The sequence below is a fragment of the Pogoniulus pusillus genome, chromosome 6 (genome assembly GCF_015220805.1).
Source record: "Pogoniulus pusillus isolate bPogPus1 chromosome 6, bPogPus1.pri, whole genome shotgun sequence".
In the NCBI taxonomy this organism is placed as follows: domain Eukaryota; kingdom Metazoa; phylum Chordata; class Aves; order Piciformes; family Lybiidae; genus Pogoniulus; species Pogoniulus pusillus.
The window spans coordinates 29,031,424-29,172,033 of NC_087269.1; the positions used below are offsets into that span (position 1 = coordinate 29,031,424).

The 140,610-nt window shown below is 51.7% G+C and overlaps 2 long non-coding RNA genes across 4 annotated transcripts; one reads left to right on the forward strand and one right to left on the reverse strand.

Annotated features, from left to right (window-relative positions):
* Nucleotides 1–55,933: 55,933 nt before the first annotated feature.
* On the forward strand, nt 55,934–117,654 carry LOC135176522 (uncharacterized). Of its 3 annotated transcripts, none has more exons than XR_010302690.1 (4): nt 55,934–56,037; nt 92,851–92,938; nt 117,090–117,284; nt 117,445–117,654. It is a non-coding gene; the product is annotated as an uncharacterized LOC135176522 (long non-coding RNA). The 3 variants fall into 3 exon arrangements; XR_010302691.1 differs by lacking the exon at nt 92,851–92,938 and adding an exon at nt 101,265–101,428; XR_010302692.1 differs by lacking the exon at nt 92,851–92,938.
* Nucleotides 103,332–109,315, reverse strand: LOC135176523 (uncharacterized). The gene is made up of 2 exons (XR_010302693.1): nt 109,089–109,315; nt 103,332–104,023 (listed from the first exon to the last, which is right to left on the reverse strand). It is a non-coding gene; the product is annotated as an uncharacterized LOC135176523 (long non-coding RNA).
* Nucleotides 117,655–140,610: the final 22,956 nt, after the last annotated feature.

Here is a 140,610-nt window from a genome sequence, read left to right on the forward strand (position 1 = left end):
TAGGTGTTGTCGTTCTTGGCCCAGCTTGGGTACTTAGAGGGTTGGAGCACCTCTCTTGTGAAGATAGGCTGAGAGAAGTTGAGGCTGTTCAGCCAGGAGAAGAGAAGGCTCCAAGGAGACCTCAGACCTACATTTCAATGTCTGAAGAGGACCTACAGGAAGGCTGAGGTAGGGCTGTTTAGAAGGGCTTGGAGTGATTGGCTGAGGGGCAATGGTTTGAAACTGGAGCAGGGCAGAGTTAGGTTGGACACTAAGAGGAAGCTCTTCGCAATGACAGCGATGAAATACTGGAACAGGCTGCCCAGGGATGTGATTGAGGCCCTGTCCATGGAGATATGCAAGAACAGACTTGATGTGGCTCCTGGGCAGCCTGATCCAGTTGGAGGTGTCCTTGCAGGGGGGTTGGACAAAATGAGTATTGAGGGTCCCTTCCAACCCGATGCAGTCTGTGGATCAGTGCTCCATGGTATAGGACCTTGACTCTTTTTGGTCTCAGTGTAACTTTCTGATCCTTCCTGTAGTTTTTCTGTGCACCAGATGTCACCAAAGTGGGCTCTCCAGTTCAGGAAAGACAGGGATCTACTGGAGAGGGTCAATGAAGAGCTGTGAGGATGATTAACATCTCTCCTATGCAAAAAGACTGAGAGAACCAAGACTGTTTAGTCTTGAGAAGAGAAGACTGAGAGAGCATCTTATCAATGCCTATAAATATCTGAGGGGTGGGTGTCAAGAGGAAGGGGACAGGTTCCTGTCAGTGGCACTGGGTAACAGGACAAGGAATGATGGGTGCAAGCTAGAACATGGGAAGTTCCATCTCAGTGTGAGGAGAAACACCTTTACAGTGAGGGTGCTGAAGCCCTGGAACAGGCTGCCCAGAGAATCATAGAATCATTGAAACAGCCAGGCTGGAGGGTCTCAGCCAGTCCTACCTAGCACCCAGCCCTGGCCAATCAACCAGACCATGGCACTAAGTGCCTCAGCCAGGCTTGGCTTCAACACCTCCACAGACAGTGACTCCACCACCTCCCTGGGCAGCCCATTCCAATGCCAATCACTCTCTCTGACAACAACTTCCTCCTAACAGCCAGCCTAGACCTCCCCTGCCACAACTTGAGACTGTGTCCCCTTCTTCTGTTGCTGCTTGCCATGCAGAAGAGACCAACCCCACCTGGCTACAGCCTCCCTGCAGGTACTTGTAGACAGCAATGAGGTCTGCCCTAAGCCTCCTCTTCTGCAGGCCAAACACCCCCAGCTCCCTCAGCCTCTCCTCATTCTCCTAGAATCATAGAATGGTGGGGAGGATGTGGAGTCTCTTTCTCTGGTGACTTTCAAAGCCAACCTGGACATGTTCCTGCGTGACCTGCCCTAGGGGATCCTGCTCTGTCAGGGGAGTTGGACCTGATGATATCTGGAGATCCTTTCCAGTCCTTGGATTTTATCTTCAACCTCAATGTTATGGATTTTATGTGAAACCTTTGGTTTTATGTTCTGTGCTTCTATGATTCTGTGAAGCTAAGACTTTTCTTGATGTGCCCCAGGGATCAGTGCTGGGCACAGTCCTGTTCAATATCTTTATTGATGGTCTGGACCAGGGGATTGAGTCCAGCATCAGTGAGTTTGCAGATGACACCAAGCTAGGAGCAGATGTGGCGCTGTTGGAGGGTAGGCAAAGCCTGCAGAGGGAGCTTGCCAGGCTGGATGGGTGGGCAGAGGCCAATGGGATGAGATTGAACAAGGCCAAGTGCAGGGTTCTGCACTTTGGCCACAACAACCCCAAGCAATGCTACAGGCTGGGGACAGAGTGGCTGAGAGCAGCCAGGCAGAGAGGGAGCTGGGGGTGCTGGTAGAGAGTAGCTGAAGATGAGGCAGCAGTGTGCCCAGGTGGGCAGGAGAGCCAATGGCATCCTGGGCTGGCTCAGGAAGAGTGTGGCCAGCAGGACAAGGGAGGTTCTTCTGCCCCTGTACTCAGCACTGCTCAGGCCACATCTTGAGTGCTGTGTCCAGTTCTGGGCTCCTCAATTCAAGAGAGATGTTAAGGTGCTGGAAGGTGTCCAGAGAAGGGCAATGAAGGTGGTGAGGGGCCTGGAGCACAGCCCTGTGAGGAGAGGCTGAGGGAGCTGGGGGTGTTTGGCCTGGAGAAGAGGAGGCTCAGGGCTGACCTCATTGCTGCCTACAACTCCCTGAAGGGAGGCTGTAGCCAGGTGGGGTTGGTCTCTTCTGCCAGGCAAGCAGCAACAGAAGAAGGGGACAGAGTCTGAAGTTGTGTTGGGGGAGGTCTAGGCTGTATGTTAGGAGGAAGTTGTTGTCAGAGAGAGTGATTGGCATTGGAATGGGCTACCCAGGGAGGTGGTGGAGTTGCTGTGCCTGGAGGTGTTGAAGCCAAGCCTGGCTGAGGCACTTAGTGCCATGGTCTGGTTGATTGTAGAGGGCTGGGTGCTAGGTTGGAGTGGCTGAGCTTGGAGGTCTCTTCCAACCTGCTTGATTCTGTGATTCTAAGTGCAAGGACCAGAGTGAGCCTCCTCCTTCTCTGTATCCTCTGTCACTCAGGGCTCTTTTTCCCCCCTTCCCACTCTTCAGCCCCGGGGTGGGTATCTGGAGGCCAGCACATCATCTTTTCTTCTGAAGTCTCCAAATCAAAAGGAAATAATTAGCTGAGGATGAGAAGGCTTGGATGAAAACAAGCTGTCAGCAAGAAGAAGGTGCTAATGTGTCTGTCATCCCTCTCTCCTTCCCGGCCATTCCCCAGAGGTGGAAGGCTGTGTGCTCCATCTGCGACGGAGGTGACCATGACCCTGCTCGCCCCTCAGCCATGGCTGTCTGCAGGCATGAGATCTCAGCTCGTGAAGACAAGCATCTTGCTCTCAGCCCAGCTCCTTCTGCTGTCCCCTCTCTTGTGCTTGGGAGGGATTTGCTCCGTGGGCATCACTGGCTGCGCCTTCCCCGGCAGAGGCGCTTTCCGCTCGGGTTTTCTGTGCTGGGGTGGATGCCTACAATTGATCTGTAGCCTAAAAGTGCCTATTTCTCTTCATTACAGAGAGACAGGCATGCAGAATGAGGAGCTCAGATGGAGGTGTCTGCAGTTATTAAGTTAAGCAAGATGAATCCTTGTGTCAGCATCTCCCTTGGCTTTGCTTTGGGCTTTGCTCCTTCTCCTGTAGGACTCCTCGTGGTGACTTTGGCGTTGGGTGACATTCCTGGGCAGTCTTGGAACTTGCTGAATGTGTTCTGCTTGAGGTGTAACATCACTTCCCAAGGGGAGGCAGACTCTGAGGCCATGGTTCTGCAGCAGTCTCTCACTCTGACTTCCTCCTGCGTAGCTCTTTGCCACAGGATGTATTTGACTTAGACTCCAAAAGCATGGAGAGTGTTGCCAGTCCTGAGGCTCTGAGAAGGTGATGAACAAAGCTTTGACTGAGTGACTGTTTTCAGTGACAAAAGATGCCTCACTTATTTTATTCCTCACTAATGTGGGGGCTGAGGAGCAAGGTCTTGCTGTTTGCAGGTGTTTCTTGCACTGTCCTTCCTTTGTCTTGATGAGCAAAACACCATCACATATAATTGCATCTCTAAAGGATCTTCAGCTAGACATTTCTACCTCGTTTATCTTCAGTGTCTCTGTCAGCTGAGGTGCTTTGGGCTGATTCTGCTTGGTCAAGCTGGAAGATGAAATATACAGATTCCTAAAAGGGACTGGGCTAGAAGGGATCTCCAAAGGTCATCCAGTACAACCCCCCTTTGGTCAGCAGGGACAACCTCCACTAGATCAAGTTGCTCAGAGCCCTGCCAAACCTGACCTTAAGTATTTCCAGGAATGGGGCCCCAACTACCTCTTTGGGCAACCTGTTCCAGTGTTCCACCACCCTCACGGTAAAGAACCTGTTCCTAACATCCAATCTAAGTCTGCTCTTAGAACCATAGAATCAAGCAGGTTGGAAGAGACCTCCAAGCTCAGCCACTCCAACCTAGCACCCAGCCCTGGCCAATCAACCAGACCATGGCACTAAGTGCCTCAGCCAGGCTTGGCTTCAACACCTCCAGGGACAGCGACTCCAGCACCTCCCTGGGCAGCCCATTCCAATGCCAATCACTCTCTCTGCCAACAACTTCCTCCTAACATCCAGCCTAGACCTCCCCTGCCACAACTTGAGACTCTGTCCCCTTGTTCTGTTGCTGCTTGCCTGGCAGAAGAGACCAACCCCACCTGGCTACAGCCTCCCTTCAGGGAGTTGGAGACAGCAATGAGGTCAGCCCTGAGCCTCCTCTTCTGCAGGCCAAACACCCCCAGCTCCCTCAGCCTCTCCTCACAGGGCTGTGCTCCAGGCCCCTCACCAGCTTCATTGCCCTTCTGTGGACACCTTCCAGCACCTCAACATCTCTCTTGAATTGAGGAGCCCATAACTGCATTGCCTCTTGTCCTGTCACCACAGGCCTTTGTAAACAGTCTCCATCCTTCTTGTAGACACCCTTCAGGTCCACTGAGGTGTCCTCTCTTCCACATGCCCCCATCCCTTATCCCAGCTGTAATGGTACATGCATGGCCACTTAACCCTATGGGAGAGGGTCACCCCAGTTCCCTGTGTGGTTCCACCCTCTGGCCACTTCTTGCTGGGCAAGGGTAGGAAGTGGGGCTTGACCACCAAAATCTAGAGGTGCAAACATCTGGGAAGCTTTGCTCAAGGGTCACAGGAATGGTCTAGATCTCCCCAGAGATGCCATCTTGATGGTGGAGCTGTCACTCTCCAGTGGCATCAGGCACCTTCTCTTGCCTGGAGCCACCAGTGATGGGTGTTACAGGAGGTAGGTTTTTAAGACTGGCAGTGAATTTCCACAGGTGGGAAGATGGAGGCCAGGACTTGCTAACTTAAATGAGCTCTTGCACACCTCAGTCTTGGTCTTCTTGTGGCTGGTGAGCCTTGGCCATGCAGACCAGAGTTTGCCTGGCCAAGGCGAGCATGAGCATGAGTGAAGCTTTGTGCAGCTGGACTGGAGGGAGGGTCCACTCCAGCCTTCAGCCAGGCTTTTGTTTGTCATTTCTCTACAGGGTTAGTGATGACTGAGAGAAAAGAATCACAGAATCACAGATTGGAAGGGGTTGGAAGGGATCACTGGAAATCATCTAGTCCAACTTCACTGCTAAAGCAGGATCACCTAAATCAGGTTGCCCAGAAGCATGTCCAGGTGGGTTTTGAAAGTCTCTGGAGAAGGAGACTTTACAGTCTCTCTGGGTAGCCTGGTCCAGGGCTCTGGCACCCTTGAGGTATTTTCTTATCTTTAGCTGTAACATTCTGTGTTCCAGTTTACCTCTTGTCTTGTCTCTGGGCAGCACTCAAAAGAGTCTGGCTCCATTCTCTTGACTTCCTTTAGATATTGATCAGCATTAAGAACACCTAAAAGTGGCCTAAAACACCTCATAAGGGTGTACTGTGCTGGTTTCTCCAGAGCTACAGTTCATTCCTTGGGTTGCTCTTGGGTTCCATCAGGTTTCTGGCAGCATATCTCACCTCTTTGTAAGGACTGCACCCACTTCCTGCTGCCTTATTCCCAGCAGGCCCCTGCCATACACCCTAGGCTGCATCAGAAGAGGCATGGCCAGCAGATCAAGAGAGGTCATTCTGCTACTTGTCTCTGGTGAGACCTCACCTAGAGTACTGTGTCCAGATCTGATGCTCTCAGGATGAGAAGGACATGGATCTGATGGAGAAGATCCAGTGGAGAACCACTAAGATGATCAGGGGGCTGGAGCTCAGGGCTGACCTCATTGCTGTCTACAAGTACCTGAAGGGAGGCTGTAGCCAGGTGGGGTTGGTCTCTACTGCCAGGCAAGCAGCAAGAGAAGAAGGGGACAGAGTCTGAAGTTGTGGCAGGGGAGGTCTAGGCTGGATGTTAGGAGGAAGTTGTTGTCAGAGAGAGTGATTGGCATTGGAATGGGCTGCCCAGGGAGGTGGTGGAGTCGCCATGGCTGGAGGTGTTGAAGCAATGCCTGGCTGAGGCACTTAGTGCCATGGTCTGGTTGATTGGATAGGGCTGGGTGCTAGGTTGGAGTGGCTGAGCTTGGAGGTCTCTTCCAACCTGCTTGATTCTATGATTCCTACAAGGACAGGCTGAGGGAGCTGGGGTTGTTCAGTCTGGAGAAGAGAAAACTCTGGGGACGCCTAATAGCAGCCTTCCGGTACCTGAAGGGGGATGCAAGAAGGCTGCAGGGGGTCTGTTTGCAAAGGCCTGCAGTGATAGGATGAGGGATAGTGGTTTTAAATGAGAGGAGATTAAGATAGGATGTTCAGAACAAGTTCTTACCATGAGGGTGGTGGAACACAGGTTGCCCGGGGAGGTACTTGGGGCCATTTTCTTGGAGATATTCAAGATGAGGCTCAAGAGGGCTATGTGCAGTGTGATCTAAAATCACAGAATCAGTCAGGGTTGGGAGGGACCACAAGGATCAGCCAGTTCAAACCCCCCTGCCATGGGCAGGGACACCCTACCCTAGAGCAGCCTGCACAGAGCCTCAGACAGCCTGGCCTTAAACACCTCCAGCCATGGGGACTCAACCACCTCCCTGGGAAACCCATTCCAGCCTCTCACCACTCTCATGCTCAACAACTTCCTCCTCACAGCCACTCTCAATCTCCCCACCTCCAGCTTTGCTCCATTCCCCCTACTCCTGCCACTCCCTCACAGCCGAAAAAGTCCCTCCCCAGATTTTTTGTAGCCCCCTTCAGGTACTGGAAGGCCACAAGAAGGTCACCTGGGAGCCTCCTCTTCTGCAGACTCAACAGCCCCAACTCTTTCAGTCTGTCCTCACAGCAGAGCTGCTCCAGCCCTCTGAGCATCCTCCTGGCCCTTCTCTGGACACACTCCAGCATCTCCACATCCCTCTTGCAATGGGGGCTCCAGAACTGGATGCAGGACTCCAGGTGGGGTCTCAGCAGAGCAGAGTAGAGGGGGAGAATCACCTCCCTGGCTCTGCTGGCCACACTTCTCCTGCTGCAGCCCAGGCTCTGCTTGGCTTTTCCTCTGCAAGTCTGTCCTCATAGCAGAGCTGCTCCATCTCTCTGATCATCCTCGTGGCCCTTCTCTAGTGGAGGTTGTCCCTGCTGACTGCAGGGGGGTTGGACTGGGTGTCCTTTGGAGGTCCCTTCCCACCCAAACTGTTCTGTGGTTCTATGCCCGGCACCCATCACTTCTTCCTCTACCTGACATTAGAGGGCACTCAAAGGAAACCTTCCCTTTCCTGCTCCGCAGGATCTGGGAGCTACCATCCACAGATGAGCAGAGGGCTCACTCCAAAGCAGGACCTACCTACAGCCTTTGCCTTGACCTTACCCTTGATGCCTTGGTTTGAGTTTTCTGGCTGGTCCAAGCCTCTGTGACATCTGGGAAGCAGCATCTGCAGCGCTGATAAATGGCAGGCGCTGACTTTCTCCTGCCTCTCCCTCCCTCTCCTCCTAATTGACATCTTGGTATCTTGTCTCCATTTGACAAATCAGGCTACTTATTAGGAGTGATGACATGTATAAATATTGCAGGCATTCCGTTTCCATCTGGATACCCTGATAATAAAAGCTATCAGAATGTCTTCCACCCCCACCTACATAGCAATTACTACCAAAGAGTTTTCTCCTCCATCACCAGAGCAGGATGGTGGAGATGGAATTGTATCTGTGACAGCAAGATTTGCTTCTTGCATCAGCAACACGGCTTTGGGGCAGGAAAATGGCTTTTTTCAGGCATCAGAAGCAGGGTGAAAGGGTACAAGGTGAGGATGTCACAGAATCACAGAATGTTAGAGGTTGAAAAGGATCCCCAGAGGGCATCGAGTGCAACCCCCCTGCCAAAGCAGGATCCCCTAGGGTAGTATGCACAGGAATGCCTCCAGGTGGGGTTTGAAAGTCTGCAGAGAAGGAGACTCCACAACCTCTCTGGGCAGCCTGTTCCAGTGCTCTCTCACCCTCACTGTAAAGGAGTTTCTCTTCATGTTGAGGTGAAACCTTCTGTGTTCCAGTTTGTAGCCATTGCTCTTTGTCTTATTGCTGCTGAGCACCAATAAGAGATTGGCTCCAGCCACTTGATCCCCACCCCTCAAGTGTTTATAGACATTGATCAGGTTCCCTCTCAGTCTTCTCCAGTCTAAACCACCTCTGTTCCAGTTTGTAGCCATTGCTCCTTGTCTTACTGCTGCTGAGCACCAATAAGAGATTGGCTCCAGCCACTTGATCCCCACCCCTCAAATGTTTATAGACATTGATCAGGTTCCCTCTCAGTCTCCTCTTCTCCAGTCTAAACAGCTCCAGGGCTCTCAGTCTCTCTTCACAGAGGAGATGCTCAAGTCACAGGATCACAGTCCCCTAATCATGTCTAGCCAGAGGATCTTGCAGGAACTCTTTGGCTTGCAAAGTTCATGTTTGGTTGGGTCTTGGTGTTTGGGCTGACCACAGTCAGTGGCCATCACTGGTGGAAGGTGCAATGTTGACTCATGGCTGCTGTCCCTGTGCTTTACTTGAGTTTGCAGGCTGCTGCAGGAGCCAGCACCCAACCAGGCTGTGCTCCTGCATCCTTTGGTGGCTCTCCTGGGCTGAGGCTGTCAAAATGCAAGGTATTATTTTTAGCCTGGTTTCCTGAGGAAAAGCAGCTTATGTGATTGTACTGTCTGTCAGTGCTTTTCCTCCCACCAGCCTCTTCTGAACAAGTTTTGAACCCCCTGTCAAATTTACCAGGATGGGTGGAAAACTCCAAGATGTGAAGTCCCTGCACGTTTCCCCTGCAAATTAGAAGCCAGAGCCACCTCCTCAAAGGAGAGGATGAAGCTGGGTCACAGGAGATGAAGGAGACGCTGGCGAAGGTGCGAGTGGCAAGGCTGGGAACAGCCTTGCTGCTGAAGGCTTAATATCTCAAATATAGATATTAAGTGCTCATGCCTTAATTAAAGTTAATTTGTGGGAGAGGCATTTTATTAGAGAAGATGTCTCCAGCTCAGGCATGTCCATGCCATCTGCTTGGGATTGGTGGTGGCAAAGCCCTCGACCCTGCCAGCAGTGGGGACTGGCTGTGGGAATTGGCCGTTCTCAGGAGGAGAAGCAGCTCAACAGGAAAGCCTCTTTGCTGTTCCCCCCACCTCTTAGTCCAGCTGATTATTGACAGTCGTTAGGAAGTTTTTTAAGGCCTGAGTGCTGCTGCTGACAGGGGAAGGTGCAGAGCTTCGTCTTCTGCTGCTTTTCCTTTCAACGGGACATGGATGGGTTGGAGCAGAGCCAAAGGAAGCCACAGCAATGATGTGGAGGGCTGGGAGCCCTCTGCTGTGAGGCCAAGCTGAGAGAGTTGGGGTTGTTCAGTCTGGAGAACAGAAGGCTTCAGGGAGACCTTCTGGTGGCTTTTCATGACTTAAAGGGTACTTATGAGTAAGCTGGGGACAGACATTCTAACAGGGCCTGTTGTGACAGGACAAGGGGTGATGGTTTGAAACTGAAAGAGGGAGATGCAGGCTAAAGAGAGGGAAGAAATGTTTTACACTGAGAGTGGTGAGATACTGGCCCAGGTTGCCCAGAGAAGTGGTAGTTGCCTCATCCCTGAAACCACTCCAGGTGAAGTCGTTTGAGACTTTGAGCAACCTGCTTTAGGTGCAGCTGTCCCTGGTGACAGGAGGAAAGCTGGACTAGATGACCTTCAAAGGTCCCTTCCAATCCAAACCATTTCATGATCTAATTGATTGGATAGGGCTGGGTGATAGGTTGGACTAGATGATCCAGTGAAAACTGGAGTCCCTCAGAGATCAGTCCTGGCACCAGTCTTGTTCAACATCTCTGTGGGTGCCATGGACACTGAGCGCAGCCTTAGCAAGTTTGCTGCCCACACCAAGCTGTGTGGTGCAGCAGCCAGGCAGGAGGGCAGGGATCCATCCAGAGGGACCTGCACAGGCTGCAGAGGTGGGCACAAGCCAACCTCAGGAGCTTCAACAAGACCAAGGGCAAGGTCCTGTATCTGGGTGGAGGCAATGCCAAGCACAAATGCAGGCTGGGCAGGGAGTGGCTGCAGAGCAGCCCTGAGGACAGGGACTTGAGGGTGCTGGTGGACCAGAAGCTCAACAGGAGCCAGCAGTGTGCACTTGCAGCCCAGAAAGCCAAGCAGAGCCTGGGCTGCATCAGGAGAAGTGTGGCCAGCAGGGCCAGGGAGGAGATTCTCCCCCTCTACTCTGCTCTGCTGAGACCCCACCTGGAGTCCTGCATCCAGTTCTGGAGCCCCCATTGCAAGAGGGATGTGGAGATGCTGGAGTGTGTCCAGAGCAGGGCCAGGAGGATGCTGAGAGGGCTGCAGCAGCTCTGCTGTGAGGACAGACTGAAAGAGTTTGGGCTGTTGAGCGTGGAGGAGAGGAGGCTCCCAGGTGACCTTCTTGTGGCCTTCCAGTACCTGAAGGGGGCCTACAAAAAAATCTGGGGAGAGACTTTTGAGGCTGTGAGGGAGTGCCAGGACTGGGGGGAATGGAGCAAAGCTGGAGGTGGGGAGATTGAGAGTGGCTGTGAGGAGGAAGTTGTTGATCATGAGAGTGGTGAGAGGCTGGAATGGGTTTCCCAGGGAGGTGGTTGAGGCCCCATGGCTGGAGGTGTTTAAGGCCAGGCTGGCTGAGGCTGTGGGCAGCCTGCTCTAGGGTAGGGTGTCCCTGGGCATGGCAGGGGGGTTGGAACTAGATGATCCTTGTGGTCCCTTCCAACCCTGACTGATGCTGTGATTCTATCTTGGAGGTCTCTTCCAACCTGGTTGATTCTCAGATTCAATGTTGATTGGCCAGGGCTGGGTGCTAGGTTGGACTGGATGAGCTTGGAGGTCTCTGCCAACCTGGTTGACTCTATGATTCCCCTACATGTTGTGCTCTCTGGGGGCTGACATTGAGGTGGAGCAGGCTTATCCTGAAGGGGCTATCCCCACCTCCTTGGTGCAGCTGTTTATTTCATGGCAGCTTTCAGGAACAGAAGTAGTTTGTGATTCCTACCCCGTGTCAGGACTGGATGGGCTTGGAAGCGTGTCCAGGCGCACGTAGCAGCTCGTGCTTCTGAGGGAACTGGCCTTAATGAGAGACAGCTCCTATTAGTGCTTGCTTACTTTGTCAGCTGAGTTATTTGCTGGGAATGGAATTTTTATGGGGAATCTTAAACCAAACAATGATGCTAATAAGCTATAATCAAACCCAGGAGGAGAGAGAGGGACCTGCTTCTTTCTCATCCCAGAACCCTTGCTCAGGTTTCGAAAGAAGGTGGTTTGGTGTTTTTGTTTCTCTCTACGTCAAGATAAAACCAAGATGCTTTTAAACATGAGGTTGTTTCAACCAGAAGATGAGAGGAGAAACTCCCAGGGTTGGTTTTGTGACTGAGGCCTTGCTTGGGAATGTTGGAGATGGAGATGTACAAATCCTTGCTTTGAAGGGCTTGAGTCCAAGCTTGCATCCTTGGCTGGTATCCAATTTAAGCTTGGTGAAAATTCCACACCCCCCCCCCCCCCCTTATTTTCTTCTTTCTTCCTTTTGGTTTTTATTCTTTTTAACCACTGCAAACTCCACTGTGGCACTCAAAAAAAAATCTCATAGGTTCACAGATTGTATTGGATTGGGAAGGACCCTCAAAAATCACCTTAGAATCATAGAATCAACCAGGTTGGCAGAGACCTCCAAGCTCATCCACTCCAGCCTATCACCCAGCCTTGTCCAATCAACATAGAATCATAGAATCAACCAGGCTGGAAGAGACCTCCAAGCTCATCCAGTCCAGCCTATCACCCAGCTTTGTCCAATCAACATAGAATCATAGAATTAACCAGGTTGGCAGAGACCTCCAAGCTCATCCACTCCAGCCTATCACCCAGCCTTGTCCAATCAACATAGAATTACAGAATCAATCAGGTTGGAAGAGACCTCCAAGCTCATCCAGTCCAACCTAGCACCCAGCCTTATCTAGTCAACCAGACCAACCAGGTTGGAAGCGATCTCCAAGATAATCCAGACCAACCTAGCACCCAGCCCTATCCAATCCCACTGGATTTTCCCCACCCCCTCCATAAATGTTAATTATGATTCTCCAGTCTGACATATCACCCAGCCCTTGTCCAACCCCTCTGCAGTCATCAGGGACACCCACAACTAGATCAGGCTGCCCAAGGCCACATGGAGTCTAATCCTGAATGTCTCCAGGAGCAGGGCCTCAACCACATCCCAGGGCAACTTGTTCCAGTATTTCACCACTCTCACTGTAAAGAGCTTCCTCTTAATGTCCAACCTAAATCCCCACTACTCCAGTTTCAAACCATTGTCCCTTGTCCTATCACTCTAAGCCCTTCCAAGCAGTCCCTCCCCAGCTTTCCTGTAGTTCCCCTTCAGATATGGAAATGTAGTTAGAAGGTCTTCCCCCTGCCTTCTCTTTTCCAGGTTGAACAGCCCTAACTCTCTCAACCTGTCCCCAAAGGAGAGATTCTTCAGCCTTCTGATTATCTTTGTGGTTCTCTTCTGGACCCAATTCAGCAGGTCCATGTTTTTCTTGTGTCTAGTCTCTGATCTAGGTCAATGAATTTCTCTACTGAGCTGGCTTTTTTATCTCCTCTCTCTGAAATCTTGGATTTGACAAGTTGATATTTTCTGACCAAAACCCATTTGATCTTTGTTTCTAATCTTTCTTACTCACTGTGAGTAGATTTTGCACCATAAACACAGAAGCTGCTGGGTAAACCTGAGCAGTTCTTCTTCCTGTTCTTATTCTTGCAGCCCAGAAAGCCAAGCAGAGCCTGGGCTGCATCAGGAGAAGTGTGGCCAGCAGGGCCAGGGAGGTGATTCTCCCCCTCTACTGTGCTCTGCTGAGACCCCACCTGGAGGACTGCATCCAGTTCTGGAGCCCCCATTCCAAGAGGGATGTGGAGATGCTGGAATGTGTCCAGAGAAGGGCCAGGAGGATGCTGAGAGGGCTGGAGCAGCTCTGCTGTGAGGACAGACTGAAAGAGTTGGGGCTGTTGAGTCTGGAGAAGAGGAGGCTCCCAGGTGACCTTCTTGTGGCCTTCCAGGATCTGAAGGAGGCCTCCAAAAAAGCTGGGGAGGGACTTTTTAGGCTGTGAGGGAGTGCCAGGACTAGGGGGAATGGAGCAAAGCTGGAGGTGGGGAGATTCAGCCTGGCTGTGAGGAGGAAGTTGTTGATCCTGAGAGTGGTGAGAGGCTGGAATGAGTTTCCCAGGGAGGTGGTTGAGGCCTCATGGCTGGAGGTGTTTAAGGCCAGGCTGGATGAGGCTGTGTGCAGCCTGCTCTAGGGTAGGGTGTCCCTGGGCATGGCAGGGGAGTTGGAACTGGCTGATCCTTGTGGTCCCTTCCAACCCTGACTGATTCTATGATTCTATGATAATCACAACCTAACATCACCATGCCCACTAAACCATGAGTGCCATGCCCACAGGTGTCTTCAACACCTTCAGGGATGGTGACTCTACCATCTCCCTGGGCAGCCCATTCCAATGCCTGACCACTCTTGCAGGAAATAAATGATTCCTGATATCCAGCCTACATCTCCCCAGGCACAACGTGAGGCCACTTCCTCTTGTCCTATTGATAATTACCTGGGAGAAGAAATCAAAACCCACCTTCCTCCAACCTCCTTTCAGGGAGTTGTAGATAGCCAGAAGGTCTCCCCTCAGCCTCCTCCTCTCCATAGTAAACATCCCACAGGGCTGCTCCTCACCAGCCCTGTTCTCCAGACCCTTCACCAGCTTCATTGCCCTTCTCTGGACACACTCCAGCACCTCTGTGTCCTCCTTCAGAGGCTGGATGAGGCACCTAGTGCCATGGTGTAGTTAATTAGGAGGGTTAGGTGATAGATTGGACTTGATGATCCAGGAGGTCTTTTCCAACCTGGTTAATTCTGTGATTCTGTGATTCTTGGCATGAGGAGCCCAAAACTAATCCCAGCATTGGAGGTATTTGAAGGCTTCTTGTCACATATCATCGAACCTGAACCCAGCTCCTGGTTTACTCAGGAGAGATGAAAATGTACTCAGAGCAAGGCCAAGATTCTTCAGGAGATGTTCACCTGTTTAAAGAAGGCTTTGGAGTAATTTAAGTAATATTAAGTAATAAAAATAAAGAAGGAAAATCCCCTTTTTGCCACTTAATGCAGGGATGGATACTTTTCTGTCTGCAAACTCCAGATAAAAGGGGCAGAACTCCTAATTACATTACCTAGGGAGACTTAATAATGTTTGCCCAAAATATCTGGTTGTGAAAATTCACCAGAGTAAATTCAGTTTAATTTCTGCTGGAATCCCTTGCCTTCCTCTGTTACTGCTTCCCAAAGCCCTCTCCGGGCTGCCTGAGGAAGGAGGAGTCAATGTTTGGGGTTCCTCCAAAGAGGGACACTGCATTTGGAGAGGGCTGGTGAAGATGGGAGTTCAGAAATGCTGTGTTGCATCACCTCCTGTGCTGCTAGGATGTGACAGTAGGGAGGGTGGTGGAGTCACTCTCTCTGGAGGTGTGCAACCAGGTTGGAAGAGACCTCCAAGCTCATTCAGTCCAACCTAGCACCCAGCCCTGGCCAATCAACCAGACCATGGCACAACAGTTCCTGCTCTAAAGTCTGTCCCCAGCTTTCTCACTGACCCCTTTAAGAACTGAAGAGTCACAAAAAGCCACTCCTGAGCCTCCCTTTCTCCAGTCCCTGCTTAAAAGCCTGTCTCCAGCTTTCTTACTGACCCTTTAAGAGCTGAAGAGCCACAAGAAGCCAATCCTGAGCCTCCTTTTCTCCAGTCCCTGCTCCAAAGTCTGTCCCCAGCTTTCTTACTGACCCCCTTAAGAGCTGAAGAGTCACAAGAAGCCACTCCTGAGCCTCCTTTTCTCCAGTCCCTGCTCAAAAGTCTGTCCCCAGCTTTCTTACTGACCCCTTTAAGAACTGAAGAGCCACAAGAAGCCACTCCTGAGCCTCCTTTTCTCCAGGCTGAGCAGTCCCAAGTCTCTCATCCTCCTTGTCAGAGAGCTGCTCCAGCCCTCAGATAATTTCTGTGGCCTCCCCTGGCCCTGCTCCAACATGTCCATGTCTGTCCTGTGCTAAGGACCCCAGAGCTGGCCTCAGTACTGCAGTGGAGTCTCACCAGAGCAGAGTCCTCCTCAAACTGTGAGAGGACTTACCTGCATCTGGCAGCTTGGTCACTGAGGTGCCCACGAATGGGCTGTGCCACCAGAAACTAGTTAGAAACCTAATCATGCTAGTGCCTCTCCATGTGTCCCCATGGCACGTCCTGGGGATCTGCTGAGCGTGTAGATGATGGTGGGCATGGTGCCAGCCAGGGACTATCCTTGCTCCCACTGTAATTACTGATGTAAGAGGAATTTGGGGCTGAAAGGATCTCATGGCTCACTGCCCTCAGTCACTCACTATTACAAGCAACCACCTAGCCTTGATTTTATGAGCTTTATCAAGTGCTATCTTGATGGCAAGCAGGTTTTTTTCTCCTGCTGTTCCCATGGAAGCTGTCTCAGGCCCTACCTCATAGGATAGTGGATAATAATAAAGCAACGTAAATGTGCTGATGAGTGGTTTATATCTACTCTTTCTAACCTCACCACAGCACCCAAGAGATGATCTCTTGGAGATGCTTTTCATTAGCAGTTAATAGGTTTTTCTCTCTCTCCTGGAAACACTTTTTGTCATCACATCATGCCAGGGCCCCCCAGTGTATTGTAGGACAGCTAAACCACACAGGTGGCCTTTCTCTTCTTGCATCTCCACTGACTTGCCATCATAGAACCAGTCAGGGTTGGAGGGGACCACAAGGATCATCTACTTCCAACCTCCCTGCCATGGGCAGGGACACCCTACCCTAGAGCAGGCTGTCCAGAATCCCATCCAGCCTGGCCTTAAACACCTCCAGCCATGGGGCCTCAAACACCTCTCTGGGAAACCCATTCCAGCCTCTCACCACTCTCATGCTCAACAACTTCCTCCTCACAGCCACTCTCAGTCTCCCCACCTCCAGCTTTGCTCCATACTCCCTAGTCCTGGCACTCCCTGAGAACCTAAAAAGTCCCTCCCCAGATTTTTTGGAGGTCCCCTTCAGATCCTGGAAGGCCACAAGAAGGTCACCTGGGAGCCTCCTCTTCTGCAGACTGCACAGCCCCAACTCTTTCAGTCTGTCCTCACAGCAGAGCTGCTCCAGCCCTCTGAGCATCCTCCTGGCCCTTCTCTGGACACACTCCAGCATCTCCACATCCCTCTTGGAATAGAGGCTCCAGAACTGGATGCAGATCATTTAGATTCAGCTCCTCCTGCCAAGGACAGGGACACCTCCCACTAGACCACATTGCTCCAAGTCTCATCCAGCCTGGTCCTAAACACTTTCAGGGATGAGGTGTCCCCAGCTTCTCTGAGTAACCCATTCCAGCATCTTACCACCTGCATAGGGAAGAACTTCCTCATGTCCAATCTAACTCTACCCTGCTCTAGATAAATCCATTCCCCCTCAAATAACACCACAACTCCCTCTAAGAAGTCTCCACGTTTCCTGTGGCCCTCCTCAGCTACCTAAAGGCTGCTCTAAGGTCTCCCTGAAGCCTTCACTTCTTCTGGCCAAGCAGACCCCAACTCCCTAAGCCTGACCTTGTAGGAGAGGTGCCTCAGCCCCCTGGTGATCTTTGTGGCCTCCCCTGGACTCTCTCCAACAGATCTACATCCTTCTTGAACTGGGGGCTCCAGAGCTGGGTACAGTAGTCCAAATGGGGGTTATGCAAGTGCAGAGAGGCAGAATCCTTCTTCCAGGCATCCTCCTTCCTTTCTGCTCCCCTCTATTAGATGAGTTTAAAATAATCTGTGGAGAAAGAAGTCTCTGGGCAGCCAGGCAGTGCTGCTGAGGTGATTATTTCCACCACAGTAAAGGTTGCCAACTGGTTACAATTATCACTCCTTGCTCTACATGCTAACAAGATTTGCCTTTGGGGGATGAAATGAACTCTGCTGTCAGGCAGGTGAGTGTTTTGTTTAGCTCCTTTGAACCATCCTTTCTCAGCCTGTCAGGGAGTTTGCAGAGGGAGAGGAAAGATGAATTTCACCTTCCAGAGCCTCTACCAAGGCTTGCACAAGGTATTCTTGGAGAAGAGAAGGGTCCCAGGTGACCTTCTTGTGGCCTTCCAGGATCTGAAGGGGGCCTCCAAAAAAGCTGGGGAGGGACTTCTGAGGCTGTGAGGGAGTGCCAGGACTAGGGGGAATGGAGCAAAGCTGGAGGTGGGGAGATTCAGCCTGGCTATGAGGAGGAAGTTGTTGATCATGAGAGTGGTGAGAGTGGGTTTCCCAGGGAGGTGGTTGAGGCCCCATGGCTGGAGGTGTTTAAGGCCAGGCTGGATGAGGCTGTGGCCAGGCTGCTCTAGGGTAGGGTGTCCCTGGGCATGGCAGGGGGGTTGGAACTGGCTGATCCTTGTGGTCCCTTCCAACCCTGACTGATTCTATGATTCTTCCCCTCTGCACCAGCTGGGCTTGGAGAGATTGGGATTGTTCCAAGGTCATCTTGGATGCTTCCTTTTATTGAGTGCACTTCTTCCACTGAAGGAGTGAGCATCTTTTCACAGTGCTTCTGGGCGATGTGGCTGTGAATCAGTACAGGGATTGGAATAGGTTGCCCAGGGAGGTGGTGAAGTCACCACCCCTGGACATCTTCGAGAAATGTGTGGAGATGCAACTTCAGGACATGGTTTAATGGCTGTGGTGGTCATATTTCAATGGTTTTGACTCAGTGACCTTAGAGGAGTTTTCTCAGGTGAAATATTTCCATGTTTCCATGGTTTAATGGCTGTGATGCTCTTAGGTTTGCCCATGGTTATCCAGGTGTGTTCTTCATGTCAACTAGAAGACATCTATGAGACAGGAGCCATCTAACACATAGGCTGAGTTTGCTCGATGGTGGTACTTTTCTCTCCCCACTGGCAAGTAAGTTTGCAGATGACAGCAAGCTAGGAGCAGGTGTGGAGCTGTTGGAGGGTAGGAGAGCCCTGCAGAGGGACCTTGCCAGGCTGGATGGGTGGCAGAGGCCAACGGGATGAGATTGAACAAGGCCAAGTGCAGGGTTCTAACTTTGGCCACAACAACCCCAAGCAGCACTACAGGCTGGGGCCAGAGTGGCTGAGAGCAGCCAGGCAGAGAGGGATCTGGGGGTGCTGGTAGAGAGTAGCTGAAGCTGAGGCAGCAGTGTGCCCAGGTGGGCAGGAGAGCCAATGGCATCCTGGGCTGGCTCAGGAAGAGTGTGGCCAGCAGGACAAGGGAGGTTCTTCTGCCCCTGTGCTCATCACTGCTCAGGCCATAGCTTGAGTGCTGTGTCCAGTTCTGGGCTCCTCAATTCAAGAGAGATGTTGAGGTGCTGGAAGGTGTCCAGAGAAGGGCAACGAAGCTGGTGAGGGGCCTGGAGCCCAGCCCTGTGAGGAGAGGCTGAGGGAGCTGGGGGTGTTTGGCCTGGAGAAGAGGAGGCTCAGGGCTGACCTCATTGCTGTCTGCAGCTACCTGAAGGGAGGCTGTAGCCAGGTGGAGTTGGTCTCTTCTGCCAGACAAGCAGCAAGAGAACAAGGGGACACAGTCTCAAGTTGTACTGGGGGAGGTCTAGGCTGGCTGTTAGGAGGAAGTTGTTGTCAGAGAGAGTGATTGGCATTGGAATGGGCTGCCCAGGGAGGTGGTGGAGTTTCTGTGCCTGGAGGTGTTGAGGCAAAGCCTGGCTGAGGCACTTAGTGCCATGGTCTGGTTGATTGGCCAGGGCTGGGTGCTAGGTTGGAGTGGCTGAGCTTGGAGGTCTCTTCCAACCTGCTTGATTCTATGATTCTATAAAGTGTTTGTCTGATGGACCAAGGGACAAGGACGGTTTGGATGTTTATCCAGCACTTATTTCTGCCTCTCTTCCTCCTTGCTGGGTTGGGTTTCTGTTTTGTTTTGTGTTTGCTTTAATCTCAGCTAGGTGGTGCTTGGAGTAACCTGCCTCAACAGCACGTTTTCAGCCCCGATTTCACCAGGTGGCAGTTATTAACGGGTTCCTGATAAAACAGGTGTTTCAGCATGGGCCATCAGGCAGGAGAAGAACAACACCTCCCCAGTGTCATCCTTCATGATGTAGTTGATGACTTCTAGCCTAGGTTTTTTTGGTTTGGTTTTGGTGTTTTGTTTCTATGAAGCTTTTATTCAAGCTCACAAGGTAGCGTTCACTGTTTAGTATGCAGGCTCTGGGCAAGCTAGTGGAGTGGAAAAGCCTTTTAATTTCTTTTTAATGCAAACATGGATCTTGTAAGACCTTGTCAAGCAACTGGAGATGGGTGTAGGCTCTTGGTGATGCCTCTCAGCATCACTTGGTGGTCCCCTGCAAGAGAAGTGCTTCTCTTGGGAGTTATGGTTGAAAGGACAAGCCTGAGCCTGGAGGGATCAGGGCAGTTTTGTTGGCTACCCTCTGCTTTGCAGTGAGGAGCCACTCCTGGGGTGGTTTGGGCAGAAAACATTGTTCATGTAATAGGAGCATTGCAACACCTTTTGCCCCTGCTGCTACTGGAATGAGCATAGACTTTTGCTGATGCCTCTCAGCATCACTTGGTGGTCCCCTGCAGGAGAAGTGCTTCTCCTGGGAGTTATGGTTGAAAGGACAAGCCTGAGCCTGGAGGGATCAGGGCAGTTTTGTTGGCTACCCTCTGCTTTGCAGTGAGGAGCCACTCCTGGGGTGGTTTGGGCAGAAAACATTGTTCATGTAATAGGAGCATTGCAACACCTTTTGCCCCTGCTGCTACTGGAATGAGCATAGACTTTTGCTGATGCCTCTCAGCATCACTTGGTGGTCCCCTGCAGGAGAAGTGCTTCTCCTGGGAGTTATGGTTGAAAGGACAAGCCTGAGCCTGGAGGGATCAGGGCAGTTTTGTTGGCTACCCTCTGCTTTGCAGTGAGGAGCCACCCCTGGGGTGGTTTGGGCAGAAAACATTGTTAGTGGAATAGGAGCATTGCAACACCTTTTGCCTCTGCTGCTACTTCCTTTGCTTTGCCATGGATGGAGAAAAGGCCAAGATGGATATTACAGAATCATAGAATGGTTTGGGTTGGAAGGGACCTCCAAAGATCATTCAGTCCAACCCCCCCTGCAGTCAGCAGGGACATCCTTCACTAGGACAGGTTGCTCAGAGCCCTGAGCTTGACCTTGAATATCTGCAGGAGTGAGGTCTCAGCTACCTCCCTGGGCAACCTGTTGCAGTGTTCCCCCACCCTCATGGTGCAGAACTTGTTCCTCACATCCAATCTAAATTTGGTCCTCTCTAATTTCAAACTATTCCCCCTCACCCTATCACTGCAGGCCTTTGGACACAGTCCCTCTCCAGGCTTCTTGTAAGCCCCCTTCAGCTACTGGAAGGCTGCTTTGTGTCTCCTTCCCCTCTGCTTCCCCTCTGCTTCCCCTCTGCTTCCCCTCTCCTTCCCCTCTGCTTCCCCTCTGCTTCCCCTCTGCTTCCCCTCTGCTTCCCCTCTCCTTCCCCTCTCCTTCCCCTCTCCTTCCCCTCTCCTTCCCCTCTCCTTCCCCTCTCCTTCCCCTCTCCTTCCCCTCTCCTTCCCCTCTCCTTCCCCTCTCCTTCCCCTCTCCTTCCCCTCTCCTTCCCCTCTCCTTCCCCTCTCCTCTCTAGGCTGAACAACCCCAACTCTCTCAGCCTGTCCTCGCAGCAGAGGGGTTCCAGCCCCTGAATCATTTTTTGTGGCCTTCTCTTGACCTGCTTAATGTTGATGTTTGATATCACAAAGGGATAGATCAGTTGTGAGGTTCACCTAAAGTGCTTGATGGGTCCCTGTGGTCTTCAGCACTGCCTCCTATCCTAGTCCTACTACTCAGGCTTTCTAGTGAAAAAGGAGAGAGAGAGAACAAAGATAGGATTAATTGGTGATAAATAATGCATTCCCTTCCCACCTAAAGGTTGTTTGATCTCCATAGCCTTCATTCCTCCAGTGACAGGGAGCTCAGTGTTAATAGCTATTTGTCACCCATTGCAGTGCTTAAACAGCCTGAGCAGAACTGCTCTCAGCTCACACCTCCCTGCCACGAGCAGAGCTGCCTGTTATTGGTTTCTTTACAAAAAGGGAACAAAAAAGGAAGCTCTTCACTCCTGCTCTCCCGTGGTGACTCTTCACAGCAATTTCTCCAAGTGAAACAATTAATGAACGTTAAACAGCAACATTAAACATCCTTTAGCTGGAAAAGCAGCAGTCAGGACAGAAGATGTAGTGTCCCTCTAAAATCTGAGTTAAGACTCGGTTAGGAGAGCTGTGGCTAGGAGGTGTTTAAGGCCAGGCTGGATGAGGCTGTGGGCAGCCTGATCTGGGGTAGGGTGTCCCTGCCCATGGCAGGGGGGTTGGAATTGGCTGATCCTTGTGGTTCCTTCCAACTCTAACTGATTCTATGATTCTAGGCGGAGAGAGGTTCTGCTGTCCCTATACTCTGCCCTGGTGAGGCCACATCTGGAGTACTGTGTTCAGTTCTGGGCTCCCCAGTTCAAGAGGGACATGGAGCTGCTTGAGAGAGTCCAGCACAGAGCCACAAAGATGATTAAGGGAATGGAACATCTCTCTTATGAGGAGAGCCTGAAGGAACTGAGGCTGTGCTGTCAGGAGAAGAGGAGACTTAGAGGTGACCTCATCAGTGTTTATAAAGATGTAAAGGTGAGTGCCAGGAGGCTGGAGCCAGCCTCTGTTGGGTGATGCCTGATGACAGGACAAGGGGCACTGGGTGGAAGCTGAGCCATAGGAAGTTTCATGTAAATATGAGGAGGGATTTTTTTGCCTGCGAGGGTGACAGAGCACTGGAACAGACTGCCCAGGGGGGTTGTGGAGTCTTCCTCTCTGGAGATACTCAAAACCCACCTGGATGTGATCCTGCTATGGTATAGGTGATCCTGCTCTGGCAGGGGGGTTGGAGTGGATGAACTTTCAAGGTCCCATCCAGCCCCTGAAATTCTGTGATTCTATGATTCTAGGACAAAGTGACTCAGATTTGGATGGAGGAAGTGATGTCTTGCCAAGAGGGTTGCCATCAGTGTGAGGTAGCAGCTGTGACACGATGGGTGTTAAGGGTTTGTTATGGGGTTTTGGTATCCATACCACGAGATGCAGACTAGACAGAAGGAAGAGGTTTTGTACACTGGAGGCAATGAGGCCCTGGCTCAGATTGCCCTGAGAGGTGGGAGGTGACCATCCATGGAACCATTCCAGGTCAGAATGTTCATGGCTCTGAGCAACCTGCTCTGATTCATAGAATCATAGAACCAGTCAGGGTTGGAAGAGACCACAAGGAGCATCCAGTTCCAACCCCCCTGTCATGCCCAGGGACACCCTACCCTAGAGCAAGCTGCCCACAGCCTCAGCCAGCCTGGCCTTAAACACCTCCAGCCATGGGGCCTCAAACACCTCCCTGGGAAACCCATTCCAGCCTCTCACCACTCTCATGATCAACAACTTCCTCCTCACAGCCACTCTCAATCTCCCCACCTCCAGCTTTGCTCCATTCCCCCTAGTCCTGGCACTCCCTCACAGCCTCAGAAGTCTCTCCCCTGCTTTTTTGGAGGCCCCCTTCAGATCCTGGAAGGCCACAAGAAGGTCACCTGGGAGCCTCCTCTTCTCCACACTCAACAGCCCCAACTCTTTCAGTCTGTGCTCACAGCAGAGCTGCTGCAGCCCTCTCAGCATCCTCCTGGCCCTGCTCTGGACACACTCCAGCATCTCCACATCCCTCTTGCAATGGGGGCTCCAGAACTGGATGCAGGACTCCAGGTGGGGTCTCAGCAGAGCAGAGTAGAGGGGGAGAATCACCTCCCTGGCCCTGCTGGCCACACTTCTGCTGCTGCAGCCCAGGCTCTGCTTGGCTTTCTGGGCTGCAAGTGCACACTGCTGGCTCCTGTTGAGCTTCTCATCCAGCAGCACCCCCAAGTCCCTCTCCTCAGGGCTTCTCTCCAGCCACTCCCTGCCCAGCCTGCATTTGTGCTTGGCATTGCCTCCACCCACCTGCAGGACCTTGCCCTTGGTCTTGTTGAAGCTCCTGTGGTTGGCTTGTGCCCACCTCTGCAGCCTGTGCAGGTCCCTCTGGATGGACCCCTGCCCTCCAGCCTGTCTGCTGCACTGCACAGCTTGGTGTGGTCAGCAAACTTGCTGAGGCTGCACTCACTGCCTCTGTCCATGGCACCCACAAAGGTGTTGAACAAGACTGGTGCCAGGACTGATATTTGAGGGACCCTGCTTGTCCCTGGCCTCCACTGGCCATGGAGCCATTGACAGCCACTCTTTGGGTGCAGCCCTCAAGCCAGTTCTTTATCCATCTCATACTCCACCCATCCAACCCAACTTGGAGACCAGGATATGATTTGGGACAGTGCCAAAGGCCTTGCTCAGGTCCAGGGAAATGACATCAGTTGCTTGCCCCTCATCTATGAATGTTGCAGATGTCCCTGCTGACTGCAGGGGGATTGGACTAGAGGACCTTTAAAGATCCCTTCCAACACAAACTGTTCCATGAGAATAAATTTATGAGGAGCAACTGAGGGAGCTGGGGATGGTTCATTTGAAACAGAGGAGACTGAGGGAAGACCTCATTGCTGTCGACAGCTACCTGAAGGGACATTGTGGAGAGGCTGCTGCTGGTCTGTTCTCACAGGTAATTTGAGACAGAAGAAGGGGGAATGGCCTCAAGCTGAGACTGGGGAGATTTAGATTGGACGTTAGGAAAATGTTTTTCATGGAGAGAGTGGGCAGGGACTAGAAGGAGCTGCCCAGGGAGGTGGTTGAGTCCAAAACCTGGCTGTGTTTAAAGGTCTTTTTGATGTGGTGCTTAGGGATATGGTTTAAGATGAATCTTGTAGAGTGGGATTCTAGGTTGACCTTGGTTATCCTGAGAGGCTTTTCCAACCTGGATGTTTCTGTGAAGGTCAATGAGTCTGTAAGTGATGTAAATCCAGGCTGCATGGTTTTCTGGGTAGTGCTGTACCTACATCTACACCCTTTGTCTCCTGTCCTCCTTCCCTCCAGCCTGGCCAGCAGTCCTGAGCAGGGGAAAGGGACATCACACAACTACAAAGGGGATGAAGTGACTGGAACAGCTGTCTGCTGAGGAAAGGCTGAGACAGCTGGAGCTGTTTAGTCTGGAGAAGATGGAGAGAGAATCTTGGTGATGTCTGTAAGTATCTGAAAGATGTCTGTCAAGAAGGGGCCAGTCTCTTTTCAGTGGTGCCCTGTGACAGGACAAGAGCAATGGATACAGACTGGAGCACAGGAAGGAAAACTTCTTTACTGTGACAGGGGAAGAACCCTGGAGCAGACTGCCCAGAGAAGTTGTTGTGGAGTCTCCTTCTCTGGGGGCTTTCAAAACCTGTCTAGATATACTCCTATGTGACCTGCCCTAGGTGATCCTGCTTTGGCAGGGGTGGGAGGATGGACCCAATGCTCTCCAGAGGTCCCTTCCAATTCCTACCATTCTGTGGTTCTATGAACTTGTCACATCAATTTCTCCAAGTGAAGTAACTGATCAACTTTAAACACCCTTTTGCTGGGGAAGCAGCAATCACTCCACCACCAAATGGCAGGGGTTGGAAGGGACCTCTGGAGAGCATTGAGTTCAAACCCCCCCTGCCAAGGCAGGTTGCACCTAAAGAAGGTTACATAGGAATATGAGTTGGCAATGTGCACTTGCAGCCCTGAAGGCCATTGGTGTCCTGGGCTACATCAAAACCAGTGAGAGCAGCAGGAAAAGAGAGGTGATTCCACCTATCCATTCTGCTCTCAGGAGACCCCACCTGGAGCACTGTGTCCAGTTTGGTGCCCTCAGCATAAAAGGGACATGAACCTGCTGGAGCAGGTCGAGAGGAGGGCAATGAAGATGATTGGAGGGCTGGAGAACCTTTTCTATGGGGACAGGCTGAAAGAGCTGGGGCTGTTCAGCCTAGAGGAGAGAAGGCTCCAGGGAGACTTAGAGCAGCCTTCCAGTGACTGAAGTGGTCTACAAGGAAGCTGGGGAGGAACATTTTACAAGGGCTTGCAGTGACAGGATGAGAGAGAATGGATTGAAGCTGGAAGAGGGCGGATTTAGATTGGATAGCAGGAAGAAATTCTTTCCAGTGAGGGTGGTGAGACACTGGAACAGGTTACCCAGGGAGGTTGTGAATGTCTCCTGCCTGGAGGTGTTCAAGGCCAGATTGGATGAGCCCTTGAACAACCTGGTCTAGTGGAAGGTGTCCCTGCTCATGGCAGGGGGGGTGTAACTAGATGATCTTCAAGGTCCCTTCTAACCATTTTATGTTCAGGTGGGTTTTTGAGTGTCTCAAGATCTAGGATCCCTCTAAAATCTCCCTGTATGCACAGAGATGCTTCAAGGCTGAGCAGAACTGGAAGGGATAGTTAGCAGTAGAACATTGAAATGAGGCTTTATTACCATAAACCATTTGGATTTTACTGTCTCCTTCCATGCAGTATGGAAATCAGGGCTGGAATGGGCTTGTGAGCCTGCCTTGGGTTCTGCTGGTGTGGCTAAAAGGGATGGTTTTCAGGATTGGATTTAGCTGCCTGCTTTCCATTGATGTTAATGGGAGCAATGGGGCCAAACCCTGACCACCATGGTGAAGGTTTCTCTTCTCATGGGCAGGGCCAGCCCTGCCCTGAGGACAGCTTATGCTCCCATTCCCATCCCAGCTCCTTACCTGGGGAGGATGCTGAAATGCTGCAGTGACTCAGGTGTGGGTCTGGATGGGTGGATGGCCAATGGGATAAGATTGAACAAGGCCAAGTGCAGGGTTCTGCACTTTGGCCACAACAACCCCAAGCAGCACTGCAGGCTGGGAACAGAGTGGCTGAGAGCAGCCAGGCAGAGAGGGAGCTGGGGGTGCTGGTAGAGAGTAGCTGAAGATGAGGCAGCAGTGTGCCCAGGTGGGCAGGAGAGCCAATGGCATCCTGGGCTGGCTCAGGAAGAGTGTGGCCAGAAGGACAAGGGAGGTTCTTCTGCCCCTGGACTCAGCACTGCTCAGGCCACAGCTTGAGTGCTGTGTCCAGTTCTGGGCTCCTCAAGAGAGATGTTGAGGTGCTGGAAGGTGTCCAGAGAAGGGCAAGGAAGGTGGTGAGGGGCCTGGAGCAGAGCCCTGTGAGGAGAGGCTGAGGGAGCTGGGGGTGTGCAGCCTGCACAAGAGGAGGCTCAGGGCTGACCTCATTGCTGTCTACAACTCCCTGCAGGGAGGCTGTAGCCAGGTGGGGTTGGTCTCTTGTGCCAGGTAAGCAGCAAGGGAACAAGGGGACACAGTCTGAAGTTGTGGCAGGGGAGGTCTAGGCTGGGTGTTAGGAGGAAGTTGTTGTCAGAGAGAGTGATTGGCATTGGAATGGGCTGCCCAGGGAGGTGGTGGAGTGGCTGTGCCTGGAGGTGTTGAAGCAAAGCCTGGCTGAGGCACTTAGTGCCATGGTCTGGTTGATTGTCCAGGGCTGGGTGCTAGGTTGGAGTGGCTGAGCTTGGAGGTCTCTTCCAACCTGGCTGATTCTATGATTCTGTGGAGGGATGGATGGAGGAATGTCTCATTGTCAGCATGAGACAGCAGCTTTTACACAGTTGATTGGATGTTTGGGGATTTTAACACCTAAACCCTGGGAGATTTAGACTGGATGGAAGAATCTTTTTACATTGAGGGTGATGAGACACTGGCCAAGGTTGCCCAGAAAGGTGGTAGATGCCTTGTGCCTGGAACCACTCAGACCAGGTTGTTTTGGAGTTTGTTTTGGGGTTCTGAGCAACCTGCTCAGATATCCCTGCTGACTGCCAGGAGTTTGGACTAGATGGCTTTTGGAGGTCCCTTTGAACTCAAACCAGTCTGTGATTCTGAGTGCTGTCACTCCAGAGTGCATGTTTTGCCAGGCAGTGCTGTACCCTCCTCCACACCCTTCAACTCCATCCTCCTTCCATCCAGTCTGGCCCACAGCCCTGAGCCAGGGGAAGGGACATCAGAGAATTAACCAGGTTGGAAGAGACCTCCAAGCTCATCCAGTCCAACCTAGCACCCAGCCCTGTCCAATCAACATAGAATCAGATAATCAACCAGGTTGGAAGAGACCTCCAAGCTCAGCCAGTCCAACCCGCACCCAGCCCTAACCAATCAACATAGAATGAACCAGGTTGGAAGAGATCTCTAAGCTCATCCAGTCCAACCTAGCACCCAGCCCTGTCCAGTCAATGGCAGAAAGCCTCTAGAGCTGGGCAGATCTTTGGGTACCTTCTTATACCTCCTTTGCTCCCTTCTTGTCCTCTTTGCCCTGCTCCGTGGGGACCATTTTTTGCCTTGCAAAGTGATCTCATTATAAATGCATCAGGCTCAGGCGGTCTCACACTCAGAGCCTTCATTTAGCCCTCCAAGCTCCATTACATCTGAGGATGTCTTGGGGTAATTAAGTAATATTAGAACATTTTCTTTGCAATTTCCCTCCCCCCCTCCACCTCTTCCCTAATGCAGCTTTCAAAGTGCCAGCCTCAGTTCTCACCCACTGGAGCCCACTTCTCCGAGCCTCTGAATTCTCCCTAATGTACCTCACCATGAATGAAGGCTAATTACATTTCTGAAAGATGTCATTAGTGTCACATTCATGCTGGGTTTCAGAGAGCTGGCAAGCAGCAGCCAAGGCTCCCTTAGGTGGCTCTGCAGCTTCGCCATGCTCGCTGCCACCGTCGAGGAGCAAGGTTCAGACCAGCCTGGGCGTTCTGGCCAGCAAAGCAGAGATGCTTTGGGCTTTGTTGTCAGCATCCTTCCATCTCCAGAGCTCATCATGGTTTACAAATATTAACTAATTAAGCCTTTCAGAGCTCCTGTGAGATAAGTAATTGCTGCTCTAATGATTGCCATTATATCCACTCTCTCCTCGAAGCAGTGGACGGAGCCTTTCGCTACAGGGAAATAAGGAGGCAAAAACCTGAAGCATGCAAAAGCAGCACTTTTGGATTAGCTGGCCAGATAGCCTGCTGGCTGCTGGCCAGAAACCTGCAGCTGCCTTCAAAGGTACTTGAGAGGTCGCTTATGAAGCCCTACAGTCCACTTCCCCTCCCCCTTCCTCCATGTGTTTAAACCTCAAGGAGCTCTACTGACTTCAGTGGTGGCTCCTCGGAGGCTTCTCCAGAGGGAAGAGAAAGCAGAAATTGTCAATTAGGGTAGCTCATTGTGTGCATCATGGATAGGGTGTTGATTCCCAAGGAAATAAAAAGAAGATAGTGGTCACATGTCCCTTCTTTTTTCCCTTTCCCCCTCTCTCCCTTTCCCCCTCTCCCTCTTTTTCTCTCTCTCTTATTTCCCCCTCGTCCTTTTCCCCGTCCCACTTTTTCTCTTTCTCCCTTTTTCTCTTTCCCCATTTTCCCCTCTCTACCTTTCCCCCTCTCCCCCTTTTTCTCTCTCTTTCTCTTATTTCCCCCTCCTCCTTTTCCCCTGTCCCCCTTTTCCCCTGTCCCCCTTTTCCCCTGTCCCCCTTTTCCCCTGTCCCCCTTTTCCCCTGTCCCCCTTTTCCCCTGTCCCCCTTTTCCCCTGTCCTCCTTTTTCTCTTTCTCCCTTTTTCTCTTTCCCTGTTTTCCCCTCTCCACCTTTCTCCCTCTCCCCCTTTTTCTCTCTCTTTCTCTTATTTCCCCCTCCTCCTTTTCCCCTGTCCCCCTTTTTCTCTTTCTCCCTTTTTCTCTTTCTCCCTTTTTCTCTTTCTCCCTTTTTCTCTTTCTCCCTTTTTCTCTTTCTCCCTTTTTCTCTTTCCCTGTTTTCCCCTCTCTAGCTTTCCCCCTCTCCCCCTTTTTCTCTCTCTTTCTCTTATTTCCCCCTCCTCCTTTTCCCCATCCCCCTTTTTCTCTTTCTCCCTTTTTCTCTTTCCCCCTTTTTCCCTCTCCCCCTTTTTCCCTCTCCCCCTTTTTCCCTCTCCCCCTTTTTCCCTCTCCCCCTTTTTCCCTCTCCCCATATTTCCCTTTTCCCCTTTCCCCTTCTCTTCTTTTGTTCTTTGTCCTTTTCCTTGTCTTTTTCTTGCTATTTTCATTTTTTTCCTTTCTTCTTCCTCTTTTTGCCTTTCTGTTTGCTTTTCTTTTTACCTTTTCTTGTTGTTCTTTTTCTTCTTCCTCTCTTCTTCCTTCTTCCTTCCTCTTTCCTCTTTCTTCTTCTTTCTTCTTTCTTCTTCCTTCCTCTTCCTTCTTTCTTCTTCCTTCCTTCTTCCCCTTTCCTCTTCTTTTTTCTTCCTTCCTTCTTCCTCTTTCCTCTTCTTTCTTCTTTCTTCTTTCTTCTTTCTTCTTTCTTCTTTCTTCCTTCTTCCTTCTTCCTTCTTCTTTCTTCTTTCTTCCTCTTTCCTCTTTCTTCTTCTTTCTTCTTCCTTCCTCTTTCTTCTTTCTTATTCCTTCCTCTTTCTTCTTTCTTCTTTCTTCTTTCTTCTTTCTTCTTTCTTCTTTCTTCTTTCTTCTTTCTTCTTTCTTCCTCCCTCTTTCTTCCTTCTTCCTCTTTCCTCTTTCTTCTTCCTCCTTCTTGTTAATACTGTTATTTTCTGCTCCAGATGATTATTAGGACAATGTTCTGGGTTTACCCTACCACTACTCTCCACTTCAGCCCAGTGCAAGATGGCCACCAGGCTCCCACAGATGAGCACTGTTTTCAGGGGTGTGGATAGATGCTCACAAAAAGAGGTAATGAGTAATTTAAGGTAAAATTGCCAGCCAAATGCTTGCTTGTATTCATAGAATCATAGAATCAACCAGGTTGGAAAAGACCTCCAAGCTCAGCCAGTCCAACCTAGCACCCAGCCCTATCCAGTCAACTAGACCATGGCACTAAGTGCCTCAGCCAGGCTTTATTGTACTGTGTTGCATTTTCATATCCTGGACAGATGCATTAGCTCTGATATCAAGGCTGGAGTTTGCTGCCTCTGGAAAAGGTCAACTCTCCCAGGTGGTCTCTAGCCCTGTGGGGAGCCTGACATCCTCCTCTGCCTGTCTGGCTTTTTGGGGCACTGCCATAATTAGAGTTAGGGATGGGGCAGTGCTAGCATGGCCCAGGCTCACTGCTGATTAAAGAGGTTAGTAGGGGATGCCTGGCACAGTGTGCAGGCAGGAAGTCATGTACTAGTTGACCTTTAAAGATCCCTTCCAACCCCATGCTTCCTATGATTCTACTTGGCACTGTATCTTCTCATCTTCTTCAGTGACCACTTGATTTGATTCTGCTACTTGACCCTAATCTTGGCTACCTCCTTCACTCGACAGGGAAGGATTCATTGCAGTCCAGGATGTCCCAAGAGCATTTTGGGGTTTGTTTGATTCAGGGTTTTCCCTCTTGGAAATAGATTTTTGTCAAAAAGCTATGAACAAGACCTGGAAGGAAGCAAAGCCTGGCTTTGTGTCATGTGAGCATGGACTGCAAGGCTTTAGGAAAAGATACAGAATCCTGCATCATTTTGGTTGGAAAAGACCTTTAAGATCATCATGTCCAATCCTTAACAGGACATCTTGAGTGCCATCACAAAGCACCTACAGGATGGCCAAGGGATCAGGCCCAGCCAGCAGGGGTCTAGGAAGGGCAGGTCCTGTCTCACCAACCTGAGCTCCTTCTGTGATCAGGTTCCCTGCCTGGTGAGTGTGGGGCAGGCTGTGGCTGTAGTCTGCCTGGGCTGCAGCAAAGCCTTTGACACTGTCTACCACAAGCAGCTCCTGGCAAAGCTGGCAGCTCATGGCTTGGACAGATTCACTCTGATATGGATCAAGAACTGGCTGGAGGGCCAGGCCCAGAGAGTGGTGGTGAATGGTGCCACATGCAGTTGGCAGCTGTCACTAGTGGTGTGCCCCAGGGATCAGTGCTGGGCACAGTCCTGTTCAATATCTTTATTGATGATCTGGAGCAGGGGATTGAGTCCTGCATCAGTAAGCTTGCAAATGACAGCAAGCTAGGAGCAGGTGTGGATCTGTTGGAGGGTAGGAGAGCCCTGCAGAGGGACCTTGCCAGGCTGGATGGGTGGGCAGAGGCCAATGGGATGAGATTGAACAAGGTCAAGTGCAGGGTTCTGCACTTTGGTCGCAACAACCCCAAGCAGCACTACAGGCTGGGGACAGAGTGGCTGAGAACAGCCAGGCAGAGAGGGATCTGGGGGTGCTGGTAGAGAGTAGCTGAAGCTAAGGCAGCAGTGTGCCCAGGTGGGCAGGAGAGCCAATGGCATCCTGGGCTGGCTCAGGAAGTGTGGCCAGCAGGACAAGGGAGGTTCTTCTGCCCCTGTGCTCAGCACTGCTCAGGCCACAGCTTGAGTGCTGTGTCCAGTTCTGGGATCCTCAATTCAAGAGAGATGTTGAGGGACTGGGAGGTGTCCAGAGAAGGGCAATGAAGGTGGTGAGGGGCCTGGAGCAGAGCCCTGTGAGGAGAGCCTGAGGGAGCTGGGGGTGTTTGGCCTGGAGAGGAGGAGGCTCAGGGCAGAGCTCATTGCTGTCTGCAACTCCCTGAAGGGAGGCTGTAGCCAGGTGAGGTTGGTCTCTTGCAGGCAAGCAGCAACAGAACAAGGGGACACAGTCTTAAGTTGTGCCAGGGGAGGTCTAGGCTGGCTGTTAGGAGGAAGTTGTTGTCAGAGAGAGTGATTGGCATTGGAATGGGCTGCCCAGGGAGGTGGTGGAGTTGCTGTGTCTGGAGGTGTTGAAGCAGAGCCTGGCTGAGGCACTTAGTGCCATGGTCTGGTTGATTGTAGAGGGCTGGGTGCTAGGTTGGAGTGGCTGAGCTTGGAGGTCTCTTCCAACCTGCTTGATTCTGTGATTCTATGGCCCTGGTGATTGCAGGGAGCTTGCAGCAGGTGACTTTAGAGCATCCCTTCCAACCTGATGCATTCTGTGATTCCATTCTCTGGTGCCACCAGAAGCCCTGTTGATCCCAGATGGAGCTGTATGTGGCTGTGCTTTGCAGGCATGGATGGGCAGATTGGGTTTTCTGTTTCAGGCACTGGTGTGAAATTAAAGGGAGTCTGGAAAAAAGGCTGCAGCAGCAGAGCTGAGCTGCCCTGGGAAATGTGGTGTGGAGAAGATAATTGTCCGAGGTGTGGGAATCCCAGGTTTTCCCACAGACTCTGCCTGCCCAGTCCCAGCCAGGCTGCCAGCTCTCTCCTGTCTGGGAAGGCAGATGGGTGTTAGCTGAGAGGCTGTGTTTAAATCGAGGGGGAACAGTAGGATCTGGAGTGAGGTGGCTGCAAGAGGGAGCTGCTTCATGAAGGGATGGATCTGAGCAGCTGCCTGGAGATGCAGGTCCAGCCTGCACCCCAAAAAGCAGGAGAGGTTGAAGGAAAACCAGCAGGGAGATAACTCCAGGGGAAAGGAGGAGAGAGTCCTGAACATGGAATCTGGGGCAGGGAGAAACCTGGGTGATGCCAGTTTGGTAGGTAGGAGAGTCCAGGAACAGCTCATGTCTTGTATGCCAAGATAAGCTCAGGAACCTGTGCTGGCTTTGGCCTCACCAGGTCCCATCTGCAAAGAGCTGGCAGGGGTTTTGTGTGGAACCAAACCAACATTCAAGCCTCTGTTTTCTGCTGGGTGGTCACTGTGCTCTTGCAAAGCTGTCCTAGTGAAGACAGAGTCAGAATGGTAGAATGCTTTGGGTTTGAAGAGACCACTCAAAGTCATCTAGTCCAGCCCCCACCCTGCAGTAAGCAGGGGCACCCTCAACTAGACAGGAGACAGGAGGTGAAGCCCTGTGGCTGATCCAGCTGCTCCTGGAGGAATGGTGTCCATCCAAAGGAGTGCTGCGACTTCATGACTGCCACTTGCTACGTGGTTGCATGAAGGCTGTGGTCAGTGGCAGTGTGTTGCAACCAGTGTCCCACCTTTCCCAGGTCAGAGAGTGAGGAGGGGCTGTTGAGGCTTCCCAGTGTGAGAACAAGCACCTCACCTCTTCACAGTCATCTCAGGTTGAGGCAAGACAGTAAACAAGAAGCTTCTCTGAGTATATTTAGCCCACTTGAGGCTGCCTCTACCCTGATGACACACTCTGCACATGTCAGAAGCCAGTAATTACAGCTAATAAGTCCAAACTGTGTCATTAGACTGTGGGTGCTTCGAGCTAGAAGGCAGGGTAAGCATGGTCATTGCACACTGCTCAGCTGATCCATTGCTTTGCCCACATGGAATCATAGAATCACAGAATCAACCAGGTTGGAAGAGACCTCCAAGATCATCCAGTCCGACCTAGCACCCAGCCCTAACCAATCAACTAGACCATGGCACTAAGTGCCTCATCCAGGCTTTTCTTGAAGACCCCCAGGGACGGTGCCTCCACCACCTCCCTGGGCAGCCCATTCCAATGGGAAATCACTCTCTCTGTGAAGAACTTCTTCCTAATATCCAGCCTAGACCTACCCTGGCACAACTTGAGACTGTGTCCCCTTGTTCTATTGCTGGTTACCTGGGAGAAGAGGCCACCCCCCACCTGGCTACAATGCCCCTTATCCAGCAGTGACAGAAGGGTAGCTGCTCTGTTCCTCAGCCTCCACCATAGGATCAAGAAGGTTGGGAAAGACCTCTAACATCAAGTCCAGCCAAAGCTCAACAACAGCATGTCCACTAAACCATGTCCCCGGGTACCATATTCACATGCTCCTAGAACACCTCCATGGATGGGGACTGCAGCACCTCTCTGGGCAGCCTGTTCCAGTGCCTGACCACTCTTGCAGGAAAGACAGTTTTCCTAGTATCCAGCCTAAACCTGCTTTTATTCACCTTGAGACCATTTCCTCTTGCCTTACACTTAGAATCATAGAATCAGCCAGGCTGGAAGAGACCTCCAAGCTCAACCAGTCCAACCTAGCACCCAGCCCTGGCCAATCAACCAGACCATGGCACTAAGTGCCTCAGCCAGGCTTTGCTTCAACACCTCCAGGCATGGAGACTCCACCACCTCCCTGGGCAGCCCATTCCAATGCCAATCACTCTCTCTGGCAACAACTTCCTCCTAACATCCATCCTAGACCTCCTAGACCTGGCACAACTTCAGACTCTGTACCCTACTTCCCTTGCTGCTTGCCTGGCAGAAGAGACCAACCCCACCTGGCTACAGCCTCCCTTCAGGTACTTGTAAACAGCAATGAGGTCAGCCCTGAGCCTCCTCTTCTGCAGGCCAAACACCCCCAGCTCCCTCAGCCTCTCCTCACAGGGCTGTGCTCCAGGCCCCTCACCAGCTTCCTTGCCCTTCTCTGGACACCTTCCAGCACCTCAACATCTCTCTTGAATTGAGGAACTTGCTGTCAGTGAGAAGAGACTGATCCCCAGGGTGCTGGGGTGAGGAGGCTCAGGGGTGACTTCATTGCTGTCTACAACTACCTGAAAGGAGGCTGTAGCCAGGTGGGGTTGGTCTCTTCTGCCAGGCAAGCAGCAACAGAACAGGAGGACACAGCCTCAATTTGTACTGGGGGAGGATATTAGGAGGAAGTTGTTGTCAGAGAGAGTGATTGGCATTGGAATGGGCTGCCCAGGGAGGTGGTGGAGTTGCTGTGCCTGGAGGTGTTGAAGCAAAGCCTGGCTGAGGCACTTAGTGCCATGGTCTGGTTGATTGGCCAGGGCTGGGTGCTAGGTTGGAGTGGCTGAGCTTGGAGGGGCTGAGCTTGGAGGTCTCTTCCAACCTGCCTAATTCTATGATTCTGATTCTTACCACCCTGTCAGCACTGAGTGAAGAGAGAAATCCATCTCTTTTCCCTGCCCAGCCAAACCAGCTCCAAAATCCATTCCCCATTCCTTCAGAGAGATGATTCCTGATCAGATTTTTCTGGTCCGAAGCAGGAGACTCTTGAGGGGAGGTTGTGTTTGCTTTTTCCTTCTCACTACTTTGCTTTCCTTCCTAATTAAAGTGGCTCTTCTGTCAGTCCCTGAATTTCTTTTCCACCCTCCAGTTTTTCCAGAGAAGCTTCTTAACATTTTCTGCCTCTAATCAATACCCAATTTACATGCAATAACTTTGTCCAGGGAAAAGGGAAGCAGCCACCAGGGTTTCTCCTGTAATTTTAACGTGCTGCAGGCTTCAACTGAAGGTCAATGTGAGCTTGGCTGTGGCTGAATTTTGTTCTTTTTTAACTATCTTTGGCCAACCCATCAGCAAAGTGCAAGCCTTGTAAAACCTTGGCTCAGGGCAGGCCCTAATGGATTCACTCTGATATGGGTCAAGAACTGGCTGGAGGGCTGGGCCCAGAGAGTGGTGGTGAATGGTGCCACATGCAGTTGGCAGCTGTCACTAGTGGTGTGCCCCAGGGATCAGTGCTGGGCACAGTCCTGCTCAATACCTTTATTGATGATCTGGAGCAGGGGATTGAGTCCTCCATCAGTAAGTTTGCAGATGACACCAAGCTAGGAGCAGGTGTGGGTCTGCTGGGGGGTAGGAGAGCCCTGCAGAAGGACCTGGGCAGGCTGGATGGGTGGGCAGAGGCCAATGGGATGAGATTGAACAAGGCCAAGTGCAGGGTTCTGCACTTTCTCCACAACAACCCCAAGCAGCACTACAGGCTGGGGCCAGAGTGGCTGAGAGCAGCCAGGCAGAGAGGGAGCTGGGGGTCCTGGTAGAGAGTAGCTGAAGATGAGGCAGCAGTGTGCCCAGGTGGGCAGCAGAGCCAATGGCATCCTGGGCTGGCTCAGGAAGAGTGTGGCCAGTAGGACAAGGGAGGTTCTTCTGCCCCTGTGCTCAGCACTGCTCAGGCCACAGCTTGAGTGCTGTGTCCAGTTCTGGGCTCCTCAATCCAAGAGAGATGTTGAGGTGCTGGAATGCATCCAGAGAAGGGCAATGAAGCTGGTGAAGGGCCTGGAGCACAGCCCTGTGAGGAGAGGCTGAGGGAGCTGGGGGTGTTCGGCCTGGAGAAGAGGAGGCTCAGGGCTGACCTCATTGCTGTCTGCAGCTCCCTGAAGGGAGGCTGTAGCCAGGTGGGGTTGGTCTCTTCTGCCAGGCAAGCAGCAAGAGAAGAAGGGGACACAGTCTCAGGTTGTGCTGGGGGAGGTTGTCAGAGAGAGTGATTGGCATTGGAATGGGCTGCCCGGAGAGGTGGTGGAGTTGCTGTCCCTGGAGGTGTTGAAGCAAAGCCTGGCTGAGGCACTTAGTGCCATGGTCTGGTTGATTGTCTAGGGCTGGGTGCTAGGTTGGAGTGGCTGAGCTTGGAGGTCTCTTCCAACCTGGCTGATTCTATGACTCCATGGATGGTGCTGTGCAGCCTGCCAAGCACAGTGTGAAGCTGGCTTCCAGTGGTGCTCTTTATGGTCCTTTCTGGTGGAAGGGACCCCAAAGCCCTGTGGGCCATGGTGGATGTGCTGACAGATGCTATTTCCCCCGATTATAAGGGTAAGTGGGAGCTGTGGGAGCAGGTGAAGCTGGTGCCTGCTCAGTGAGCAAGGAGAAGAGCTCCTTTAGGTGCCCCCAGGAGTGACACTTCAGCAGAGAGGACCTTGCACTGGGTAGCAGGCAGCTCGCTTAACCTGCCTCCCAGCCAGACTGGTGCTTATCTGTCTCCTGTCACTTGAGATCCTGATCTTACCTCTTCAGCATCCCTCTGGCTGTGGCTGGACCGGTGTGGCTTCCACAGGAAAGGGAGCAGAAGGACAGAGAGCAGGAGGGTAGGAGAAGATAACAGCAAGGACCAGAAGAAGGCTTCCATCTTCAGACAGCACAAAACCCCAGCCTGGAAGGGACCTCTGGAAATGAACTAATTTAACTCCCTTGCTAAAGCAGGGTGATCCAGAGCATCTTGCCCAGGATCACAACATCCAGGTGAGATTGGAAGCTCTCCAGAGAAGGAGACTCCACAACCTCTCTGGACAGCCTGCTCCAGGGCTTCAGCACCTTCACAGCAAAGAAGTTGTTCCTCCTGTTTGGATGAAACCTTCCAGTTTGTGCTTGTTGCCCCATGTGCTGTCACTGGGCACCACTGAAAAGAGTCTGGCCTCATCCTCTTGTCCCCCACCCTTTATCTCTTGCTGAGCATTTTTAGAATCATAGAATCAGTCAGGGTTGGAAGGGACCACAAGGATCAGCCAGTTCCAACCTCCCTGCCATGGGCAGGGACACCCTACCCTAGAGCAGGCTGCACACAGCCTCATCCAACCTGACTTTAAAAACCATCTTTCTTCAAGCAGAGCCTGGATGTGAGGCACTTAGTGCCATGGTCTAGTTGATTGGATAGGGCTGGGTGATGGATTGGGCTGGGTGGTCTCAGAGGTCTCTTCCAACCTGTTTGATTCTATGATCCACAACCTCCCCTGGTGACCTTTTCCAATGCCTGACCACCCTCACTGTAAAGGATTTCTTCTTCAGCAGGAGCTACTGATCCCCAGGCTTCAGGCATTAAGTGATGCCCAAGTAGGCAGAGATGAATAAGAGATCTGGTCCCAGTCATGTGGGTGCTGCAGGGAAGCACATAGGTGACCTCACCATCTCCTGGAACTCAACCAGTCCTACAACCTGCTGCTACTGGTTTCTACTCATTGATGGCAAAACTGGGAAAGGCTCCAAATCTGCCTCCAGCTGATTGCAGTAAAATCCAAACTCACACTGCAGTCACAGCTGCTGTTGACTGTTTCTCAGCAGTGTCTTGAGCATTGCTGGAGGCAAACTTGGGAAGGCACCACAGAATGCAGGAGTAAGGACTGAAGGATCCCAGCTGGATCAGGTTTAAATGGTGAGGAGACACAAGGTACTTCTTCCTGAAGGGTCTCAGGTGTGGATGAGGAACCTGTGGGTAACCTGTCTATGAAGCAGATGTTCTGGGAACTGCTGGTAAATATCCTCAGGTAGCAGCAGGAGGCTTCAGTCCTTTTAGTCACGGGCTGAAGAACACACATGATTTGGTTCTGTTAGTGAAGAACATGGAGCTGGACTTGTCTGCTTGAAGCTTCTTTGGCATTGAAGCTGCCCAGGCTGGATTTGGTTCTGTTAGTGAAGAAGAATGTGGAGCTGGACCTGTCTGCCTGGGGCTTCTCTGACATTGGAGCTGCCCAGGCTGGATTTGGTTCTGTTAGTGAAGAAGAACATGGAGCTGGACCTGTCTGCCTGGGGCTTCTCTGACATTGGAGCTGCCCAGGCTGGATTTGGTTCTGTTAGTGAGGAAGAACATGGAGCTGGACCTGTCTGCTTGAGGCTTCTCTGACATTGGAGCTGCCCAGGCTGGATTTGGTTCTGTTAGTGAGGAAGAACATGGAGCCGGACCTGTCTGCCTGGGGCTTCTTTGACACTGGAGCTGCTCAGGCTGGATGAAATGTCCATCAGATTATCATTGCCAAGTGTCCTTAGAACCCTGGCTGTTGGGAGTTTCCTCTGCCTTGCTCCAACACCTTGTAAGAACATCCTCATGCCCTTCCTCCTCTTCAAATCGTAGATACCTCCTGCTCAAGGCAAGTCTTGGATGGAGCTATTCACCCTGCTTCACACTCTTCATCTCCTGAATGCCACAGTAAGGCTGCCCAGAGAGGTTGTGGAGTCTCCTCTGGAGAGATTCCAAATCCACCTGCATGTTGTTATCATAGAATCACAGAATTAAGCAGGTTGGAAGAGACCTCCAAGCTTATCCAGCCCAACCTAGCACTCAGCTCTATCCAATCAACCAGACCATGGCACTAAGTGCCTCAGCCAGGCTTTGCTTCAACACCTCCAGTCATGGAGACTCCACCACCTCCCTGGGCAGCCCATTCCAATGCCAATCACTCTCTCTGCCAACAACTTCCTCCTAACATCCAGCCTAGACCTCTCCTGGCACAACTTGAGGTGACTCCACCACCTCCCTGGGCTTTAGCAGAGGGGCTGGACTAGATTATCACCAGAGATCCCTTCTGATCCCTACCATGCTGGCAATCCGTGATTTGATCACCTTCCCTCTTTCCTGGAGAAGGTGAGAAGTCAGGAGAGATGCTGAAAGGCTGAGAGGCTTGGGGCTTTTTAAGCCTGGAGAAGAGATGCCTGAGGGGGGATCTTTTCCATGGTGAGAGATAGCTAAAGGGTGAGTGCCAGGAGGATGAGACCAGGCTTTTTTCAGTGGTGCCCAGTGACAGGACAAGGGCTAATGGGTGCAAACATGCATGTGGGAAGCTCACACCAAACATGAGGAGGAACTGCGTTGCTTTGAGGATAGTAGAGCACTGGAATGGGCTGCCCAGAAAGGTGGAGTCTCCAGCTCTGGAAGCATTCCAAACCCACCTGGATACCATTCTGTATAACCTGCTCTGGCTGGCCCTGCTTTACTGGGGAGTTGGATTAGATCTGCAGAGGTCCCTTCCAAACCCTACCACGCTGGGATTCTGTGTCTGTCTCCCCTCTTTCTTGAGTGGATGCTGTGTGAGTAGTTGGAAGGAGAGAGGCTGATTTGGGCTTCTGGTGTGTGCCTGTGCTCAGAAGAATTAGTCATGGATCAGTCATAATAAATTAAGGTCCAAGGGCAAGAGTATATAAGAAGCAAAATATCCTCTAGTAGCTGCAAGAAGAACTATGAAAGAGTTCAGGCTTTTGGACTGCTAATTGCAGGATGTGTTAATTACAAAGCAAGCAATACAGACTCTTACATAAACTCCAGTGCCTGTAGCTTGCATTAGGAATAGCAAGAGGGACATCATCTTGATGGAACCAAGACAAACATCTAAAACCACTTAAAATAACTCATCTGAAACCATCCTCATGTCTCTGTGGTATCCTGGTTAATCACAGACCGCTCTAAAATCACTGCCTGGGCTTCCACACTTGCAGGAGCTGCTTCCAGCTTTCTCCTCAGCCTCATCTATAAATTCCAAGTGTTCTTAAATAAGACTGGTGCCACACAAAACCACTTCACCCATCCCTGGGCGCTGTCTGATGATATTCCCTTTATCCCTTTATAGAACTGAATCAAGCCTGACACTTCAAGCACTCCCTGAGGGAAGTTATTGAATTTAACAGGGCTGAAACCAACAGAGTTCTGGAGAGAGAGATGCTCTGAAAACCTGTGCAAGATCATGGAAAACAATCACACACACCCAAGTCTTTCAACTACTCTACAAAATCCTTTGGCAAGAATGAATTCATAGAACCATATCATAGAATCAGCCAGGTTGGAGGAGACCTCCAAGCTCATCCAGTCCAACCTAGCACCCAGCCCTGTCCAATCAACATAAAATTAATAAGGTTGGAAGAGACCTCCAAGCTCATCCAGTCCAACCTAGCACCCAGCTCTATCCAGTCAATTAGACCATGGCACTAAGTGCCTCAGCCAGGCTTTGCTTCAACACCTCCAGGCACAGCTACTCCACCACCTCCCTGGGCAGCCCATTCCAATGCCAATCACTCTCTCTGCCAACAACTTCCTCCTAACATCCAGCCCAGACCTCCCCTGGCACAACTTGAGACTCTGTCCCCTTCTTCTCTTGCTGCTTGCCTGGCAGAAGAGACCAACCCCACCTGGCTACAGCCTCCCTTCAGGGAGTTGTAGGCAGCAATGAGGTTTGCCCTGAGCCTCCTCTTCTGCAGACAACAGCTTAGGCCTTCAGCTTTCAGGAGAAGATGCTCTTCATTGGACAAGGAGGATTATAGCTTGTCCAAAGCTTTGATGCTACAAGGGATTGTGCCTTACCTTGCCTGCTAAATACTCCCAGGAGCCTCTGCAAATATTCTCCTGAGTGAGAACTACAAAGCTACTTTGTTGGCATTTGCAATTCCTTTTATCCTGACAGACTTCTTCTTGCTGAGGTTGCTCACACGGAAGGCGAATAAATATTCCGAGTGCTCACTCCTGCAACGCCTGAAAGTGCTGCTGCCAACGCTGTGAAATGTTCTGTTTTAATGATGTCTTCTTGGTGTGTTCTGATGTTTGGACTGGTGAACCTTAAAGGAAGCTGCTGTGTGTGTAAAGGGGAAGGTGACTCAGTGAAGGAAGATGAGGAGGAGGGAGGATCACATGTTGGTTTCAGTGTCATTACCTACTCACCAAAGTGAAAACAACTTGGCAGCGACTAGAGGACACCCAGATATTAATGGAGAAGCTTAAATGAGTTCATTCAGAGCTTCTTCTGCAGATAGAATCATAGAACCATGGAAGTGTTGAGAAGAAGGGACTTTTGAGTTCATCAAGTCCAACAGCTTGCCCAGAGCTCGCAGTCCCACCGCTACTACTAAGCTACTACAACTAAACCACATCCCTCAGTGCCACATCTACACATAGTTTAAACATGTCCAGGCAGGGAACTCTGCCACTTCCTTAGAAGTCTGGCATGGGACAGCACCATTACTCTGGAAGCCTGTTCCAATCACTGAGAGCCCTTCTTGTGAGAGTGATTTGCCATTGGAATGGGCTGCCCAAGGAGATGGTGGAGTCGCCATGGCTGGCAGTGTTGAAGCAAAGCCTGAATGAGGCACTTAGTGCCATGGTCTGGTTGATTGGACAGGGTTGGGTGCTAGGTTGGACTGGATGAGCTTGGAGGTCTCTTCCAACCTGCTTGATTCTATGATTCTAACATCCAATCTGAACCTCCTCTGAAACAACTGAAGCCTCTTTCCTCTCGTCCTGTCACTTGTTGCATGTGAGAAGAGACCACTCCCTACCTCCTTTGAGGTAGTCACAGAGGGCAATGAGGTCACCCTTAAACAACCCTAGTTTCCTGAAGACCTGTTTTTCAGACCCTTCACCAGCTTAGTTGCTCTTCTTTGGACACTCCTCAGAACTTCAACATCTTTCTTGTAGTTAGGACCCCAAAACTGAACCTAATACTCAGTGTGTGACCTCGCTAATTCTGCGTAGAGAGGGAAAATCACATTCCTACACCTTCTGGCCACACTGTTCCTGGTGGAATTCAGGATACCATTTGCCTTCTTGGCCACCTGAGGACATTGCAGTGTTACAGGCTGAGGACAGAGAAGCTGGAGAGCAGCCAGGAAGAAAGGGACCTGGAGGTGCTGGTAGAGAGTAGCTGAAGATGAGGCAGCAGTGTGCCCAGGTGGGCAGCAGAGCCAATGGCATCCTGGGCTGGCTCAGGAAGAGTGTGGCCATCAGGACAAGGGAGGTTCTTCTGCCCCTGTACTCAGCACTGCTCAGGCCACAGCTTGAGTGCTGTGTCCAGTTCTGGGCTCCTCAATTCAAGAGAGATGTTGAGGTTCTGGAAGGTGTCCAGAGAAGGGCAATGAAGCTGGTGAGGGTCCTGGAGCCCAGCCCTGTGAGGAGAGGCTGAGGGTGTTTAGCCTGGAGAAGAGGTGGCTCAGGGCTGACCTCATTGCTGCCTACAAGTCCCTGAAGGGAGGCTGTAGCCAGGTGGGGTTGGTCTCTTCTGCCAGGCAAGCAGCAACAGAACAAGGGTACAGAGTCTGAAGTTGTGGCAGGGGAAGTCTAGGCTGGCTGTTAGGAGGAAGTTGTTGTCAGAGAGAGTGATTGGCATTGGAATGGGCTGCCCAGGGAGGTGGTGGAGCCACTGTCTGTGGAGGTGTTGAAACAAAGCCTGGCTGAGGCACTTAGTGCCATGGTCTGGTTGATTGGATAGAGCTGAGTGCTAGGTTGGGCTGGCTGAGCTTGGAGGTCTCTTCCAACCTGGTTGATTCTATGATTCTATGCTGGCTCATGTTCAGCTGGATATCAATCAACACCTCCAATTACTCCTCCACCAAGCAACTCTCCACCAGCCCTCTGAGGTTATGTGGGTTTCTTGTGGCCCAAGAGCAGCGCTCATCACTTGACCTTCTTGAATCTCCAACGCAGCAACTGTTTCATCCCATTCAATGGCCTGTGTGTGTCTATTTGGTTTTGGGCTCTTCAACAAGATGAGAGGAGGAAAAAAACCTAAGGATACTTGCTATGAATAATTCATTTCTCTCTGTTCTCCTTTTTTAGTGTGGTGGCTACAACACCTACATTAGAAGATGTGGTTCAGGCTGTGTCCTCTTCTCTCCCAGGCGTACCTTAAAGCTGGCGTTCGGCGCAGTGTGATGTTATCAGAGCTGACATTGCATCGTTCTTGGGACAGGGTAAGGAGAAAAGAGCTGGAAAGGAACTGTGCAGTTCATGGCTTGACACAGCTGACAAGCCTCAGTGGGAGGGACAGAGCTTTCTCCGTGGAGGGAGGCAGATCAGCAGCAGCCCCAATCCATTTCCAGTAGTCTTAAGCTTTCTCTCCCAGTGCTTTGAACTGGGAAGAGCAGAGCTGACTGAAGACACCCAGGGAATTGTCTTGAAAACACAGCATCAGTCTGCATTCTTTTCTGTTTGGTGCACCAAAGTCTGCTCCCTAAGCTGTGTCAATCATTTCTCCTTGTCCACCCCAATCAAACAACATCAATGTGGACAGCTGCCTAAAGCCACCTCTGCAGAACACCCCTAGGAATGTTCAGGGCATGGAAAGAATGAAGGGCTGTGTGGTTTTGGGTTTGCTTTGTTTGGGTTTTTGTCTTGCCTCTTGCCTTTAAGTAGTAGATAGAAAGTAAATTCAGTCCTGGAATTGTTTTGAAAGGAACTCTTAGAATCATAGAATTGTTTGGATTGCTAAAGACCTTTAAGATCATCGAGTCCAACTGTCAATCTAAGACTCCCTTGGCCACTAAGCCATGGGCCAAAGTGCCATTTTCACATGTTTCATGAGCACCTTCAGGCATGGTGACTGCACCACCTCCCTGGGCAGCCTGTTCCAATGCCTTCATTCATAGATTCACAGAAAGGTTTAGGTTGGAAGGGACTTTAAAGGTCATAGAATCATAGAGTCAAGCAGGTTGGAAGAGACCTCCAAGCTCAGCCAGTCCTACCTAGCACCCAGCCCTGCCCAATCAACCAGACCACGGCACTAAGTGCCTCAGCCAGGCTTGGCTTCAACACCTCCTCCAGGAATTGTGACTCCACCACCTCCCTGGGCAGCCCTTTCCAATGCCAATCACTCTCTCTGACAACAACTTCCTCCTAACATCCAGCCTAGACCTCCCCTGCCACAACTTGAGACTCTGTCCTTTTCTTCTGTTGCTGCTTGCCTGGTCATCTGGTTCCAAATCTCTATGTGGCATGGACACCTTCCATTAGGTCAGGTCACTCAAGATGTCATCCAGCCTTGCCTTGAATACCTCCAGGATGGGGATATTCATAACCTCCCTGGACAACCTTTTCTAGTGTCTCACCACCCTTATGGGGAAGAATTTCCTCCTCAGCTCCAGTCTAAATCTGCCCTCCTCAAGCTTCAATCCATTCCCTCTCATCCTATCACTACAAGACCTTGTAAAAAGTCTCTTCCCAGCTTTCTTGTAGCACTGTTCAGGTACTGGAATGCCACTATAAGGTCTTCCTGGATCTCTGGATCTTTCTGTTTTCCAGGCTGAACAGCCCCAACTCCTTCAACCTGTCTTCATGGAGGAGATGCTTCAGGCCTCTGATCATCTTCATGGCCTCCTCTGGAGCTTCTCCAGCCTTAGACTCATAGAATCAACCAGGTTGGAAGAGATCTCCAAGCTCAGCCAGTCCAACCTAGCACCCAGCCCTGCCCAATCAACCAAATCATGGCACTAAGTGCCTCAGCCAGGCCTTGCTTCAACACCTCCAGGCACAGCCACTCCATCACCTCCCTGGGCAGCCCATTCCAATGCCAATCACTCTCTCTGTGGATATCTTAGTCAAAGTATCCTCAGTTGAAGGATCAATAGGAGAGGAAGAGCCATATTTTCTTTTGTCCAGGCAGACCAAGGCTGATGATCATTCCACAGAAGCCCTTGGCTCCAGCACACTCAAGGCTGCACCTTGCCCTCTGGAGCAAATGACAGGATACTTAGTGCATAAACCCTTACACCAAGGTGACATCCTAGACCGTTTATCAAGTCTTTCAGTTTTGAAAGGAGGATCTAACATCTTGGTTACAAACAGGTCAGCAGGTTGAGGGAGGTGATTCTCCCCCTCTACTGCGCTCTGCTGAGACCCCACCTGGGGTACTGCATCCAGTTCTGGAGCCCCCATTGCAAGAGGGATGTGGAGATGCTGGAGTGTGTCCAGAGAAGGGCCAGGAGGATGCTGAGAGGGCTGGAGCAGCTCTGCTGTGAGGACAGACTGAAAGAATTGGGGCTGTGCAGTCTGCAGAAGAGGAGGCTCCCAGGTGACCTTCTTGTGGCCTTCCAGGATCTGAAGGGGGCCTCCAAAAAAGCTGGGGAGGGACTTTTTAGGCTGTCAGGGAGTGCCAGGACTGGGGGGAATGGAGCAAAGCTGGAGGTGGGGAGATTGAGGCTGGCTGTGAGGAGGAAGTTGTTGAGCCTGAGAGTGGTGAGAGGCTGGAATGGGTTGCCCAGGGAGGTGGTTGAGGCCCCATGACTGGAGGTGTTTAAGGCCAGGCTGGATGAGACTCTGGGCATGCTGATCTAGGGTAGGGTGTCCCTGCCCATGGCAGGAGGGTTGGAACTGGCTGATCCAACCCTGACTGATTCCATGATTCTATGAAAAAGACCCCTGAGCTCATCCAGTCCAATAATCAAGCCAACATCTCCACGACTGCAAGGCCATATCTCTCTGTGCCATCAACCCTGTGCTCCAGCACTCATAACCAGGGCCACAAAGTCTCTCAGCATACAACTGCCCTTTCAAATGTCCTTTTTTCCTAACCCCCTCCTCTCCCTGCCACTGAATGTTTTGACTGATTCTATGATTCTAGGTCCTTTTAAATGCCCTTTCCCCTGCCTCCCTCCTCTCTCTGCCACTGAATCTTTTGATTGCCTGATTCTATGATTCTATGATTCTAGGTCCTGGCTCTGACTGGCAGAGACACTCTGAGTCCCCAGCAAATCTTTGACCTGGGCAGTTCCAGGGGGCATCAGGTATGTGGTCTAGGGCTGCAATGCAGAACTGAGCTGGTGGTAAGGAGCACACAGCTTTTAGCTGCTGTGTCTTCTCTGCTAGGACCTCCCTCGAGCCTTGTCATGTCTGCTTGCCTTGGAACCCAGCGAGTTCTCTTCACTCCAGGCTCCATAAAAGCAATAGGTTCTGGCAGGTGGTGGGAGGAGTAGCAGAAATGGCAGCTTGCTAAGTGCTGAAGAGACCATCTGAGTAACTTGAGGTGATCTTCCCAGTGTGACCAGTCAGGCCAGGTCTGGCAGGGCCACACCAGTTCCTCATTACTGTGCCTTCAGACAACTCCGAATGTCCAACCTCAGCTCTCAGTATTTTGTGTTTCCAAGGCAACTCTGGCTTTAACAGCCTTCCTTAATGACATCATTTGGCTGAAATGAGCATGCATAATCTTTTGGTTACCACTGGAAGTCTAAATTAGGTTTCTCTTCCCCACACCCCCTCCCCCAGCCAGTTGAAAAAATAAATGCCTTGGCAAGAAGTGGAGGGGGAGAGAAGAGAAAAGAAAATCCTCAGAAGAAGGTAAATGGAAAAATCCATTTTTAGGTTAATGGAGTCCTCCTTCAGCACTTCTTCTGTCTCCAGATGGAGATAACAGTGATATCTTAGTTTCACAGAGCAAAGAAATTAATTACTCACTAATGGCACGATTCAGGAATTAATTTCTGTTATCCATTTCAATGTGTCATTATTAATCAGTTTAAAGGAAGGGGCCTGGAAGCCAGCACCAGCTCAACTGACTTATGTTGCCAGAGGACTTCCCTCTGCCCCTCTCCTTGCTAGATAAAAGCATCATTCCTGCTGCCTGCTGGTTGTTGCATCTACTAAGTGCTCTGGCATCACTTGATGCAAGAAGAATAAGGGGATTCCTCAGTCCTGATGGGACTTGATGTGTATCCTTAGGTATGGACCAGCATCAAAGTGCTGCAAAGACTTGGAAGCTCGGTTAATATTGAAGCTACTGAAGCTCTTGGTCTGAGGTTCAGGCTGTTTCTTGTTTTGCCTATAGAATCATAGAATCAGCCAGGTTGGAAGAGACCTCCAAGATCATCCAGTCCAACCTAACACCCTGCCCTATCCAATCAACTAGACCATGGCACTAAGTGCCTCATCCATGTCTCAGGTTGTGCCAGGGGAGGTCTAGGGTGGATGTTAGGAGGAAGTTCTTCCCAGAGAGAGTGATTGGCATTGGAATGCCCAGGGAGGTGGTGGAGTCATCATCCCTGGAGGTGTTCAAGAAAAGCCTGGCTGAGGCACTCAGTGCCATGGTCTAATTGGCTGGACAGGGCTGGGTGCTAGGTTGGACTGGCTGAGCTTGGAGGTTTCTTCCAACCTCCTTGAGTCTGTGATTCTATGATGTACAGATCAGAGGATGTGCTCTCCTGGGGAAGGTGCTTTGCAGAATTTAGCCTGGATTCCTGGAATGGTTTGGTTTGGAAGGGACCTTAAGGATCATCTAATTCCAATCCTCAAGCTTCAATCCATTCCCTCTCATCCTATCAATACAAGACCTTGTAAAAAGTCTCTTCCCAGCTTTCTTGTAGGCCTCTTCAGGTACTGGAATGCCACTGTAAGGTCTCCCCTGGTCTGTTTTCCAGTCTGAACAGCCCCAACTCTTTCAACCTGTCTTCATGGAGGAGGAGCTCCAGGCCTCTGATCATCTTCATGGCCTCCTCTGGACCTGCTCCAACCTTAGACTCATAGAATCAAGCAGGTTCTATGGAGGAGGGACATTGAGGTGCTGGAGCAGGTGCAGAGAGGTGCAACGAGGCTGGGGAGAGGTCTGGCAAACATGGCCTGTGAGGAGTGGCTGAGGGAGCTGGGGGTGTTTAGTCTGGAGAAGAGGAGGCTGAGAGGGGACCTTATTGCCCTTTACAGCTACCTAAAAGGAGGTTGCAGTGAGGCTGGAGCTGGTCTCTTCTCCCCAGTTACTAATGATAGGACAAGAGGAAATGGCCTCAAGTTGCATCAGGGGAGGTTTAGGTTGGCTGTTGGCAGGAAGTTGTTTCCTGAGCAGGTGGTCAGGCACTGGCACAGGCTGCCCAGGGAGGTGGTGGAGACACCAACCCTGGAGATGTTTCAAAGAGGAGTGGATGTGGTGCTTGAGGCTATGGTCTGGTGATGAAGGCTGCTGGGATGCAGGTTGGACTGGCTGATGCTGGTGGTGCTTTCCAAGCATAGTGATTCCCAGTGATGAGATGTTGTGCTGAGGGGTTTGGTTTGCTCAAGGCCTTGTCAGTGTGAAACCAATGATGGGACTGGATGAGCTTGAAGGGCTTTGCCAATCTAAGAACTGCTGTGATTCTGTAAAACATGATGCTCAAATTCTCCTTGAAACACTCAGGATGTCACTATTGCTGCTTTCCATACCTGGCTGCTGAGGCTTTTCCCTGGTAAAGAAATAGTTTCCATTCTCCATGTTATGAATGCCTCCAAAAATGTTGGATCTGTCAACAAATGCTCCTCCTTGGAGCAAAGGGCAATGCCAATGACTTGAGAAGACAGAGCAGCTGAAGGCTTTGGTTGCAAAGGACCTTTAAGATCAAGGATCCTGGATTGAGATGCTGTTTGGATTGGAGGGCGTGAGAGCCATTCCTTCCCTGTAGTGATAGATTGTCCTGTTAAATTTGATGATGTCTCACTGTAAAGTAGAGGGATGTGAAAGCCTGCAATTTGAGAGCCTGCCAGGGTACCTATCTATCTGGATCTATATTTATATGCAGGTTCTTTCTTTTCTTCTTCTTTTTTTCCCCTCCTCCACCTCTTTTTAGGGCAAGCCTTGAATTTAACACCTACTGTAGTGAGGATGCATCTTCGTTAGGGCTGGAGAAGTTTAGCCACATGCCATTGGTAAACCAGAGCTTCTGCTTAGCTAAAAAGGGGGGTCAGGTGAGTGTTTTGATTTCAGGTTTTTTTGTTGTTGGTTTTTGGTTTGGTTTGGTTTTGTTTTTCTCCAAACCAATTACTGCCCTGCTGCCTGCATCAGGCATATTTCAGCCTTTGTGGAGCTAAAATCCCTTCTCTTTGCAGTGCTGAGCAGTGAGGAGTTGCAGTAAGATGCAGGTTGCAGAATGAGTCAAGGAATTTTTGAGCACCTGCAAATAAATATTTGTATCCAAAGTCTTGATGGGTTCACAGGCTCACAGGATGTCAGGGGTTGGAAGGGACCCAAGGAGACTATCGAGTCCAACCCCTCTGCCAGAGCAGGACAATACTATCTAACAGAGAGCACAGAGGAACACACTCAGACAAGCTTTGAAAGTCTCCAAAGAAGGAGGCTCCACAACCTCTCCACAACCTCACAACATAATCTTGGGAATGGAACCTCTCTGGGGTTGTTTTGGGTTTTGTTGCTGGGTTTTTTTATCCTCTGCTCCTTCTTTACTCTGGATATATCTCTGGCTTCAGAGCAGAAGGAGTGGGAAGAAGCAGCTGCCATTGAGCAATTTATTGTTGCTTTGCACTGGACCAGATGATGGAATGTCCACAAATTACCTTTTACCAGCTCTGGTGGGAGGTTCAGCAGCTTATGGCAGCAAGGATGTAACTCAGAGTTGGGAGACAGTGACAATATCCCTCTTACTGCTCATCCCAAAGTGTGCCCTCTGCATGATGACAAAGCTCCAGCTCATCCTGGCTTGTTCCTGTTTGGAATCAGAGAGAGCCAAAAGATATCAGCCCTTGTAGCTCACCCCCTTGAACCTCCTGCACCCACAAGCAAGAAGCAGTTTTTAAGATTGTAGAATCACAGAATCAAGCAGGTTGGAAGAGACCTCCAAGCTAATCCATTCCAACCTAGCACCCAGCCCTGGCCAATCAACCAGACCATGGCACTAAGTGCCTCAGCCAGGCTTTGCTTCGACACCTCCACAGACAGTGACTCCAGCACCTCCCTGGGCAGCCCATTCCAATGCCAATCACTCTCTCTGCCAACAACTTCCTCCTAACATCCAGCCTAGACCTCCCCTGCCACAACTTGAGACTCTGTCCCCTTGTTCTGTTCAGCCCATTCCAATGCCTATCCAGTGGGGCAGCCCATTCCAATGTTCCATCTCTCTCTGTGAAAAACTTCCTCACACAGAGAGATGATTTCTACCATGCAACAATCCACATCTCCCATTGTCCCTCATGACATAACCTTGGAAATGGAAGCATGGAAATAGCCTCACGTTACACCAGGGGAGGCTTAGGTTGGATCTCAGGACAGATTTCTTCCCTGCAAGAGTGATCAGGCATTGGAAGAGGCTGCCCTGGGAGGTGGTGGAGTCACCATCCCTGGAGGTGTTGAAAAAATATGTAGACATGGCACTTGGGGGCATGGTTTAGTGGGCAGGGTGGTGGTGTTGGTTTGACAGTTGGGTCTGATGATCTTAAAGGTCTTTTCTATCCAAAACAGTTCTGTGGGTTTGCTGAGTGGGCTCTGGAGGGTTTGACACAGGAGTGAAGATTTTGGCTTTCTCTGGTGTAGAAATTGAGAAGATAAAAGCAAATCAAACCAGCCTTCACTTTCAGATGTTTCCTGTTGATTGGAGAGGGCTGGGTGCTAGGTTGGACTGGATCATCTTGGAGCTCTCTTCCAACCTGATTAATTCCATGACTTAGATGAGCTGCAGAGGTCCCTTCCAACCCCTGTCATTCTGTGGTTCTGTAATCATAGAATGGTTTGGGTTAGAAGGGACCTTAAAGGTCATCTAGATCCAACCTTCCTGCTGAGACTCCTCCCGCTAGACCAGCTTGCTCAAAGCCTTGTCCAGCCTGGCCTTGTGATTCTGTGGTCCTGCATGGCTCCAGAGGAGATGGTCCTGAGATCTCTTGGACACACAACTCCCAAAGGAAAAACACTCCTCACCCTACAGCTCCCATCCCAGGCAAGCCCTGCCTTTGCTTTGGGGTTAAATCAAGCCCAAACCCCTCTGCCTCACACCACTGCTGGAGGATCACAAGGGCAAAGCTAACTCAGAGGGGAACAGAGCAAGACAAAAAGCAGCCCTGAGCTTAGGACAGCAAAAAACTACCCTCAAAGCTCAACACCCCAGCAATGATTCTGTGGGTTTGTTGAGTGGGCTCTGGAGGGTTTGACGTAGGAGTGAAGCCTTTATTCACTACCAAGCCAAAGGAAGAACAAGAAGCTGTAAACGTGGTTGGCATCTCCAGCATTCAAAAGCTCTTGGCTTTCTCTGGTGTAGAAATTGAGAAGATAAAAGTGAGTCAAAGCAGCCTTGACAGTTCAGATGGTTCCTGATGATTATCTCCACTCAATTCTCAGAATCCATGGTGCTTTTTATGATAAGAGCAGGTTGGGGCATCAGCAGCCTGATTCTTACTCATTTTCTTCCTCTTTCCTTCTCTCCTTGTCTAACAGCCACAGAATCCCAGAATCTCAGCGTGGTGGGGGTTGGGAGGGACCTCTGGAGATCATCTAGTCCAACCCCCCCAGCTAAAACAGGGTCACCTATGGCAGCTTGCCCGGGATCACAATGGCCAGGAGGGTTTGGATTCTCTACAGAGAAAGAGACTCCACAACCTCTCTGGGCAGCCTGCTGCAGGCGTGCAGCAGCCTCACAGCAAAGAATTTTTACCTCCTCTTCAAATTGAACCTTCTGGGTTGTAGTTTATGCCCAGTGCTGCTTGTCCTATTGCTGCACACCACTGAAGAGTCTGGCCCCATCCTTGACCAGCATTGATCAGCTCCCCTCTCAGGCTGCTCTTCTCCAGGCTCAACAGAGCCAGGTCTCTCAGCCTTTTTTCCTCACAGAGATGCTTCAATGCCCTCAGCATCTTCTTAACCTCTGCTGGACCTTCTCCAGTAGTTCCTATCCAGGGGGATACCTTGTTCCATAGCCATACCTTGGCTGTGGCTATTTCTTGTGCCCTGGACTTGAATGAAACATGCTCTGATCTTATGTTTCATGACATCAGCTCCACACAATTAGGATTCCCCTGCCTGCTAAAACCTTTGAAGTAATTTTGACTTCCCCTCCCTCCTGAGGTGGTTCAAAGCAGCCCTTGCAGGATGGCTGCTACTGCTCCAAGTCTACATTCTCCACAGGCTGTTGCAGCTCATAGAATCATAGAATGAACCAAACTGGAATAGACCTTTAAGATCATCCAGTCCAACATATCACTTAGCCCTATCCAGTCACTTAGACCATAGAATCATAGAATGAATCAGGTTGGAAGAGACCTCCAAGCTCAGCCAGTCCAACCTAGCACCCAGCCCTGTCCAAACAACTAGACCATAGAATCATAGAATCAACCAGGTTGGAATAGACCTCTAAGATCATCCAGTCCAATCTAGTACCCAGCCTTGTCCAATCAATTAGACCAGAGAATCATAGAATGAATCAGGTTGGAAGAGACCTCCAAGCTCAGCCAGTCCAACCTAGCACCCAGCCCTGTCTAATCAGCTAGACCATGGCACTAAGTGCCTCAGCCAGGCTTTGCTTCAACACCTCCACTCCAAAACACAGAGCCCCTGTGAGTTCTGTACTGTGCTGCTGCACAGTTGCTGCATAGCTGGATTTGATGCCAGCCCTTCCATATGCATCCAAAAAGCTCAGGTTCTTGGGATCCCACAGATCCTCCCTGGAAGAGTTCTGGATAGGTGAGGTAGGATCAGAGCAGGATGTTTACTTGGCCTTGCTTCTCATCATATCTGTCACTCTCCTTTGCCTGATCTGGAGGATCTCATCCCACTTTTTCTCATATCTGGTATGTGCTGATTCCAGCAGTCCTTGCCACAGGAAAGGGAGAAGGACAAGACAGGGCTGGGTGCTAGGTTGGACTGGATCAGCTTGAAGGTCTCTTCCAACATGGTTGATTCTATGATTTGGTGATTGAGCCTTGTGAATGGTGAGATGCCTGCAGGCTAGGCAACATCCCTGAACCCTGCCTCCCCAGGGTCAGAGTTGGTGGCTGGGTTATTGCCAGGACATCAGCGAGCATGGTCACCTCATCACCTCATGGCACAGGCATGCAGCCTGCTCTGGGCAACGCTGCTAGGAGTAGAACCTCTCTAGGTGACCCTGCTAAGGGTAGGACTAGTGCCATGGTCTAGTTGATTGTACAGGGCTGGGTGATAGGTTGGACTGGATGAGCTTCCCAGAGAGTGCCTGGCATTGGAATGGGCTGCCCAGGGAGCTGGTGGAGAAACTGTCCCTTGGAGGAGGTGTTGAAGCAAAGCCTGGCTGAGGCACTTAGTGCCATGGTCTAGTTGACTGGCCAGGGCTGGGTGCTAGGTTGGAGTGGCTGAGCTTGGAGGTCTCTTCCAACCTGCTTGATTCTATGGTTCTGTCTCCAGAGGTCACTTCCAACCCCTACCATGCTGGGATTCTGTTTGAGTACCATCACTGATCACCTGAAGGGATGGGTTTGGGAAAGGGCTGCCAGCAAGCACAGTGCTGCTGCTGTTTCAGCCTTCTAGCTGAAGGCTCTTGAGAGGCAGGGAAGATCTATGAAGGGGTGGGAGAGGAGGAAGCAAATAAAGCCACAGCAAGCCCTGCCTGGGAAGTGCCATGCCAGCAAATAGAGCCTCGGTCAGCAAGAGCAAGTGGCTGCACCTCTTGACTCAACAACTTTTCTGCTGGCAACTGAAGGAGTGGAAGGAAGTTTTATGGCCCTTGCTACCCATCTCTCTTTGCTGCTCTGTTCTGTTCCATTGAGTCCCACTGCAGGGCTATAATCTTGCCTGTCCAGGAAGCTTTGGAAATGCTGCAATGGGTGTCATCACTGCTGCAAGGAACAGATCTTGATAGAGCTCCATCTCTCTAATCCTGTTCTGCTTCCCTAGTGACAGCTGCAGTGGTGCAGAGCAGAGCCCCGTGGCAGGAGGGCTTAGGACAATTTGCTCCCTAGCTGAAGCTAATCTCTAAAGATGGTGACTGGCTTAAGAGCTGAAAACAGGGTCTTTTTATCACTTCCTAGCCATTTCTTTCTCTCTTTTTGGTCTTAACAGTGCAGTCCATATCTACTGCCCCAAACCAGTCTTGCCCATCTCCCTGGGTGCAGTATTTAACCTAGCAGGCATTGCCCAATGTGGCTGCCTCAGGGCACACCATGAAAATAGGAGCTGAGTCCCATAATTGAGGCTGTGAAAAGGTAGGAAGAAGATTCCCAGGAAGACAATTTAATACAAATAGTATCTCAGCATGACAGTGGGAGCAAGAAGAGTTCATCATGAATATCCCTCAGGACAGGTCAGTCCTCACACCTTGCTTTGATGAAGCCCCCTCACTCATCTTCAGGCTGGGTGAGTGTAAGACACAGCAAAGCCTCAGAGCAGCAAATGAAGCACTACAGTAAGAAATGTCACGGGGAGCAGGAGGCATGTGGAGGAGTCTGGAGATGTGTCCTGGAAGCACATCACTTTCCCCTCCCTTCTGTAACTCACTTAGACAACTCAGATCAATCAGTCTAGAGAGAGTGATTGGCACTGGAATGGGCTGCCCAGGGAGGTGGTGGAGTTGCCATCCCTGGAGGTGTTGAAGCAAAGCCTGGCTGAGGCACTTAGTGCCATGGTCTGGCTGATTGTCTAGGGCTGGGTGCTAGGTTGGAGTGGATGATCTTGGAGGTCTCTTCCAACCTGCTTGATTCTATGATTCTATGATCCTCACAGGTGCTTCTGTTTCAGTGCTGCTGTGGGATTCCCATGATCTGCTCCTGCTCTCAAGCTGCTTTTTCAGCAGAGCTCAGGCTCTGGAGTGAGCAGCAATCAAGTAATCTTCACTCACTGCTGATAATTGCTCTGTTTTTACCAAGCCAATTGCTTCAGCTTTTCCTGGCTGCTTCTAAGGGCAAGGTCCCAGAGGAGTGGAGCAGCAGCTCATGAACCTAATCTGCAGAGAGCCAGCACTGTTTTGGCCCGCACCTGCTAATTGTCTTGCATGAAATGAGAGTCCCTCTGGTGTAAGCAGCTGGAGCACAGAGAGCAGCTCAGCACCAAAGAGATGACAGGTTGGGATGGCAGCTGCCAGGAGCATCAGCCTGATTTGCAGGTTCACAGGTCTGCAAATGCAACTCATCTTCCTGCTTGGTGGACAGGGAGGGGAAAGGGGAGAGGATGGCTGAAGGAGGAAGAAACTTGGAAGATGGTTCAGCTGGAACCTGGCCCCTTCAAGTGACAGTGATTAATGTTGCATACTTTGCCGCTAAGCAGGCTGAACATGTGGTAGGTGTCTACCAACGCTTCCTCTGAAGGCACTTATCTCATAAAAATGAGTTCTCCAGTGTATTTGACAATTCTTGATTGATTTTCATCCTGCCTACCTTTCTGGTCCCTGCCTCTCACAAAATCACAACCTACGTGAGAGCTTTCTCCCAAGACAAAATCGCTCCTGGAGCAGTCTTAGCATCAGCAAGAGGAAGAGTTGGGGGCAGCTCCTGAACAACTACCTGAAGGGAGGCTGTAGCCAGGTGGGGTTGTTCTCTTCTGTTAGGGAAGCAGCAGTAGAACAAGGGGACAGAGTCTGAAGTTGTGGCAGAGGAGGTCTAGACTGGATGTTAGGAGGAAGTTGTTGCCAGAGAGAGTGATTGGCATTGGAATGGGCTGCCCAGGGAGGTGCTGGAGTCACTGTCCCTGGAGGTGTTGAAGCAAAGCCTGGCTGAGGCACTTAGTGCCATGGTCTGGTTGATTGTAGAGGACTGGGTGCTAGGTTGGACTGGCTGAGCTTGGAGGTCTCTTCCAACCTGGTTGATTCTATGATTAGGGCACATCAGCATTAGCATCAGCAGCCCATAGACAGGGGTAAAAATGCTTATTTTGATACCAGCTCCTATATTTTCTTATATAAACCTTATAAATTATCCATGAGAGAGAGTCCTGTGATGAAGTAATCACCCAGATTATCAACACAGAGGTAATATGAGGCAAAGCTTCTCTGTGGGATGTCTATCCCCTTTCATCTCACCCAGAGCTCATCTACCTCTGAGGCACAAGGTGGTACCAAAGAACAGAGAGCTCCTCTTTTAAACGCTCCCACTTTCAAATCAGCTGCCTAACCTCAAAGGTATCAGATAGGTGCAGGAAAATGCAGCATTTACAAATCACTCTCCAACTGATAAAGCATTTAGCAGTAGAATACCCTCTGGGAAGCACCTGAAAGGTACACCTGGATCCTCTCAAATGAAAGGATCTTGTTAGGGAGGCCTAATTGGGCTGCCTTCGTTAGCCATCTGTGAGCAGTTTTTATAGCTGCAGGAGCTTCTAAAAGGAGGAGTGAGGCAGTGCTGAAGTTTTCTGCTGTCTTCTGGAAGCTGAAGTTTGAGGAATCTCATGACCTTGGGACAGCAGGTAAGAAATGTTTGGGGCAAGAGAAGTAGGGGAGCAGCTTTGAGCTAATTCTTTTCTGAGAGTGCTCTAGGAAGAAATTCAGCTTGAATGTGCAAGTGAAGGAACTGAGCTAGCTGTGGTAGAGTCCTCTGGGGCCAGGACCAGGCTGTCTTTTTTTTCCTCTCACAAACAAATCCTTTGGGAAGTAAGCTTGGATGTAAGGTGCTGTGTTGCAGCATGCAGATGAAATGGTGCTTTATCTCTCTCTGTCTAGAAGAGGTAGAGTGAAATGTGGAGTAAAAGATGCTTAAGGGTCTGGATGTGGTACAAATGTTGTAGCACTTCTCTCAAAAAGGGCTTTTTTGGCTTGGTCAGGGCTTCTCCTGGATTGTGGAGGTGGGTTCATGGTGCTGCAGCTCTCTTACTGTGTCTGCAACTAGGAGAGCAAACTGCATGTAGTGCAGAGACCAAAAATGAAAACAATTAGATCTTCAGAGGTCATTCACTCTTGGATTGCATGTGTAAAGCTGGAGAAGCATCTAGAGCACAAGTCTTGTGGGGAGCAGCTGAAGGTGTGGGGGTTTGGGCTAGTTTCAGCAAGGTGCAGTATGCACTGGACTGGTAATGTGGCTGAGAACATGCTTCATTGCAGCAGCATGCTGGAGGTTACTGTGGTGTCATGCCCTTGTAGAGCTCCCATCCTTGCTTGAGATCACTTAAAGTTCAGAGCTGGGCAGCCTAATTTTGCTGACCAGAGCAGTGGCTTGATGAGCTTTGGAAAAGAGAGAACAGGAGGTCCAGGCTGGTGGGTTTACTTATCCCAGTGCTAGGATATAAGTTTTGTCAAGTTAAATGAGCTGAGCTTAGAAAGAATCACAGAATCAAGCAGGTTGGAAGAGACCTCCAAGCTCAGCCAGTCCAACCTAGCACCCAGCCCTGGCCAGTCAATCACACTATAGCACTAAGTGCCTCAGCCAGGCTTTGCTTCAACACCTCCAGGCACAGCAACTCCACCACCTCCCTGGGCAGCCCATTCCAATGCCAATCACTCTCTCTGGGAAGAGAGCTTCTTCCTAACATCCAGCCTAGACCTCCCCTGCCGCAACTTGAGACTCTGTCCCCTTCTTCTGTTGCTGCTTGCCTGGTAGAAGAAACCAACCCCACCTGGCTACAGTCTCCTTTCGGGTAGTTGTGGACAGCAAGTTTGAAGCTAGCTGGGATATTTTGGTGAGAAGAATTAGATGACAGGCTGCAAAAAGGAAAGAGTGGTGATGTCTACTGCACTCATAGGCTTGCTGAGACGTATAAAAACCAAGAACACAAACATAGATAACACAGTTACTGTGTGTCTCTGTCTGCCTGCACTTCTCTCTCTAGCCTGCTGTCTGTGTAACTACTCCTTTTGCTTCCTAACTCCCCTGCCTGATCCTCCAAACTCACCTTGCACCTAAGGCAAAGTCTGGGATAAGGTAGAGGGGTGGAAAGGAGGTGGAAGGGTGGCTGGGAGCTCCTCCTGGGGACTCTGGTTTCTGGGAGGGCTGTTGTGTTTCTGTATTGCTTTTTTAACTTGTCCATTGCTGTGTGTGTATTGCAGATGCCTGCTTGTATCTTGTGCTAAGCTGTAAATATAAAGCTCCATTCCTTAATTCCCAGCTCATCTGAGGCTAGTCTGGGTGATTTCATGAGAGTGGGGTGGGGCAGGTAACACCCAAACCACCACAGGTTGTTCAGCCTGGAGAAGAGGAGGCTGAAGGGACCTCACTGCTCTCTACAAGTCCCTGAGGGGGGGCTGTAGTGAGGTGGGGGTTGATGTTTTCTCCCAAGGAACAAGTGACAGGATAAGGAAACAGCCTCAAGTTGCTCTAGGGGGGGGTTAGGCTGGATGTTAGGAACAACTTCCCTGTGAGAGTGGCCAGGCATTGGAACAGGCTGCCCAGGGAGGTGGTGGAGTCACCATCCCTGCAGGCATTCAAAGGTTATGTGGATGTGGTACTTCAGGACATGGTTTAATGGCCACAATGATGTTGGGTTGATGGTTGAACTTAATGATTTTACAGGGCTTTCCCAACCTTTGATTATGAACAGTGTGGCCAGTAGGACAAGGGAGGTTCTTCTGCCCCTGTACTCGGCACTGTTCAGGCCACAGCTTGAGTGCTGTGTCCAGTTCTGGGCTCCTCAATTCAAGAGAGATGTTGAGGAGCTGAAAGGTGTCCAGAGAAGGGCAAGGAAGGTGGTGAGGGGCCTGGAGCACAGCCCTGTGAGGAGAGGCTGAGGGAGCTGGGGGTGTTTGGCCTGCAGAAGAGGAGGCTCAGGGCTGACCTCATTGCTGCCTACAACTACCTGAAGGGAGGCTGTAGCCAGGTGGGGTTGGTCTCTTCTGCCAGGCAAGCAGCAACAGAATAAGGGGACACAGTATTTGAAGGGGTGTGGTTAGTTAGTCAAGGGAAGTTCTCCTTCCCCTCTACTCTGCCCTGGTAAGGCCTTATCTGGAGTACTGTGTCCAGTTCTGGGCTCCTCTGCTCAAGAAAGACAGGGAGCTGCTTGAGAGAGTCCAGTGCAGAGTCACAAAGATGATTAAGGAAGTTCATAGGATCAAGGAGGTTGGAAGTAACCTCCAAGCTCAGCCAGTCCAACCTAGCACCCAGCCCTGGCCAATCAACCAGACCATGGCACTAAGTGCCTCAGCCAGGCTTGGCTTCAACACCTCCAGGCACAGCGACTCCACCACCTCCCTGGGCAGCCCATTCCAATGCCAATCACTCTCTCTGCCAACAACTTCCTCCTGACATCCAGCCTAGAGCTCCCCTGGCACAACTTGAGACTCTGTCCCCTTGTAATCAAGCAATGCACAGGCCTGGGTGTGCAGGGGAGGCTCTGCTCCACCCTAAGGCACACCTTTTGTGTTCAGTGTTCTCTTTTTATAGCCTATTCTATTACACATTCATTACTAATTCTAAGGAAAGGTTGGGTTTGGCTTATCAGCTCTAAGAATGGGAGGTGTCTCTTCCACACATGTCTCTTTTTACTCGGTGGTCCCTCTAGTGGTCTTCAGGGATGAAGTAAGGGATCTTCCTCAAGTGTCCGCTCTGTGAGCTCCAAACTAGTCCTCTGTTTGCTCATGCCAAAGGCTGCCTCTTCCACCTGCCTCACTCCTCCACCAAGCTTTCTAGCTTCTGATTATTTATTGCTGTTATCTTAAGCCAGGTGTATGCTTTTGTGATGGCTGTGCAAGGAGGAGTGCAGCTCCACCCAAACCCCCCCTTCCTCCCTGTCTGTGGCCTCTTGCCACAAATTGGTCAGATCAAATATATATTTCTCACATTCTCTTGCTGCTTGCCTGGCAGAAGAGACCAACCCCACCTGGCTACAGCCTCCCTTCAGGGAGTTGTAGACAGTAATGAGGTCAGCCCTGACCCTCCTCTTCTCCAGGCCAAACACCCCCAGCTCCCTCAGCCTCTCCTCACAGGGCTGTGCTCCAGGCCCCTCACCAGCTTCCTTGCCCTTCTCTGGACACCTTCCAGCACCTCAACATCTCTCTTGCATTGAGGAGCCCAGAACTGGACACAGCAGTCAAGGTGTGGCCTGAACAGTGCTGAGTACAGGGGCAGAAGAACCTCCCTTGTCCTGCTGGCCACACTCTTCCTGAGCCAGCCCAGGATGCCATTGGCTCTCCTGCCCACCTGGGCACACTGCTGCCTCATGTTTATGATCTCTCAGGTCCTTTCCAACCTAAGCCATTTTATGCTTTAGTTGATGGGCAATCCCATCCCTGCTCCAGACTCCCCTGCTGGTAGCAGGTTTGCCTGTGTTCTAAAGGCTGTCACATCCCTGTGACGAGCTGGCTGGGCTGTTTGCAGCTGCATCTTGTTTCTCTCTTTGGAAACAGAACAAAACAACAATAACAACAACAAAAAAAACCCACACCTTTTTGTTTGTTTTATTCCTTTCCTCTCTTGAGCAGCACCACACCACCAATGCAAAGCCTGTCTCGTTTTCCCACTGCTCATCTAATAGATGGAGTTTTCCTGCAGGAGTCCAGAGACCCTCTCAGCCATGAACATCTTTGTCATCCCAGCCATGAAAAGCAGTGCAGAAAATCAAAGATGATGACATCTTTTCATTACCCAAACCCCCCAAAACTCTAGAATTGGACTGACTGTTGCTATCCCTTCTTGGTTTTCCCTTCCCCCTCCTGCGAGTGCTCCCTGACCTCCCCTCAGAGCAGATCTGTCAGTTTGTGGTGCTTGGGGGCAGCCCTGGTGGTAATTTATCTCCAGTTACTTTCTTTCTGCTGGTTTCTGAGCTAATAACAAGTGATGAGGACTCATCTCCTCCCGCTCTGGGCACCTTCCCATTACTTAACTAACAATTAATAAGACAGATAATGGAGTGGGTTTTGCCCACACAGGAACAAACACTCACTCTATTAAGCCACAGCGATGCAGCATCCCCAATCTGTTCAGAGACTGCAGCCTATGCCCTGCAGAGAATCACAGCCTGGGTTGGGTTGCATAAAAACTACCTTTAAGATCATCCAGGCCAACTGTTAGCCCAGCACCGCCAAGTCCACCACTGAACTGCATCCCTCAGCACCACAGCTACATGGCTTGGAAATACCTTCTGGGATGGTGACCCCACTACTGCCCTGGGCAGCATGGTCCACAGCCTCACAACCCTTCTGGGGGTGGTGCTGTTGTTCTTGTCCAGACTGAAACTCCTCTGATGCAACCTGAGGCCATTTCTTGTCCTCTCACTTGTTTCTTGTGAGAAGAGACTGATCCCCACTGGACTCCAACCTCCTTTCAGGGAGTTGGAGAGAGCAGTGAGGTGTCCCCTTAGCCTCTTTTTCTCCAGACTAAACAACCTCAGTTCCTCAGCTGCTCCTCACCAGACCTGTGCTTTCAACCCTTCACTGGTTTCATTGCCCTTCTTTGGACCTGCTCCAGCACCTCAATATCTTTCTTGTAGTGAGAGACCCAAAACTGAACCCAAAACCATGTCCTGAAGTACCACATCCACATAACCTTTGAATGCCTGCAGGGATGGTGACTCCACCACCTCCCTGGGCAGCCTGTTCCAATGCCTGGCCACTCTCACAGGGAAGTTGTCCCTAACATCCAGCCTAAACCCCCCCTAGAGCAACTTGAGGCTGTTTCTTTATCCTGTCACTTGTTCCTTGGGAGAAAACATCAACCCCCATCTCACTACAGCCCCCTCTTAGGGACTTGTAGAGAGCAGTGAGGTCCCTTCAGCCTCCTCTTCTCCAGGCTGAACAACCTGTGGTGGTTTGGGTGTTACCTGCCCCACCCCACTCTTATGAAATCACCCAGACTAGCCTCAGCTGAGCTGGGAATTAAGGAATGGAGCTTTATATTTACAGCTTAGCACAAGATACAAGCAGGCATCTGCAATACACACACAGCAATAGACAAGTTAAAAAAGCAATACAGAAACACAACAGCCCTCCCAGAAACCAGAGTCCCCAGGAGGGGCTCCCAGCCACCCTTCCACCTCCTTTCCACCCCTCTACCTTACCCCTGCCAAAACTTCAGACTCTGTACTCTTCTTCCCTTGCTGCTTGCCTGGCAGAAGAGACCAACCCCACCTGGCTACAGCCTCCCTTCAGGGACTTGTAGACAGCAATGAGGTCAGCCCTGAGCCTCCTCTTCTGCAGGCTGCACACCCCCAGCTCCCTCAGCCTCTCCTCACAGGGCTGTGCTCCAGGCCCCTCACCAGCTTCCTTGCCCTTCTCTGGACACCTTCCAGCACCTCAACATCTCTCTTGAATTGAGGAGCCCAGAACTGGACACAGCACTCAAGCTGTGGCCTGAGCGGTGCCGAGCACAGGGGCAGAAGAACCTCCCTTGTCCTGCTGGCCACACTCTTCCTGAGCCAGCCCAGGATGCCGTTGGCTCTGCTGCCCACCTGGGCACACTGCTGCCTCATCTTCAGCTACTCTCTGCCAGCACCCCCAGGTCCTCTCTTCCTGGCTGCTCTCAGCCACTCTGTCCCCAGCCTGTAGTGCTGCTTGGGGTTGTTGTGGCCAAAGCTCAGAACCCTGCACTTGGCCTTGTTCAATCTCATCCCATTGGCCTCTGCCCACCCATCCAGCCTGGCCAGGTCCCTCTGCAGGGCTCTGCTACCCTCCAACAGCTCCACACCTGCTCCTAGCTTGGTGTCATCTGCAAACTTACTGATGCTAGACTGAAACTTACTGATGATGGAAGAGGAGAGGGACAGGTTTGCTCAGCCCACCCGGGAGTGGCAGTGGGTCTGTTTGTTTGCAATAGGCTCCTTTAATTGCCACCACATAGGCAGGGTGCTGGCTTCTTGCAGTCTGCATACATGCAAATAAATACATTAGCTCCACGTAAACAGGGAGCTGTGAAAAGCCTCTAATTAAGAGCTCTCACCAGCAGGCAGCCAATTACTTAGCTTGGCAGCCTTTCCCCGGCCTGTCCTCTTTCACCCACTCCCCCCCCCCAAGTGTCCTAGGCAAGGGTTTGCTCCTTGCAGCATGCTCTGGAAGGTGAGGAGAATGAGGAGGGTTTCCTCATGCTGCTGAGGTGACACAGAAGACCTGTGCTCTGGTGACTAGTCTTGTGTCTAGGTTCTAATCCTCTCTCCTAATGCTTTGAACAGGCTCTGTGCACCTCTGGCAGCAGATGTGGGCTGTTGTGTGAGACTGGGAGGAGGAGTCATAGAATCAGTCAGGGTTGGAAGGGACCACAAGGAGCATCTGGTTCCAACCCCCCCTGCTATGGCCAGGGACACCCTACCCTAGATCATGCTGGCCACAGCCTCATCCAGCCTGGCCTTAAACACCTCCAGGGATGGGGCCTCAACCACCTCCCTGGGCAACCCATTCCAGTCCTTGAAGGTCAGTGTACCAACCTGGCCTGACCACCACACCTGATGTGGAGTTGTAGAACCATTAAGGTTGGAAAAGACCCCTAAGGTCATCATATGTTGTGGACAATTCTGTGCACCTCTGGCATCAGCCATGGGTGGTTGTATGAGACTGAGAGGAGTCATAGAATCATGGAATGGTCTCAGTTGGAAGGGACCTCTGAAAGTCATCTAGTCCAAATACCTCTGCAGTTAGCAGGGATATCCTCAGCTAGACCAAGTAGCCCAGAGTCCTGTCGAGCCTCACTTTGAATACCTCCGGAGATGATCAGTGCACTTCCCTACCATGACCACCAAGGCTGGGAACCTCTGACATGGAATCATTAAGGTCAAAAATTAGGGATACCATCCAGAGGGACCTGGACAGGCTGCAGAGGTGGGCACAGGCCAACCTCAGGAGCTTCGACAAGACCAAGGGCAAGGTCCTGCATCTGGGTGGAGGCAATGCCAAGCACAAATGCAGGCTGGGCAGGGAGTGGCTGGAGAGCAGCCCTGAGGAGAGGAACTTGGGGGTGCTGCTGGAGGAGAAGCTCAACAGGAGCCAGCAGTGTGCACTTGCAGCCCAGAAAGCCAAGCAGAGCCTGGGCGCTGCATGAGGAGAAGTGTGGCCAGCAGGGCCAGGGAGGTGATTCTCCCCCTCTGCTGTGCTCTGCTGAGACCCCACCTGCAGTACTGCATCCAGTTCTGGAGCCCCCATTGCAAGAGGGATGTGGAGATGCTGGAGTGTGTCCAGAGCAGGGCCAGGAGGATGCTGAGAGGGCTGCAGCAGCTCTGCTGTGAGGACAGACTGAAAGAGTTGGGGCTGTTGAGTGTGGAGAAGAGGAGGCTCTGAGGTGACCTTCTTGTGGCCTTCCAGAATCTGAAGGAGGCCTCCAAAAAAGCTGGGGAGGGACTTTTTAGGCTGTGAGGGAGTGCCAGGACTAGGGGGAATGGAGCAAAGCTGGAGGTGGGGAGATTGAGGGTGGAGGTGAGGAGGAAGTTGTTGATCCTGAGAGTGGTGAGAGGCTGGAATGGGTTGCCCAGGGAGGTGGTTGAGGCCCCATGGCTGGAGGTGTTTAAGGCCAGGCTGGATGAGGCTGTGTGCAGCCTGCTCTAGGGTAGGGTGTCCCTGCCCATGGCAGGGGGTTTGGAACTGGCTGATCCTATGAAGAAGACCCCTGAGCTCATCCAGTCCAACCATCATGCCAACATCTCCACGACTGCAAGGCCACGTCCCACTGTGCCGTCAACCCTGTGGTCCAGCACTCATAAGCAGGGCTGCAAAGTCCCTCAGCACACAACTGCCCTTTTAAATGTCCTTTTTTCCCCTAACCCCCTCCTCTCCCTGCCACTGAATCTTTTGCTGGTCTCACCTCAGTCTGTCCTCTCCCAGCTTCACCCCTGCAGCATTCCGCTGGTGGCGGCGCATACTCTTTTTTGACATCCAGAAGTGTGCTAGACCACTGAGCTGCCATTTGGAGAGATCAAATGATTCCCCTGGCTTTAAAATGATGACACTAGCCTTGAGGGCTGGAGGAAGTGGGTATAATGATGAGCTGAAAGCTGCCCCTTTGAAGTTTGGGATTTCTGGGGATGTCATCTTTTATATACATCACCAGCCAGGTTGCTTCTCATTTCATTTGAGTCTTATTGTCAAGATTCTGGGAGAGCAAGACCTGACTTCAAGGCAGAAAGGGCTGATGAGAAAGATCTACAAGCCCAGGAGCTTAGGCATTACAGTTCTCTTTGAAATGGAAGCCTTCCAATTTCTCAGACCTAGCACTATGCTAATGCCATCTGCATTGGTACACAGTGCTTCTCTCCTGGGCCAGCCTGCAGCAGCACATCCCTCACCTCTGTGCAGGGGAAAAAACAACCCCAACCTAACCAAAACACCCCAAAATCTGTGTTTGGTCTGGTTTGGCTAGTGCCAAAGTTCAGCCTGGCTTCTGAGTCAGAGGTACCTTCCTGAAGTTTCAGAGTGGATCAGCATCAACATCTGTGCCTTTCCCCCCTTCCCCTCCCCACCCCCCTAGAATGGTTTGGGTTGGAAGGGACCTTAAAGGTCATCTAATCCAACCCATTTGTGATCCAGTGCTTTGCTTCCCTCATTTAATGGGATCAATCACTGATGGCAGTGGTGCTGTGATAGTAGGTGCTGACATGGAAGAAGGAAGCTTCCCCCTGGGGGGCATCAGGAAGAGTGTGGCCAGCAGGTCTGGGGAGGTTCTTGTCCCCCTCTACTCTGCCCTGCTGAGATCACACCTGGGATGCTGTGTCCAGTTTTGGGCTGTCCAGTTGAAGAGAGACAGGGACCTGCTGGAGAGAGTCCAGCAGAGAGCTGTGAGTCCAGCAGAGTCTGGAGAAGACTGAGAGGGGATCTGATCAAGGTGCTCAAATACCTGAGGGGTGGCTGTCAAGTGGCTGTAGCCAATCTCTTTTCAGTGGTCATCAGCAATAAGACAAGGAGCAATGGGTGCAAATTGGAACATAGAAGGTTTTACCTCAACATGAGGAGAAACTTCTTGACAGTGAGGGTGACAGAGCACTGAAATAAGTGAGAAGAGAAGACTAAGAGGGGATTTAATCAATGTTTATAGATGTCTGAGGGCTGGCCAGGAGGTGGGGGACAGGCTCTGCTCACTGCTCCTTGGGATAGGACAAGGAGCAATGGATGTAAGCTGCAGCAAGGAGGTTCTGCCTCAACACAAGGACGAACTTCTTTACTGTGAGGGTCACAGAGCACTGGAACAGGCTCCCCAGAGAGGCTGTGGAGTCTCCTTCTCTGGAGACTGTCAAATCCCACCTGGATTCGATCCTGTGTGGACTACCCTTGCTTGGCAGGGGGTTGGATCAATGATCATAGAATCAACCAGGGTGGGAGAGACCTCCAAGCTCAGCCAGTCCAACCTAGCACCCAGCCCTGACCAATTAACATAGAATCAGAGAATCAAGCAGGTTGGAAGAGACCTCCAAGCTCAGCCAGTCCAACCTAGCACCCAGTCCTGTCCAATCAACCAGACCATGGCACTAAGTGCCTCATGCAGGCTTTGCTTCAACACCTCCAGGCACAGTGACTCCACCACCTCCCTGGGCAGCCCATTCCAATGCCAATCACTCTCTCTGGGAAGAACTTTCTCCTAGAGGTCCCTTTCAACCTCTAGTATTCCGTGGTTCTCTGCCCTTCCCAACGCAGAGCCAGCCTCTCTGAGCATCAGTTGTTGGAAGAAGTACCAAAAGCCAAGCTCCTGAAGCAAGCTGATTGACAGTGTTTCAAAGGACTCAGTGTTTTCTTAGCTGGGGGTTGTCTTGTCCCTTTGGCATCACTCCTCAAAAACTAGAGGGCAGATTGAGGGGTGTTTTGTGACATGCTGTCAGGTGGAACAATGATGTGACAGGTTAGGTAGGAAGAGTTGTTTCCTCTCCTCTTCTCTCCCCCTCCTTAGAAGAAAAGAAGATCTGCCTTTCACTTCTGTGCTTTTATCACTTTGCTTACTGCCTAATGCTCAGAAAATCCAGGCAACGTGAAATTGTCCAACACACTTATGTGAAAACCCTCCACTGTTTGCCTGCCTCTTTGCCATGCTGCTGACATCCCTCTCTTGTTTTGACATCAAGCTGTCGAGGGGCCTGCTCCAATGCACTACTATTTTTATCCCCTGTTTAAGCTCTTCTCAGACTAGGACAATTTTAAAGGAGGTTTCTGTTCTGGTGTAGTTGCAGAGGAGGGCCACAAAGGTAAATATGGGGATCCCTGTGGGGATAAACTGAGAGATTTGGGATTGTTCAGCCTGGAGATAAAAATGAGGCTCCAGTGAGACCTTATAGTGGTTTCCAGTACCTGAAGGGGGCTGCAAGAAAGCTGGGGAGGGACTTTTTACAAGGATGCCTCTTTTTTTTCTCCAGACTAAACCACCCCAGTTACCTCTACCATAAAAGTTCATTCTCTAGACCCTTCACCAGCTGCTTTGCCTTTAGAATGTGCTCCAGCACCTCAGTGATGGCATACTCAAGGGCTTGTAGTGCTAAGAAGACAGTGACTGGATTGAAGCTTGAGGAGAGCAGATGTAGGCTGAAGTTTGGGAGGAAATTCTCAACAGTGAGTGTGGTGAGACACTGGAACAGGTTGCACTGGGAGGTCATGGATGCCTCCTGCCTGGAGGTGTTCAAGTCTAGGTTAGAGGAGGCTTTGAATGACCTGTTCTGATGGGAATGGATTGAAGCTTGAGGAGGGCAGATTTAGACTGAAGATTAGGAAGAAGTTCTCTACAGTGACAGTGGTGAGACACTGGCACAGGTTGCACAGAGAGGTTGTGGATGCCTCCTGCCTGGAGGTGTTCAAGGCTAGCTTAGATGAGGCTTTGAGTGGCCTGGTCTAGTGGAAGGTGTCACTGCCAGGAGGGTTGGAACCAGATGATCTTCAAGGTCCCTTCCAACCTAAACCATTCCATGAATCTGTGAATTATTTGCAGTCTCATGGTTAGCATCTGATTCAGGGAGAGAGGAGCTGCTCTGTGTCTGCCAACATCCATCTGCCCCATCAGCTTGGTCATCAGCCTTGGGCTTGCTGGCGGTTGCTGTGGGAATGCAGCTTCATGTCAATCTAGTGCAAGTGCTTCTTGGCTAAAGAAAGGCTCATTTGCAGGTAGTATTGCTTTATATGAACCATGTTTGTGGCCAGCAGATGGAGGGAGGGGATTCTGCCCCTCTTTTGGGACCCCACCTGCAGTGCTGGGGTCAGCTCTGAAGTCCTCAGCCCAGGAGGAGTTGGAGTGGGGCCAGAGGATGCCACAATAGCGACGGGTGGGCTCTGAGGCCAGGCTGAGAGAGTTGAGTTTGATCAGCCTGGGGGAAAAAAAGGCTCTGCTGAGACCTTGTGGATTTTCCTGGTGCTCAAAGGGGCCTAGAGGAAAGAAGAAGCAGAACTCTGCCCCAGTCTGGAGGAATCCCAGGTATGGCAGGTTCAGATTCTCGGGCACAGAACTAAGGCACAAACAGTGTCAAACTCATAGCCTAATTTTATTGCACACACACGTGAGGATAGGGAGGGATGAGGAGAGGGAAAGGGAAATGGGACAGGAAAGATAAAGGGAAGAAAGAAATACTCCTATGCAGAGAGAAGAAAGGTCACCCTGAAGGTCCATTTGAAGAGAGTGGGTGGGGAGCTCTCCGTCTGCAGGTTGAAGCTTCTCTTCTTTTCCCTGGCTGCCTCACTGAATATGCAGGTTTTTCTGAGCATCACTTACCATTTTCCAGGAGTGCTGTGCTTAGCCAGCCCCACTGTCCAGTGGTGTTGGGCATGCTGGGTGTGGTAGGGGGTTTCCAGAGCTGAGCCCCCCTTCTCCAGCTGGTTTCTCTGAAGCAATGGCTGCAGCCGATAACTCAGGAGCTGCCAGAAGGCAGTTGGCTCAGAATCAGCATCACCTGTCACAACAGGGAGCCTTCAGGACAGGAGCTCAGTCCCAGGCATGGTGGTCTTTCAGTCCATGCAAGCTGAGCAGTCAGGCAGGTGGTCCCATGGCAGCAGGCACAAGCTCACTCTGCATCCCTTCTCTGGTTTCTTGTCCAGTTGTTGCGTATTGGGGAGCTCCTGGGGGGTCTGAGCTCAAGCAAGAGGGGATCTTTGGGACAGTGAGCACAAACAGGATGCTCACTTAGCACTTCTCAGACACTCAGCTCAAAACAAGATTTTTCTGAGCTGTTGGGACATATTGTTTAGCTTAGTCTTTGACAGACTCTTCGCCTAGGATTGAGGTCAGAGGACAGAGGGTGATGGTTTGAAATGAAAATGGAAGATCCAGACTGGAGAAAACAAAGACATTTTTTATGGTGAAGGTGGTGATTCTTCTCACCACAGTATTCTAGCTAGGCTCAAAATAACACACTGGCCCAGGTTCCCCAGAGGAGTGCAAACATTCCAGGTGAGATTGTTTTGGGCTGTGAGCAACCTGCTCTAGTTGCACTGTGCCTGTTGACTGCAGGAGGGTTGGATGTGGTGACCATTAGAGGTCATTTCCCCTAGAGGCTGGGGACAGAGTGGCTGGAGAGCAGCCAGGCAGAAAGAGACCTGGGGGTGCTGGTAGATTGTAGTTGAACATGAGGCAGCAGTGTGCCCAGGTGGGCAGGAGAGCCAATGGCATCCTGGGCTGGATCAGTAGGGCAAGGGAGATTATTCTTCCCCAGTAATCAGCACTGGTCAGGCCACACCTGGAGTGCTGTGTCCAGTTCTGGGCTCCTCAATGCAAGAGAGATGTTGAGGTGCTGGAAGGTGTCCAGAGAAGGGCAAGGAAGCTGGTGAGGGGCCTGGAGCACAGCCCTGTGAGGAGAGGCTGAGGCAGCTGTGGGTATTTGGCCTGCAGAAGAGGGGGCTCAGGGCTGACCTCATTGCTGTCTCCAACTCCCTGAAGGGAGGCTGTAGCCAGGAGGGGTTGGTCTCTTGTGCCAGGCAAGCAGCAAGAGAAGAAGGGGACAGAGTCTCAAGTTGTGTCAGGGAAGGTCTAGGCTGGATGTTAGGAGGAAGTTCTTCCCAGAGAGAGTGATTGGCATTGGAATGGGCTGCCCAGGGAGGTGGTGGAGTCACCGTGCCTGGAGGTGTTGAAGCAAAGCCTGGCTGAGGCACTTAGTGCCATGGTCTGGTTGATTGTAGAGGTCTGGGTGCTAGGTTGGAGTGGCTGAGCTTGGAGGTCTCTTCCAATCTGCTTGATTCTCTGTTCCTGGGGTTTTGGGTGGTTTGGTTTTGTTGTTGTGTTGGTGTTTTTTTCCTTTCCCTCCACAGCTGCCACCTCCCCACCTTCTGTCACTGTCATCTAAATGCATTTGCAAGGAAAAGGAAAATAGTTCTCGCTAATGTTCTCACAGAAATGAAACATTAACCAGGGAGACCAAAAAAAGAAAAGGAAATAATTGATTGTGAAAGCAAACCCCCTCTGAGACACTCTGAGCAGCCTGGGGGGGGGGGCTGGGGGAGAAGGGAGATGAGGAAGAGGAGAGCAGAGCAGGCTGGAACACCAAATGTAGCGTTTATGGTAATTACCCTGTGTTTTAATCCCTGTTTCCAGCCAAGCATTCACTTCCTTTAATTAGTTCTCGATTAGAAGGAGATTATCTAATAAATGGTACAAATAAAGAGGGGTAGGGTGGTGGTTGTGCTATCTGCACACCCTGTTCTGAGAAGGTTGTGGGGGGTAGGAGAGAGGTGAGAGCATGGCAAACCTTCCTTCCCTGGCCCCTCGTTCCCTCAGCTGCAAATATTGGCATTAACGAGGCGGCCAGCGAAGTAAATCCCTAATTAAACTGAATTAGCATGTACTTGGAAGTTCTACATGCACAGAGACAGAGGAGGTTCTTGCTTGGAGCCTTTCCAGCATGATTTGTGAGGAGGGGTGGGAGGAAAGAACAAACAAAGCCCTCTATTGGAATAATAAAAGAAGAGAGGCTGTTGCTGGAGATGGTTCTGAATTTTTATCGTGCTTCGAGGTGGTTAATTGGGAGTTTCTTGCTGGTTGCTGGAACAGGACCTCCACGGTGCATATCTTTGGAGATGGCACATGGGAAGTCCTGTCTAGATTGGTGTCTGTCACAGAGTTATTGAGGCTGGAATAGACCTCTGAGATTAGCAAGTCCAGCCAATGATCTATCACCAGCACATAGATTCAGCTAGGCTGGAAGAGGCCTCCAAGCTCAGCCAGTCCAACCTAGCACCCAGCCCAATCAACCAGACCATGGCACTAAGTGCCTCAGCCAGGCTTTGCTTCAACACCTCCAGGCATAGCCACTCCACCACCTCCCTGGGCAGCCCATTCCAATGCCAATCACTCTCTCTGACAACAACTTCCTCCTAGCTTCCAGCCTAGACCTCCCCTGCCACAACTTCAGACTGTCCCCCCTTGTTCTGTTGCTGCTTGCCTGGCAGAAGAGACCAACCCCACCTGGCTACAGCCTCCCTTCAGGTGCTTGTAGACAGCAATGAGGTCATCCCTGAGCCTCCTCTTCTGCAGCCAAACACCCCCAGCTCCTCCACCTCTCCAGGGACACCTCCACGGACAGTGACTCCACCACCTCTCTAGGCAGTCCATTCCAGTGTCTAATTGCCCTTTCTTTGAGGAAGTGCTTCCCAGCATCCAACTTAAACCTGCCCTGGCGTAGCTTCGGGCTGTGCCTTCTTGTCTTAAGTGTCATCTCAGAGTGGCTGTGTTTAGGTGTCTGGGTGATCATAGGATCAAGCAGGTTGGAAGAGACCTCCAAGATCTTCCAGTCCAACCTAGCACCCAGCCCTCTACTATCAATCAGACCATGGCACTAAGTGCCTCATCCAGGCTTTGCTTCAACACCTCCGGGGATGGTGACTCCACCACCTCCCTGGGCAGCCCATTCCAATGTCAATCACTCTCTCTGCCAACAACTTCCTCCTAATGTCCAGCCTGTATGTACAAAGAGGTTAGGTGAAGTCAGCATAGGTAGGTTAACTCATCCTCAAGTGTCAGCTGAACACTTTGCTCTACCTGGGGAGGGCTTTCATAGAATCATTAAGGTTGGAAAAGACCTTTAAGATCATCAAGTCCAACTATCAGGACCACTAAACTATATGCTGAAGCACCACAGCTACAGGTGTCTTGAATGCTTTCAGGGATGGAGGCTTCACTGCCTCCCTGGGCAGCCTGTTCCAATGCCTCACTACTCTCTCAGTAAGGATTTTTTTTTACCTAATGTCCAGTCTGAACCTCTCCCTGGCACAACTTAAGCTCATTTCATCTATTGGTGTTCCTCCCATCACTAGTTACCTGGGAGAAGAAACCAAGACCAGCCTCGTTCCAGCCTCTCTTCAGGCAGTCATAGAGAGTGGTGAGATCTCTTTTTAGCCGTCTCTTCTCCACACTAAGCCCCAGCGCTCTTCCAAACCCCTCACCAGCCTTGTTGCTCTTCTCTGGACATGCTACAGGACTCAATGTCATAGAATCACAGAATCAGTCAGGGTTGGAAGGGACCACAAGGATCAGCCAGTTCCAACCCCCTGACATGGGCAGAGAAACTCTACCCTAGATCAGGCTGCTCACAGCCTCATCCAGCCTGGCCTTAAACACCTCCAGCCATGAGGCCTCAACCACCTCCCTGGGCAACCCATTCCAGCCTCTCACCACTCTCATGCTCAACAACTTCCTCCTCACAGCCAGGCTGAATCTCCCCACCTCCAGCTTTGCTCCATTCCCCCTAGTCCTGGCACTCCCTCGCAGCCTAAAAAGTCCCTCCCCAGCTCTTTTGTAGGCCTCCTTCAGATCCTGGAAGGTCACAAGAAGGTCACCTGGGAGCCTCCTCTTCTCCACCCTGCACAGACTGAAAGCAGTCTGTGCTCACAGCAGAGCTGCTCCAGCCCTCTGATTGTCCCTGTGGCCCTTCTCTGGACACACTCCAGCATCTCCACATCCCTCTTGCAATAGGGGCTCCAGAACTGGATGCAGTACTGCAGGTGGGGTCTCAGCAGAGCACAGTAGAGGGGGAGAATCACCTCCCTGGCCCTGCTGTCTTCCCTGTGCTGTGGAATTGAATCACAGTACTCAAGCTGTGGCCTCACCAGGGGCACCATCTCTTCCCTACTCTGACTGGACACTGTTCTTGATACAGGGCTGAATGCTGTTGACCTTCTTGGCCACCTGGGCACACTACTGGCTCACATGCAGCCATCCACCAGCACTTTTAGGTCCTTTCCCACTGCACTGCTTTACAGCCACTCTGCCTCAGGCTTGCAGTGTTGCTTGGGGTTGGTGTGACCAAAGTGTAGGACCTGTCATCTGGTCTTGTTAAACCTCATTCTGCTGACCCCAGCCCATTGATTTAAGCTTTCATCTTGTGTGTCTTCACAGGTCCTTACTGTTGGCCTGAACTGGCCACTTCACAGGCAGAGATCAGAAATATGTGCCTCTGAGGGGGACATTTTTTGTCCTTTCTTGATGTTAAGAGGAAAATCATCCAATCCCCTGAAGCATGAGTTCCTCTTCCATTATTTATGGGCAACAGCTTTCTTGGACAGGAAAGCTGGAGAGGGACTTTTTTATAGGGGCCTGTGGTGATAAGACAAGGAACAGTGGTTTGAAACTGGAGCAGGGTGGATTGAGATTGGATGTTAAGGAGAAATGCTTTGCTGGGAAGGTGGTGAGACATTGAAAGATGATGCCCAGAAGAGTTGTGGATGCCTCATCTCTGGAATTATTTAAGACCAAGCTGAATGAGACTTTGGGCAGCTTGATCTAATGTGAGCTGTCCCTGCCCATGGCAGTGGTGTGGGAACTTGATGATCTTGAGCTGCCTTCTGACTCAAGTCATTCCATGATTTGATGATCTGAGGTGGGATAAATGCATTTCTGCAGTGATTTCTGCTCCTCATCCCTCCAGCTTGCTCTACACTTGGATAGTAGGGATTTCAGTGACTTCTGCAAAGCACTAAGCCACCCCACAGGCCTTAGATGCCTGTGTCCCTAAGTTCTGTTAGGTGGCTGCAGAGCAGCCCTGAGGAGAGGGACTTGGGGGTGCTGTTGGAGGAGAAGCTCAACAGGAGCCAGCAGTGTGCACTTGCAGTCCAGAAAGCCAAGCAGAGCCTGGGCTGCATGAGGAGAAGTGTGGCCAGCAGGGCCAGGGAGGTGATTCTCCTCCCCCTCTGCTGTGCTCTGCTGAGACCCCACCTGGAGTCCTGCATCCAGTTCTGGAGCCCCCATTGCAAGAGGGATGTGGAGATGCTGGAGTGTGTCCAGAGCAGGGCCAGGAGGATGCTGAGAGGGCTGCAGCAGCTCTGCTGTGAGGACAGACTGAAAGAGTTGGGGCTGTTGAGTGTGGAGAAGAGGAGGCTCCCAGGTGACCTTCTTGTGGCCTTCCAGGATCTGAAGGAGGCCTCCAAAAAAGCTGGGGAGGGACTTTTCAGGCTGTGAGGGAGTGCCAGGACTAGGGGGAATGGATCAAAGCTGGAAGTGGGGAGATTCAGCCTGGCTGTGAGAGGGAAGTTGTTGAGCATGAGAGTGGTGAGAGGCTGGAATGGGTTTCCCAGGGAGGTGGTTGAGGCCCCATGGCTGGAGGTGTTTAAGGCCAGGCTGGCTGAGGCTGTGGCCAGGCTGCTCTAGGGTAGGGTGTCCCTGGGCATGGCAGGGGGATTGGGACTGGCTGACCCTTGTGGTCCCTTCCAACCCTGACTGATTCTATGACATTACAAGTAAGTCAGAGGACAACCCCTTCCAGCCTTAATTGAAGCCTTAAACTTGGAGAGCCAAGTGCCAAATGCAAGTTGTGCTGACAGATTCATTTACAGACCCTCGTTAGCTTCTCTCGGCAGCTCTGAGGAGGAGTTACCCTGCTGTGGTTTTCTGAGCTGGTGGGAGACTTGTTAGGGTGGAAGTTGTCACACTTGCCTTGTGCATGGTTTTCAGTTGCCTGGGGTGTGTAGGAGTGTGCTGACTTCTGGCAGATTGGGTCAGGTCTGCCACTTTCTGCCATCTCAGTCCGGCTGTCTTCAGTTCCCTTTCAAAGCTTTTAAGTGACCAGGGAGCTGCTTTTTGCCTCCAGCTCACACCACAAAGCAGAGCCAGAGATGGAACTCAGCTTCTTGGAAATATATTTTGGGCAGCAAGCACTTTCCAGAATCACATCCAAGTGGAGGTCTTTAAGGCCAGGCTGGATGGAGCTCTGAGCAACCTGATCTAGTGCAAAGTGTCCCTGGCCCCATGGTAGGAGAGTTGGAGCTAAATGGTCCTTGAGGTCCCTTCCAACCCTGGCAATTCTGTGATATAGAATCATAGAATCAGTCAGGTGTGGAAGGGACCACAAGGATCTGCCAGTTCCAACCCCCTGCCATGGGCAGGGACACCCTACCCTAGAGCAGGCTGCACACAGCCTCAGCCAGCCTGGCCTTAAACACCTCCAGCCATGGGGCCTCAACCACCTCCCTGGGAAACCCATTCCAGCCTCTCACCACTCTCATGCTCAACAACTTCCTCCTCACAGCCACTCTCAATCTCCCCACCTCCAGCTTTGATCCATTCCCCCTAGTCCTGGCACTCCCTCACAGCCTGAAAAGTCCTTCCCCAGCGTTTTTGGAGGCTCCCTTCAGATCCTGGAAGGCCACAAGAAGGTCACCTGGGAGCCTCCTCTTCTCCACACTCAACAGCCCCAACTCTTTCAGTCTGTCCTCACAGCAGAGCTGCTGCAGCCCTCTCAGCATCCTCCTGGCCCTTCTCTGGACACACTCCAGCATCTCCACATCCCTCTTGCAATGGAGGCTCCAGAACTGGATGCAGTACTGCAGGTGGGGTCTCAGCAGAGCAGAGTAGAGAGGGAGAATCACCTCCCTGGCCCTGCTGGCCACACTTCTGCTGCTGCAGCCCAGGCTCTGCTTGGCTTTCTGGGCTGCAAGTGCACACTGCTGGCTCCTGTGGAGCTTCCTGTGCAGCAGCACCCCCAAGTCCCTCTCCTCAGGGCTGCTCTCCAGCCACTCCCTGCCCAGCCTGCATTTGTGCTTGGCATTGCCTCCATCCACCTGCAGGACCTTGCCCTTGGTCTTGTTGAATCTCCTGAGGTTGGCTTGTGCCCACCTCTGCAGCCTGTCCAGGTCCCTCTGGATGGATCCCTGCCCTCCAGCCTGTCTGATGCACCACACAGCTTGGTGTGGTCAGCAAACTTGCTGAGGCTGCACTCAGTGCCTCTTTCCATGGCACCCATAGAGATGGTGATCAAAATCAGGGATGTGGTTCAAGCTATGAGTGCTGTCAGTGTTTGCAAGAAGGAAAATTGCTGGTAAGCAGAGCTGGGTGGCTTTGAAGGAGAAATCCATCGTGCTTGTGATGAGGAGGCTCTGGGATGTCTTTGTTGGAGTGGGAGTAGGGTTGTGTAGTCTGGCTCCACCCTTGGTAGTGATTTTCTAGGCCCTGTGTGTTGGAGCAGTCGATAGTTTCATTGTATGGTTTCAATCCAAGTTGACAGGGCAGTAGAGATCCTGGAGATACCAAGTTCATCTGTGCTCCTGCCAGCCTCGATGAATCAGGCTGTGGCACCTCCTGACATTCATTGCTCTTGCTGCTGTTGCCTCTTGAACACAGACTCATGGTTGATTGGTGTCCTCCAATGCTGTGTCTCTGGACTGGGGAATTAGAGAGATTTGCCATTGGAATGGGCTGCCCAGAGGGCTGGAGAAGTTGCCATCCCTGGAGGTCTTCAAGAAGAGGCTGCATGGAGTTCTTAGTGCCATGGTCTAGTTGACTGGACAGGGCTGGGTGCTCGATTGGAGTGGGTGAGCTTGGAGGTCACTTCCAAGCTGCTTGATTCTATACCTAGTATAGAGCAGGTGCCGAGGCTGAGGGAGCTGGGGGTGTGCAGCTCTGGAGAAGAGGAGGCTCAGGGCTGACTTCATTGCTGTCTACAACTCCCTGAAGGGAGGCTGTAGCCAGGTGGGGTTGGTCTCTTCTGCCAGGCAAGCAGCAACAGAACAAGGGGACACAGTCTGAAGTTGTGCCAAGGGAGGTCTAGGCTGGCTGTTAGGAGGAAGTTGTTGTCAGAGAGAGTGATTGGCATTGGAATGGGCTGCCCAGGGAGGTGGTGGAGTGGCCATGGCTGGAGGTGTTGAAGCAGAGCCTGGCTGAGGCACTTAGTGCCATGGTCTGGTTGACTGGCCAGGTCTGGGTGCTAGGTTGTTCTGGCTGAGCTTGGAGGTCTCTTCCAACCTGGTTGATTCTATGCTTTTGTCAGTGTCTTGCCACATCTCACACAGTTAGTCAGTGATCAGATTGGTTAAAACTGTGGTGTGTAAGAAACCAAGGGAGAACTTGGCAGAAGCAGGAGAGGTTGGGACAGTGTCTTACTGGGTTTGTCAGAGTGTGTGTTTCAGTCAAGGGCATGCCCTGCTTGCATGGCTGCCCAAAGTGACCTCCCTATTGATTTAGGCAGTCAATAGACAGCTACTTAAGAATAAAATACCATTTTTTCTCTTCTTATTTGTTCTTCTTTTCTTCTTCTTCTTCTTCTTCACTTTAATTATCTAAGATAGATAAGCAGCTGCAGGCCAATTAGAAAACAATTACCCATTGTAATCAATGCTGGGAGTGGAAAGAGGGAGAGAGCAAGCCTAAAGCTGAAGAAGTGTTTTAAAACACAGTGCTGGGGTAACATGATACACAGCTCCATCCTTGAAAGCCCTTTGCCTTCTCTTGCCCAAGCTAAAGAGCCAGAGATCACTGAATCACAGAAGGCAGGGGTCGGAAGGGACCTCCAGAGATCAAGTCAACACCCCTGCCAGAGCAGGATCACCTAGGCCAGGCTGCAAAGGAATGGCATCCAGGTGGATTTTGGAAGTCTTCAGAGAATCACAGAATGTCAGAGGCTGGATGGGACCTCGAAAAACCTCTTCCTCCTCTCTGGTCTGCACCTCAGGGTATGGATACCAAAACCCCTTAAGAGCCCCTTAACACCCAACGTGTCGCGGCTGCTACCTCACACTGATGGCAACCCTCTTGGCAAGGCATTACTTCCTCCATCCAAATCTGAGTCATTTTGTCCTCTCATCAGCATCCTCCCCAGGAAAGGAGCTGGGATTTTAGTCACAGGATCACAGAATGTCAGAGGCTGGATGGGACTTCAAAAACTCATCCAGTCCAACTGTCCTGCCACAGCAGGATCCCCTATACCAGATCACACAGGAATTGAGCCAGGTGGGTTTGGAGTACCTCCAGAGAGGAAGACTCCACAACGGCCCTGGGCAGCCTGTTCCAGTGTTCTGGCACCATCACAGGCAAAAAAATTCCTCCTCATGTTTGCATGAAACTTCCTATGGCTCAGCTTCCACCCAGTGCCCCTTGTCCTGTCATCAGGCATCACCCAGCAGAGCCTGGCTCCAGCCTCCTGGCACTCACCCTGCACATCTTTATAACCATTGATGAGGTCACCTCTCAGTCTCCTCTTCTCCAAGCAGCACAACCCCAGTTCCCTCAGGCTCTTGTAACAAAGATGTTCCCTCCCCTTAATCATCTTTGTGGCTCTGTGCTGGACTCTCTCAAGCAGTTCTATGTCCTTCTTGAACTGGGGAGACCAGAACTGGACACAGTACTCCAGATGTGGCCTCACCAAAGCAGAGTAGAAGGGCAGGAGAACCTCTCTTGACCTACTAGCCACAGCCCTTCTAATACACCCCAGAATGGCATTGCCCCTCCTGGCCACAAGAGCACATTGCTGGCTCATGGTCAACCTCCCATCAGCTAGGACCCCCACATCCTTTTCCCTTGCTGCCTTCCAACAGGTCAGCCCCCAACCTATACCTATCCCTGGGGTTGTTCTTTCCCAGGTGCCAGACTCTGCACTTGCCCTTGTTGAATTTGATTCAATTTCTTCCTGCCCAGCCCTCCAGCCTCTCCAAGTCTTGCTGAGTGGCAGCACAAATGTGCTGAAGGAGACTGCACAACTTCTCTGGGCAGCCTGTTCCAGTACCCCATCACCCAGTTAACCCTCTCAAAAGGGCAGAGTTAAGGATTTCAGGATAAGGAGGATGAAAGCCCTGTGATTTTGGGGCAGCTTCCTCTGTTTTTCTGTGCTTGCCTTCATCTGTGAGAAAACAATCCTGATTTTATATAGGTTCTGCATGGACTGCTGCTGCTCACCAGTGAGATCTTCTAGGTGAAAGCATCCACTTGGTTTTCAGTAGTAGTCAAAGGAAATGAATGCACTGATAACAAGGAGGTGTTGAAGCAAAGCCTGGCTGAGGCACTTAGTGCCATGGTCTGGTTGATTGGCCAGGGCTGGGTGCTAGGTTGGAGTGGCTGAGCTTGGAGGTCTCTTCCAACCTGGTTGATTCTATGTAAAGCAGAATGAAACCAACAAACAACATCCCTGGAAAGTGTGTAAGGCCAGACACATTAGGAAGAAGTTCTTAGCCACAAGGGTGGTGATGCACTGGAACAGGCTGCCCAAAGAAGTTGTGGATTCCTCATCTCTGATTGTGGTACTGGAATGCGTCTAGAGAAGGGCAAGGAAGGTGGTGAGGGGCCTGGAGCACAGCCCTGTGAGGAGAGGCTGAGGGAGCTGGGGGTGTTTGGCCTACAGAAGAGGAGGCTCAGGGCTGACCTCATTGCTGCTTACAATTCCCTGAAGGGAGGCTGTGGCCAGGTGGGGTTGGTCTCTTCTGCCAGGCAAGCAGTGAGTGAAGAAGGGGAGAGAGTCTGAAGTTGTGCCAGGGGAGGTCTAGGCTGGCTGTTAGGAGGAAGTTGTTGTCAGAGAGAGTGATTGGCATTGGAATGGGCTGCCCAGGGAGGTGGTGGAGTTGCTGTGCCTGGAGGTGTTGAAGCAAAGCCTGGCTGAGGCACTTAGTGCCATGGTCTGGTTGATTGGGTGCTTGGTTGGACTGGATGATCTTGGAGTTCTCTTCCAACCTGCTTGATTCTATGATTGAGGGATTTTTAACCCTCTCAAACTCCAACTAGAAGGGGGAAAGTGATTTTCTTTCTCTTTTTTTCTAGCCCAGTTTGCCTGTTCCTTGATGTTTGCTGCCTCCCACCCTGCCCCCTTCTCGTGACAGATGGCTGGCTGAAAGGGTTTGGCATGAAATCTATTGCCAAAGTCCATGAAACTCAGTGAGTGTAATAGAAGCTGAGGCGACCAGTTGTTAGCAATAAACCAACCCTTACAGTCCTGCAGGCTCTTCCTTCTGTCATAAAGTCCCACAGAGGCACAGAAATGACCCCAGCATCTCCCTGCTTATAGCAGCTCCTCCCTGTCCTGCCAACTTGCCTCATGGAAAGGCATCACACAGCCCTTTCTGCTCTCTTTTTGTCCCCCTCCTTGTGGCTGGGAATGCCTGGGAGGGCTTATTTTCATAAGGAGGTCACCAGAAAAATGCCCCCTAAGAATGCACCTCCTCAGGCTTGGCAAGGACATGGGAAACTGGGTGACCTGTGATGTTCTCCTCTGATGTCAAATGAGCCCTGCCCAGAAAAGGTGGTAATTACTTAGCTCTGTTTATGTGGCAGGAAACAGCACAGCTGGAAAAGTTGGGATGTCTCTGGGATAGGAGCCTGGCCCAAAGGAGTTACTGCAGTCCTCCTGCCTGCCTGCAAGAGCTTGTGCCAAATGAGGGGTTTATTTTCACAGTGTTGGGCACTTGGTTTTTGCTTGGGCATTGAGAGCCTCTCAGATGAGTCTGAAACCTTTGAGCTGTAGGTGAGCCTGTGAGGAGCCTTGTTGGATGCTCCAGAATTTGCTGTGCTCTTGGAACTGAAGCTCCTCTGGGTATTTCTGCATTCCAGCAGCACTGGTGAGCCTTTAAACCTTCCCAAGGGCTGGTGGATAATAGCACAGGGGTCCTTCCCCACACTGATCAGCATCTGCCCTGTGCTCAACACTGATCAGGCCACAGCTTGAGTGCTGTGTCCAGTTCTGGGCTCCTCAATTCAAGAGAGATGTTGAGTTGCTGGAAGGTGTCCAGAGAAGGGCAAGGAAGGTGGTGAGGGTCCTGGAGCACAGCCCTGTGAGGAGAGGCTGAGGGAGCTGGAGGTGTTTGGTCTGGAGAAGAGGAGGCTCAGGGCTGACCTCATTGCTGTCTACAAGCACCTGAAGGGAGGCTGTAGCCAGGTGGGGTTGGTCTCTTCTGCCAGGCAAGCAGCCACAGAAGAAGGGGAGAGAGTCTGAAGTTGTCAGGGGAGGTCTAGGCTGGATGTGCAGAGGAAGTTGTTGTCAGAGAGAGTGATTGGCATTGGAATGGGCTGCCCAGGGAGGTGGTGGAGTGGCTGTGCCTGGAGGTGTTGAAGCAAAGCCTGGCTGAGGCACTTAGTGCCATGGTCTGGTTGATGGGGCAGGGCTGGGTGCCAGGTTGGAGTGGCTGAGCTTGGAGGTCTCTTCCAACCTCCTTGATTCTATGGCTTTGTGTTTCTCTGAGGAACACACCCCAGCTGGCTCTGAAACTGGAGAAAGCGATGCTAGGATCAGTGCTTCCCATGGGAAGGCTGTTTGGGAATCGATGAGGAACAGCAGCATTATTTTTTCATGGTGCTTAGTGCCACTCTGCTTGCTTCTGCTGGTCACCAGTATTTCTCCTTCATGATATCTGCTGTGCAAAAGCAAAAAGTTTGGCTTGTTTGTTTTTTTGGGGGTGTGTGTGTGTGTGAAATATTAACTGGCCTGAAGTTGTTTGACTGCATTTACATGGAGATCACTAACTACACAGTCATTATCAGGTCCTGGGTGAATAATTCGTGGTGGATAATTTAATCATTGTAGTCCTGGCTGCCTAAATCAGGCAGTGACTCATGATTTCTGGGAGTTATTCTTAGAGTGCTCTAATGACACCAATTTACCTCAGAGAGGTCAATCAGAAGGATTTGAAGTTTAGCTGTGGTGGGAGAGGATCTGTTCCTTGACCAGGTGGGAAGTGAAAGAGGGAAGAGAGAAAGAAGTGATTCCACCTTGTTCAAACTTGCTGCTCTTAGCTCCACAGTTCCTGAATGGCTTTGCTAGGGGAACAGGAGCACTGAGATGTTTGAGGTGAAAACCCCAAGCTCAAGGAAAGGAACCTTGCTAATCTGTTTGGCACTAATCAGTGTGCATTATTAATTTGCTGGGGAGGGTGGGAAAGTCATCTGCTGTCCATTTCAACTCCAGCTGAAGAGGGCTGGATTGTGGTAAAGAACTCTAGATGGATAAAGAACTGGCTGCACCCAAAGAGTGGCTGTCAATGGCTCCATGTCCAAGAGGAGGCCAGGGACAAGCAGAGTCCCTCAGGGATCAGTCCTGGCACCAATCTTGGTCAACATCTCTGTGGGTGCCATGGACAGAGGCATTGAGTGCAGCCTCAGCAAGTTTGCTGATGACACCAAGCTGTGTGGTGCAGCAGCCAGGCTGGAGGGCAGGGATCCATCCAGAGGGACCTGCACAGGCTGCAGAGGTGGGCACAAGCCAACCTCAGGAGCTTCAACAAGACCAAGAGCAAGGTCCTGCAGCTGGGTGGAGGCAATGCCAAGCACAAATGCAGGCATTTGAGTGAGTGGCTGGAGAGCAGCCCTGAGGAGAGGGACTTGGGGGTGCTGCTGGACCAGAAGCTCAACAGGAGGCAGCAGTGTGCACTTGCAGCCCAGAAAGCCCAGGCTGGTCTAGGGTAGGGTGTCCCTGGCCATGGCAGGTAGGTTGGAACTGGCTGATCCTTGTGGTCCTTTCCAACCCTGACTGATTCTCTGATTCCATGACCTGCCTTAGATGCCCCTGCTCTGGCAGGGGAGGTTGGACTCCATGATCTCCAAAGGTCCCCTTCCAACCCCTAACATTCTGTGATTCAACAATGGCGATTTGACTGCCTCCCTGGTCAAGAAGTTTCCTCCTTCTGATGCCAGCACTGAGGTGAGAAGAAAAAGCATAATGTAAACATGTCTGCCAGGTCCTTCTGCTTGGGGAGCTTTCTGATCTATTCCCCCATTTGCTTTGTTCCCAGGAGCATGAGCGCTGCCTGCGCTTCCCAAAGCCACACACGATCCATCACAATTTATCCCCTCCAGCTGGGTGAGGAAGGGCAGACAAATTCACCACCTCTGGAAAAGCCTCTTCTGCTCTTATTTTAGTGCAGCTAATCCTCACTTTTTCCCCCTCCTTGTGTAATGGAGCTTACATCGTCTGCCCCTCCTGAATTTTGACATCTGCCTGTTTTATATCTTCTTTGTCTCCATCCACATCAGCCTGGGAGAGTAATGGGGCAGAGCCTGCAAATTTCCTTTCCTCCCCACCCCCCATCTCTGCCTTTCAGCGTAGATGTGGCCTTGACATGGCTGCTTGGCACAGACCTCTGTCTCTGTGACATGTTTAGGTATTACCCAGCTGTACAAATTGCCTCATTTCCTTCCCTTTCTTATCTGACATGGCACTGCTGTGCAAATTGCTGGAGAGTCACCATGACTCCAGTGCTGTGGGCTGCTTCAGCTTCTCAGGAACACACTGCAGATGATGACAGGGTTGGTTTTTGTTGGGAGTCACTCTGCTCTTGACATCACCTCCTGTGATGATGTGGTCCCACAAAATCCAGGCGTGCTAGGGGTCAGAAGGGACTTGTGCAGGTCAATGTGCGTTCAGGTTTCATAGAATCATAGAAACAACCAGGCTGGCAGAGACCTCCAAGCTCATCCAGTCCAACCTAGCACCCAGCCCTATCCAATCAACCAGACCACAGCACTAAGTGCCTCAGCCAGGCTTTTCATTCAGTCCAACTCCCCTGCCAGAGCAGGACCACACAATCTAGCTCAGGTCACAGAGGAACACATCCAGACAGGGCTGGAAAGTCTCCACAGATGGAGACCCCACAACCTCTCTGGAGAGCCTATTTCAGTGCTCTGTTACCCTTACAGTCATGAAGATCCCTCTTGTGATGAGGTGGAGCCTCCTGTGCTGTTCCTTCTAGGACAGTTGGGTTTGCAGCTCATGGCAGGGAAAGCATTGGTTGACCTTTGTCTTAGAAGATGCTCAAAGGTTCTTAGTACTACTGTGGTAGGATGGCTTGAAGGGGAAGCAATCAGGTAAACACTCTGATTTCCCATCTAAAGCTAGCTCAGGTGGACATCAGGAGGAAGTTGTTCAGCAGGTGAGTGGGTTTCCCAGGAAGGTGCAGGAGGCTCATCCCACAAGCCTTCCACCCCAGTGTACAAGACACTCTATAGGGACATTTTACCTGGAGCTCCATCTAGTATGGGCCAGTGTTCACAGAATAGACTAGAGTCAAGCAGGTTGGAAGAGACCTCCAAGCTCAGCCACTCCAACCTAGCACCCAGCCCTGGCCAGTCAACCAGACCATGGCACTAAGTGCCTCAGCCAGGCTTTGCTTCAACACCTCCAGGCACAGCAACTCCACCACCTCCCTGGGCAGCCCATTCCAATGCCAATCACTCTCTCTGACAACAACTTCCTCCTCACATCCAGCCTAGACCTCCCCTGACACAACTTCAGACTCTGTCCCCTTGTTCTGTTGCTGCTTGCCTGGTAGAAGAGACCAACCCCACCTGGCTACAGCCTCCCTTCAGGGAGTTGGAGACAGCAATGAGGTCAGCCCTGAACCTCCTCTTCTGCAGGCTGCACACCCCCAGCTCCCTCAGCCTCTCCTCACAGGGCTGTGCTCCAGGCCCCTCACCAGCTTCAGTGTCCTTCTCTGGACACCTTCTAGCACCTCAACATCTCTCTTGAATTGAGGAGCCCAGAACTGGACACAGCACTCAAGGTGTGGCCTGAGCAGTGCTGAGCACAGGGGCAGAAGAACCTCCCTTGTCCTGCTGGCCACACTCTTCCTGAGCCAGCCCAGGATGCCATTGGCTCTCCTGCCCACCTGTGCACACTGCTGCCTCATCTTCAGCTACTCTCTACCAGCACCCTCAGCTCCCTCTCTGCCTGGCTGCTCTCAGCCACTCTGTCCCCAGCCTGTAGTGCTGCTTGGGGTTGTTGTGGCCAAAGTGTAGAACCCTGCACTTGGCCTTGTTCGATCTCATCCCATTGGCCTCATTGGATGTGTTGTCACAGAATGGCTTGAGCTGGAAGGGACCTCAAGATCATCTAGCTCCACCCCCCCTGCCATAAGCAGGGATACCTGCATCAAAAGGTCTGTGCCTAGGAAGTGATTCTGTTCCTCTGCTTTTGTGAGACTCCACTGGGTGTGCTGCATCCAGCTCTGGAGTCCCCAACACAGGAGTGACAAGAAGGACACAAAGATGATCAGAAGGCTGGAGTACCCACCTTCCTCTTTGTTGGGTTACCTTGCTCCTGGGCTTGGAGAAGGGGATCCTTGAGTATTCTCCAGCTTTCTGGGCCCCCTCTCTCCTCCAGGCTTTATGCCACAATACCCTACTAAGCAGAGCCTTGAGGAGTCCAAGGTCTGCTCTCCCCAGGTCCAGCTCAGTGAGTCCCCCATTATGATCAAGACCCAGGCCCAGTGCACCTTCTGCAGTGAGCTGCCTTGGTTTTTGTCCTCACCAGGTCCTTCCCCCACCCCCTGCCCTCCTTTCCCCACACCTTCTTCCATCCACCTCTGACCCTTTTGCTCCCAAAGGGGCTGCAGAGCTTCCCTCTGGCTGGGTTCCCAGAGTGGCAGGAGGCTCTCCTTTGACTCTGGCGTGTTAGCCTGTAAAAGGCCTGACCCCACTGGGGATCAGGCTTGACCCCAAACTGTTAGGGAGAAATGCAGACAATCCTGCAGCCCTCTCCTCCCCGCCCCCCCCCCCCCCCCCCCCCCGCTCTGTGCCCTCTCCTGCACAGGACCTGGGAATGCTGCTGTTGACTTAGGCAGCCCTCAGCACTGCTTGCCCATCAGGGCTTTGAAGATTGGTTGTGCCAAAGGAGAGGGGAATGAAAAACTCAAGAGAGACAGGGAATGAGTTTTAGACGAGATCCTAGAGGAGGAGCATTGCTGTCACTGTTGCACCAAGCTTCACTTGCAAACAATTTCTGCTCCTAAGAGAGAAAATGGAGTGAGGGTGGAGGTGGGGGAGGGGAAGGAAAAAGTCAGGGGCTCTGTCTGCTTTGGTTTTCATGGAATCACAAATCTGGTTGGATGGAACTTTGAAATCAGGTCTGGCCTCTCTCTTAGAGCTCACAATGCCACCAATACTGCTAAGCCACTACCACTAAGCCACATGCCTTCTTTTAAATCCCTGCAGGGACAGTGACTCCACCACCTGCCTGGGCAGCCTCTTCCAATGCCTGACCACCCTTTCTGTGAAGGACTTTTTCCTAACATCCAAACCTCCAGTGGCACAACTCGAGGCAGTTTCCTGTTATCCTGTCACTTGTTGCATGTGAGAAGGGACTAACCTCCACCTCAAGCCATCCTCCCTTGAGGTAGTTCAAAGAATCATGCAGTCAGGGTTGGAAGGGACCACAAGGATCACCCAGCTCCAACTCCCCTGCCATGGGCAGGGACACCCTACCCTAGATCAGCCTGGCCACAGCCTCAGCCAGCCTGGCCTTAAACACCTCCAGCCATGGGGCCTCAACCACCTCCCTGGGAAACCCATTCCAGCCTCTCACCACTCTCATGATCAACAACTTCCTCCTCACAGCCAGGCTCAATCTCCCCACCTCCAGCTTTGCTCCACTCCCCCTAGTCCTGGCATTCCCTCACAGTCTAAAAAGTCCCTCCCCAGCTTTTTTGTAGGCCCCTTCAGATCCTGGAAGGCCACAAGAAGGTCACCTGGGAGCCTTCTCTTCTCCACACTGCACAGCCCCAACTCTTTCAGTCTGTCCTCACAGCAGAGCTGCTCCAGCCCTCTCAGCATTCTCCTGGCCCTGCTCTGGACACACTCCAGCATCTCCACATCCCTCTTGGAATGGGGGCTCCAGAACTGGATGCAGTACTCCAGGTGGGGTCTCAGCAGAGCACAGTAGAGGGGGAGAATCACCTCCCTGGCCCTGCTGGCCACACTTCTCCTGCTGCAGCCCAGGCTCTGCTTGGCTTTCTGGGCTGCAAGTGCACACTGCTGGCTCCTGTTGAGCTTCTCCTCCAGCAGCACCCCCAAGTCCCTCTCCTCAGGGCTGCTCTCCATCCTGCATTTGTGCTTGGCATTGCCTCCATCCAACTGCAGGACCTTGCCCTTGGTCTTGTTGAAGCTCCTGCGGTCGACTTGTGCCCACCTCTGCAGAGTGCTATGAGGTCTCCCTTTAGCCTCCACTTCTGGAGGCCTGATGACCCCAGTTCCCTCATCTGCTCCTGCTGAGACTTGTTCAAGGATGTTCTCCAACTTAACTGCCCTTACTTGGACATGCTCCAGCACCTCAGTGTCCTTCTTGAGTGAAGTAAGCTCCACACATCATCCCTCCCTGTCTTCTCCAAGTGGGCACCTGTGTCTGCGTGATGCTGCAGGGAACAAACTACCAGCACTGAGGCTTTAAATGGATGCAGGAGAGCTTCACCCAGCCTCTGCATCTCCAGTTGGTGGTGTTTTGCCAGGGAGATATGGCAAGTTTTGGTTTAGGAGTCATGGCTTTGTGCTGGGAATAAGAAAGCCTTTGCATGAGGAGGGTAGGGCTGAAACCAGGATGAGGCTGTTGAGGCTGCAGAAGAGGAGGCTCCCAGGTGACCTTCTTGTGGCCTTCCAGGATGTGAAGGGGGCTACAAAAAGGCTGGGGAGGGACTTTTTAGGCTGTGAGGGAGTGCCAGGACTAGGGGGAATGGATCAAAGCTGGAGGTGGGGAGATTGAGCCTGGCTGTGAGGAGGAAGTTGTTGATCATGAGAGTGGTGAGAGGCTGGAATGAGTTTCCCAGGGAGGTGGTTGAGGCCCCATGGCTGGAGGTGTTTAAGGCCAGGCTGGCTGAGGCTGTGTGCAGGCTGCTCTAGGGTAGGGTGTCCCTGCCCATGACAGGGAGGTTGGAACTGGCTGATCCTTGTGGTCCCTTCCAACTCTGATTCTATGATTCTTTTTTCCAGGTAGTTTTGGGAATCTCTGCCTTAAAAGCAGCAGCGGAAGGTCTGCTATATGGGTTTGTGGCAACACTTTTAAGCTGAATAGGTGACTTGCTTGGTGCCTGTTCTTGAGTACTCAGCTGGAGCTTCAGTAACCCAAGCTAAGAGAAGCCAAGGGGGGAAATACCCTTAACAACATGAATTTTATCTTTTTTCTGTTACTTGATGTGAAAAAAACTGGTAGTCAGCACCCCCTGAGGTCTCAGCCGTGCTGCTGGAACACGAAATCTGCTTTGAAACTAACTGGATGGGAACTAGAAAGATGCCTGAAGCATAGAACCATAGAACAGCTGGAAGGGACCTCTGGAGATCATCTAGTCCAACTCCCCTGCTAAAGCAGAGTCACCCACAGCAGGACCACAATGGCCAGGGGCAGCTTTGGAATCTCTCCATACCTCTCTGGGCAGCCTGCCCCAAGGCTCCAGCCCCCTTGGAGTGAGCAGCCTGCCCCAGGGCTCCAGCCCCCCTCACAGCAAAGAAGATTCTCCTTCTTTTCAGATGCAACAAATGTATCTCAATGATCATACTTGGCAAAAGCTAATTCTATCTTCTAGATGCCCCTGGAACATCAGAGGGATATTTTTTCCTCTCCAAATCAAGTCCAATAGGGCCTCCACCTCACTTTGCAAGAGGTGGAGGTTCTCTGAATGAGGCATTGGGTACTAGAACTGGGCAACAGCATCCTGGCCTGGATCAGCAATGGTGTGAGCAGCAGGAGTAGGGAGGTGCTCATGCCCCTGTGCTGAGCACTCCTGAGACTACATCTCCAGTACTGTGTCCAGTTTGGGTCACCACAGTACAGGAGGGACACTGAGGTGCTGGAGCAGTGCAGAGAAGGGCAATGAGGCTGGGGAGAGGTCTGGCAAACATGGCCTGTGAGGAGCAGCTGAGGGAGCTGGGGGTGTTTAGTCTGGAGAAGAGGAGGCTGAGAGGGGACCTTACTGCCCTCTACAGCTACCTAAAAGGAGGTTGCAGTGAGGCTGGAGCTGGTCTCTTCTCCCCAATTACTAATGATAGGACAAGAGGAAATGGCCTCAAGTTGCATGAGGGGAGGTTTAGGTTGGCTGTTGGGAGGAAGTTGTTTCCTAAGCAGGTGGTCAGGCACTGGCACAGGCTGCCCAGGGAGGTGGTGGAGTCACCATCCCTGGAGGTGTTTCAAAGAGGAGTGGATGTGGTGCTTGAGGCTGTGGTCTGGTGATGAAGGCTGCTGGGCTGAAGGTTGGACTGGCTGATGCTGGTGGTCCTTTCCAAGCATAGCAAGTCCTAGTGATGAGATGTTGTGCTGAGGGCTTTGGTTTGGTCAGGGACTTGTCAGTGTGAAACTAATGATTGGACTGGATGAGCTTGAAGGACTTTGCCAATCTGAGACGTTCTTGCTTCTGTGACTTGCCAGCTTGGTGTTAGAGTTAGCTCAAGGTTAGACTCTATGATCTTAAAGTCTTCACCTGAAATCATAGAATCAAGCAGGTTGGAAGAGACCTCCAAGCTCAGCCAGTCCAACCTAGCACCCAGCCCTCTCCAATCAACCAGACCATGGCACTAAGTGCCTGAGCCAGGCTTTGCTTCAACATCTCTAGGGACAGCGACTCCACCACCTCCCTGGGCAGTCCATTCCAATGCCAATCACTCTCTCTGCCAACAACTTCCTCCTAACACGCAGCCTAGACCTCCCCTGCCACAAGTTGACACTCTGTCCCCTTGTTCTGTTGCTGCTTGCCTGGCAGAAGAGACCAACCCCACCTGGCTACAGCCTCCCTTCAGGTAGCTGTAGACAGCAATGAGGTCAGCCCTGAGCCTCCTCTTCTGCAGGCCAAACACCCCCACCTCCCTCAGCCTCTCCTCACAGGGCTGTGCTCCAGGCCCCTCACCAGCTTCCTTGCCCTTCTCTGGATACCTTCCAGTCCCTCAACATCTCTCTTGAGTTGAGTGGCACAGAACTGGACCCAATACTCGAGGTAAATTTTCTTTTGGGAGTCAAGAAGTGGGACATGTCTGTGTCTGTGTGTGTGTTGAGATGCGCTCCAGATCTGGATGCTACATCTTTGGGAGAGGGATGTGAGGTGGAGGAGTAGGATCATCATAGGATGTTAGGGGTTGAAAGAGACCCAAAGAGATCAAGTCCAAGCCGCCTGCCAGAGCAGGACAATACTATCTAACAGAGATCACACAGGAACACATCCAGACAGGCCTTGAAAGTCTCCAGTAACTGGAGCATTGATATGTAAATGAAGACTTTAATTATTGCAGTCTGATTGCTCATTTCCCATGTCTGGCACTGCTGGAGCTTTTGGATCCTATGTGGATGTGGAATTTGCTCAAGTCAGGGGAGCTGCTGGGGTCTTGTAGCTGCTGCTGGCACATCAAAGAATGATGGGGATTGGAAGGGATGTCTGGAGATCATCAAGACCAAACCCTCTGCTGTTGTGGGTACACCTAGAATAGGTTGCATGGAAATGTGTCCATAGACTCATGGAGTCAACCAGATTGGAAGAGACCTCCAAGCTCATCTGGTCCAACCCAGCCCTGTCCAATCAACCAGAGCATGGCACTAAGTGCCTCAGCCAGGCTTGGCTTCAACACTTCCAGCCATGGTGACTCCTCCACTTCCCTGGGCAGCCCATTCCAATGCCAATCACTCTCTCTGCCAACAACTTCCTCCTAACAGCCAGCCTAGACCTCCCCTGCCACGACTCAAGACTCTGTCCCCTTCTTCTCTTACTGCTTGCCTGGCAGAAGAGACCAACCCCACCTGTCTTCAGCCTCCCTTCTTGAGCTGGGGTGCCCAGAACTGGCCACAATTCATCCCCCACCCTAACCCGGAGTGGGAGATGGGAAAATAAGCTGAGAGTTTGGTGCTGTAACATGAGGCTTTGAAGACTGGTCTTAAAAAGTAGGGCCAAGACAGAGCAGGACTGCCAAATTCTCCTGGAAGCTCCAGGGCCAAGACAGAGCAGGGCTGCCAAACTCTCCTGGGGGCTCCAGGCTGCCCCCTCTGTGTGCTGCTGCTTTGCTGTGCCACAGGCATATTGTTTCCTTGCCACCTATTGCCTCTTGAAGATGTCCCACACATCTTCCTCGTTCCCTCCATTCCCTAGTCCCTCTTGCCTTGCTGGGAGGGCAGTTGGAAGCCTCCCAGCTGTGTGAGGGCTTTGCCTTCTCATTATCTCATGGATTCTCCCTGCCAAGTCTGCACCCTGGGCTTTTCACAGACCCCTGTTATTTCCAATCCCCTTCACTTGTCAAAAGCAATTTGGTGACTTCTTACCCTTCAGAGAAAACAGCTCTGGGCTTTGCTGGCCCTGCTGTGGGGCCTTGAGTCCTTTCCAGCTTTTATCTTCCCCTGCCCCCCAAGGTGAGCTGCTCCCTCTCTGGGCCAAGCTGCTGAGCGAGCTCGTGGCAGGCAGATCCCAGCCCCAATTAGCAGCTGTTGCAAAAGGGCAGGAATTTTAATTAGTGGACCAGTCAATTATATCAATGGACACCCTTTGCCCTCTCTCCTTGCTCCCCTCCCTTCCACCCCGCAGCCATCTCCCTGTTGCCTTGCTGGCTGTGGGCCAAGCTGCCTGACCCTGCTGCCTGACCCTGCTCCCAGCCCTGGCAGAGGTTGGCAGCTGCCAGTGGGCTGTCCTGGAGTTTAGCTGGGGGGTTTGTCCCCTCTGAGGCACAGCCCCATCGCTGACCTGACCTCCACTTGAACTGGGGCTTCTTGCCCTGCCAGTAGCAATCTGAAACGGGGAAATTGGGTAGGAGAATGCTTTGGAGTAGTGCAGCTGGAGGCTCAGTCTCAATTTCCTCTGGTGGATGGGAAGTTTTCAACAGTTCTTAGAATCAACCAGGTTAGAAGAGTCCTCCAAGCTCAGCCAGCCCAACCTAGCACCCAGCCCTGGCCAATCAACCAGACCATGGCACTAAGTCCCTCAGCCAGGCTTTGCTTCAACACCTCCAGCCACAGCAACTCCACCACCTCCCTGGGCAGCCCATTCCAATGCCAATCACTCTCTCTGACAACAACTTCCTCCTAACATCCAGCCTAGACCTCCCCTGCCACAACTTCAGACTCTGTCCCCTTGTTCTGTTGCTGCTTGCCTGGCAGAAGAGACCAACCCCACCTGGCTACAGCCTCCCTTCAGGGAGTTGGAGACAGCAGTGAGGTCAGCCCTGAGCCTCCTCTTCTCCAGGCTGCACACCCCCAGCTGCCTCAGCCTCTCCTCACAGGGCTGTGCTCCAGGTCCCTCACCAGCTTCCTTGCCCTTCTCTGGACACCTCCCAGCACCTCAACATCTCTCTTGAATTGAGGAGCCCAGAACTGGACACAGCACTCAAGGTGTGGCCTGAGCAGTGCTGTGCACAGGGGCAGAAGAACCTCCCTTGTCCTGCTGGCCACACTCTTCCTGAGCCAGCCCAGGATGCCATTGGCTCTGCTGCCCACCTGGGCACACTGCTGCCTCATCTTCACCTACTCTCTACCAGCACCCCCAGCTCCCTCTCTGCCTGGCTGCTCTCAGCCACTCTGTCCCCAGCCTGTAGTGCTGCTTGGGGTTGTTGTGGCCAAAGCTCAGAACCCTGCACTTGGCCTTGTTCAATCTCATCCATTGGCCTCTGCCCACCCATTCAGCCTGCCAAGGTCCCTCTGCAGGGCTCTCCTACCCTCCAACAGCTCCACAGCTGCTCCTAGCTTGGTGTCATCTGCAAACTTACTGATGCTAGACTCAATCCCCTGCTCCAGATCATTAGTAAAGTTATTGAGCAGGGCTGTGCCCAGCTCTGATCCCTGGGGCACACCACTAGTGACAGCTTCCAGCTGGATGTGGCACCATTCACCACCACTCTCTGGGCCTGGCCCCTCACAGCTGGTAGTGCTCAGGGCTTTGCTGCATCTCCAAGGTAGCTGCAGGGCACTCTGCTTCCTAACCTAGCTGGGGCTTCAAATATCTGTCCTAAACATGCTGGCCATTGCCATTGGCTAAACTCTCTTACATTTGGTGTCTCCTGTTGTTTTGCTCTAAGTATTACCTTTTGCCATTGGATAGCAAAGTGCTGGCCTCTGCACTGTGGCTACAGCAACCTCAAGCAGTGCTACAGGCTGGGGTCAGAGTGGCTGAGAGGGAGCTGGGGGTGCTGGTAGAGAGTAGCTGAACATGCAGTGTTGCAGGTTGTGGTCTCACCTGAGCTGGGGAGCCCCAAACTGTCTGCAGTGTTGCAGGTTGTGGTCTCACTTGAACTGGGGAGCCCCAACCTGTCTGCAGTGTTGCAGGTTGTGGTCTCACTTGAACTGGGGAGCCCCAACCTGTCTGCAGTGTTGCAGGTTGAGGTCTCACCTGAGCTGGGGAGCCCCAAACTGTCTGCAGTGTTGCAGGTTGTGGTCTAGCCTGACTTGGGGAGCCCCAAACTCGGTGGAGTGTTGCAGGTTGTGGTCTCACCTGACCTGGGGATGCCCAAAACCAGACACAGCATTCCAGATGTTGTGGCACATGCAAACAATTACTGTGGGCACCTTGTTTTCTCTCTGCAGGGGCTGCTACAAATCCATAGTGGATCAGGAGCTGATGATACATGATGGGGAAGAGCTTCTGAAGCCATCTGTCTGTAGTGAGTGTGAGGTGGGTAACATCTGGTGGGCACGTGTGGAAATAGGATTATGAGCAAAAGAAGGTGTGTGTAGGGGGAGGAAGAAAAGAGTAACTGTGGGAACAACATTTTGCCATCCTGCCTTAATCCTCTTCCTCTCCCTGTGCACTAAGCAGTCATTGCTCAGCTGTGCTCAGGTTGTGAGTCAAAGCATTGCTCTCTCCACGTCAAACACACAATTTAATAGCTGGGTGGTTTTAATGTGCTGCGAGCCCAGGAGAAAGAATTGGGGCTGCTGCTGCTGCTAAAAATGGAGGGAAAGGGGAGAAAAACTGACAGGCCAAAGGAGAAGCTAAAGGCCATGAAGGAGATGTGCTGTGTGGTCATTCATTTGATGAGTGGCAAAGAGGAAAGGGGTAACTCCCATGCCACGACTGTGGTTGCTGTCCTGGGAGATATGGTGTGCACTTGGCAAGAGGCTGATAGAGCCTCCTGGTTCCAAGGCAGTGAGGTGTTAAGCAGATAAAATGCTGTGCAGAAACTCAGGTGAGATTTCCTACCAGCAAAACAACAAAATGAACCAAAAACGTGAAGTGAGCTAAGTGGAGAGGAGAAACCATAGCTAGAGTAGGAGCAAATCACTGCTCCCACTCTTCCCTGTCAAGTGTCTCTCTTGCTTTGATTGATCTCTGTGAGGAACAAAGGCTGCTGAGTGTCTTGTGTACCCTGTTGGTCTGGTTTGAGTTCCTCCATCTATTGCCGATGCAAGATCTCTCTCTTGCTTGAGGTTTTGCTGTGTTCCCTTCCTTTTCCATCATCCTGAGCTGTAAATATCCCAGGATTAAACCAAACCTGGCAATTCTATTACTGGTGGATGATGCAGAGCAGGACAGCTTTGACTCTGAGAGGCTGGTAACGGTGAGCTGTCAATTTGCTTGGTACAACAAATTGATGTGATTCAGAGGGATGAGACCAAGGCAGCACATCAACCACCTCTTCAGCAGGGTGAGCAGCACAAGCACAGTAAAACCCTCCTCCTTCACCTGGTGCCCTGCCTTTTGTCCTGTCCTGTTAGGAAAAGACCTTCAGATGCCATGGTCTAGATCGCAGTATCCCAGTATCATCAGGGTTGGAAGAGACCTCACAGATCATCAAGTCCAACCCTTTACCACAGAGCTCAAGGCTAGACCATGGCACCAAGTGCCACGTCCAATCCTGCCTTGAACAGCCCCAGGGACAGTGACTCCACCACCTCCCCAGGCAGCCCATTCCAGTGCCCAATGACTCTCTCAGTGAAGAACTTTCTCCTCACCTCCAGCCTAAATCTCCCCTGGCACAGCCTGAGGCTGTGTCCTCTTGTTCTGGTGCTGGCCACCTGAGAGAAGAGAGCAACCTCCTCCTGGCCACAACCACCCCTCAGGTAGTTGTAGACAGCAATAAGATCACCCCTGAGCCTCCTCTTCTCCAGGCTAAACAATCCCAGCTCCCTCAGCCTCTCCTCGTAGGGCTGTGCTCAAGGCCTCTCCCCAGCCTCATTGCCCTTCTCTGGACATGCTCAAGCATCTCAATGTCCCTCCTAAACTGGGGGGCCCAGAACTGAACACAGTACTCGAGGTGTGGTCTAAGCAGTGCAGAGTACAGGGGCAGAATGACCTCCCTGCTCCTGCTGACCACACCATTCCTGATGACTGGGTAGGGCTGGGTGCTAGGTTGGACTGGATGATCTTGGAGGTCTCTTCCAGCCTGATTGATTCTATGTTGATAAATACTTAGATGTCCCCTTTGGAAGGCTGAAATGACAGAGGGCAGATCAGCTGCTATCTTGCCTGCTGTCTGCTGCCTTCTGAAGGTGAAGGGTCTAGAGAATGAGTCTTATGAGGAGCAGCTGAGGGAACTGGGGTTGTTTAGTCAGGTGAAGAGGAGGCTGAGGGGAGACTTTGTGGCCCTCTACAACTCCCTGAAAGGAGGTTGGAGCCAGGTGAGAGTTGGCCTCTTCTGCCAAGGAAGTCTGGGCTCCTCAATTCAAGAGAGATGTTGAGGTACTAGAATATGTCCAGAGAAGGGGTACAAAGCTGGTGAGGGGCCTGGAGCACAGCCCTGTGAGGAGAGGCTGAGGGAGCTGGGGGTGTTTGGCCTGCAGAAGAGGAGGCTCAGGGCTGACCTCATTGATGTCTACAACTCCCTGAAGGGAGGCTGTAGCCAGGTGGGGTTGGTCTCTTCTGCCAGGCAATCAGCAAGAGAACAAGGGGACACAGTCTCAAGTTGTGCCAGGGGAGGTCTAGGCTGGCTGTTAGGAGGAAGTTGTTGTCAGAGAGAGTGATTGGCATTGGAATGGGCTGCCCAGGGAGGTGGTGGAGTCGCTGTGCCTGGAGGTGTTGAAGCAAAGCCTGGCTGAGGCACTTAGTGCCATGGTCTGGTTGATTGTAGAGGGCTGGGTGCTAGTTTGGACTGGATGAGCTTGGAGGTCTCTTCCAACCTGGCTGATTCTGTGATTCTAAGTCACAACAGGATGAGATGAAATGGCTTCAAGCTGTGCCAGAGGAAGTTTAGATTGGACATGAGGAACAATTTCTCTGTTTAAAAAGTGGTCTGGTGTTGGAGAGAAGTTGAAGGGAGATGGTTGAGTCATGTGGAGCTGTTTAAAACACCAAAATATGTAGATGAGGCACTTGGGGAAGTGGTTTAGTGGGCATGGTGGTGTTGGGGCGATGGTTGGACTTGCTGCTCTTAGAGGCTTCTTCCAAGCTTTATGATTCTGTGATTCCAAAGCAAATAGCAAAGTCAGGCAGAGATATTGCTCCTTGTGGTGGAAAATAAAAGCTCATGAGCTAACAAATGTGAAAAGGGGCCCAGTGTTTGGATAGAGACCAGTGACAGGCTTTGTCCCTCAGGTGTGTGGGACCAGTGCTGTTTGATGTCATTGTCAGTGACATGGACAGTGGGATGGAGGCACCCTCAGCAAGTCTGGGGAGGACACCAAGCTGTGGAGTCTGCTTGATGCTCTGGAGGGAAGGGATTCTTCCAGAGAGACTTGACAGGCTGCAGAGATTGGCTCAAACCAATCTCATGAAGTTCAGCAAGGGCAAGGTCCTACAGCTGGGTCAGGGCAATCCCAAGGCCAGATACAGGCTGGAGACCAGTTTGGAGGAGAAGCACTTGGGAGTGTCAGTTGATGGTGAACTCCCCATGAGGCTGCAGTGGTCCCTGGCAGAAGGCAGCTGTGTGCTGGGCTGCATCCAAAGCAGTGAGAGCAGCAGGGCAGGGAGGGGATTCTGCCCCTCTGCTCTTGTGAGACCTCACCTGGAGCACTGTGCCCAGTTCTGGTGCCCCCAGTATAAGAGGGATATGGAACTGCTGGAGCAGGTCCAGAGGAGGGCAACAAAGACAATCAGAGGGCTGGAGGACCTCTTCTGTGAGGACAGGCTGAGTTTGGGCTGTTTAGCTTAGACAAGAGAAGGCTCCAGGGAGACCTTAGAACAACCTTCCAGTACCTGAAGTGGCCTACAAGAAAGCTGGGGAGGGACTTTTACAAGGGCTTGTGGTGGTAGGATGAGAGGGAATGGATTGAAGCTTGAGGAGGGCAGATTTAGACTGGAGCTGAGGAGGAAATTCCTTACAGTGAAGGTGGTGAGACACTGGAACAGGTTGCCCGCAGAGGGTGCAGATACCTCCTGCCTGGAGGTGTTCAAGGCCAGGTTAGATGAGACCTTGAGCAACCTGATCTAATGGAAGGTGTCCCTGCCCATGGGACAGCAGGGGGCTGGAAGTAGGTGATCTTTAAGGTCCCATCCAACCCATTCTACCTTAGCAGAAGGGAAGCAAGGGGTGTGCATCTTTTCTACCCCCACTTCAATCCTCCTTCAGGGCTAAGGCTCCTCTGAGCAGCCACACTGCAAGATTAGGCTTGGCTTTTCCCCCCACAACAGCTCAGCTTTCGCACAGGTCTCTGCAATAACAGCCAAATTCTTCTGTGAGGACAGCCTCATCCAGCAGCTCTTAATATTGCTGGGCTCACTTGAAAATCCAGCCTGTAATGGCTGCAATTATCAACTGATGGACCTTAAATTCACCACCAGACCTAATGCTTGGGTTTTTCTGCCTGGGTCTGTGTTTCCACCCTGCCCTATTTTTTGTTGATGTTCCACAGCTCACAATTATTTGTCATTAGTCATTAATCTGAAAAAGGCATCAGCTTTTGGGTTGTTTGGGGTTTGGGTTGTTCTTTATCCCCCTCCCTCCCCAGGAACTGTTTCCTGCTCTACCTGGTTTTATTGTTCACCATTTTCCATCACTCTTTCTCCTGCCTCAGTCTAAGCAGTTTTGCACTGCTCTTAAAAGTAGTTAAGTTGTGGGATTTGGGGTTTGGGCTGCTTTGTTTTGTTCTGATGAAGGAATAAAACAAGGTGGTGAACATGCCTATGAGATGTGTGTGCAGCTGGTGTTGGCTCCACCAATGGGATGTTTATGCCCTGCTTGCAGCCCAGCTCACTCACTTGGGAACAGCATTGAAGTGCTTTTTTCATTAGAGCTGTAACAATCCTGGGTCTTTCTGGCTCATGCAGTGCTTGAGTCCAAGGATGGATGGTTCAGGTTGGACAATACCTAACTTCTGCCAGGGGGCTCACCCCACAGACCTTCCACCACAGTGTACAAAAGACTTCATAGAGCCTTTTGACCTGCAACCCCTGCTTTTAGCTGTCCAGGCATCCTCTTGGTCCCTCAGCTTTGCCTTTAGCTGTCCAGGCATCCTCTTGGTCCCTCAGCTTTGCCTTTAGCTGTCCAGGCATCCTCTTGGTCCCTCAGCAAGGAGATGCTCCTAAACATCTTCTTGCTGTAGGGTCTCCATCTTCCTTCACCCTGAGAAAATCTCATGGTGTTTGCCACCACTTCTGAAGTTTTGTCTTCTTACCCTCTTCAAGGATCAGTTCTGGGCCCAGTCTTGTTCAATATCTTTATTGATGATCTGGAGCAGGGGATTGAGTCCAGCATCAGTAAGTTTGCAGATGACACCAAGCTAGGAGCAGGTGTGGAGCTGTTGGAGGGTAGGAGAGCCCTGCAGAGGGACCTTGCCAGGCTGGATGGGTGGGCAGAGGCCAATGGGATGAGATTGAACAAGGCCAAGTGCAGGGTTCTACACTTTGGCCACAACAACCCCAAGCAGCACTACAGGCTGGGGACAGAGTGGCTGAGAGCAGCCAGGCAGAGAGGGAGCTGGGGGTGCTGGTAGAGAGGAGCTGAAGATGAGGCAGCAATGTGCCCAGGTGGGCAGGAGAGCCAATGGCATCCTGGGCTGGCTCAGGAGCAGTGTGGCCAGCAGGACAAGGGAGGTTCTTCTGCCCACCCCTGTGCTCAGCACTGCTCAGGCCACAGCTTGAGTGCTGTGTCCAGTTCTGGGCTGCTCAATTCAAGAGAGATGTTGAGGTGCTGGAAGGTGTCCAGAGAAGGGCAGGGAAGCTGGTGAGGGGCCTGGAGCACAGCCCTGTGAGGAGAGGCTGGGGGTGTGCAGCCTGCAGAAGAGGAGGCTCAGGGCTGACCTCATTGCTGTCTGCAAGTCCCTGAAGGGAGGCTGTAGCCAGGTGGGGTTGGTCTCTTGTGCCAGGCAAGCAGCAAGAGAAAAAGGGTACAGAGTCTGAAGTTGTGGCAGGGGAGGTCTAGGCTGGCTGTTAGGAGGAAGTTGTTGTCAGAGAGAGTGATTGGCATTGGAATGGAAGGGGGTTGGACTAAATGACCTTTGGAGGTCCCTTCCAACCCAAACCATTCTATGATTTTAAGTTGTTTTTTTCCTTCCCCTCTGGGATGAGACCCAAAGGTCCTTATCGTGTGCAAACAGCCAGGGCAGTCTGGCTCTGGGTGGCTTTGATGGGAGCAGACAGCATGAGTTCGTTGCTAGATGGAGGGAGATGCTTCTCGTCAGGTGCAGCATCGCTTCAGCGGAGGTTTGTGTCTGGCTGTGTCACATTGCATCCGTCCTAGCGTGCAGAGCGCTGTCAGGTGGTGGCCTCTGAAGTCAGTAAGGCAGAACAAACCTGCTGGTGGAGAGGAGAGCAGAGCATGCCACCACCAACGGGCATGGGTGGAGAAAGGCCTCGTGGAGAACAAATGGCACTCCAGTGGGAGCAACTGGGATTTTGGGGGGGAGAAGAAGTGGGACGAAAGAGGTCTTGGAAAAATAGTATCCAATGAGACCTGAAAGCTGCAGGAAGGAGAGAACTTAGGGGGGTTAGTGAAGGGCCTAAAATTCAGGCAGGTGTGTGCCAACAGAAGACATCGACCTTGAGGTATTTATTGGGAGGCAAATTTCATCAAAAGCAGTGCTGCTGAAATGTGCAGAAGTCACCTGGATGGGTGCGTTTTATCCTCCTTCCCTTTCTCCTTTCCTCCTCTGCCACTGCCTTCTCTTTCCCTTTTCCTCCCTGCTCTCACTGCTTCCCTTTCCCTTTTCCTCCCTGCTCTCACTGCTTCCCTTTCCCTTTTCCTCCCTGCTCTCACTGCTTCCCTTTCCCTTTTCCTCCCTGTTGTCACTTGCTTCCCTTTCCCTTTTCCTCCCTGCTCTCACTGCTTCCCTTTCCCTTTTCCTCCCTGCTCTCACTGCTTCCCTTTCCCTTTTCCTCCCTGTTGTCACTTGCTTCCCTTTCCCTTTTCCTCCCTGCTCTCACTGCTTCCCTTTCCCTTTTCCTCCCTGCTCTCACTGCTTCCCTTTCCCTTTTCCTCCCTGCTCTCACTGCTTCCCTTTCCCTTTTCCTCCCTGCTCTCACTGCTTCCCTTTCCCTTTTCCTCCCTGCTCTCACTTGCTTCCCTTTCCCTTTTCCTCCCTACTGTCGCTGGCTTCCCTTTCCCTTTTCCTCCCTACTGTCGCTGGCTTCCCTTTCCCTTTTCCTCCCTACTGTCGCTGCCTTCCCTTTCCCTTTTCCTCACTGCCGCCACCTTCTCTTTCCCTTTTCTTCCCTGCTCTCACTGCCTTCCCTTTCCCTTTTCCTCCCTGTTGTCACTTGCTTCCCTTTCCCTTTTCCTCCCTGCTGTCACTGCCTCCCTTTCCCTTTTCCTCCCTGCTCTCACTGCTTCCCTTTCCCTTTTCTGCCCCTCCACCTGCATTCCCCCTCCGTAGGACAAAGGGAAGAAGAGAGACAAAACAAGGTTTATTCTAGTCTAAGTTGTGTTGAACTAGGAGGGATCAAAGGCTGTGCCAAAGTCTTGCCTGGAGCACCAACCCTGTCTTCTGCCAGCCAAGTGCCCACAGCTTGGCAAGGCTTTGTCTGATTGCTATCCAGCAGTCAAATGCTGCTGTGGCAATCTTCCAAGCAGCTGATGACTGATCCTCAGTGGTGTTTAAAAGCACGTTCAGCTTTTAGCTCTGGGTGGAAACATGTAAAGGACCATGGAGGTGGTCCAGTCCACTCAAAGTCCAGTTTAATGCTTCCCGAGGCATTGATGCTCCTTCAACCCTGCATCTGCCTCTGTAAACAGAGGGAAGGTGACACCTGGGCTGTGTTGTCACACCTGGTGAGGGCCTTGAAGTGACTTGCTTGGTGTCCTTACTTGTGGTCACAAGGGATGGAAGTCCTTGATGGTTGCATTTTCCCACCTGCAATGCAGCCTGAATCCAACTGTCCATGGCAAAAACGTTAAACAGTACTGATGGCAGTGCCAACCCCTGAGGCACAGCTCTTGCCACTGGCCTCCACTTGGACAGTGAGCTGTAGACTGCAACCCTTGAACAGTAGGACAAGGGAGGTTCTTCTGCCCCTGTGCTCAGCACTGCTCAGGCCACACCTTGAGTGCTGTGTCCACTTCTGGGCTCCTCAATTCAAGAGAGATGTTGAGGTGCTGGAAGGTGTCCAGAGAAAGGCAAGGAAGGTGGTGATGGGCCTGGAGCACAGCCCTGTGAGGAGAGGCTGAGGGAGCTGGGGGTGTTTGGCCTGCAGAAGAGGAGGCTCAGGGCTGACCTCATTGCTGTCTGCAACTCCCTGAAGGGAGGCTGTAGCCAGGTGGGGTTGGTCTCTTGTGCCAGGCAAGCAGCAAGAGAAGAAGGGGACAGAGTCTGAAGTTGTGGCAGGGGAGGTCTAGGCTGGCTGTTAGGAGGAAGTTGTTGTCAGAGAGAGTGATTGGCATTGGAATGGGCTGCCCAGGGAGGTGGTGGAGTTGCTGTGCCTGGAGGTGTTGAAGCAAAGCCTGGCTGAGGCACTTAGTGCCGTGGTCTGGTTGATGGGGCAGGGCTGGGTACTAGGTTGGAGTGGCTGAGCTCGGAGGTCTCTTCCAACCTGCTTGATTCTATGGATGTTAACCCTCTCTGCTGATGTAAGAAGTAGACCTGGATGTCTCTAAAAATCTTCCTTCCTTATCTTGGCCTGTCTGTATCAGATAATGGATATAAAAGACTTCCAAGCTCATCAGCCCAGCACTGCTAGGACACCTCTAATCCATGTTCCTCAGCATCACACCTACAAGGATTTTAAATCCTTCCAAGTATGGGAACTCCACCACTGCTCTGGGCAGCCTGGGCCAGGCCTCGACAGCTCTTCTGGGTAAGAGATTATTTTTCCCTCATGTCCAACCTAAACCTCCCCTGGTGCAACTTGAGGCAGTTGACCAGGATCACAGGATGTCAGGGGTTGGAAGGGATCCAAAGAGATCATAGAATCAACCAGGTTGGATGAGACCTCCAAGCTCGTCCAGTCCAGCCTAGCACCCAGCCCTGTCCAATCAACCAGACCACAGCACTAAGTGCCTCAGCCAGGCTTTTCATTGAGTCCAACTCCCTTGCCAGAGCAGGACCACACAATCTAGCTCAGGTCACAGAGGAACACATCCAGACAGGGCTGGAAACTCTCCACAGATGGAGACTCCACAACCTCTCTGGGGAGCCTATAACAGTGCTCTGTCACCCTTACAATCAAGAAGATCCCTCTTGTGTTGAGATGGAGCCTCCTGTGCTGTTCCTCCTAGGATAGTTGGGCTTAAAGCTCATGGCAGGGAAAGCATTGGTTGACCTTTGTATTAGAATATGCGCAAGGGTTCATAGTCCTACTGTGGTAGGGTGGCTTGAGGGGGAAACAATCAGGCAAACACTCTTATTTCCCATCTAAAGCTAGCTCAGGTGGACATCAGGAGGAAGTTGTTGAGCCTGAGAGTGGTGAGAGGCTGGAATAGGTTGCCCAGGGAGGTGGTTGAGGCCCCATGGCTGGAGGTGTTTAAGGCCAGGCTGGCTGAGGCTGTGGCCAGGCTGATCAAGGGTAGGGTGTACCCCTACAGGTACCACAAGGATCAGCCAGCTCAAACACCCATGGCAGGGGTGTTGGAGCTGGCTGATCCTTGTGGTCCCTTCCAACCCTGCCTGATTCTATGATTCTATGATCTGGGAGAGACTAAAAGGGAACAGCAAAAAATGGACCTATTAAGGCAAGTCCTGAATTTCAGAGCACTGCACCTGCCCTTTCTTTGCTGTTGAGTGCAAATCAAAACAGAAATAAGCTGGAACACCCCCCCCAGCCTCATTTTCCAAGCCATCTCTGGCCTAGAAATAGGCCTGCAATGAGTCTGAGAAGTGAAGAGGCACAGAGGGAGGCTTAAAGAGGACCTTGGCTGGTGTGCTAGGGCAGGTTTGTTTCTGTGCAAAATGTTTATTACATATCTGGGGAAGCAGATGGCATTCTGGGGCTTTACATTCGGGTGCTGTTTCTGCTTCAAGGCTCAGGGGTGATTTGCTGCTGGGGTGGGGCCAAGGGAAGATAACAAAGGAGTGTCAGGAGGCAATGAAGAATGGAATTCCACACCTCCTCTTCTCTTACAGCATTTAATAGCGATTTCTATTGCAGCAATGCCTCCTTGCCTGCCTGCCTGCCTCCCTCCTTGCCTGCCTGCCTGCCTCCCTCCTTGCCTGCCTGCCTGCCTGCCTCCCTCCCTGCCTCCCTCCCTCCCTCCCTCCCTCCTTCCCTCCCTCCCTCCCTCCCTCCCTCCCTCCCTCCCTCCCTCCCTCCCTCCCTCCCTCCCTCCCTCCCTCCCTCCCTCCCTCCCTCCCTCCCTCCCTGCCTCCCTCCCTCCCTGCCTCCCTCCCTCCCTCCCTGCCTCCCTCCCTCCCTCCCTCCCTCCCTCCCTCCCTCCCTCTTTGCCTCCCTCCCTCCCTCCCTCCCTCCCTCCCTCCCTCCCTCCCTCTTTGCCTCCCTCCCTCCCTCCCTCCCTCCCTGCCTCCCTCCCTCTTTGCCTCCCTCCCTCCCTCTTTGCCTCCCTCCCTCCCTCTTTGCCTCCCTCCCTCCCTCTTTGCCTCCCTCCCTGCCTGCCTCCCTCTTTGCCTCCTTCTCTGCCTGCCCCCTCCCCTCCTTTCTTCTGAGCTGAACCAAAGCTGTATTTGCTAATGCCAGGTTAATTAATGTAATCAGGCTGAAGTACACCTTCAATAAATTTGCCTGCAGAAATGCAAAACTCCAAAGCTGTGGCAGAAGAATATTTTAATGCAAACTGATGATGTAGCAAGCTGGAGCAGAATTATGTCCTCCTCCTCTTCCTGCCCTTTCCTCCCACCCAACAGTGCAAAAGAGCTGCTGATGTCTCTCAGAAAAATCACACTAAAAGAAGTCTTTTTTACTCTCCCTGTCTGGAGATCTGCTCTCTTTTGGAGTCATTTTCTGCTTTCTAGATGACCTGCCAAGAAACTCAGGCCCTTGAGTAACGGTGCTAAAATCCAGCAGGCAGCAGTAGGCAGCAGCCTGCAGGACGTCTGCTGCAAGGCTTGGACGGTCCAGGTGTTGAGGGATGCACGGGGATCACTCAAGGGTAGGGGCTGGATGACAAAGAGGACTATTCTTAGATGCTCAGCTTGTCTCAAATCCACCCTGCTGTCCTTCCAGATGATGGCACTCAGTGGTGCCAGCAAATATTTACCCAGTCCCAGAGCAGCTTTGCTGCGGCTTGTGCTGGGAGAGCAGGTGATGGATGGATGGGAAAAGTCAACATGTGCAGGTGCCTAGGAAGAGGAGGAGCCACATCTGCTTAGGGTGAGCTTGGGAGAGCTGAATCAAATGAGGGCAGACCCAGTTTCTTCCAATAACAGGGTCATTGCCTCCTGCCATTGCTGGGATTCAGTAGAATCATGGATTCAGAGAAGAGTTTTGGTTGGAAGAGACCTGTAAGATCACAGAGGCCAAGTGTTAGCCCAGCACTGCCAGGTCACCACTGAATCATGTCCCTCAGCACCACATCTCAACACAGTCTCAAGTTGTGGCAGGGAAGGTCTAGGCTGGCTGTTAGGAGGAAGTTGTTGTCAGAGAGAGTGATTGGCATTGGAATGGGCTGCCCAGGGAGGTGGTGGAGTTGCTGTGCCTGGAGGTGTTGAAGCAAAGCCTGGCTGAGGCACTTAGTGCCATGGTCTGGTTGATTGTCTAGGGCTGGGTGCTAGGTTGGAGTGGCTGAGCTTGGAGGCCACTTCCAACATGGTTGATTCTGTGATCTACATGGCTTTGGAGTGCCTCCAGGGATGGGAACTTTACCAATGTCCTGGGCAGCCTGGACCAGGGCTTCACAATCTTTTGGGGGAAGCAATTTTTCCTCCTGTCCAATCTAAACCTCTCCTGGCACAACGTGAGGCTGTTCCTTCTTGCCCTATCACTTGTTTCTTGGTAGAGGAGAATGACCTCCACCCTGCTACAGCCTCCTTGCAAGAAGCTATAGAGAGCCAGAAGGTCTCAGCCTCCTTTTCTCCAGGCTGAACAATCCCAGTTCCCTCAGCCACCCCTCACCTGCCTTGTTCTCCAGACCCTTCTCCATTGTTGCCCTTCTCCATTGTTGCCCTTCTCCAGACCTGCTGCAACACCTCAGTGTCCTTCTTGAAGTGAGGGCCCTAAAATTGAAGCCAGTTACTGAGGTGTGGACTCCCCATTGCTGACCACAGGGGACCACCACTGCCCTAGTCCTGCTGGCCACACTGTTGCTGATGGAAGCCTCAGGGTGCTTGAGCATTTCACTTTTACTCCTTGCAGATGCATTAAGGAAGAGGAAGCACAGCTACATCAACAGCTTAAGCTGTACTTACAGCCCACAGAAAAGCTGGGCAGGGACTTTTTAGGCTGTCAGGGAGTGCCAGGACTAGGGGGAATGGAGCAAAGCTGGAGGTGGGAAGATTGAGAGTGGAGGTGAGGAGGAAGTTGTTGAGCATGAGAGTGGTGAGAGGCTGGAATGGGTTTCCCAGGGAGGTGGTTGAGGCCCCATGGCTGGAGGTGTTTAAGGCCAGGCTGGCTGAGGCTGTGTGCAGCCTACTCTAGGGTAGGGTGTCCCTGGGCATGGCAGGGGGGTTGGAACTGGCTGATTCTTGTGGTCCCTTCCAACCCTGACTGATTCTGTGGTTCTATGTTCATGTGCTGCTTGATGGGAAAATACAAAGCTAATGGGTGCTGTTTTCCTCCTTGTCTTGCTCACTGGATGCACCTCAGTTGTTCTTCAGGCCCATCCATGAGGCCTGATGAGCATGATCATGATTTCATTCTCTACATATAGCAAAGGTTCACTTTTAAAGGTTTAATAGTCAGAAGAGGAGGCTGAGGGGAGACCTCGTTGCCCTCTAGAATTACCTCAAAAGGAAGCTGGGTTAAGGTGGGGCTGGATCTCATCTTCATCAAGCAACAGAACAAGAGGTAATGGCTTCAAGTTGTGCCAAGAGAGGTTCAGCTTGAATATTAGGAAAGAATTTCTTCACAGAAAGGGTTCTCAGGCCCTGGAACAGGCAGGCCAAGGAGGTGGTGGAGTCCCACTCACTGGAGGTGGTGGTGCTGAGGGCTGTGGTTTAGTGGTAGTGGCTTAGCAGCAGTGGTAGGATGGTGAGCTCTAGGCAAGCAGTTGGACTTGATGACCTGAAAGTTCTCTTCTAACCTCAACAGCTCCATGATCCACTAATTAACTGCCTTTACTAGTGAAATAGCTAATTCCTGCTAGTCTAGACTGAATTTTGGCTGATGGCCTCTGGATCTCATGGTTGGGGCAGGAAGGTCTGATGTACTACCTCCCAACATGCTCCCTCAGCTGCAGACCAGCAGTGGCAACAGAAGCAGTCCATGAAACAGCCTTCTCCCAAGGTGAGCTGTGTTTTTCCAGGTCTGCCTGCTGTAATAGAATCAGTCAGGGTTGGAAGGGATCACAAGGATCAGCCAGTTCCAACCCCCCTGCCATGCCCAGGGACACCCTACCCTACAGCAGGCTGCACACAGCCTCATCCAGCCTGGCCTTAAACACCTCCAGCCATGGGACCTCAACCACCTCCCTGGGCAACCCATTCCAGCCTCTCACCACTCTCATGCTCCACAACTTCCTCCTCATGGCCACTCTCAGTCTCCCCACCTCCAGCTTTGCTCCATTCCCCTACTCCTGGCACTCCCTCACAGCCTAAAAAGTCCCTCCCCAGCCTTTTTGTAGGCCCTCTTGAGATCCTGGAAGGCCACAAGAAGGTCACCTGGGAGCCTCCTCTTCTGCAGACTCAACAGCCCCAACTCTTTCAGTCTGTGCTCACAGCAGAGCTGCTCCAGCCCTCTGAGCATCCTCCTGGCCCTTCTCTGGACACACTCCAGCATCTCCACATCCCTCTTGCAATGGGGGCTCCAGAACTGGATGCAGTCCTCCAGGTGGGGTCTCAGCAGAGCACAGCAGAGAGGGGGAATCACCTCCCTGGCCCTGCTGGCCACACTTCTGCTGCTGCAGCCCAGGCTCTGCTTGGCTTTCTGGGCTGCAAGTGCACACTGCTGTCCTTTAACTCGCCTCCACAAATGCAAATGGCAGGTTCCATCCACACGAGCTAACATCTGGCCCTGAAATGGCCCTTAGGGGGTTTTATCTCCTGTCAGCAGGACTTGCAAACTGTCAGGAAAATTCTAGTGAGGTGAGAAAAAAGGGTGGCTTGAGCATGGCTCCACTGAGATGCTGCTCCAACCCCCAGGGCTTGCTCTATGGACAGGTATGCTCTTAGGGGCTGGCTGCCTTGCTTTGGTTTAGTGCACTTGCTCCCTAGGATAGGACAAGGAGCAATGGGTGTAAGCTGCAGCACAGGAGGTTCTGCCTCAACACAAGGGGGAACTTCTTTACTGTAAGGGTCACAGAGCACTGGAACAGGCTCCCCAGAGAGGTTGTGGAGTCTCCTTCCCTGGAGACTTTCAAGGCCTGTCTGGATGTGTTCCCCTGTGCTAGGTAGTATTGTCCTGCTCTGGCAGGGGGGTTGGACTCAGTGATCTCCTTGGGTCCCTTCCAACCCCTAACATCCTGTGATCATCTCAAAAAGAGTTATTCTTCAGGAATCATAGACTAGTTTGGGTTGGAAGGGACCTTAAAGGTCATCTAGTTACAGCTCCCCCCTACCCTGAGCAGGGACACCTTCCACTAGACCAGGTTGCTCAAGGCCTTGAACACCTTCTGAAGGGGGCATCCACAGCCTCCCTCGGCAACCTGTTCCAGTGTCTCACCACCTTCACTGGAAGGAATCTCTTCCTAATTTCCAATCTAACCCTTCCCTCTTCCAGCTTGTCTCTATTCTGGTTGAAATCTCCCAGAGACTCAGGTATAGTGAATAGAACCAGTAACATGTTCTAGGATGCCTTTCCCTCTTCCCCCTTTGCTTTCAAAGAAAAGGAATTAGATGGAGAGAGGCAAAGGTAAAACACACCCAAATAAATAGTTTCATCTCAGTTTGGAAGTTGAAAGAGAGAACTTTAACAATAAATAAAAGGTATTTGAGGTAGGGGAGTTACAACAAGGTATAGGGAAGGGAAAACAAGACACAAAATGTATATGCACACAACCAGATTGATGGCAATGAGTTTGTCCCTCATGGACTGATGGCCAAGAGCTAAAACAAAGAGCAGCAGGAGCAGGAGGGTGATGCAGGGAGGCAGAGCAAGAGGGAATGGAACAGAAAGTTCCTCTCTTTATATAGGGGGCTAGACAGGGAGTGGGCTAACCACTGCACCTGGAGTGGGCTAACCACTACAGCTGAAGTAAGGTTCAGACCCACTCCTGGGGTGGAGTCAGGAGCACCTGGGGGTCAGGGTCAAGACCACTGCCCCAGGAGTGTTAACCCTTTACACAGCTCAAAGTCACTGCTCCTCATCCTAGCTTTACAAGCCCCCTATAAAAAGTCCCTCCCCAGCTTTATTGTAGCCCCCTTCAGATACTGAAAATCCACCAGAAGATCTCCCTGGAAAGCCTTCCCCTTTTTTAGGACGGACAACCTCACCTCTCACAGCTTATTCACAGGCTCACAGGATGTTAGGGGTTGGAAGGGACCCAAAGAGATCATCCAGTCCAACCCCCCTGCCAGAGCAGGACCACACAATCTAGCACAGAGCACACAGGAACACATCCAGCCAGGCCTGGAAAGTCTCCAGAGAAGGAGACTCCACAACGTCTCTGGGGAGCCTGTTCCAGTGCTCTGTGACCCTTACAGTAAAGAAGTTCCCCCTTGTGTTGAGGCAGAACCTCCTGTGCTGCAGCTTACACTCATTGCTCCTTGTCCTATCCCAGGGAGCAGTGAGCAGAGCCTGTCCCCCCTCTCCTGGCCAGCCCTCAGGTGATTATAAACAGTTATCAAATCCCCTCTCAGTCTTCTCTTCTCCAGACTAAAAAGTGCCAGGTCCCTCAGCCTCTCCTCATCAGGCAGTGCCCTCCTGCCCCCTCATCATCCTCATAGCCTTCCCTGTTCTCATAGGGAAGGTTTTCCAACCCTCTGATCATCTTTGTGGCCTCCTCTGGACACTTCTTTTGAATTGAGCAGTCCAGAACTAGGACACAGCACTCAAGGGGTGGCCTGAGCAGTGCTGAGCACAGGGGCAGAAGAACCTCCCTTGTCCTGCTGGCCACACTCTTCCTGAGCCAGCCCAGGATGCCATTGGCTCTCCTGCCCACCTGGGCACACTGCTGCCTCATCTTCAGCTCCTCTCTACCAGCACCCCCAGCTCCCTCTCTGCCTGGCTGCTCTCAGCCACTCTGTCCCCAGCTTGTAGTGCTGCTTGGGGTTGTTGTGGCCATAATATCCTGCTCTTTATATCATAGAATCATAGCATCATTTTGATTCAAAAAGACCTTTAAAATCATTGATTCCAAGCAAAAAAAAAAAACAAAAACAAAAAAAAACACCTTTTTGCCTCAATTTCTGCTCTGTAGTACCAATGACAAGCATAAAATCCCTTAAGAAACATAATCTTGTCATAAAGTTACCCTTTATTTCCTTGAAGCAGTTGCTTCAAACTTGCTTCAGCTGTTTGATGTCCTCCTTGTGTCACAGATCCCAGAACTGGATGGCTTCTTAGGGCTGCCTGACCCCTTCACCTGGAAAGGACGCCACAGACACACACAAAAATCATCCTTTAAAGCTCTTCTGGTGCAGGCTTCTGTTGAGTGGTGACTGAACCACCTGCCTGTAGCCTTGGTAGTCACAGGTGAGAGGCACAGCACGGGCAGAAATCCAGCCCAGCCTCAGCATATGCAGGTTGCCCATTAACACAACCCTGCTTCTGTCATCTTAAACCAAGGAAATGCTTCCCCCACCCCCCCCTAACTTCACTTAGCAAAGCCATTAGCACTGCTATTAAATATTTAGCTTGGCTTGTGGTGTTATCCTACCTAGGAAGGGCAAAGACAGGAGCAGATGGGACAGGGATGATTCAGAGCTTGGTGTTATGTCCCAGTGTGCTGGCCAAGGGAACTGCTTAAATCAAATCAGGCTTAGTAATGGACAAGTAGATAATTAGATGCTTTAACAACCACGACTGCCCCTGCCTGAGGGTTTGCAGGATCTCTCCAGGCTGGTTTTTAGTGAGTCAACTTTTGGATGCTTTCTCTGGAAGAGTTTCTGTCATCAGTCTCAGGTCGGGGGGGGGGGGGGGGGGGGGGAGTGGAAGGGGCATCTCTGAGATGGTGGGGATTAAAAGAAGGAGTTTGTGTGTCTGGCAGGGAAGAAAAGAATGGGTTGGAGTTGGACAGGCTCTTTAAAGGTCATCTAGTCCAACCATGCTGCAGTGAGAGGGGACATAGAATCGTTCTGTCTACAAGTACCTGCAGGGAGGCTGTAGCCAGGTGGGGTTGGTCTCTTCTGCCAGGCAAGCATCAACAGAAGAAGGGGACAGAGTCTGAAGTTGTGCCAGGGGAGGTCTAGGCTGGCTGTTAGGAGGAAGTTGTTGTCAGAGAGAGTGATTGGCATTGGAATGGGCTGCCCAGGGAGGTGGTGGAGTTGCTGTGCCTGTTGATGTTGAAGCAGAGCCTGGCTGAGGCACTTAGTGCCATGGTCTGGTTGATTGTCCAGGGCTGGGTGCTAGGTTGTTCTGGCTGAGCTTGGAGGTCTCTTCCAACCTGGTTGATTCTATGCTTTTGTCAGTGTCTTGCCACATCTCACACAGTTACTCAGTGATCAGATTGGTTAAAACTGTGGTGTGTAAGAAACCAAGGGAGAATTTGGCAGAAGCAGGAGAGGCTGGGACAGAGGTTGGGATGGAATAGAATCATAGTATCAACTTGAGGGTGTTTCCCCTTGTCCTATCACTTGTTACTTGTGAGAAGAGACCAACCTCCACCTGGCTCCAACCTCCTTTCAGGGAGCTGTAGAGAGCCTCTGTTTCAGCCTTATTTAGTCCAGGCTGACCCCCAGTTCCCTCAGCTGCTTCTCGTCAGACCTGTCCTGCAGACACTTCACCAGTTTCATTGCTCTGCTCTTGACCTTGTCCAGCACCTCAATGTCTTTCTTACAGTGAGGGCCACAAAATTAAACTGAACTCAGAATTCTAAGTGTGGCCTCAGCAGTGCAGAGTACAGGAAGACAGTCCCTGCCCTGATCATAGAATGATAGAATCAAGCAGGCTGGAAGAGACCTCCAAGCTCATCCAGTCCAACCTAGCACCCAGCCCTGTCCAACCATCACCCCAACACCACCATGCCCACTAAACCACCTCCCCGAGTGCCTCATCTACATGCTTTGGTGCTTTAAACAGCTCCACATGACTCAACCATCTCCCCTCAATCTCTCTCCACCACCAGACTGCTTCTTAAAGAGAGAAATTGTTCCTCGTGTCCAATCTAAACTTCCTCTGGCACAGCTTGAAGCCATTTCATCTCATCCTGTTGTGACTTAGAATCATAGAGTCAAGCAGGTTGGAAGAGACCTCCAAGCTCATCCAGTCCAACCCAGCACCCAGCCCTATCCAGTCAACCAGACCATGGCACTAAGTGCCTCAGCCAGGCTTTGCTTCAACACCTCCAGGGATGGCAACTCCACCACCTCCCTGGGCAGCCCATTCCAATGCCAATCACACTTTCATCTTCAACTAGATCTGGTTGCTCAGAGCCTGGTCAAGCCTAGCCTGGAATGTTTCCAGGGATGAGACATCTGCCGCCATAAGAAGATAATTTAGGCAAAGGCATGCCAAGTTTTTGGGTTATGGAGGCAGTAGGAGATAGCAGAGGTATGGCTGCTCTTTCATTCCTGTATCTGCTTGCTGAAGTTAATCAAAGGATGGGAGCCTGGCAAGGGAAAATGCATGTCCCTAAAGCCTCCTGGCAACCACAGAGCACCAAAGAGTCCTTATGTCTCATAGAATCAGTCAGGGTTGGAAGGGACCACAAAGATCATCTAATTCATAGGATGTCAGGGGTTGGAGGAGACCCAAAGAGATCATCCAGTCCAACCCCCCTGCCAGAGCAGGACAATACTATCTAACACAGAGCACACAGGAACACATCCAGACAAGCCTTGAAAGGCTCCAGAGAAGGAGACTCTACAACCTCCCTGCCATGGGCAGGGACACCCTACCCTAGATCAAGCTGCCCACAGCCTCAGCCAGCCTGGCCTTAAACACCTCCAGCCATGGGGTCTCAACCACCTCCCTGGGAAACCCATTCCAGCCTCTCACCACTCTCATGCTCAACAACTTCCTCTCACAGCCAGGCTCAATCTCCCCACCTCCAGCTTTGCTCCATTCCCCCTAGTCCTGGCACTCCCTCACAGCCTCAAAAGTCTTTCCCCAGCTTTTTTGGAGGCCTCCTTCAGATGCTGGAAGGCCACAAGAAGGTCACCTGGGAGCCTCCTCTTCTCCAGGTTGAACTCTTTCAGTCTGTGCTCACAGCAGAGCTGCTCCAGCCCTCTGAGCATCCTCCTGGCCCACTCCTCATTCTCACCCCTTTTGGCAAGTCTTGCAGTGGGTTTGGTGGATGCTGAGTAGAGAGTTGGCACAGAGTTGGGGGCCTGACTGCTCCAGGGCTTGCTCAGGCTCAGCACTCACAGTGAAGAAGGGCTGTGAGATTTGGCTTGGGTTGGGTTTTGTTGGGAGGTGGGGGTTTAAGAGGATGAGTTTGATCCACAGGCTCTTGGAAAACCTCTGGATGAAGGTTACATTATGAAGGCATTTCCAAACTGAAGTAGTTTCTAAAGCACCTTCTCCCTGCATAAGGCAGGGACTCTGCAAGGGCCAGCCAGCCTCTGGAAATGTCTTCTGACCTCTCCACTGGGCTTGACATTGCCCAGTGGACTTAGGAATGTTTTTGAGTGCCTAAAGGGTTCCAGAAAGAGAACTAGAGTAGGTCTTTCATCTGTGCTGAGGTTTCAGTCCATCACTGGTGTTAAAAGATGACCCACAGCTAAGGAAGGAAGCCAGCCTGGCATGTTCAACAGAGCATTTCCAGGTAGGAAATGCTTACTCACAGGGCACCCATCCAGGATGTGGGACATGGTGTTCAAAACCTCAGCCTGACAGAGAGAGCTGGGATTAATTACAGATGCATTGGGCCACAGAGAATATCAGGCAAGAGCAAACATCCCAAATCTTTCATCTTCTAGGGGAGCACTCACTGATTGTGTCACAGGCTGATGTGCATTTCCTTTCCCTCCCCAGAGAATCAGATGTTAGATTAAAAGGTCCTGGAAGAGAAATCTCCAGCTCTTAATGCTTGTTTTCAGGCTAATTCTCATCCCCAGCACAGGATGTTGATGTAGTCAGGTAAGGGTAACTATGTTTAGATATGGCTCAAACTCCACCTGTGTTTCAAAACATTTCTTTGTGCTCAAAGGTTTGCTTTCAGCTCGCCTACATCTCTTAATGGGTGCTCTGCCCATCAAGAGCTGCCCTTCTGCCTCAAACACAGCAAACCTGAATGTGATTCTGTGCCACCTTCACCAGCCTCAGCCTTGTCTGATCTCTGTGCTCCCTACTCCTTCAGAGATACACAGCCAGCATCTCATCTCCTGCCTGCTTGACACCCCAGGTGTAGCATCTTGTTTGAAGATAGGAAGGATCTACAGAGGGGGTCTGGCCAGGCTGGACTGATGAGCTGAGGTTAATAGGATGAAGTTGAACAAAACACTGGAACAGATCGCCCAGGGAGGTGGTTGAAGCCCCATCCCTGGAGATATTCAAGGTGAGGCTCAACAGGGCTCTGAGAAATCTGATCTACTCATCATAGAATCAGTCAGGTTGGAAGAGACCTCCAAGCTCAGCCAGTCCAACCTAGCACCCAGCCCTGTCCAATCAACCAGACCATGGCACTAAGTGCCTCAGCCAGGCTTGGCTTCAACACCTCCAGGCACAGCCACTCCACCACCTCCCTGGGCAGCCCATTCCAATGCCAATCACTCTCTCTGACAACAACTTCCTCCTAACATGCAGCCTACACCTCCCCTGCCACAACTTGAGACTGTGTTCCCTTCTTCTCTTGCTGCTTGCCTGGCAGAAGAGACCAACCCCACCTGGCTACAGCCTCCCTGCAGGTAGTTGTAGAAAGCAATGAGGTCAGCCCTGAGCCTCCTCTTCTGCAGGCTGCACACCCCCAGCTCCCTCAGCCTCTCCTCACAGGGCTCTGCTCCAGGACCCTCACCAGCTTCCTTGCCCTTCTCTGGACACCTTCCAGTACCTCAACATCTCTTGAATTGAGGAGCCCAGAACTGGACACAGCACTCAAGCTGTGGCCTGAGCAGTGCTGAGTACAGGGGTGGGCAGAAGAACCTCCCTTGTCCTGCTGGCCACACTCTTCCTGAGCCAGCCCAGGATGCTATTGGCTCTCCTGCCCACCTGGGCACACTGCTGCCTCATCTTCAGCCTACTATGTTCCTGTTGACTGCAGAGGGATTTGGACTGGATGAACTTTGAAGGTCCCTTCCAACCTAGACCACATGAAATGCAGGCATTTTAACCGAGAAAATCTTTCACTGTTGTCCTCACTATGGTGCCTGCTGCTTAAATCCTCTGTTTTCCCAGGCTGACAATTACTGATTTTCTCTGCTCCAGGGACAGACTTTCTTCATGTTAATTTTCTTCAGGAAGGTTTATTTAATTAGAAGGGTTCAGTGGTAGGTTGGAGTCGATGATCCTAGAGATCTCTTCCCACCTGGGTGATGCTGTGATTCTGTGAAAACCAAGAGTTGGGTCCTGCACTTAGGTCACAAGGACCCCATGGCATTGGGAGGAGTGCCTGGAAAGCTGCCTGGTGCAAAGGCTCTGGGAGTGCTGGTCAACAGCTGGCTGAATATCACAGGCTCCCAGGATGTTAGGGGTTGGAAGGGACCCAGGGAGGTCATCAAGTCCAACCCCCCTGCCAGAGCAGGACCACACAATCTAGCACAGAGCACAGAGGAACACATCCAGACAGGCCTTGAAAGGCTCCAGAGAAGGAGCCCCCACAGCCTCTCTGGGGAGCCTGTGCCAGGGCTCTGTCACCCTTATGGGGAAGAAGTTTTTCCTTATGCTCACATGGAATCTCCTCTGCTCCAGCTTGCATCCACTGCCCCTTGTCCTGTCATTGGACATCTCTGAGCAGAGCCTGGCTCTGTTCTCCTGACACTGCCCTTCACATCTTTATAAACACGAATGAGGTCACCCCTCAGGCTGCTCTTCTCCAAGCTAAAGAGCCTCAGCTCCTTCAAGCCTGGGAGATGTTCCACTGCCTTCAGCATCTTTGTGCCTCTGTGCTGGACTCTTTTTAAATGCTCTTTTCAAATACTGGAGAGTGTCCAATGGAGGCTGCAGGGGTGGTTAAGCACCTGGAGCACCAATGTGAGGAGGAGAGGCTGAGACACCTGGAGCTGTTTAGTCTGGAGAAGAGCAGCCTAAGAGGGCATCTTATTTATCTTTACAACTGTCTGAAGGGTAGGTGCCAAGAAAAATGGGCCAGGCTCTTTTCACTGGTGCACAGTGATAGGATGAAGGGATACAAACTGGAACTCAGGAAGTTCCACCTCAGCGTGAGGAGGAAAAACTTCTTTACTGTGATGGTGCTGGAGCCCTGGAGCAGGATTCTCAGAGAGTTTGTGGAGCCTCCCTCTGTAGAGACTTCAGGACAGGTCTGGATGTATTTCTGTGTTGATCTGCCTTAGGTGATCCTCTTTTAGCAGGGTGGAGTTGGACTCAGTGGTCTCTGGAGTGGTCCCTGTCCAACTCCTACCACTCTATGATTTAAGCAGCCATTATCCTCTTTGGTGGCCACTTCTTGGTGGTGTCCCCAGCTGTCAGAACTCAGCTGTTGAACTTTACCTGTAACAGGGGAGCTAGTTCAGGGGGGTTGAAGAAGAGAAAAAATGAGACAGCAGAACATCTGCCTCAAGATGCAAGGCAAAAAAAGTAATCCTCTTCCCCTAGTGAAAGCCATTAAAGGGAAGGAGGAAAGAAAAGAAGAGGAAAGTCATTACAGGGCTTTGAATGTGGAGGTCTTTTAGAGCTCTGGAAGTGTATGTGGGCTGTCAGCAAAGAAGAAAAGCAGACACTTTGCTGATAGTGCAGGTACCAGCAAAACCTGCTGTGCTCCTAATGAATCCTGACAAAGCATTTTGAGAGGGGAGGGAGAGCAGAACCCACCGGCTGCTGGAGCTTGCCCTGCAGTCTGGCCTGCCTTTGCACCAAAGTGCTGCACATGGAGGGACCCAGTCCATCCTCATCAGCTTGCAGGACTCTCACTGAGCTCCCTGATGCACAAGCACAAACGCAGGCTGGGCAGGGAGTGGCTGGAGAGTAGCCCTGAGGAGAGTGACCTGGGGGTACTGCTGGATGAGAAGCTCAACAGGAGCCAGCAGTGTGCACTTGCAGCCCAGAAAGCCAAGCAGAGCCTGGGCTGCATCAGGAGCAGTGTGGCCAGCAGGGCCAGGGAGGTGATTCTCCCTCTCTACTCTGCTCTGCTGAGACCCCACCTGGAGTACTGCATCCAGTTCTGGAGCTCCCATTGCAAGAGGGATGTGGAGATGCTGGAGTGTGTCCAGAGGAGGACCAGGAGGATGCTGAGAGGGCTGGAGCAGCTCTGCTGTGAGGACAGACTGAAAGAGTTGGGGCTGTGCAGTCTGCAGAAGAGGAGGCTCCCAGGTGACCTTCTTGTGGCCTTCCAGGATCTGAAGGGGGCCTACAAAAAAGCTGGGGAGGGACTTTTTAGGCTGTCAGGGAGCAGCAGGACTAGGGGGAATGGAGCAAAGCTGGAGGTGGGGAGATTGAGAGTGGAGGTGAGGAGGAAGTTGTTGAGTATGAGAGTGGTGAGAGGCTGGAATGGGTTTCCCAGGGAGGTGGTTGAGGCCCCATGGCTGGAGGTGTTTAAGGCCAGGCTGGATGAGGCTGTGTGCAGCCTGCTCTAGGGTAGGGTTTCCTTGGCCATGGCATGGGGTTGGAACTGGCTGATCCTTGTGGTCCCTTCCAACCCTGGCTGATTCTACGATTGTGATGCTGTGAGGAGGGAGGAGCAGTAAAAGTGCTCTTGGGGTCTGGGAATGCTTTGGCAGAGCAGAACTGCAGAAGTTCCTCCTGGCCCTTCTCTGGACACACTCCAGCATCTCCACATCCCTCTTGCAATGGGGGCTCCAGAACTGGATGCAGGACTCCAGGTGGGGTCTCAGCAGAGCACAGCAGAGGGGGAGAATCACCTCCCTGGCCCTGCTGGCCACACTTCTGCTGCTGCAGCCCAGGCTCTGCTTGGCTTTCTGGGCTGCAAGTGCACACTGCTGGCTCCTGTTGAGCTTCTCCTCCAGCAGCACCCCCAAGTCCCTCTCCTCAGGGCTGCTCTCCAGCCACTCCCTGCTCAGCCTGGAGTTGTGCTTGGCATTGCCTCCACCCAGCTGCAGGACCTTGCACCTGAGGGGCAGGGCTTGGTGGCAGTCTGGCAGTGCTTGGTTCACAGGCTTGATGATCTCAAAGATCTCTTCCACCCCAAACTGTTCCACAATTGTATGCTGCCAGCTGTGAGCAGATGTGTTTTCTTTTGCAGTGGCCCCATGGAGCCTTTCTCCCTGCTGTGAGCTGGGGAAGCAGTTCCCTTGCTCAGATTGCAACTGTTGCTTCCAAAGTTACCTTCAGTTACTCAGAGGTAACTTTCCCTTTAATGATAAGGGAGAAGCCAGAGTGGAGATGGACAAGAAAGGATGACAACAGCACGAATTAGCAGTCCACACAGCCGAGAGATGTATGTAGTAACCTCTTTTATGTCTTCCTCTCGCCCAGGGATACCTTTGTCTTCTGCTGCACAGAAGGCTTTTTAATCTTCTTCACAAAGACAATCTTTGCAGGGGTGGGGGGAAACAATCAGCTTTTATGGGGCTGCTCACTCTTTTATTTATTTGCAGATTCTCAGCAACACTCAAACTTGAGCCAGGGATGAAAAAAAAAAAGAAGAGAGAGGAAAAGAGCAGGAGGATAAAACCCAAACAAACCTCCCTCCCCCCAACCAACTCAGAAAAGGTGAATGTGAAGCTGGGTGGTTTATTTCTTACTGTGTCCCTCAGAATAAGCAATGGATGTCTTACATACATATAAATAATAGCTATCCATAACCTACCTGTATTGAGATGTAAATGAGCTAACAGTGGGGATTTTAGCTCCTTCACATTGAAAAACGAGGCTGCTGTTGCAGGGGGACTTTAAAAGCTTGGCTTTGAAGCTGAAGGTGCAGATGCTTTGCTCTGGCGTGCAGCAGTAAGGGAGGGAGGCAGGTGTGATCTCTAGCTGAGATCCCTCCTGCCACAGGGATGTCTCCTCTTTTTTAGGTTGGGAGGGAGCTTTGGGGAGGGTCACCTGGTGTGATGGTTTGGGTGTTACCTCTCCTCCGTATGAAATCACCCAGATTAGACTCAGCCAAGCTGGGAATTAAGAATGAAGCTTTGTGTTTACAGCTTAGCACAAGATACAAGCAGGATATACAATCTATGTACAGCTAGAGACAGAAATAGGCAGCTTAAAAGCAATACAGAAGCACAACAGCCCCCCCAGAAACCAGAGTCCCCAGGAGGGGCTCCCAGCCACCTTTCCACCTCCTTTCCACCCCTCTACCTTACCCCAGACTTTGCCTTACGTGCAAGGTGAGTTTGGAGGACCAGCCAGAGGGGTTAGGAAGCAGAAGGATTAGTTAGGCGGACAGCAGGTTAAAGAGAAGAGTGCAGGCAGCCAGAGACACACAGCAACTGTGTTATCTATGTTTGTGTTCTTGGTTTTCTACATCTCAGCAAGCCTAGGTCCTGCATCTGGGTTGGGGCAATGCCAAGCACAAATGCAGGCTGGGCAGGGAGTGGCTGCAGAGCAGCCCTGAGGAGAGGGACTTGGGGGTGCTGCTGGACCAGAAGCTCAACAGGAGCCAGCAGTGTGCACTTGCAGCCCAGAAAGCCAAGCAGAGCCTGGGCTGCATCAGGAGAAGTGTGGCCAGCAGGGCCAGGGAGGTGATTCTCCCCCTCTGCTGTGCTCTGCTGAGACCCCACCTGGAGTCCTGCATCCAGTTCTGGAGCCCCCATTGCAGGAGGGATGTGGAGATGCTGGAGTGTGTCCAGAGAAGGGCCATGAGGATGCTCAGAGGGCTGGAGCAGCTCTGCTGAGAGGACAGACTGAAAGAGTTGGGGCTGTTGAGTGTGGAGAAGAGGAGGCTCCCAGGTGACCTTCTTGTGGCCTTCCAGGATCTGAAGGGGGCCTTCAGAAAAGCTGGGGAGGGACTTTTGAGGCTGTGAGGGAGTGCCAGGAGTAGGGGGAATGGAGCAAAGCTGGAGGTGGGGAGATTGAGACTGGACATGAGGAGGAAGTTGTTGATCCTGAGCGTGGTGAGAGGCTGGAATGGGTTGCCCAGGGAGGTGGTTGAGGCCCCATGGCTGGAGGTGTTTAAGGCCAGGCTGGCTGAGGCTGTGTGCAGCCTGCTCTAGGGTAGGGTTTCCTTGGCCATGGCAGGGGGGTTGGAACTGGCTGATCCTTGTGGTCCCTTCCAACCCTGACTGATTCTGTGATTCTATGAGTGAAGACTTCACCACAGTTTCGTTTTCACAGCCTATAATCTAATTCCTCTCACTAAATTGTCCCAGCTAGGCTCAAACTAACACACCTGGTCCATCTCTCCTGTGCTTGAGCAGGGGCATAGAAAGGGTAGAGTCTGCCTCCCTGGAGGGATTGAAAAAGCTGTGTTAAGGGATGTGCTGTAATGGTGACTTGGCAGTGCTAGGTTAACAACTGTGCTGGATGATCTTAAAGGTCTTTTCCAACCAAACCAGTTCCATAATTCTGTGTAGCATCTCCAGAATGTGATGGTAGAGTGGCCAAAAAAAAACAACAGTGAGAGGAGAGGAAGAGTTTGTGTGTTGCTGGAAAAGATGGGAAATGTGTCATTCTCCTGGAAGCAGAGGAGAGGAGGTCAGCCTTGACCTCCTTGCCTATGAACTGTCCCTATGAAGCATTGTACATGGCAGCTCTTCATCAGCTGCTCCCTGATGCTGGAGAGACACAAAGGGACCAAAGGCTTTCCTGCAGCACCCATGCTTGCAAGCCCTGAGATGTTTCACCACTTGATGAGGGAAGTATCAGGCAGCACTTTGTATCCCTCTTTTTTTTTCCCCTCCCCCTGTTTTCTGTTAAGAAGTTAGCTCACAAGAGGCTCTTGATGCATACAAGAGGCTTCCCTCTCCATGAGTGTGTTCATCCCTGACACACCAATCGCTCCAGACAGCTCCAGACATCTTATTGATGAGTTCAAGTGAGATCCTATTGAAGCATCACTGTCAAGCTGATCAGGAACAGAGCCTCTCTGCAGCTGTCTTGACTCTGTTTGCTCTTCCAAAAGGAGGACAAACACCACCTCCAGTTCACAGTAGCTGCTGGTAAAACACAGGTTTGGGTGCTTGTTGCCATGTGATTTTTCTTGAGGTCATTGTTTGTGTGAGGTTCAGCCTCATGTAGTCAAGAGTTCAGGATAAGGGATAGGGATCTACTTGAGAGAGTAGGCTACAAGAATGATAAAGGGCCTGGAGCACTGCCTGATGAGTCCTGCATCTGAGAGGAATAATGAACTGCAGCAGTAGAGGCTGGGAGGTGATCTGCTGGAGAGCAGCCCTGTGGAGAGGGACCTGGGGGTGCTGGTGGATAACATCCATGGCACAGCAATGTGCCCTTGTGGCCAAGAAGGCCAATGGGGGCCTGGGGTGTATTAGGAAGAGTGTGTCCAGCAGAGCAAGGGAGGACTCCTCCCCTTCTACTCTGCCCTGCTGAGACCTCATCTTGAATACTGTGTTCAGGTTTGGGCTCCCCAGTTGAAGAGGGACAGGGATCTGCTGGAGAGGCTCCAGTGGAGGGCTGCAAGGGTGATGAGGGGACAGGAGGGCACTGCCTGATGAGGAGAGACTGAGGGACCTGGGGCTTTTAGAAAAGAAGACTGAGAGAGGATTTGATAACTGTTTATAAGTATCTGAGGGCTGGCCAGGAGAGGGGACAGGCTCTGCTCACTGCTCCCTGGGATAGGACAAGGAGCAATGGGTGTAAGCTGCAGCACAGGAGGTTCCACCTCAACACAAGGGGGAACTTCTTTACTGTAAGGGTCATAGAGCACTGGCACAGGCTCCCCAGAGAGGCTGTGGAGTCTCCTTCTCTGGAGCCTTTCAAGGCCTGTCTGGATGTGTTCCTCTGTGCTCTGTGTTAGATAGTATTGTCCTGCTCTGGCAGGGGGGTTGGATTCAATGATCTCCTTGGGTCCCTTCCAACCCCTGACATCCTGCAAGCCTGTGAAAGGCTGAAAGACCTGTGTTGTTTGGTCTGGAGAGAAGAAGACTGAGAGGGAATTTAATCAATGTCTATAAATATCTGAGGGCTGGGTGTTAGGAAGGAAGGGACAGAGACAGCCTCAGCTCACTTGTGCCCTGTGTTAGGACAAGGAGTGATGGAGGTAAACTGCAGCTCTGAACGTTCCACCTCAGCATGGTCTAGTTGATTGGATAGGGCTGGGTGATAGGTTGGACTGGATGATTCATGGAATGGTTTAGGTTGGAAGGGACCTTTAAGATCATCTGGTTGCAGCCCTCCTGGCAGTGACACCTTCCACTAGACCAGGTCACTCAAAGACTCATCTAACCTAGCCTGGAACACCTGCAGATTAGGAAGAAGCCAGTCACTGCCTTGAGAGGCCATGGGGAAGATCATAGAATCAAGCAGGTTGGAAGACATCTTCAAGCTCAGCCAGTCCAACCCAGCACCTAGCCCTATCCAGTCAACCAGACCATGGCACTAAGTGCCTCAGCCAGGCTTTGCTTCAACACCTCCAGGCACAGCAACTCCACCACCTCCCTGGGCAGCCCATTCCAATGCCAATCACTCTCTCTGGGAAGAGCTTCCTCCTAACATGTTGTAACAAGATGTAGTAGATCACTGTGGTCTCCACTCCTGACTCTACATCTATGCTCTTCTATGCCCTCAGACACAGGAAAGCAATTGGATCTTGCAGCTCAGACTGTGATCAATAATGCTACCAGTAGAGAAAAGGAACAGTTCCTGAGGCACATGGATTTTGCATTGAAGCATTCATCAGCCAGTGAACGGAGTGGGAAAATCTATGAAAGCATCTCTTTGTTTCTACAAGCTCCTGAGAAGTCAGGGCTGATCTCTGCCCTTGCATTCTTAGCCCTGTAAAACCCAGCACTGCCAGTAAAACACTGGGGACTGGCAGCATAAATGCTCTAATCTTGGTGCATCGTAAACGTGGAGTGTGCAGATCCATCACTCTGCTCCTCTGCTGCAGGAAAGGTTGGTCAAGGGGTTGGAGCACCTCTGCTACAAGGACAGGCTGAGGGAGCTGGAGTTGTTCAGCCTGGAGAAGAGAAGGCTCTAGAGAGAACAAATTGCTGCCTTCTGGTACCTGAAGGGTACCATTGGAATGGGCTGCCCAGGGAGATGGTGGAGTCACCATGCCTGGAGCTGTTGAAGCAAAGCCTGGCTGAGGCACTTAGTGCCATGGTCTGGTTGACTGGCCAGGGCTGGGTGCTAGGTTGGACTGGCTGAGCTTGGAGGTCTCTTCCAACCTGCTTGATTCTATGATTCTAAGGGGGCTACAAGAAGGCTGCAGAGGGACTGTCTGCAGTGGTCTGCAGTGACAGGATGAGAGGCAATGGCTTGAAATTAAAGAGCAGATTTAAATTGGATGTTAGGAACAAGTTCTGCACCATGAGGATGAGGGAACACTGAAACAGATTGCCCAGAGGGGTGGTCAAGCCCCCATCCTTGGAGATATTCAAGGTCAGGCTCAACAGGGCTCTGGGCAATCTGATATAGTGGTGGATGTGCCTGCTTACTGAAGACAGGCTTGGGGTGGATGACCTTCAGAGGTCCCTTGCAGCTCAAACCATTCTATGAGTCTTCTTTCTTGCTGCTCCTCTCTGCTTTGCCTCCCCAGACTTTGGAGAAGTCTTTCTTCTGGTGCATGTGGTTTCTTCCCCATCTAAAGCCTCTTTTTTTGCTTTCTTTTCTTTTTCCTTTTTAATATCTAAGTGCTATGGTAGGAAATGGTCATTATGAAGCTAGAACGAGCTCACAGCACTCCAATTAGGAAGCTGCACTTAATTGCATGACACAGACACAAACACACACAGAGAAAAAAAAACAGTGGAAAAAGTTAGCTGCTGCTGCAGTCCTTGAGGAGGAGCCCCTTGAACTTAGCAGACAGCATTCCTGGGTCACTCAGGGGTGTGGGTAGCAGTCAGGTCTGGCTTTTCCTCCCCTCCCTGGGTCAAGTGTCTGAGTGGAGAGGTTGAGGAGATGGTGGTAATAGAGAATGAGAGTTGAGTGGTTTCTGAGGTCTGATAGCCAAGCCTGATGCTGGATGTGTCATTTGAGCTATGGACAAGTGATGTGGCCACAGCTTCACCTGGCTTTTCCTTACTACCCTGCAGATCTCCTGGTGGGTGCTCCAAGTGCAGGGTTCTGCACTATGGCCACAACACCCCCAAGCAGCAGTACAGACTGGGGACAGAGTGGCTGAGAGCAGCCAGGCAGAGAGGGACCTGGGGGTGCTGGTTGACAGCCAACTGAAGATGAGGCAGCAGTGTGCCCAGGTGGGCAGGAGAGCCAATGGCATCCTGGGCTGGCTCAGGAAGAGTGTGGCCAGCAGGACAAGGGAGGTTCTTCTGCCCCTGTGCTCAGCACTGCTCAGGCCACACCTTGAGTGCTGTGTCCAGTTCTGTGCTCCTCAATTCAAGAGAGATGTTGAGGTGCTGGAAGGTGTCCAGAGAAGGGCAAGGAAGCTGGTGAGGGGCCTGGAGCACAGCCCTGAGAGGAGAGGCTGAGGGAGCTGGGGGTGTTTGTCCTGGAGAAGAGGAGGCTCAGGGCTGACCTCATTGCTGTCTCCAACTCCCTGCAGGGAGGCTGCAGCCAGGTGGGGTTGGTCTCTCAGGCACCCAGTGACAGAACAAAAAGACACAGAATCACAGGATATTAGGGGTTGGAAAGGACCCAAACAGATCATTGAGTCCAACTCTCCTGCCAGAGCAGGACCACACAATCTAGCTCAGGTCACAGGGGAATGTGTCCAGAAGGGTCCTGAAAGTCTCCAGAGAAGGAGACTCTACAGCCCCTCGGGGGAGCCTGTTCCAGTGCTCTGTGACCCTTACAGCAAAGAAGTTCCCCCTTGTGTTGAGGCAGAACCTCCTGTGCTGCAGCTTACACCCACTGCTCCTTGTCCTATCCCAGGGAGCAGTGAGCAGAGCCTGTCCCCCCCCTTCTCCTGACACTCATCCCTCAGGTGTTTGTAAATATGTACTAAATCCCCTCTCAGTCTTCTCCAGGATAAGCAGCCCCAGGTCCCTCAGCCTCTCCTCATCAGGCAGTGTTCCAGTCCCCTGATCAACCTCGTGGCCCTCTGCTGTCTCAAGCTGTGCCAGGGCAGGTTCAGGCTGGATGTTAGCAAGAAATCCTTCACACAAAGAGTGATTGGCATTGGAATGGGCTGCTCAGGGAGGTCGTGGAGATGCCATCCCTGGAGGTGTTTAAAAGGAGGCTGGATGAGGCACTTCATGCCATGGTTTCATTAATTAGGAGAGTTAGGTGATAGGTTGGACTCAATGACCCTAGTGGTCTTTTCCAACATTTTTAACTCTGTGATAATCATACAATCAATCATAGAATCAGGCTGGAAGAGACCTCCAAGCTCAGCCAGTCCAACCTAGCACCCAGCCCTGTCCAGTCAACCAGACCATGGCACTAAGTGCCTCAGCCAGGCTTTGCTTCAACACCTCCAGGCACGGTGACTTCACCACCTCCAGCTCCCCATGACTTACCCTCCACATCAGCTGTTTCATGCTTTGGCCATCCTCAGAAGTTCTCCACTGTATCATAATGGATATGGAAGAAACCAGTGGGGGAAATTCTCCTTCCTTTGGGCCCCAGACTTTTCTCCTTCTTTGGGCCCCTCAACACAAGGAGGACTTCTGCTGGAGCAGGTGCAGGGAAGGACAATGAGGCTGGGGAGAGGTCTGGCAAACATTACCTATGAGGAGTGGCAGAGGCAGCTGGGGGTGTTTAGTCTGGAGAAGAGGAGGCTGAGAGGGGACCTTACTGCCCTCTACAGCTACCTAAAAGGAGGTTGCAGGGAGGCTGGATCTGGTCTCTTCTCCCCAGTTACTAATGATAGGACAAGAGGAAATGGCCTCAAGTTGCATCAGGGGAGGTTTAGGTTGGCTGTTGGGAGGAAGTTGTTTCCTGAGCAGGTGGTCAGGCACTGGCACAGGCTGCCCAGGGAGATGGTGGAGTCACCATCCCTGGAGGTGTTTCAGAGGAGAGTGGATGTGGTGCTTGAGGCTGTGGTCTGGTGATGAAGGCTGCTGAGCTGAAGGTTGGACTGGCTGATGCTGGTGGTGCTTTCCAAGCATAGTGATTCCCAGTGATGAGATGTTGTGCTGAGGGCTTTGGTTTGCTCAAGGACTTGTCAGTGTGAAACCAATGACTGGACTGGATGAGCTTGAAGGGCTTTGCCAATCTAAGATGTTCTTGATTCTGTGACTTGCCAGCTTGGTGTTAGAGTTAGCTCATGGTTAGACTCTATGATCTTAAAGTCTTCACCTGCAATGATTCTCTAGGAAGCTTATTGGCATGAAAATTAGGAGGCTGTTTTCTTCTGGGAGTGGAGAAGTGGGATATGTGTGTGTCTGTGTGTGTGTTGAGGCGTGCTCCAGATCTGGATGCTGCACCTTTGGGAGAGGGATGTGAGGTGGAGAGTAGCTGGAGCATTGAAGGCCTTTTCCAATCTAAGAAGTCCTGTGAGTCTGTGACACTGAACTGTTGGAGTAGGTTCAGAGGAGGGCAATGAATATGATCAGAGGGCTGGAGCACCTCTTCTATGGCAAAAGGCTGGGAGAGTACTTCTCCTCCAGTACCTTGCCCTCCAGTGCCAGCATGGTGCCTACAGAAAAGCTGGGAAGAGGCTTTTCACCAGGGCCCATAGGGAATAGGGTGAGGGGCAGTGGTTTTAGGCTGGAAAAGGGCAGATTTAGACTGCAGATCTGGAATAAATTCTTTCCAGGGAGGGTGGTGAGGCACTGGAACTGTTTGCCCAGAGAGGATGTGGGTGCCCCCTCCATGGAAGTGTTGAAGACCAGGTTGGGCAGAGCCTTGAGCAGCCTGCTCTAGTGGAAGGTGTCCCTGCTCATGGCAAGGGGGTTGGAACCAGACAATCTGGGGAGGGACTATTTAGGCTGTGAGGGAGTGCCAGGACTAGGGGGAATGGAGCAAAGCTGGAGGTGGGGAGATTGAGAGTGGTCGTGAGGAGGAAGTTGTTGATCATGAGAGTGGTGAGAGGCTGGAATGGGTTGCCCAGGGAGGTGGTTGAGGCCCCATGGCTGGAGGTGTTTAGGGCCAGGCTGGCTGAGGCTGTGTGCAGCCTGCTCTAGGGTAGGGTGTCCCTGGGCATAGCAGGGGGGTTGGAACTGGCTGCTCCTTGTGCTCCCTTCCAACCCTGACTGATTCTATGATCTTTAAGGTCCCTTCCAACCCAAACCATTCTCTGATGGTTTTGTCACTCAGAGGAGTAAGCAATAGCAGAGCAGTCCCCACTTGCTCCCAGGCTATGCCCAGAGCTTTGCTGCAGTCACCACTGGTGCTTGGCACCTACAAGTAAGGCACAAGAGCTCACCTGGGATGGATCAAGCAGGCTGAGGCCCCATAGCTACTAACTTTTCCAACAGTGCTGCCAAAAGTAAGGCCCAGGAAAAAAATCACATTGAGAAGGGTAGTTGGCAGTGTCCCTTTCACATTGCTCAGGCAGTGGCCTTGCTTCCCAGTGCCTCTGTAGCAATTTGCATGCCATTACCCACAATGCCTCCAGCTTTAATGCTGTTATGTTTTGGCAGCCTCTCTAACCTAATGATGACAAACACTGCAGCACTCCTTATCTGCTCTTGGCCAAAAAAACCCTCAACACTTCGTTGAGAAGGGGGTGAAAAAAAGTGATTTGTCTGCCTTTTTGTTGTTCTTGTGGGTTGTTGTTGTTCCCCAGGCAGCACTTCAGGATGGGAACAGAGTGGCTGAGAGCAGCCAGGCAGAGAGGGAGCTGGGGGTGCTGGTTGACAGCCAACTGAAGATGAGGCAGCAGTGTGCCCAGGTGGGCAGGAGAGCCAATGGAATCCTGGGCTGGCTCAGGAAGAGTGTGGCCAGTAGGACAAGGGAGGTTCTTCTGCCCCTGTGCTCAGCACTGCTCAGGCCACACCTTGAGTGCTGTGTCCAGTTCTGTGCTCCTCAATTCAAGAGAGATGTTGAGGTGCTGGAAGGTGTCCAGAGAAGGGCAAGGAAGCTGGTGAGGGGCCTGGAGCACAGCCCTGTGAGGAGATGCTGAGGGAGCTGGGGTGTGCAGCCTGCAGAAGAGGAGGCTCAGGGCTGACCTCATTGCTGTCTACAACTGCCTGCAGGGAGGCTGTAGCCAGGTGGGGTTGGTCTCTTCTGCCAGGCAAGCAGCAAGAGAACAAGGGGACACAGTCTGAAGTTGTGGCAGAGGAGGTCTAGGCTGGCTGTTAGGAGGAAGTTGTTGTCAGAGAGAGTGATTGGCATTGGAATGGACTGCCCAGGGAGGTGGTGGAGTTGCTGTGCCTGGAGGTGTTGAAGCCAAGCCTGGCTGAGGCACTTAGTGCCATGGTCTGGTTGATTGTCCAGGGCTGGGTGCTAGGTTGGAGTGGCTGAGCTTGGAGGTCTCTTCCAACCTGCTTGATTCTATGATTCTTTATTTTTCCTTACCTGAAAAAAGGGCTCTGGAGGAAGGAGATGAGCAAGGGATAACTTTGGGACAGTATTGGCCATTATACCAATTAATGCCACACTGCTCTTACTGCTTGCTCACCGTCCACAACTCTTTCCCTTCCTCCCAACACCTCCTGCTGTTTTCCCTATGTGGTGTTTCCTCTGATATACTTTTGTCTTAGCTTGAAGGCAGGGACTTGTGTTTGGGAGTAATGCTTCCAGGCAATGGGTTAAGTGCTGTCTTCTAAGTCTGTCTTGCTTTTCAAGCCTCCTTACTCTTCTTGTGGTGGGAAATACACATCTGAGTGATGCACGGAGATATTCTGAGCCTTGGATGTATTTTTTCCTTGAGTTGGTGTTGGTAAGTTGGTGTTTGAGCCTGAGACCACATCAGCCAGATGCTTGTTCCCTGGCAAAGAAGCCTGTAACAGGGCTGTGGCAGACTAAGGTTTTGTTTGGGAGGTGCTTGTCTTCACCTGGACCACAGGATTTGACCCTGGGGAGGGCACTGCCGTGCAAAAAGGACACCCTCTGGAAAGGCAGAGATTTGGCAGGGGGACAATGTGGTGTTTTTCTTTCTTCTCTGGCACAAACCTGGCTTTTCATTATCTTATTTAAACAAACAGAGTGGGGACAATTAGCTTTGCTTCATTAGGGCCAGGAGGATGCTCAGAGGGCTGGAGCACCTCTCCCATGAGGACAGACTGGAAGAGTTGGGGCTGTGCAGTCTGCAGAAGAGGAGGCTCCCAGGTGACCTTCTTATGGCCTGCCAGGATCTGAAGGGGGCCTCCAGAAAAGCTGGGGAGGGACTTTTTTAGGCTGTCAGGGAGTGTCAGGACTAGGGGGAATGGAGCAAAGCTGGAGGTGAGGAGGAATTTGTTGATCATGAGAGTGGTGAGAGGCTGGAATGGGTTTCCCAGGGAGGTGGTTGAGGCCCCATGGCTGGAGGTGTTTAAGGCCAGGCTGGCTGAGGCTGTGGGCAGCCTGCTCTAGGGTAGGGTGTCCCTGCCCATGGCAGGGGGGCTAGAACTAGACTATCCTTGTGGTCCTTTCCAGCCCTGGCTTATTCTATGATGAAGATGGTGAAGGGTCTGAAGAACAGGGCAGGAGCAGTTCTCTGAGAAGCAGACCTCAGGAGCAGCTGTGGGAACTGGGGTTGTTTAGTCTGGAGACAAGGAGACTGAGGGGAGACCTCACTGCTTGTGTGTCCATTAAGCAGAATTAACTCCACTGGTGATGGGTGACCCCAAGTGACGAGGATGTCCCTGGGATGGCTTCAAGAATCCCAAGGGGTCAAGAGCAGTGAGTGAAGGGCTTCTTGTTGAAGCTGGAGTGTGGCTTGCTCTAGTCTGGCTGGCAAGGAAGAGAGAAGCTGTCTTCAAGAGAGGCAGGGGCTGGCCCATCAGTGGTGGGATGTAGAATTATGCAATCACAGACTGGTTTGGGTTGGAAGGGACCTCTAAAAGCCATCTAGTCCAACCTGCCCTGCCGTCAGCAGGAACATCTGCAGCTAGGGTGGGTGATTAAAGCCCAAAACAGCCTGGCCTGAAATGGGTCTAGGAAGCGGTTTCTGACACCTCTCCAGGAAACCTGGGCCAGTGTCTCACCACCCTCAGTGTAAAACATTTCTTCCTTCTCTCTAGTCTAAATGTCCCTCTTTTAATTTACATCCCTCACCTCCTCCTCCTCCTGTCGCAACAGGCCCTGCCAAAAGTCTGTCCCCAGCTTTCTGATAGCTCCCTTTAAATACTGAAAGGCCACCAGAAGGTCTTCTCCAGGCTGAACAACCCCAGCTCTCTCAGACTGGCGTCACAGCAGAGGGCTTCCATCCCTCAGCTCCTTTCTGTGGCCTCCTCTGGACCTGTTCCAGCAGAGCATTTCTGCAGACAGCAAGCGGTAAGGCTCATAAAACAGCCGCAATAGCTCTGCTTTTACTCTGCTGCTTTCCCCTCTTTAGCTCCCTTCATTTTCAGCTGTCCCATGGGCTCCCAGGGGACAGCAGGGAGCATGCACCCTGGATGGCATTTTTGGTGGCCATGCATCCACACCTTTGCCCTTTATTTTGGGCTCTACAAGGAAATGGGCTGAGAGCCAGGAGCGCAGAGCGAGATGGTGTAGAAACCAGCCTGAAAATAGTCACAGCAGCACACAGGGTGTAGGAGAGGCAAACCAGGTTGGCTTGTAAAACTGCCCCTCCCTCCTCCTCCTCCCACTCCTTGGCTTGTTAATTAACCTGTGTTAATTAAGCTGTGGCTCTCGTTGCTAGAAGGTATCGGTGTGCTCAGGAGTTTAGCAGGATTAAGTATTCTGAGATGTTCTTGGATAATGAGGGAATGCCTCTGCACTGGGAGCTTGGGATTGGTGGTTGGCTTGTAAACTGGAGCTGGAAAAAAAAAAGGGGGGTTTTATTCATGTGGTCAAGCCCCAACTGGAGGGGGAGGGGAAAAAAATGTTGGTTTCAGTAGCAGAGCTCTCTCCTTAACCTCAGCTGGGGAGGCAGAGGCTCTGAGCAGCCTGCACAAAACAGGATGCAACAGGATCTGGTGACCTGGAAGATGATAGAATAATCATAGAGTCAAGCAGGTTGGAAGATGTAGGATGCACCCAGCTTAACTTGAGACAACAGGGCTGCAATTTGGGCCACAAGAAGTTGGGTAGCTAAAAGGAGGACCTCAGTATCAAGCATAGGCTGGTGCTAAGCACATAAAATCAACCAGGTTGGAAGAGACCTCCAAGCTCAGCCAGTCCAACCTAGCATCCAACCCTGTCCAGTCAACCAGACCATGGCACTAAGTGCCTCAGCCAGGCTTTCCTTCAACACCTCAAGGGATGTTGTAAACCTCATGCCAGCCACTTCATCTGGCTGAGCTTAGCTGATGTTGAGGTGTTGGGGTCTGTCTAAAGAAGAGCAATGCCTGGATGCGAAGAGGAAATTGTTCATCATGAGAATGAGGCTGGAATGGGTTTCCCAGAGAGGTGGTTGAGGCCTCATAGAATCATAGAATCAACCATGTTGGAAGAGACCTCCAAGATCATCCAGTCCAACCTATCCCCCAGCCCTATCCAGTCAACTAGACCATGGCACCAAGTGCCTCATCCAGACTTTTCTTGACCTCATTGCTGTGTACACCTACCTGAAGGGACGTTGTAGCCAGGTGGGGTTGGTCTCTTCTCCCAGGCAACCAGCAACAGAACAAGGGGACACAGCCTCAAGTTGTGCCAGGGGAGGTCTAGGCTGGATGTCAGGAGGAAGTTGTTGGCAGAGAGAGTGATTGGCATTGGAATGGGCTGCCCAGGGAGATGATGGAGGCACCGTCCCTGGACGTGGCTGGAGGTGTTTAAGGCCAGGCTGAAGGAGGCTGTGTGCAGCCTGATCCAGGGTAGGGTGTCCATGCCCATGGCAGAGGGGTTGGAACTGGATGATCCTTGTAGTCCCTTCCAACCCTATGATGAAGATGGTGAAGGGTCTGGAGAACAGTGCAGGAGCAGACCTCTGAGGAACAGACCTCAGGAGCAGCTGAGGAAACTGGGATTGTTTAGCCTGGAAACAAGGAGGCTGAGGGGAGACCTCACTGCTCTCTGCAACTAACTGAAAGGAGGTTGGAGCCAGATAGAAGTTGTTCTCTTCTCCCTAGTATCAGGTGATAGAATCAGAGGAAAGAAACTGAGGATACACGAGATGAGGTTTAGCTTGGACGCTGGGAATGATTTATTCATGCAAATCATAGAATCAACCAGGATGCAATGGACCTTCAAGCTCACCCACTCCAGCCCTGCCCAATCAACCAGACCATGGCACTAAGTGCCTCAGCCAGGCTTGGCTTCAACACCTCCAGGCACAGTGACTCCACCACCTCCCTGGGCAGCCCATTCCAATGCCAATCACTCTGACAACAACTTCCTCCTAACAGCCAGCCCAGACCTTCCCTGGCACAGCTTAAGACTGTGTCCCCTTGTTCTGTTGCTGCTTGCCTGGCAGAAGAGACCAACCCTACCTGGCTACAGCCTCCCTTCAGGCAGTTGTAGACAGCAATGAGGTCAGCCCTGAGCCTCCTCTTCTGCAGGCCAAACACCCCCAGCTCCCTCAGCCTCTCCTCATAGGGCTGTGCTCCAGGACCCTCACCAGCTTCCTTGCCCTTCTCTGGACACCTTCCAGCACCTCAACATCTCTCTTGAATTGAGGAGCCCAGAACTGGACACAGCACTCAAGGTGTGGCCTGAGCAGTGCTGAGCACAGGGGTGGGAAGAAGAACCTCCCTTGTCCTACTGGCCATGCTCTTTCTGAGCCAGCCCAGGATGCCATTGGCTCTGCTGCCCACCTGGGCACACTGCTACCTCATCTTCAGCTACTCTCTACCAGCACCCTCAGCTCCCTCTCTGCCTGGCTGCTCTCAGCCACTCTGTCCCCAGCCTGTAGTGCTGCTTGGGGTTGTTGTGGCCAAAGTGCAGAACTCTGCACTTGGCCTTGTTCAATCTCATCCCCTTGGCCTCTGCCCAGCCATGGTTGTTAAACCCTGCATTAGGCTCTCCAGAGTAATGGTGGAGTCTCCATCTCTGGAGTGATTTCAAAGCCATGTAGATGTGATGCTGAGGGACATGGTTCAGTGGTACCCTGACAGTGCTGAGTTAATGCTTAGACTACCTGACCTAAAAAGTCTCTTCCAATCCCAACTGTTGTATGAAACTGGCATGTTTGGTATCACATTATTCCCACCTCAGCTCATCTCCAAGTCTGGTCTCATGGAGAACTTGCCATCCAGCACAGCAGGAAAGCATCCTGCTAGGAGCAGGAGCTGGGCATTTTCATCCCTCTCCCCCTTTGCATGCCCATCCTATAGAGAGGTCTGGGACAGGCTTACACAGTGAGCAAACATAATATTTACCTCAGTGAGGCTCCCTGTGTTTGACTAGAAGCTAAACAATTTAAGGGAAGATTGATTGGTTATGTTGAAGGGTGAAGCAGGTCAGGGTTATGAAAAGAAGCTTTTAAATACCAGCCACAGAAAGCAGCATCCTCCCCCCTGCCCCCTCCCATCCCCCTGCTGCTCTTTTTAAGCGCTGCAAATGTCACAAAGGCATAATCCAAGGGATAGAGAGGAGCTGCCACCATGAAAGCACCTGGCAGGATGTTCACTTTTGGATGGTTTCGTCCCCTTGGATATGTGGAAGCTGGGCTGGGAGCTGGAATTTGTGTCCTGTCATGTATTCAGGCCTTTCCCAGGTTGTGAGTAGATTTGTTGTATGTAGTCTTGCATATGGAATCATAGAGTCAACCAGGTTGGAAGAGACCTCCAAGATCAGCCAGACCAACCTTGCACCCAGCCCTGGCCAATCAACCAGACCATGGCACTAAGTGCCTCAGCCAGGCTTGGCTTCAACACCTCCAGGCACAGTGGCTCCACCATCTCCCTGGGCAGCCCATTCCAATGCCAATCACTCTGTGGCAACAATTTCATCCTGACATCCAGCCTAGACCTCCCATGGCACAGCTTAAGACTGTGTCCCCTTGTTCTGTTGCTGTCTGCCTGGCAGAAGAGCTCAACCCCACCTGGCTACAGCCTCCCTGCAGGTAGTTGTAGACAGCAATGAGGTCAGCCCTGAGCCTCCTCTTCTGCAGGCCAAACACCCCCAGCTCCCTCAGCCTCTCCTCACAGGGCTGTGCTCCAGACCCCTCACCAGCTTCCTTGCCCTTCTCTGGACACCTTCCAGCACCTCAACATCTCTCTTGCATCTTTGAGAGGATCTCAAGTCCTCTCTTGAGGAGCCCAGAACTGGACACAGCACTCAAGGTGTAGCCTGGCCAGTGTTCAGTACAGGGGCAGAAGAACCTCCCTTGTCCTGCTGGTCACACTCTTCCTGAGCCAGCCCAGGATGCCATTGGCTCTCTTGCCCACCTGGGCACACTGCTGCCTCATCTTCAGCCAATTTTAACCAGCACCCCCAAGTCTATTTCTGTAGCACTGCTTGGGGTTGTTGTGGCCAAAGTGCAGAACCCTGCACTTGGCCTTGTTCAGTCTCATCCCATTGGCCTCTGCCCACCCATCCAGCCTGGCCAGGTCTCTCTGCAGGACTCTCCTACCCTCCAACAGCTCCACACTTGCTTGGATGGTAGCCTTTGCTTCTGAGCATCAAGCACCTAGTGGAGCTATAGGTCAGCATGTTCCCAGCCAGAAAGGTGCTGGTATGAGCAGGAATACTGTGCCAGCAGCAGACACCAGTGGCTTTAGTCCTCTTGAGAGAGGTGGCTTTAAAAAAACCAAACCCTTAACTAACTAACTAAAAGAGTTTTTTTAATGATTAATGTTTTTTGCTGGGATAATTGCTGTTATTATTGCTGTTATTACTGTTTGGATTGGGGCTCGTCATGGTTCATTTAGGGAGGGAAAAGAAAAGGCACAGCCTGCTCATGGGAAAAAAGGGCAAACCATGCTAAAGGCCATTCACTGCATGACTCAGGGCCAAACAACCTCCTTTGATTTGTGATTTTCCCCCTGCAAAGAAAGATGCTTAATAAGCACCCAGAGCCTTTTTGGCTTGCCTCTGAAATGCCCTGCTTCCCTGCACAGCCCATCTGACCCATGAAGCAAAGCCCCATCCTGCTCCCAAGGCTCCTAGAGCAAAGGAAACTTCTCTGAAGTGCAAGGGAGCACTTTTTTTTTTTTTCCCAGCAGAAATTGGAGCTGCTTTGAGTTCCCAGCAATTAAAAGTTTAACCAGAGGAGGGAGGGGAGCAGAGGAGGAGGAGGGAACCATTTGGATTTCTCTCACGCTTTGCTTTGTTTACTTTTGTAAGCTCTTTTGAACATTTTTTAGCTTGCTGCATTGATATCTAGACAAGCTGCCTCTCTCCATCTGACTTATTTAGTGAGAAATGTTCAGCTAAACAACAAAAAAAAAGGCACTCATGGGATGTTGAGGGTGGGAAGGGACCACCAGAGACCATCGAGTCCAATCCCCCATGCCAAAGCAGAAGCACCTAAGGCAGCTCACACAGGAATGCATCCAGATGGGTGTTGAAAGTCTCCAGAGAAGGAGACTCCACAATCTCTCTGAGCAGCCTGTTCTAAGGCTCCAGCACCCTCACAGTAAAGTTTTACCACATATTGAGGTGGAACTGCCTGTGTTCCAGTTTATCCCTGCTGCCCCTTCACCTCATTGCTCTCTACAACTAGTTGAAGGGAGGCTGTGGCCAGGTGGGGTTGGTCTCTTCTGCCAGGCAAGCAGCAAGAGAAGAAGGGGATAGAGTCTGAAGTTATGGCAGGGGAGGTCTAGGCTGGATGTTAGGAGGAAGTTGTTGTCAGAGAGAGTGATTGGCATTGGAATGGGCTGCCCAGGGAGGTGGTGGAGTTGCTGTGCCTGGAGGTGTTGAAGCCAAGCCTGGCTGAGGCACTTAGTGCCATGGTCTGGTTGATTGTCCAGGGCTGGGTGCTAGGTTGGAGTGGATGAGCTTGGAGGTCTCTTCCAATCTGCTCCATTCTATGATTCTATGGTGTAGTTGACCACCTCAGCACAAGGGGGAACTTCTTTACTGTAAGGGTCACAGAGCACTGAAATAGGCTCCCCAGAGAGGTTGTGGAGTCTCCTTCTGTGGAGCATTTCCAGCCCTGTCTGGATGTGTTCTTCTGTGACCTGAGCTAGTCTGTGTAGTCCTGCTCTGGCAGGGGAGTTGGACTTATTGAAAAGCCTGGATGAGGCACTTAGTGCTGTGGTCTGATTGATTGGATAGGGCTGGGTGCTAGGCTGGAGTGGATGATCTTGGAGGTCTCTTCCAACCTGGCTAATTCTATGATTCTAAGAGTTCCCTTCCAATCCCTGTCATTCTGTGAATCTGGCCTGTTTTGTGTTGATGGAGACCTGTACTCTTGATCCTTTGTGCTTTGAGGGCTTCCTGGTTGGTCCAGCTATGCCACATGGGTGCCTGCTTCCCACACACCAAAACCTAGCAGCCATTTCAGGAGTGAATTAAATCCTGCTCTGATACCATTCAGGCTCCAGCTCTGTGCTAAAGTCATCTGTAGCCCCAGGTGCTCCTCTGCAGCAGCTTCCCTTTTCATTCCCAAAGCTGGCTGAGTGCAAGGGAAGCAAGGTGAGACACAAGTGGAGCAGCTGATGAGACTCATCCAACCTGAAAGGGCAACTGTGGGAGCAGTCTCCTGCCTTCACGTTCTGCTTCTTGGGAGCTGTTTCCCTCTACTCCCTTCTCACAGGGCAGTAGGAGGTGGAAGAGCAAAGCAGCTTCTGAGACCGAGATCTATTGGTAGCTCTCCGTGCAGGCAGCTGCAGGTAGCTGCTCCATGGTCAGCAGAAAGCCAAGGAAATGGCCCATAGCAGGGGAGTTGGAACCAGATGATTGTTCAAGTCCCTTCCAACTCAAGCTGTTCTACAAAATGCAATCAGGACATTAAAAGTTTGGAGGTAGATCATGGCAGAGATACACAGCCAAGGAGAAATCTTGGCTCTGCTGCTGTCGTCTGCCCACAAGCCCACCTGCAGTGCTGGGTCCAGCTCTGGGGTTCTCATTGTGAGGACATGAACCCCTTGGAGCAGATCTAGAGAAAGGAATAGCAATGATAGGGGTTGGAAGTGACCTCTTAGGATTCATAGAATCGACCAGGTTGGAACAGAATGCCACAGGAAGGATGTGAGGGATTGAAGCCCTCTGCTCTGAAGTCTGGCTGAGAGAGTTGGGGTCGTTCAGCCTGGAGAGGAGAAGGTTCCAGGGAGACCTTCTGGTGGCCTTTCAGTATTTAAAGAGAGCAATCAGAAAGTTGGGAACAGACTTTTAGCAGGGCCTATTGTGACAGGACAAGGGGTGATGGTTTAAACTAAAAGAATCCAGTTCTGGAGCCCCCATTGCAAGAGGGATGTGGGGATGCTGGAGTGTGTCCAGAGAAGGGCCAGGAGGATGCTGAGAAGGCTGGAGCAGCTCTGCTGTGAGGACAGACTGAAAGAGTTGGGGCTGTTGAGTCTGGAGAAGAGGAGGCTCCCAGGTGACCTTCTTGTGGCCTTCCAGGATCTGCAGGGGGCCTCCAAAAAAGCTGGGGAGGGACTTTTTAGGCTGTGAGGGAGTGCCAGGACTAGGGGGAATGGAGCAAAGCTGGAGGTGGGGAGATTGAGAGTGGCTGTGAGGAGGAAGTTGTTGATCCTGAGAGTGGTGAGAGGCTGGAATGGGTTTCCCAGGGAGGTGGTTGAGGCCCCATGGCTGGAGGTGTTTAAGGCCAGGCTGGATGAGGCTGTGTGCAGCCTGCTCTAGGGTAGGGTGTCCCTGGGCATGGCAGGGGGGTTGGAACTGGCTGATCCTTGTGGTCCCTTCCAACCCTGACTGATTTTATGAAGAGGATTCAGACTAGAGAGAAGGAAGAAATGTGTTTACTCTGAGAATGGTGAGACCCAGGCCCAGATTGCCCCCAGTGCAGCACTCAGGATCAAGTTATTTGGGGCTCTGAGCAGCCTGCTGTAGTTGAAGTTGTCCCTGCTCACTGCAGCAGGATTGGACTCGATGACCTTTAGAGGTCCCTTCCATCCCAAACCATTCTGTGATTCTACATCCCAACGTGGGGCAGAACCACTCCCAGCACCCTCATGGAGCTGGTTACCACATCTCCCTCTGGCCATACAACCTTGCCTGGTGCTGAGGCTCAGGGTTCTTGTCTGGTGCCAGCCCAGTCAGCACCCTCTTGTCCCCATCTCTATGCCTGCTTGGGATTGCATCAATTAATCACTACATAAATATCTTCTGTTTTATTACCTAAGCAATAAGCACTTGGTCGGAAATTGCATAACTTATAATCCAATTAACCAATAATTACATTGTAATGGCCTGGTAACTACAGCATTAATTAACTTTTATTGCCCTGTAAATTAAGCACAGTATTGATATGGAATTGAGAGCAGACAGCTGGCTCCAGTGGTGGCAGGAGAAGGATGAGAAGCCCCAGAAGCTGTCAAAGGGACCATCGAGGCTCATGGTTGGCCTCACCAAGAGATTTTTGTCCTAACTGTAAGTACATCCACATGATCTTCTTTCTTCTTAGGAGGTCTCCTTCCCCAGGCAAGTGAAGGGACCTGCTGGCTAAGAGTCCCTAGGACATGGTCTAGTTGGTTGGACAGGACTGGGTGCTAGGTTGGACTGGCTGAGCTTGGAGGTCTCTTCCAACCTGGTTGATTCTATGACACTGATGTGGAGCCAGTGGCAGCAATGGTGGCTTGTGGAGGAGTGGGAAGCTGCATGTGAGGTGAGCTTCTGTGTGCCTAGGTGTTGATGCTCATCCCTACCAAGCATCACGTTCACCCACGGCTTGCAGGTGCTAGAGAGCTGGGAGCTCTGGCCAAGCTCCTCTGGGGTGATTTGATATCTATTGTCACCTCTGCTGGGAGGATTTGTGGCTTGCTCTTGAGACACTGCCTTCCTGGCAATCATCTGGCATCATCTTAGCTGATTATGGCACTTCAAAGAGCCTGGTGCTGATGGCAAGGCAAGGTGATCCTGCCAGCTTGCTTGCCACCAGCAAGCGGTGCTGGGATAGTGCTGCCTCCCCAGTCAGCCCTGGACCTGCAGCTGCTGGGTGTTTGCCTTCTGCTTGCAAAACTCTTCTGTTGGCAAGCCTAGAAGAGAAGTGCCTTCATCCCCAGCACCCAGACAGCTTTTAAGCTGTCATCAGGCTTCGTACCCAGCTGGGTTACTTTGGTATGATGTCCTCCCCACATCTCTCTGGGCAGGGAGGCTATTTTGGGCACATGGAGGATGGGGAGATGTTTTGAGTTGCTTCAGCAGGATCTCCTCCCCACATCTCTCTGGGCAGGGAGGCTATTTTGGGCACATGGAGGATGGGGAGATGTTTTGAGTTGCTTCAGCAGGATCTCCTCCCCACAGCTCTCTGGGCAGGGAGGCTATTTTGGGGACAAGGAGAGTGGGGAGATGTTTTGAGTTGCTTCAGCAGGATCTCCTCCCCACAGCTCTCTGGGCAGGGAGGCTATTTTGGGGACAAGGAGAGTGGGGAGATGTTTTGAGTTGCTTCAGCAGGATCTCCTCCCCACAGCTCTCTGGGCAGGGAGGCTATTTTGGGCACATGGAGGATGGGGAGATGTTTTGAGTTGCTTCAGCAGGATCTCCTCCCCACAGCTCTCTGGGCAGGGAGGCTATTTTGGGCACATGGAGGATGGGGAGATGTTTTGAGTTGCTTCAGCAGGATCTCCTCCCCACAGCTCTCTGGGCAGGGAGGCTATTTTGGGGACAAGGAGAGTGGGGAGATGTTTTGAGTTGCTTCAGCAGGATCTCTTCCCCACAGCTCTCTGGGCAGGGAGGCTATTTTGGGCACATGGAGGATGGGGAGATGTTTTGAGTTGCTTCAGCAGGATCTCTTCCCCACAGCTCTCTGGGCAGGGAGGCTATTTTGGGCACATGGAGGATGGGGAGATGTTTTGAGTTGCTTCAGTAGGATCTCCTCCCCATGGCTCTCTGGGCAGGGAGACTATGCTGGGGACAAGGAAAGTGGGGAGGTGTTTTGCTTGAGGCTCAGGAGGCTCCTGTTTTGCACACACAGCTCTGTGTCTCCTTTTTTCAGGTGGGACATGTTCACACACAGACACTTCCAGCTGCTATGGGTTCCTCTGGGCACAGACAGCTGCAGGACAAAGGATTAGGACCAGAGCTGGCAACACCAGCTCTGCTTCTAGCCCAATCCTAACACCCCCCTTTAGCTCTGCTGTAGATGGAGACCATCACTCCCAGGCAAGCTGCCACTCGCCCAGCATGAAAAGGCTGTGAAGGGCAAGATTTTGCAGCAGCTGCTTTGGGAACAGCCTCTCAGGAGGGAAGAGCAATCAGAAACCCTATCTGGGCCATCTACCACAGGCTTTCAGGTAGAGCAAGGAGGCAGATCCTGCCTCCTCCACTCTTCAGCACCCTTTGTGGCTGGGGAATGGGTGACTGCGCATGAGCAAGGATGTCAGCTCACACTGGGACTCATTTCTCTGCTGACTGGGATGAGTGGCTTTTCCTGAGACAGTTCAAGCAGGTTGGAAGAGACCTCCAAGCTCATCCAGTCCAACCTAGTACCCAGCCCTGTCCAATCAGCCAGACCATGGCACTAAGTGCCTCAGCCAGGCTTTACTTCAACACCTCTAGGGACGGTGACTCCACCACCTCCCTGGGCAGCCCATTCCAATGGCAAATCACTAGGATGCCAAACCCTGACCAGATATATCTTTGCTTCTGGGAGGACAGGGCAGATGTGATTCCATTCTGTACTGCTGCTGCTCCTTGACCCCTCAGGAGGCAGCGAGTGCCAGGAGAAACATTTGTAGACTAAATCCCCAGGTCTGGCAAACAAAATCTCCAGGTCTTGCAAACAAAATCTTCAGGTCTCTCGCTGGGTTTGCCTCTCCTGCTCCTGCATACATAGTGAGCAGGTCTGAGGAAGGGTTGGTATTTATTGGTGGGGCTTTGGAAACGTTTTCTTCACACCAGAGGCATGCTCAGAAGCTGGAAACCGGCACAGCTGCTCTGCTTCTCGCGTAACCGGTAGAGTGATGCAGATAGGGAAATGGAACCAAAAGTAATTATCCTTTTGATCTAGCATAATCTCTACATCTCCTCCCCACCTTCTGAACCTTGTTGAACTGCCTCTCTGTTCTCTCCTGAGTTTCCGCCTCTCCAGCATCCTCCTGCTTTGCCACGTGTCTGCTCTGATATCTGCAGTCGCCCAGGACACACAAAGAGCCATGATTTGGTCATGGAATCAGGCTGGAAGAGACCTCCAAGCTCAGCCACTCCAACCTAGCACCCAGCCCTGGACAATCAACCAGACCATGGCACTGAGTGCCTCAGCCAGGCTTTGCTTCAACACCTCCAGGCACAGCAACTCCACCACCTCCCTGGGCAGCCCATTCCAATGCCAATCACTCTCTCTGACAACAACTTCCTCCTAACAGCCAGCCTAGAGCTCCCTGCCACAACTTCAGACTCTGTCCCCTTCTTCTCTTGCTGGTTGCCTGGAAGAAGAGACCAACCCCACCTGGCTACAGCCTCCCTGCAGGGAGTTGTAGACAGCAATGAGGTCAGCCCTGAGCCTCCTCTTCTCCAGGCCAAACACCCCCAGCTCCCTCAGCCTCTCCTCACAGGGCTGTGCTCCAGGCCCCTCACCACCTTCCTTGCCCTTCTCTGGACACCTTCCAGTCCCTCAACATCTCTCTTGAATTGAGGAGCCCAGAACTGGACACAGCACTCAAGCTGTGGCCTGAGCAGTGCTGAGTACAGGGGCAGAAGAACCTCCCTTGTCC